We start from the raw sequence: 144179 nt of genomic DNA, 5'->3' as shown, positions 1-144179 counted from the left end.
GCCGCCGAAGCCCTGCCCGGCATCCTGGGTAGCATCGTCTCGTGGTTACTTAGCACGCTGTCGAAAACAGTCACGTGGCTTGGTCAAAACCTGTGGGCAGCCATCGTTGCCGTGGCCGGGCTGGTGTACGTAGCAGCTAAGGAATTTTTAACAAAATGAGACCCAATCCGACCGCGATCCCGCCAACAACCAGCGCTGTTTTACGGTCGATGTGCTGCTGATTGGACGCCTGCACGTGTGGAGGTTGGGGCTGTGGTGGTGAGGGTTGAACCCTGGGCTCCGGGGGTGGTATGACTATGTCCGTTTCACCGGTCGTGGGAGGTGGTACGTGGGTGTCGTTGACATCGGGGTTGATACCCGGCTTCTGGTCGACCGTGACTATGACTATTTCGTTGTTGTAGCCCACTGCTTTTTTGACTCTCAGTTGCATGTCGCTCGGGGCCATGTACAGTCCCACGTCGAACACGTAGTCGACTTTAGACCAGGCATATTCCAATACGTTTTGAAAGCGTTTGATGGCACTCGGCAGGTCGACCGGTCTAATGATAGCATCCTCGACGTTTGCAACGAACTGTTTCTGAGCGTCGTAAGCAGTCCCCTTACCGAGGATGTTGGAACGCGTTTGTGTCTGCGCACCCAACAGCGCCCACACGTATGTTCGATTCGAGTCGTTCAAGCGTTCGGTGCTGGCACGAGTGAACCCTCTCGACGTGTCCAGCATGAACTTTTTCCAGTCATCCGCGGGCCCCTGCTCGAACCTCCAGACTCGGTAATCCTTGCTGTTGTCGAAAGCCATGTAACGGTCATCCCACTCGTTTGTTGTGATGTGATGATACGACTTGTACCCCCATTCTTTCATCTTTTCGCTGGCTTCCACAGGGGGCATATTGTGAATGATGGGGATACCCAGCCCATGGTTCGGGCCCGGCAAACGCCAATCCGTCTTCAGGTCTAGTTCGAATTCATTGCAAATGCGTTCGTAGGCCCGTCTATCGTACGGGTTGTTTACTACGTCCCATGCTTTGTCCTGTGGGAGCGGAGCGCTGATCTCTTTGAGGATACGCCTGACCTGGTAGTACACGTGAAACGTGAACACAGACTGACTCAGCGGTCCCCGCCGAGTATCGTTCAACGTCAAGCCACACCCAGTCCTCACACACCACACGGCGAAGTTGAGTTGATTTTGCCAGAACTGCATAGGGTTGTTGAACCAGGCGTGAACTGCCTTGACGTTAGTCACCAAAAGCTTATACCCATCAAACACATCTATGAACTGGGCTCCGAAATACAACCCAGCCACGACCACGATCTTCATGTGTGGGAAATCTATGTCCAGTTTAGGGTAAATCACTCCCGGTTTGTACATTTTTAAAGTATTATATAATGGGTATATATACTCTAACATGTACGTAACACTTCCAGGAATAACGAGCGGTGAGTCCGTTCAGCTGATGCACGCGATCGATAACATGTCGGGCCAACTCGAAGACTCACTCTGCGATATCACCTACCTACCGCGATGGACCAACATCAACGCCAGCAACAATAAGCTGTTCGTCAGTGGCGCCCGCAACCAGATAATCGACGGCTACTACAGTGTGTGCTCGCTAAGCGATGAGGTCTTCGAGCCCCTGGAAGCCGAACTCAAGATGAACGACTCAAACGGCACACTGGTGTTAACCAACAACTGAATAAACCCCTTGAGGCTCGGTCGATCATTGGCGAGAACACTCGGGATGTCGCCGGACGAGATAAAACCCACAATGGCGGTCATGGGTACGAAGTTACCCGACCTAGTATCGTACCGAGAGCTGTGCATTCATCTCGGTCAGTTGAGCACAACGGACAACATTCAAGGTGGTCACCCTTCCACGATACTGAGAGCTGTACCGGTGAAAACGGAGAAGTACAACGACGGCAGAACCGAGTCGTTTTCACCGCGGCAGTACAAGAGGTTAACTCGGGGCACCATCCCTGAGTTGGTAATATCAGTGTTAGATACAAAGCATAATCCTGTTAATATAGGATACCTCAGCATAACGCTGCACATAAAATGACTGCTGCACAAGGTCCCGGAAGGGTGAAGAGATGCGTCAATGTAGGGATCTCAGACCTCGGGGACACACGCGGGTTTGACGCCCCAGGAATAGACGGTAAACTGTACGTCTTGCAACTTAAAATTAACATTTACAAACGCGTTGAAGTCCCTCCCGGGGATCCGACAGTAACTTAAGTGATATCATTGATACGAAGGAACGAACAGCAACACTCGGTACGCCCTGGTGGGGATAAATGGATGTTATACCCAGCGTTCGGTGGCAGCAAACTGTTCGACCTAGGCGATGTCAGAGGCCACGCCCGTTGCTCAAAACAAGCAGTATGCCCTCGTCTTCACCGACGACGACAAGTGGATGTTGTTACCCTCTCGTGTCGATTGGTTTCTCAACATTAGGCTCGGCTCCCCCTACGTGTTCACGGAGAACAAAGACAACTACCTAAACAAAGTCATGAACAACGGAACCCTGCTCGTGGCTTACGTCCCGACGCAGAGGCGTAGCGTAGTCATCAGCCCACTCTCCAGTATGACAGCCCACATGCTGTCGAGTAAACCGGGAGTGCAAGACGTGGCATTGCAGTTGGTGTCTGAATTCAAAGGCGTGGTCAACATCCTGGAGAGTCTACCGGCGAATTCCACGCTGGTGATCCAAGTCTACCTAGGTGAACCACAGCGCGAAGTCGAAGTCGTGAAGGGAATCAAACTCCGGTGGGTGAAACGGCACCAGTATCAGGTTTGCACTGTTTACGTGCGGGTGGGTGTCGACTCCCACACCAGTCTGCAGGGGGTCACCGTGACCGTGGAAGACACGATATCCCTCACCAAGATCTACCTACCCGACAACATGCACTTCATGGGGGTGAAATGCACCCCTGAGAAGTTATCAGAAAAACAATTGGAAACTATCTTGTAATAGTATTATAGCAATGTCTAATCATCATCGGCCCAACGCCACGCTTAACGATCTAGGGGGCACAGAGGGATTCGATCAGCCGGGCGAGGACGGCGGCTCGTATGTCCTGCTCTTAAGAGACGGCGTGTACATATGGCAGCCTCTGGCAGACGACTTTAGAGAGTCCAAATGGTTGATCAACATGACCCTCACCGCACCTAATATCTCGTTAAACAAAGATAGGTATGTCTCCGAAATTAGGAACAACGGTATCTTGCTCGGGGCTTTCATTCCAGGGCCTGATATAAGTGCTCAGCTAACACCGGATTACACGAGCAACATGTTAGTTTCAGATTGGAAGGACGAGTTAAGGTTTGACGTCCCCGATTCCCAATTGGGGTTTATGACTGTGAGACCAGGCTCCACACTCATCAAAAAAGTCTATCTCGGGATAAGCACTTATAATTCAGCACTAAAACTTTTACCCGGGGTGACAATACGCTGGAATCTCCTGGTCAGTAACCAACGTTACCGTATCGTCATACGACCGGACCCCTCAACGGGTTATATAGACCCCTTAGTAAGTCCCCGTGAGGTTCGTGTGGATGCAAAGTTACCTATTAACCTCTCACCTATTTTCCTGCACAGGGATCTAAACCTTATAAGTCTCAAGTACATTGAGTGACTATTAAATAGAACCCAATTAAAAAATATGTTGTAGTATATATTATACGCACAGGATGGGGCTGTACCCAGTCGTAGAGGAAGTAGCAAATACACTGGAAACCGTAGACGGGTTTAGGTTGAAACAGTTATGTGACGTAAAACGGCAACTAGAACAAGACCGCAACACATGGGCAGCATTGTACAAGAAGTACCATAGAGCTTCCAATGTCGTGGATGGGGTTGATACCTCCCTTATAACTACCAGTATGGGGTTAGGGGCAGTAGGTGTCGGGTTGTTGGCCACCATCGTAGCCGCACCCATAGTGCTAGGCATCGAAATAACAGCTGGGGTGTCAGGGTTGGCGGGGTAGGTGTTTAGGTTTGCATCCCACAGACTGCATCGTAAAGCGTTGAAGCACGACGAGATCAGGGTTCTGGCCGAAGCAAAGCTGAACACGGTAAGCGACCACATCTCCACCACACTCACTGACAGTAAAGTCTCCGAGGAGGAGTTTCGTTTGGTCCTCTCTGAACTCGACAAGTACCACGAAATGAAACGAGATATTCGAAACAAGTCTCGTAAAAGCACTGTCATCAGTGAAGATGAGAAAAAAAAGTACATAGAACAGGGGATACAACAAGCCCAGCAAGCCTTCATTACGAAAACCAAAGAAATCATAGGAGATTCACGTTAAACTGTTTTGCTGAGATCAACATCATGTAGGGCTGCCGTCAGAGAGGAATCACGGCACAATGTTACCCCCCAAACAAAATATTTAACACTTACTGTTGGGTAATCCCAATGACATGTCACGTGATCAGGAAAGTGTTGGTTCGCGGTCATAGTGACCAGGAAGTAAACTGGGGGTTCAAATCTGGTATATACAATAGCGGGGAGAGATAAGGGCCTGACAAAAGCTTTATTTCGTGAATGAAGCTTTACAGAGGCTTTTGTTGGAATTTATCTAGTACCCCCATTGTGTATACTACTCAGTGTGATATAGATGGAAGAGTCAAATGGAGGGGCATAATATAACATTCAATCACTTATATTCAGAAAACCATTGCCCCGTTTCACAAAGCTCTCGTAGCGCTAAGACTATCGTAAGTCAATGTTACAGAATAGGAAGTACGAATGCTACGAGAAAAGTTACGAGATCTTAGGCTTACGAGAGCTTTGTGAAACGGGGCCCTGGTTCTTAGGAATGTGCTTTGCAAATTGGTCAAATTTGACAAACACTAACAATATGATAAGGTCGACACTGCACATCTACACATCATTAATAATGGTGGGAACCAGTGTTTCAAATTCAGATAAATATTCAAGATTCAGGGCCAGTGAGAGAGATGACTAGTAAAACCATTTGGTCATACTGGAGGCATGGGTTCAGATTCTTACAAATTACAATGTGTGAAGGCATGGTATTGTGGGAATAGTTGTAAAATCATTGCAAGACAATACTCGTTATTGCAAAATATATCCAACTTAAAATTAGCAAGCAAAGAAAGTGAAACAATGCATCATCATTATTGGGTTTACCAGTGGTACCATCTTTGAACCCCATAAGAACCAAAATACACAAGTGAAATCCACCAACGGGGAACAGATCCTACACTTTGTACCAAGCACCATGATGTCCACCTACATCATCATCAGCTGATGCTGTGAAAACATGGCTGCAGTCACCCTATCTTGTGTGTCATGAAAATATCTTGTCATTAAAATAATTCCAGTTTAATTTTAGTGAAGCAAGGGCCATGAAAGCACATTTTGTGATATTGTTCTTCTCTGTTGTGAGTGATATGATGAGTGCATGGTTATTGTATTTAGCGGAGTTATGGATCAAGGCAGACTAATATGAAAATATATTGCATCAGCTGTGACTCATATGTAAATGTTTGGGGAGAATTGGACTTGTCACTACACAGAGCTATGAGCTGGTCCATTCCCTATGGATTCCCCCATCACAAAATCTGCATCACATGACTTGTCACTGCCAAATTTGATCAATTTATTGAGTAATTATGATCTGTGGATAATTAATGTATCATACACACACAAAAACCATATGAAAATAACTTTTGTGTTTCTTTGTTTTTTGCAGAGTATATTTCATGCAACAATACATTACTTATATAAATGACAACCAGACTGGACAAGAAGTTTAGTGTCCATGATGTATAGTGATGACCAAAAACTCACTACCCTCTCAAAGGATTCCAAACCGATAAGTACACAGAAAGGTGTATGATCAAAAATATAATTGTGAGGACTGTACAAATATTTTCAGAAGTGAATCGTGTTCCAGGTTCTTGGAATTACAGGTCACATCTAGGAATGAACATTATGGCTGGGAAGTTCTTTCATTATTTTCTCAAATCAAAATTCAATAAGGAAAACACTATGGAACAGCAACCCGTGAAGATTCAGGTTAGAATTGGTCTTCAGTAACCAATGCTTGTCTTAAGAATCGACGAACGGGATCGGCTGGTCAGGCTTGCTGACTTGGTCGACATATTATTGTATCCCAATCATGTAGATTGATGCTAATGATCACTGGATTGTCTGGTCAAGACTCGATTATTTACCTGCCCTTGGATGGCGTGAGCAGCGTTCGTTGAGAGGAGAGATATTTTTCTTCAAAATACTCTAATATCGATACGAAGTTGACCTGATTTGGTCATACTGTGGCTACAAGTGAACGAACGGACGTTCCTCCTGCAACAATGATATCGATCGATGTATACAGAGCCAGGATCGGACTGTTCAAGCACCCGAGGGGCACCCGGCAAGTGAATATACACACAGACAGTGAGTACTCGCCATTCACTACCGGATCTGATATACACCTCAGACTGCTCATTTGCTCCCTTATTTTGGGGATACACCTCTGTGCATCGTTTTACACAATCAAACTTTGCGAAAACTTTGATTTTGACGATTATTTGCCAAATGAAAGGACATTCTTTTGTGTGTTTTGTGACGTCACTCCTTTTGAACATGACCTTGTATGGTCAACCATGTCGATGCATGCTTCACATGCATGGGAGACATGTTTTTCCTGGGGTGACGCGCCACCCGCTGGCTTGATCACACAGGTACTCATGTGTTCCAATGATGTAGAAACCAACCCCCGACCGATCACTCTTGAAGAGGTAAGAGACACGATCATGAATGAACTACGTGACGTTAAATGTGGACTTAGTTCGCAAATATAGGACCTTAGAAGCGAAGTTAAAACAATCAGTTCAAAATGTAATGATTTGGACAGAAGGGTGACAGAAATGAGATCTGAGGTTACCGATGTGAAACATAACCATGACTTGATGCACAGTGATATTGATGCCCTTGCAGAGAAAGTTGACCATGTGTTTTCTCGTTTTTTACGTATTGATGATGAACTGGACAAGTAAGAGTCGTTCAGCAGACGTGATAATATTATCCTATACGGCGTGCCGGAATCCGATGATAAGAAATCCATGGCGTGCAAGGAGAAAGTGATTACGATATTTAATGACAATTTGAAATTTAAAACTTGGCAGCCAGGTGACATTCACCGTGCACATCGTCTTGGAATGAAACGTCAAAACGCCGACAATCCTCGCCCTGTCATAGTCAAACTGATGGTATCAGATGACAGAGTCAGAGCCCTTAAGGCTAGACCAGCACTTAAGGAAAGGGGTTTTGGAATATCCAGTGATTTAACGACACGTCAACGACAAAAACTTCAAACACTAAAGGGTACCAACCAGTTTGGCTTCTTTAAAAATGGCAAGCTGATAACGAAACCTCGTTTAGCTACAGAATCCACAATGTTGACATCACAGAAAACAAGTTAAAAGAGACGGCGCATTGTAACATCAAGTACAGATACCGAACCAACGTCTCCAATCGTGTCGAAATAGGAAGTCGGCCGAAGCCCGGATCATATTTCACACGGTCCCTGTGGCCGTGACACCGGTGTAGATAAACATTGTGAACCCTCTGACGATTCTGAATATCGGTGTTGTGATTGAACTATTAAGTTGCTTTTTTGAAATGTGAATGGTTTAAATTCCAAAATCAATGAAAATGACTTTTTGAATTATTTACGCCATTTCAAAATTGTATGTCTTGCAGAAACATTTGTTGACAATATTTCCGATGTTGATTGGTTGCATGACTATGATATCTTTTATAGCCCAGCAATCAAACTGTCCGAGTATGGTCGACTCTCTGGTGGTGTCTGCGTAGGTGTTCATCGATCTGTCAGCAAATCGTGTAAGTTGTTGAAATCTGATTTTGACAATTTTATATGTATAAAATTCAGTAAGTCTATATTTGCAACTGATAAAGATATTAACTTGATATGTACATATATCCCACCAGTGGGTTCATCCTACTATAAGACTCGCACTAAATGTAGTCTTGATAATGTTGATCAGTTTTTAACGACACGTCAACGACAAAAACTTCAAACGCTAAAGGGTACCAACCAGTTTGGCTTCTTTAAAAATGGCAAGCTGATAACGAAACCTCGTTTAGCTACAGAATCCACAACGTCGACATCACAGAAAACAAGTCAAAAGAGACGGCGCATTGTAACATCAAGTACAGATACCGAACCAACGTCTCCAATCGTGTCGAAATAGGAAGTCGGCCGAAGCCCGGATCATATTTCACACGGTCCCTGTGGCCGTGACACCGGTGTAGATAAACATTGTGAACCCTCTGACAATTCTGAATATCGGTGTTGTGATGGAACTATCAAGTTGCTTTTTTGGAATGTGAATGGTTTAAATTCCAAAATCAATAAAAATGACTTTTTGAATTATTTACGCCATTTCAAAATTGTATGTCTTGCAGAAACATTTGTTGACAATATTTCCGATGTTGATTGGTTGCATGACTATGATATCTTTTATAGCCCAGCAATCAAACTGTCCGAGTATGGTCGACTCTCTGGTGGTGTCTGCGTAGGTGTTCATCGATCTGTCAGCAAATCGTGTAAGTTGTTGAAATCTGATTTTGACAATTTTATATGTATAAAATTCAGTAAGTCTATATTTGCAACTGATAAAGATATTAACTTGATATGTACATATATCCCACCAGTGGGTTCATCCTACTATAAGACTCGCACTAAATGTAGTCTTGATAATGTTGATCAGTTTTTAACGACACGTCAACGACAAAAACTTCAAACGCTAAAGGGTACCAACCAGTTTGGCTTCTTTAAAAATGGCAAGCTGATAACGAAACCTCGTTTAGCAACAGAATCCACAACGTCGACATCACAGAAAACAAGTCAAAAGAGACGGCGCATTGTAACATCAAGTACAGATACCGAACCAACGTCTCCGATCGTGTCGAAATAGGAAGTCGGCCGAAGCCCGGATCATATTTCACACGGTCCCTGTGGCCGTGACACCGGTGTAGATAAACATTGTGAACCCTCTGACGATTCTGAATATCGGTGTTGTGATGGAACTATCAAGTTGCTTTTTTGGAATGTGAATGGTTTAAATTCCAAAATCAATAAAAATGACTTTTTGAATTATTTACGCCATTTCAAAATTGTATGTCTTGCAGAAACATTTGTTGACAATATTTCCGATGTTGATTGGTGGCATGACTATGATATCTTTTATAGCCCAGCAATCAAACTGTCCGGTATGGTCGACTCTCTGGTGGTGTCTCTGCGTAGGTGTTCATCGATCTGTCAGCAAATCGTGTAAGTTGTTGAAATCTGATTTTGACAATTTTATATGTATAAAATTCAGTAAGTCGATATTTGCAACTGATAAAGATATTAACTTGATATGTACATATATCCCACCAGTGGGTTCATCCTACTATAAGACTCGCACAAAATGTAGTCTTGATAATGTTGATCAGTTTTTACTTTCTAATGTGTCTGAGTTTAGAGATTCCCATATTGTACTTTGTGGCGACATGAACGCGCGAACAGGAGAGAATAACAACCCCCAAGTGACATGTGTCGATGATAGAAACGTCACCAACATATTTGATGACGAGGAGGATATCCCTGTTGGGGATCGTAAATCACATGATAAGGTCATAAATAGATTCGGACAAATTTTGATAGACATGTGTTATGCATTTCATTTATTTATTGTCAATGGTAGAGTGTTTGGAGATGAACAAGGTGAATATACTTTTGTCGGACAGCATGGCTGTAGTGTTAATGATTATTTCATCTGTTCTCCTGATCTCTTGAATATATAAGTACTAGTATGTTGAATATAGGTGATCGATTAGATTCTGATCATCTGCCTATAAAGCTCAAATGCCGATTTCCTAAAATGAACATGATTAAAGGTATATCTCCTCTAATGAAAAAATTGTGTGGAATGAGTCTTTATGTAAGACATTTTTAGGAAATCTTCAAGAGAGAAACGCAGCTGGTTTTCAGTCGGTGTTTAATAAACTTGATAGTAGTATAGAAGATGCTATTGATGATTTTGTAAGTATGATTTTAGATTCTGCAAGCTGTATGAAGAAACGTGTATCGATCGCACCGCCGCGGTACAATCCACCCTTAAATGGTGAGTGTAAGGCTGTACGACGGGTTGCAAGAAAATCTCTAAAGACATACTAACTGAAAACCGTTCCTAACCAGTTAGCAATTAATACATCCAATGTTGGTCTTGATCATACGGATTCAGTCTGAGCCATTTATAACCACTGTTATTGTCTGTTTGCAGTGAAAACGCACCGATGAATTTTCACTTTAAACAAAAAAGTAAATCGAATAAAGTGAGATTAAGATTGCGATTACTCATAATTTTACCTTGCCAATTGAACATTTAAATCTCAGAATTTTATTCAACTTAAGATAACAGTTGTTTAAGAAACGATCATAGTTTCAAATCGCTATTATTGGTTTGTATTACAGGGGGTATGCACATTAAATGAAACACTGAAAACAAGTAGGGTTGGTCTAAGTTCATTAGGTACCGCACATGCATTTGTTTCACTGTTCCAACTACTGCGCTTATCCCCTTGTAATACAACCCAAGAATAGCGATTCGAATCTATGATTGTTTGTTAAGCAACTTTCATCCTAAGTTGAATAAAATTCTGATTTAAATGTGTAACTGGCAAGGTAAAATTATGATGATTCGCAATCTTAATTTCACATTATTTGATTTTCTTTTTTGTTTAAATTGACATTCATCGGTACGTTTTCAGTGCAGACTATACATGGTGTTCACCAAACAACCTTGTGCTGTACAAGGCTCACCGACATGGTTGATAACTTATATCATGTCTATTTACTGTTTTGTTTGGTAATAAGTGCATTTATAATGCGTTCAACTCCATTCACTAAATGCTCATAGTGCTAACAATCAAAGCGCAGCAAATTATTACCCCGGATAACCCAAGCTGCCTGTGAGACACCAGAAGGTTAATAGTCAAATGATTTACCCCACCGGGTACCCATTTTCTGCTGGGTGAACAGGAAATTTTGAACTCGCTTGCCTTAGGTGAGACCACATGTATCACAATTGCTTTATTGTGGGACAGGACTGAAGTCCTAGAAACTCTCAGGAGTCAAGCTACCAAACACATCCAAGGATTCTCCGTGCCCAACATTGCTTAACTTGAACTGATCTGCGACCTGAGCTCTAAGCACAGGACCGCTCACCACCACAGACATGACTATTACACATTTACAGTCTGCCAGCATAAGCAACATTGAAAAGTGTTGAAACAAAAGAAATCTTGCAGTAATCCATATTGGGAACATAAGACGAAATACAAGTAAATATAAACATATTGGGAACATAAGACGAAATACAAGTAAATATAAACAAACTATGACAAACCAAAAAGAACAATTTCATGATGTTTATTTTTTCTCTTCAACAATATGCCAAGAGAAATCCAATTATGAACAATTTGTACACAAGCTAACATACCTGTACAGATATATGGTACATACTGCATACAATAAATGTACATGGATATTTACACTAAATTACAGGTTGATATGTTCAATGAACATGATGAAGTTTTTCCCAACCGTGGTAATAAATACAACAAAATACAGTAAAGTCACATACACATTATGCAGACTTCATATTATTTACAGGTTAACATGTTCAAGCACCTACAAAAATCTTCTGATAAACTCATGTAACCATAATAACAGTTAATGCATTGTTTGCAACACTCAGTGGACCCATATAAGGTTTACTAATTAAGGCCTAGAATAATCACAAAACTGTATTACTAAACTTGTATTACTGTGTGAAAACTATAGTCAAACAATTTTCTCTGACAATCTTATTTAACACTCAACATGATCGAGATATCAAAATCATCATTATTTATATGACCAAAGAATACTATGCTCCACGAAAGAGCAAATGTTAATCATGTTAATGCTGCCAATTTCCCTGTAAGCATGTTAAAACCGTGACATTTAAAACAGATAAACTGAAAGAATTCTTAGATTATCTAAAATAAAATAACTTTAACAGAAGAGATTTATAATGAAACAAAAACCATTTCCCACCTAACTTTCCTGCAACTTCTCATGCAAGTAACAAACACAATCGGTCAAGATTTTTCCACATCAACAAAATGTTACAGTGATTAACTCAGTCTCATTTGATGAGGAGATGAAGCACTGTTAGACCTGTTAGGCAGCAATTTCCTCCACTGAGGAGACCATGATGCTTATCTGGTGCAGATGAGTCACTTGTCAGACTTGTGAGATAAAAATAGCAGACTACATGATACAACCCACAAAAGCGCCAATGTACGCTCTTCTCTCAGTAAGAATGGGGGCATTCAGCAACAAACACCTGTCCACTCTCTGAATGCACTGACTCCACACTTAGGTACGTGGTAGCATCTGCTTCAAATTGTCCTTAACAGCTTGTGATAGTTTATCTGGGAAGGCCACAGAGAACTCTATAATGAGGTCTCCCCTTTTCCCTGCTTGTTTGGGGTAAGGTAGTCCTTCTCCCTGAATTCTTTTAATACTACCTGGTTTTATCACATCAGAAATGTTCAGAGGTATTTTCCTGCCATCAACAGTTGGCACGTGAATTGTAGTACCACAAAGTGCATCCCGCAGCAGAACTTTGGCTTTGTATCTAATGTCACTTCCTTCCCTAAGAAACTGAGGATGGTGTTTGTCTTTCAGCACAAATACAATGTCGGCAGGTATATTATGAGGTTTCTGATCCCCCTCTTTTGGGAAGGTAATTTTTGTTCCTGCTTTCCAACCAGGTTTAATATCCACAGTGAGAATTTTTTCCTCCATTCTTGTGGTCTGTCCGTCTGGGTTGAGAACTTTCCGTGTGATTTTCATACGCTTTGTTGCTCCCTTGTATATATCTTCAAGTGACACCTGTAGATCTTTGACAATGGCAGCGTCCTGTCGCCGTTGTTTTGGCATGCCCGTTGAACTGAACTGTTGAAAATGTCCACCGGGCCCCCCAAAAGATGAAAACTGGCGACCAAACGGGTCCTCGTCAACGTCCATGTCGTCTGGTCCCCCAGGACCGAAATGATGACCAAAGCCTGGCGGTCTCATACTGCTTCCTCCAAAACCCGAACTGAAGAAACTCCCAAATGGATTTTCATCTCCGAAAAACATCCGGAATGTTTCGTGTGGGTTGCCATGGAAGGAATAGTGGTAGGTGCCTCCCTGGCCTGCGCTTGTCCCACCGCTGTGCATACCACCCTTCAGCCCTTCTTCGCCATATTTGTCGTATATTTCTTTCTTCTTGGGGTCACTAAGCACTTCGTATGCCTCGGCGATCTCCTTGAACTTTTCTTCAGCTCCGGGCGACTTATTCTTGTCCGGGTGATATTTCAGGGCCATTTTACGATAACCCTTTTTGATGTCTTCATCGCTCGCTCCTTTAGCGACGTTAAGTATTTTGTAATAGTCTTTCCCCATCTTGAGAGTTCACACTGGTGTCCTATCAAACAGAAGTTACACAGAAATCTGTTGGTAACTGACACACCTCAGCCAACTAACTCGCTTCGATCCGAACTTGTGACGATGGCGGTTCGCTGGTATAAATACAAGCTGGAGGGTTTTCCCGTTGTTTCTGGAACGTTCTGGAAAAAACGCGTCATATCCGGGACGCTCTCAGCCAATCAGATTGCCGATAAGTTTTGGAATCCCCGAGAAAATTCGTGGCTGGCCTGACGAGTGTTCGAGATCGCGGGAGCAGCGGCTGAGAAAATGCACTATGTAACTGCTATGATTCAAACTGACCAGTGTATTTTTCAAAATTTGAATTCAAACGACATCTTTGATAATGAAATATGGCAAGGAGAATATATGCTCGAACAAATTACGGGCAAATTAGGGACCGTTCATAATTTATGGCTAGGGGGGTGATGATGATTTTTATGGAAAAAGCGTGTACAATGTGAATGCCCCCCTAAATTTTATGTACAAAGTAAGTGAACCCCCCTGCATGTCATGTACAAAATCACCCCCCCCCCTTCCCATAATTTCTAAGCATATGCTAAAAATATTTTTATGTATAAAATTGATGACCACCACCACCACCACCCCAGTACCTGTGTACAAAATTGATGAACCCCCCACCTCCCCAGAACAAAATGGGTTCCCCCACACACCCTCAAAATCATCATCACCCCCCCCTAGCCATAAATTATGAACAGGCTCATATGTATTATCATCACAATACTCAAATATCCCCAATTATGTACACTGTCCTCATTAATTTCACTTACTGAATTACTGTTTAACTTCTTATTTCGTTTGTGTGTCTTTTTAAAAGAAAGTATTTGGGGTCTTAACTAATAGATCTAGTTATTACCACGCAGAGCCTGCACTATAAATTAAGTCACTATAAATTGTAACAATTTATTTTCAATCTCCTTTCGCTTTTCGTTCCTTAATAGGAAATATACAGAACTGAAAGGTGTGTGTTTATTTATGGTGCAGGACGTAGGTGTTTACGTGTGACTATATTATAAGAAGGAGTGGGGCGAATATACACTGACACGCACAAGCACACACAGCTAAATGTATGTTCCATAGACCTGGGAATCCTCTAAAGGAGTTCGATTTTTATTCGGTAAACATACAATATGTTAGTGGAGTAAGTCAATGGAATGATGACAATGCTGCAGAATGTAAGATGTTCGTTGCTGTCGTTTAATGAAATACTCTGACGAAAGCAGTTTGGGCTTTCAACAGTTGTAGGCTATTTATGTAATGTCCTTTGAAGGTATGAATTGTACGCATCAGGTCGTTGGTTTGTTTGCTTCTTTCTTTGGTCGGTTGGTTGTTATATTGTTTAACGCCACACTCAGCAATGTCCCAGCCATATGACAGTGGTCGCCATACAATCGTGTCTGGACCAGACAACCCAGTGATCGTCATCATGGTTGGTCAGTTGGTTGTTATATTGTTTAACGCCACACTCAGCAATGTCCCAGCCATATGACAGTGGTCTCCATACAATCGTGTCTGGACCAGACAACCCAGTGATTGTCATCATGGTTGGTCAGTTGGTTGTTATATTGTTTAACGCCACACTCAGCAATGTTCCAGGCATATGACAGTGGTCTCCATACAATCGTGTCTGGACCAGACAACCCAGTGATTGTCATCATGGTTGGTCAGTTGGTTGTTATATTGTTTAACGCCACACTCAGCAATGTTCCAGCCATATGACAGTGGTCTCCATACAATCATGTCTGGACCAGACAACCCAGTGATTGTCATCATGGTTGGTCAGTTGGTTGTTATATTGTTTAACGCCACACTCAGCAATGTTCCAGCCATACGACAGTGGTCTCCATACAATCGTGTCTGGTCCAGACAACCCAGTGATTGTCATCATGGTTGGTCAGTTGGTTGTTATATTGTTTAACGCCACACTCAGCAATGTTCCAGCCATATGACAGTGGTCGCCATACAATCGTGTCTGGACCAGACAACCCAGTGATTGTCATCATGGTTGGTTGTTATATTGTTTAACGCCACACTCAGCAATGTCCCAGCCATATGACAGTGGTCTCCATACAATCGTGTCTGGACCAGACAACCCAGTGATTGTCATCATGGTTGGTCAGTTGGTTGTTATATTGTTTAACGCCACACTCAGCAATGTTCCAGGCATATGACAGTGGTCTCCATACAATCGTGTCTGGACCAGACAACCCAGTGATTGTCATCATGGTTGGTCAGTTGGTTGTTATATTGTTTAACGCCACACTCAGCAATGTTCCAGCCATATGACAGTGGTCTCCATACAATCATGTCTGGACCAGACAACCCAGTGATTGTCATCATGGTTGGTCAGTTGGTTGTTATATTGTTTAACGCCACACTCAGCAATGTTCCAGCCATATGACAGTTGTCTCCATACAATTGTGTCTGGACCAGACAACCCAGTGATTGTCATCATGGTTGGTCAGTTGGTTGTTATATTGTTTAACGCCACACTCAGCAATGTTCCAGCCATATGACAGTGGTCTCCATACAATCATGTCTGGACCAGACAACCCAGTGATTGTCATCATGGTTGGTCAGTTGGTTGTTATATTGTTTAACGCCACACTCAGCAATGTTCCAGCCATACGACAGTGGTCTCCATACAATCGTGTCTGGTCCAGACAACCCAGTGATTGTCATCATGGTTGGTCAGTTGGTTGTTATATTGTTTAACGCCACACTCAGCAATGTTCCAGCCATATGACAGTGGTCTCCATACAATCGTGTCTGGACCAGACAACCCAGTGATTGTCATCATGGTTGGTCAGTTGGTTGTTATATTGTTTAACGCCACACTCAGCAATGTTCCAGCCATATGACAGTGGTCGCCATACAATCGTGTCTGGACCAGACAACCCAGTGATTGTCATCATGGTTGGTCGGTTGGTTGTTATATTGTTTAACGCCACACTCAGCAATGTCCCAGCCATATGACAGTGGTCGCCATACAATCGTGTCTGGACCAGACAACCCAGTGATTGTCATCATGGTTGGTCAGTTGGTTGTTATATTGTTTAACGCCACACTCAGCAATGTTCCAGCCATACGACAGTGGTCTCCATACAATCGTGTCTGGACCAGACAACCCAGTGATTGTCATCATGGTTGGTCAGTTGGTTGTTATATTGTTTAACGCCACACTCAGCAATGTTCCAGCCATATGACAGTGGTCTCCATACAATTGTGTCTGGACCAGACAACCCAGTGATTGTCATCATGGTTGGTCAGTTGGTTGTTATATTGTTTAACGCCACACTCAGCAATGTCCCAGCCATAAGACAGTGGTCTCCATACAATCGTGTCTGGACCAGACAACCCAGTGATTGTCATCATGGTTGGTTGTTATATTGTTTAACGCCACACTCAGCAATGTTCCAGCCATACGACAGTGGTCTCCATACAATCGTGTCTGGACCAGACAACCCAGTGATTGTCATCATGGTTGGTCAGTTGGTTGTTATATTGTTTAACGCCACACTCAGCAATGTTCCAGCCATATGACAGTGGTCTCCATACAATTGTGTCTGGACCAGACAACCCAGTGATTGTCATCATGGTTGGTCAGTTGGTTGTTATATTGTTTAACGCCACACTCAGCAATGTTCCAGGCATATGACAGTGGTCTCCATACACTCGTGTTTGGACCAGACAACCCAGTGATTGTCATCATGGTTGGTCAGTTGGTTGTTATATTGTTTAACGCCACACTCAGCAATGTTCCAGCCATATGACAGTGGTCTCCATACAATCATGTCTGGATCAGACAACCCAGTGATTGTCATCATGGTTGGTCAGTTGGTTGTTATATTGTTTAACGCCACACTCAGCAATGTTCCAGCCATACGACAGTGGTCTCCATACAATCGTGTGTCTGGTCCAGACAACCCAGTGATTGTCATCATGGTTGGTCAGTTGGTTGTTATATTGTTTAACGCCACACTCAGCAATGTTCCAGCCATATGACAGTGGTCTCCATACAATCGTGTCTGGACCAGACAACCCAGTGATTGTCATCATGGTTGGTCAGTTGGTTGTTATATTGTTTAACGCCACACTCAGCAATGTTCCAGCCATATGACAGTGGTCGCCATACAATCGTGTCTGGACCAGACAACCCAGTGATTGTCATCATGGTTGGTCAGTTGGTTGTTATATTGTTTAACGCCACACTCAGCAATGTTCCAGCCATATGACAGTTGTCTCCATACAATTGTGTCTGGACCAGACAACCCAGTGATTGTCATCATGGTTGGTCAGTTGGTTGTTATATTGTTTAACGCCACACTCAGCAATGTTCCAGCCATATGACAGTTGTCTCCATACAATTGTGTCTGGACCAGACAACCCAGTGATTGTCATCATGGTTGGTCAGTTGGTTGTTATATTGTTTAACCCCACACTCGGCAATGTTCCAGCCATATGACAGTGGTGACCATACAATCGTGTTTGGACCAGACAACCCAGTGATTGTCATCATGGTTGGTCAGTTGGTTGTTATATTGTTTAACGCCACACTCAGCAATCTTCCAGACAGTGGTCACCATACACTCGTGTTTGGACCAGACAACCCAGTGATTGACACCTTGAGCGTCAATGTACCAGTTGGGATATGATGACTTACATCAACCAAGTCATTGAAAATCACCACTCGATCCCGTTTGTTACCTATTAGCTACTTAGCGAGGGAAAACGAGTGTTTTATCTGACTGCTTGCGAGTATGCGTGACATGGTATACGGACTTCATAAGCATCGATACATCTACATGTACAGCGAGACCGGATATATAGGTTGTATACACGTCACCATGAACGTGATGAGGCCTGAGTCACGAAAGAGAAAACGGGCTTAATTGAGTATGTGTGTTCAAGTTTAGATAAACTTGTAAGGACAAGGCGAGGAAAGCACAACATGCGCGCGCTATATATAAGTACACGCGTCTATATTTATATGCACGTGCACTGCTCAAAGTAGCTTTGCTCCAAGGCTGTGCTGAATGCTAAGCCCATCTATGTATTGGGAATTCCCATTTTTAAGCCCCTGGCTTAAATACGGAAAATCACTGTTCTAGTGATGAAATATTTTAACCATGTTTAAGCCTAGGGCCTAAATTCGAAAATGCACAATATTTTGATGAAAAAGGAAAAGAATCATGATGTTTTAGAACTCTTTATTCAGGAAACTGGTCTAGAAATTCAAAATTTAACCTTACGAAAATGTTTACTCGAGTGAGTATATGTGAACGTGAATGATAAAGTTGACAGTGTTTAATGCAAAACACGAACTTCAAACTATTATGAGAGGACTGACTGACATCTAAGACAATGACTAGTCTTTACAGTGAGTATTTAGAGCCACACGTACTGTTTTCAGAGTTCAAAGCTGTGAAAATGTTCACTCGAGTGAATATTTCAACTGTGAACGGAATTATGAAGTTATAACGGTCCATTCAATGCAAAACATGAACTTCAAACGAATAGTTTGAATTGAGTTAAGTTGGGCTTTACGTCACATTGGCATTATTCCAGCCATATGGTGACGAGAACAAGTCTGACAGGACTGATATCTATGGCAGTGACACTATTCAGAGTCATAGTCTCCGCGTTTGGAAAGGGACGTCACTCTAAACACCAAAGAATTAAATTCAAATTTAAGACCATGGGCTTAAATGCGGAAACAAATTTCCCGTATTTTAGCCCATTGGCTAAATTTCGCGTGGGCCTAAATATGGGAATTCCCAGTATAATAATTCTGTCCTTTAATGAGGCAGGTCTAGATAAGAGGACAATACAGGACGCCAGTCTCTTATATATTTATTTATTTATAAATTTTCATTAAAACTATTGATTATTACCTTATATAGAGAGCCTTGTGCAAGTGCAAATATAGTGAGCCGTGAAAACGATAGATAGATAGATAATAGATCGAAATTAGATAAATTGATGAATAGACACATTCGCGGTTAGACACGTTATTCTCTGCTGTCTGGGCAAATCTTAGCATAAGTGTGCCCATTAATTCAAATACTGTTTATATAAATCTGTTGGTGATGAAATACAGAGAAACCAATGACGATCGACGCACACGAAGACCTAATATTTTATTGTTGATGATGGTAAAGTTGACAAGATGTGAGAATCTACTATGCATACACAGGTCAAAACCGAATTAAAAGCTTTGTGGAAACACGTTAGGTTTAAAACTTTGAACATAACCAATCCCTTGGTTGGGCTTCACAGATACCACAGATACGAGTTGGCCGGCCTTTGACACTCCCGCGATGCTCGCTTCCTCATCTGTCATACAACGATGCAATACGGCTGGCAGTAGAGTAGTCGGTACAGACTCCTGATTCAAAGGAAACTACGCTGCCAAATTCAAATTTCAAATCAGTAGGACCATACTACAGAGGTCTGGGAAATTAGCTAGGGATATAAGCATTCCCAATAAGCTGGGTTAAGTAACAGAACACACACATGTCTGAGAATTGAGATATAATTATGTATTTTCCAAGGCAAAAGTAGCTGACAATATATTTCTTTTTTATATAGCTCAAAACTAAAGAAACCCATATCTTTAAAGATTAATGGGTGCAGCGATATCTAGATGAATCTATTAATATTGCGATATAAGTTCGTGTGTGTACATGTGCGCGTGTGTGCTAAGCCTTTTAGTCTACATCCTCGTCATTTTCCAATCGTCTATGGGGGTGGTGGGGTATCCTAGTGGTTACGGCGTTCGCTCGTCACGCCGAAGACTCGGGTTCGAGTCCCCACATGGGTACAATGTGTGAAGCCCATTTCTGGTGTCCCCCGCCGTGATATTGCTGGAATATTGCTAAAAGCGGCGTAAAACTAAACTCAGTCAGTCAGTCAGTATAGCGATTAACGTGAGCAAGAGTCACGTCGATTGTGGGCTTTTTGTTTTCGGCTTAGACTAACGCTTAGTCTCTGCATACATGATTTTGATTGTAGCAAACAAACCATTGAAATTGAAAAGGAGCCCAAGGGAGACCAGAATCTGAGGAAATCTAGACTTGCTTCATTTAGAGCTTTAGCATTGTAGAGAGGGCTAGGCAGTGGGGAAAATAATGTGGTTCAGGGACTGTGAGACAGACTATTTTCGGCTGTGCCTCAGCCTTCTACGCCTTGCAAATAACAGCAGAGCAAATACAGTCTACAACCACGTTACAGTCAATGTAAATAATTAGGGCTGTAACGATGCATCGAACTATCGATGGATTGTAATTGTTGAGTCTTCGATAGCAACTAATCGATAGTAAAAACGAAAAATTATCGATAGTATGTGTGACTATCGATAGTTAAGTAATTGACTTCCGTTGATAAATGCGCAGCGAAAATACAGGAAGTACCAGATTCGTTCACTTTGATTTAGAGGTACCTCTTAAAAAAACTTGATCTGGGTGTCAAGCATCATTAAAAGAGACTGAAACTACTTCAGCCTGTTCTTATTTCATATAGACTACATTCATTTGGGAAATGACTTCAAATGAAACAATTCAAGGAGAAGAAAACTATTGCAATAGTATTTCAATAGTTGGTCGCAATAGTATGTTGCAATAGACTATTGCTATCGCAATAGTTGTTTCCCCCTCAATAGTCACCCCTATAAATAATACATCAAATCTTCAACTTGTACTAGCTGCAGCTTTCGAAGTTTCACCGACGTAATATAGGACAACGTTTTCAAAACTAATTGGCTACATATATCGGGTAAAAGCTAAATTATTGTGTTTTAGGTCGAAATGCAAAGTGATACAGTCAACAAGTGATACAGCCAATGATTGGACCAGTTTTAGAGGGACCTCACACATCATGTTAACACAATCTGCTGTAATATTTGGGGCGCTGTAGAGAGTCAGTATCTTGTGCAACACCACACGGTCAGTTGTGATTACAACAGCCCATTATCGTCCGGAAATACTTGGGAATGACACTCAGTCCTCGTGAATAGTACTAGAATGCTATCATCTCAGCAACGTTATGCACATACATTCATCATACGACATGCAAAACTCTCCTTGCCGACATTACAATACCACTTAAGGCCATTACGTTATATACATATACATTTAGCATCCTGTAATCGTTCACAGCGTACACGAACCTACGACCATCATGGACGATCATTTTCTCTCGTGGAGCTGACGGGCACTGACGTTGACATCAGCACCATAAAAAACGATCTTGCACATGACGATGTCAGTAATGAAAAAAAGATTAGTGTTGGAAACCTTCTTGATCAGAACGCAATCTGCTTCTCACGGTAGCCGTGTTATTGAGAACGTTCCGGTATGAACGTGCTCACCCGACGTGACGTCAGAAACATGGAGGACTAAACAATAAGGTGCAGGGTCCCGATCCAAAAAGCGTACGCAGCGCTACGGCATTCGTTTGCCCATGATAAACTCTACAGTTACGACAGGTCGTAACGTTACGAACCCTTTGTGGATCGGAACCCAGGCTAGCTATTCTCGAAACGTTCGTAGCCCTACGAACTTCTTCAGCTCATTCTTAACACATTGGCTACGATCAAAGTTAAGAATTCTTAGGGCTACGAACGTTTCGAGAATAAGGGCCCAGGGCTGGTCTCAAGACACTGGTCTCGGTGTTGCGACACATGGGTGAACATTCCCAACGTTACGACCTGTCCTAATTCCATAGTTTATCACAGGCTTACGCAAGTCGTATGCTACGAACGCTTTGTGTCGGATGGGGACCATAAAGTTCTTGTGAACAAGTTTCAGACATTTGAAAAACCAAATACATTTACTGTGGCGGTCATAAAGTCTAATTTATACTGAGACGGACTGACCATATGATTTACGATCTGTTCGCCCCAGATAGGGTTGGATATGGATTAATAGATATGGTATTTCGCTCCTAGTATTTATACATGAAGGTGAGGAAAATGCATATGGCTTTTACGTTTTCAGGAAAGCTTTGGATTCATGCGCACAAGAGTGACGTAAACATACAATTATCAGTTATCAGTTTCGGCACAATATTCAAGAATCAATACGTGGTTGTGGTTGGAAACTTCCCGTGAACATGCCTTACTTCTGAGGCAATGCTGGTTGGTGTTTACCTGCTCTTGGGTCACTTGTCCACGTTTCCACTAAACAGTTGTAAAATGGGTACCAGGTAGTGAATGAGTGAGTGAGTATAGTTTTGCGCTACTTTTAGCAATATTCCATCAGTATCACCGATGGGGACTCCAGACATGGGCTTCTCACACGGTACCCCAATGTGAGGCATCGAACTATGTCTTTGGCATAACAAACGAATGCCTAACCACTAGGCTACCCCACCTCTCAGAGGAAGTTTTGCCAAGAGATAAGTGATCATGGCAAGTCTAGAATTTGCACTCATAACCCTATGGTCCATGGATACAACTATGTAATACAGAACTACTATGCTACCAACTGGCCATAAACATGACCAGTTAGAAAATGAGTGAGTGAGTTTAGTTTTACGCCGCACTGAACAATATTCCAGCTATATGGCGGCCTCCTGAGTCTGGACCAGACCATCCAGTGATCAATAGCATGAGCATCAATCTACGCAATTGGGTTACAATGACATGTGTCAACCAAGTCAGTGAGCCTGACCAGCCTAACCACCCCATCCCCTTAGTCACCTCTTACAAGCATGGGGTACTGAAGACCAATTCTAGCCCAGATCTTCATGGGTAAGTTAGAAAATGATCTGCACAAAAAGAAATACATATAAGCTGACATCTGTCACACAGCAATATGCACTCTATAACACATTCATGTATGAAAACTGAGAAAGAAACACATTATATTATTTCAACATTTTTAATCGTTAAAAATACTGAATTTTACAAGTAGAAAATATATAGTACATTATACATATTTACACATGACACAGATGAATGTACAGGATGAAATAGTGTATAATAACATGTAACCATGACAACACACATGCTTTATGAAAGGGACACATTATAAATAGACCCTAGATAATGTGTGAAACAGTGCAAGGCCAAAAATAATAACAGCTGGATTTTGGATACTGAACCCTGTCTAGTGCTTGATACTTTCTTACAAAATCTGGCTAACAAAAAAATAACAACCTGACTTTTCATCGCTGAACCAATGTAAATGGTCACATATTTCAATTTTGGCCTAAATAGAAAGCAATATTTTCATCATTGTAGAGGAACTAAAGTTTTTGGAAAATTTATCCTTAAACAGAAATAATTTTAAAAACTGAAATATTCAAAAATTATAATTTTTGTATGTTTTTTTTCTGACTGAATTGTCCCAAAATGCATTTTTAAAATTATTTTGGGTTACCTTATATCCCAATTTGATCTTAAATTCAATAGCACTTTCTCTGTACACAGAGAAGAACTAACAATGACTTAATATCTATTTCATACATATTTATTTCAGGTTGTTGAACTCCCACTTAATAAAGTCCCAAAAAGTGAGCTTGAATATAAATAATCACAACCACAGAATATGCTGTGAAAAGTCACACGCACCTGTACTTGCCAGATCAAAAGTCGTACAAACATATGTAGAGCATATTAACATATATAGCATAAAAATACACTTTGTTCACTTCAAGTAGCAGTAAAATCTTCTGGACATTTGCATAATTATTCCATTGCTCTGGCATCACAACATAGGAACTTACAACATCATGAATTATTCCTTCATATCTTCTGTAGGAACAAAAGACTTTCAGTTCTTCAAATATAGAAATCTCAACTTACAAAAGCATAAATAGAACCTTGACTTTATGCATGAAAAGCAAACGATGACCCAGATGGCCACCCTCTAGTTTTTTTATCACCTAGCTTTCTTGTAGTATTGCAACTGGATGTGAATTCTTATAAAAACATTTGATCACCAAACATTTGTCTTACATACTTCGCTATGTTGTAAGTAAATTTCCATCTATCCATTAGAAGACATCCTTAAAATTAGAGGTGTGCCACATCATAACACCCACACAGACTGAAATAAGATGTCGGAGTATCAGTAGTTTTTATACAGCCTCAGAAAAAATATAATAATGTATAAATATTTAAATTACACCTATCTTGAGGCGTTTAGACAATGGTTCTGATAATTGTGACTTATTGCTTCAAAATTTCCTTCAATATAGTGAAGTTTAATGGCAACATCTTTTTTATTCTATAAATGAAGGGTCTTGTCACCTGTTCATTCACCTGAATTTTCTAAAGGAAGATGCAGATTTTGACTTCTCAAAATACTCTAATAATCTTTAGCATTATAGAATAAAGATCTCTTTGCTTACATAGATTTTAGATAGGGGAGGTTAATGACAAGATTCTGATCGTCTGAAAATCCTGTATCTTGACGAAATGTGAGAAAGTGTCCGGCTGAGCAAGGTTCAACTGTATGGCAATACAGGTCTCCATCATACACCAACCCTACTTAACGTGACATCTAAAGGTTTATCCAGCATTGGAAATACAGTTGAAGCACATTGTGTCAAATTTGGGGGGGCCTGGAAGAAAGTTTGTAATTTGGGGTGAGACAACCAAAAGGGTACTTCTGACAACTAAGTGTCTTGTAATGACAGATTGTTGCCAGGTTAGCATGAAGCACAAGTTTCAAGGTGAAGGCAAATTTCAGCGCCCGTACAGCTGGTAGTGGGGAAAGTGTCAACTTAGTCTTAACGTCTCACTGTCAGGATTGGTGTCACATCTCGAATAAATGTTTCACTAACATAATCTGTATAACTCACTTCCCACTTGTCACATGTCAAAGGCAGTCAGGTTGGGAAACTGACGTAACTTGCTACCAGTGGGTACACAGTAATCAACTCACACCTTGGACATTGAGTGTGTTTGTTATTAGACTTTATTGGAAGTTGTTAGAAGGTAAACGGCTTCTAATGTAAGTAGATCTACAGCAGTGAGGTCAGTCAGCTGTGTGTGCAGCGAGTCAAAAGTTGAACCTTTCTCAAGTGTGTCATAGTTCTTAAATTTCAATTGTTGGAGTCATCAGGGGAATATTATGCTAAATTGGTATACTTGGGACTCCGAAATGAGTTCGAGATACAAGTATAAATTATTATAAATAGAGAAGGAATTTGCAGGGACCTGAAATTGAGTTCAAGACCTGTGAATCTGACACATCCAATTTTGACACCAGGAGGTTTGACTGTAATTTATGTAGGGACTCTATGTCAACATTGATCACCTGCCCATAAATACTATCTTCCTGCAGCCTTATCAAGAAAACTGAACACACTACTTGTTCCAACAAATATTGATCATTGACGGTCAAATTAACTTCTCACAACTAGACATGTGTTTCATGGTATCTGACAATTATGAAATGATGTCACAAATATCATAACCGTTGCACATTATTTCATATTATTGGGTTAAATCCTAGACGGTTTAGTAATGATACTTCTAAGCAAGAAAGTCACATTCACATTAATGCTCAAGCTGAAATTGAGTTGTTAGGATAATAGCACTATGAAAATATTAACACATAAATATGACGCAGTTAGAAACAAATAAAAGACAACCCAGATCAAACAAAATTGAGCACCATTACCAAATATTCTCTATTTCAGAATATTGTCTGTTGTACGGTTCAACACATTTGGTGGTCAACATCAATAAAAGTCACCAGTGCTGTTATATTCAAAATCTAAAAATAAAACTTTTCAAACAGTGAATTAACAGTCAAGTTATACTGAGCAGTATTAGGTCTGTACTCTAGGGGTGAAATGGCATACCACGCTATTAGCAGAACCGCGGTATTTTGCATTCGGTTCGGTATACCGTAATGCAATCCAAATATTTGTTATTTTCAGTTTTTTGTACTGTTCTTCTATCTGGTCATGAAATGGCAGTTTTGTTTTTTCAAAATAACAAAGGTTATGGTTAATTTCTTTCATGTTATTAAACAATGTAAGGTTTGGCTCTTATCAATTTTCTGCATTATGATCATATCTCATATGTACCAAACCGAAATGGACCAAACTAAAAGCCTTGTACCACAATATGGACCGTACTGTGGTAAGACTGTACCGTTTCACCCCTACTGTACCCAGGTAATCTAGTCAGGTAAGTCGAAAGCAGGACCTAGGTACCCACAGGTAAATCATGTGATATACTGTTTAATGACAATGACAGTGAAACTCCATAGTTTCACAACAAGCGATAATGTTTGAACCTCTTGACTATGCAATAATTTCTTCTTTCTCAAGATTGAGTAAACATAAAGCTTCAGTGAACTGAAATGTATGCATGATCTGATCATTTTAAACATGCATCTAAATATGTTTTGCCAAAGTTTTAATTACATAATTCCCAACATATCACATGATTTGTCTGTCTGTAACACAGAGTGTTTTATGACAAAATCAGGGATGCAAGCTCGGTCGATATTGTTTTACTCAGGTCAATAAAAACCGGTATCGACCTCTACAAGAGTCTATAATTGTATAATAGCGATTTCTAAGGTTCAGGCAGTATTACTGACTGACTGAGTTTAGTTTTACGCCGCTTTTAGCAATATTCCAGCAACATCACGGCGGGGGACACCAGAAATGGGCTTCACATAATGTACCCATGTGGGGATTCGAACTCGGGTCTTCGGCGTGACAAGCCAACGCTTTAACCACTAGGCTACCACACCGCCCCTCAGGCAGTATTACTCAGTGTTGAGAAGCAAATGAAACCTACACTTCCATCTACAAAATGGGATGATGTGTATAATTATAAATATATAGATGATGAAACTGACATTGAAACATGTCTTTGTTTCTGTAGTATTACAACCTGTTTATTTTGAAACAATATTATTCACAAAGATGACGGTACTTATGAAATATAACACATGTAATGACGAGAGGAAATGATCTTCATGATTCAGATGAAAATTGCTGCCATTTTCAAGTTTTGATAAGGTTTGATACATTCAGCCTTAGAACATTGCATGAGACTTCTTTGAATGAGCAGATGAATAAAAAAGGAATTAACAGCAGTTACATAAATATTAATACTGGAACATTGCTGAATTTAAGAAAACCTGACTTCAATATACTGTTAACTGGCAAATATTTAACGTCTACTATACACAGAATGTTTGGTGTGTAAGAACATAAACCTGGGATAGATTAACGTCTCTGGACAATCATTAACAAATAGAAATTGACTCACTTGGAATTAGTTTACACAATCCAAAAGTCTTAGTATTGTGGTGTCTTATTTTGGCAAATTAAATAGATTTCTTCTGTTAACACTATATGTTCCTATTTTGACTTCACTGGGTGGGAATAGATATCTATTGTGAACTATTCTGTGTTCATCCTTCACAATACCCTGTCAGTCAGTTAGTTCGGTTGTCACAGGTATGACTGTGACTGTAGCGTTCTTGTTTCAACCAATGAGATTAAATCAACAAGGTTTGTACAAAAATAAGATTAAAATCGCCAAACATTTTGACAAAACAATCAACAAATAAGAGAAGAGAAAATATGCACTATAACAACAAAGTATGCACTATTTATCATTTCCCCATGTAGAAAAGAAAATGTCACATGATTGTCCAATGATTTAGCAGGATTTCCTCAGTTCAAGGGAGGTAACTCACACAACCAATGTCCAAACCTATAAAATACATCACAATGGATAATGGAATGTATTGAAATTGTGTGAGCCATGCTTTTACTCAGCAGGAATTCAAATCCTTCACCACTAAATGTAACACATTCTTTGATCACTGAACTGAGCCAGGCACATTGCCAAAACACGGGCAAGTCGTATGGTTGTTTAATTGCTGTCCTTTGGGCGTATAACACATGGCTCCATGTTCCACATGACATATTCATCAGTTACTGTAAGCCATGGCACTAATTATTCATCCAATTTTATTTCATCACTATAAATAAAGACGTTGCCATTTTTAGGTCTGTATTTTATTCTCTCTCTTCAAAATGAACACCATCCACTATGAATTCTTGTGAAACATCCTTGTGAATTCTGTGTTGTTTGGTTTCTTTCAAATATAAGCCAAATCCACAAGCAATGAAAGGTCAATAATTCCAATGGTTACATCAAGGCTACAGATGTAGGCAGCCATGTTTCGGTGGACATATATCGTCATGGCAACATTAGGGCTATGTTTGTCCAGACAGCCATTTTTCGGTGGACACACATCGTCATGGCAACATCAAGGCTATGTTTGTTTAAAAAGCCACTAACAGCCATGTTCGGGTGACACATATTGTCATGGCAACATTAAGGCTATGCGTGTTCAGACAGCCATGTTCTGATGGACATACATCGTCATGGCTACATCCAGGCAAAGTCTATGCAGATAGCCATATACTCAGACAGTGTGGATGTGCAGTGAGTGTACCGAGAATGGGTTTGACCAGTATGATATGAGAGGTCACTGTTCCAGATGCTGTCATACCATGTTGACCTTCTGAAGTCTCTCCACCAAGAGGGCTACTGATGTATTGTTCTTCATTACCGACACAGCATCATTGTGATCAACATTGCGGAAATCCATGCCGTTCACCTGAAGAACATAAAACAAATCATTCATTTTATCTCAAGAGGATAGGGAACAACGCACTGCCTCACTGAACAGAATATTTATCACCTCCATGCCTCTTCCCCCTAAACATATAAATGGACTGTTCCTTAGTAACAAACAGACCTACAAAACAGATAAATACCTTCAAGGGGAAGAACTCTTTGATTCGACAAATGGTATTTTATTTCATATTTTTACTCAGAGGCTTAATTTTATTACATTATCTTTTTATCTTATCACTGAATACCCTCTTGAAATCACTGATAGAATCATATTTTCATTTTGACCATATGTGTGATGGTTTTGAAAAAGAGGCCATTGCATGAACTGCAATACAGTAAAATTTTAAAATGAACATGTTTATGATGAAAAGATGAACATAAACTGTTTCATTCATTCATTCATTTTGCTGTCCTTTTTGTTGAAACGCATATAAGAGGGTCAGTAGGGTAGCCTAATGGTTAAGACCCGGGTTCGATTCCCCCATGGGTACAATGTGCGAAGCCCATTTCTGGTGTCCACCACTGTGATATTGCTGGAATATTGCTAAAAGCGATGTAAAACCATACTCACTCACTCATATAACAAACTACAGTTATAACGAAGCAAAATAATTAGTTAAATCGAGGTAACTGAGTTTAGTGTATATGTCAGTCTCTTAGTCTAAACTTTCCATCAAATGTAATACCTCCATGATCTTGTCTCCTGGACGAAGTGTTTTGGCAGCAGGGCCATCAGGCTGAATCTTGGTGATGAAGATACCCTGGGTGGTGACAAATGGAATAATGGTCAGTTGAAAAAATATAACTCGGGACCAAACAGACTAGTGGTTGATATCATGAAGATTGATATATGTAATTGGGATACAATTGGCATCAACCAAGTCAGTGAGCCTGACCTCCCGATCCTGTTAGTTGCACCTTGTGGCAAGCATGGGTTTCTGGATCTTCATGGGTTAATTAAGTTAATTCAAATGTAGTAACACCAGTTCCTCACCTTATCATTGGGTCTGTATGGGTTTCCATGAGACCCGAGACCCCCTGCTACACTGAAGCCAAGACCTGGGTTTTTTGGTGATTTTAACTCGAAACTGGAAAAAGAAACAAACTCACATTCATCTCATAATACTTCTAAAAATCATAAGGTTTTCCTGGCAATACTGTGTGCCTCACATAGACATTTGTAGCTGACATTTACAAAAATCAAGGTTTGGAATGTTAAATTTCAACATACCGTTTCTCTGATTTCCTGGTATGAGTTATCGACAGAGTTGTCTGCCTTTGGATACCCTGAGTCATCTCTGACAGGAGTTCCCTCCCTTGACTGCCCTGACATGTATGCATCTCGTGATGCTGAGCTGCCTTGTCGGATCAGCGAGTGGTGAACCTGTGGAGATGGAGGGGGCTGGGAACCACTACGACCTGAAACAAATAAAAAATACCATATACTACAAAATATCTAAACAGGGTAGGAGTCTCTAGAAAATGTTAAGAAATGTTGGAGACCATGATTTCATGTAATTTATGACACAGTCTTCAGGAAATCATTCAAGACTGAAGGAATCATGTCTATTTTTCTGGAATCTCATTAAAAAAACTCATAAAGAAAGGTTGACATTTGAACACACAAAAAAAGAAGAAAACCCTCATAAAACCTTATGGACAAATAATATACCAATCACTACTGGAGACATCTGTGATATTCTGGATTTACAGCAACCAGACTCACATGAACAACCTCTGCAATATCCATAACTTGATGGACAAGTGAAATCACTATGTAAATTAGTGGTGGTCCGATTAATTGAAATAATCGAAGATTGGTCGTAGTGACTTAACGACCAAGCAATCGATCATAATTTCTCATAATCGAACACAACCAATTTTGGAACACTTGTTTTCATTAACAATATTTTTCACATGGTTGGTTTTGTCTGATTCATTTGGTAAGCACTACAAGCTCGTTTCAAGTCATGATTGAATTTATCTTAAAGGCTCCAAGAAATTTATGTTCCTAACATACTAGTCATCCTTTAAAGATGTGAAATTTTGCCCCAAAGCCCCAAAAGAACTACATGTTTTTTTTGCTTATTTTTATGTGCATTAACAAATTTGATACATGATGTTAACCAATTATTTTCGATGATTGATCGGTTGTAATGAACCAATCATCAATTATGAGATTTTAACCAATTCCCAACACTAATGTACATATGTATGTATGTAAAGTGATGCCAGAATCTGATAATAAAGGGTCTACATTATTTGATATCTCATAATAACATAAAACACTGCCTATTTCAAGTATGTTTTGCTTTACAACCCTGACATGTCCAGAGAAGACATGAAATGACATGACATAACAGACATGGATTTTGTCCCCAGAAAATGTCAATATAATTGTAACAGGATTTTCGGGTCAGCTGAGTGTTGTTAACGAGAGCTGGCAACGTGTCCTCAATTTAAACTACATGCACCAATGTTTGAAACTGAAAAAATATCATGGCCACGCTTGATGATGAAACTTTTCATGTTCTAATATAAGCAGGTTTTTCTTCAACAAAAAGCTACCAGGCCAGCTGATTGTTTCCTCACTTCAAACTGGCTGTCTGCCTTTTTGAAAACATATCAGAAAAATAAGTGAGTGATGCGTAAGAATTCTCTCGGTCAACAACCTCCAGCTGTATTACAGCTACCTGTAATTAGTGTAAAGTAGACAGGTTCAGTGAGTCCTGTGGTTAATAGCATGAGTGTACACACTGTCATGGTACGATTTGTTTGTTGTTTACAACCACTCAGCAATTATACAGCTATTTGGCGGCGGTCTCTAAATAATCGAGTCAATCCAGTGATCAACAGCATGAGCATCAATCTACGAAATTGCGATCCGATGACATTTTCAACCAAGTGAACAAGCTTGACCACCCGATCCCGGTCGGTTCTTAAGAGTGGAGTGAGTGGATATACGCTTTTAGCAATATTCCAGCAACATCACGGCGGGGGACACCAAAATGGGCTTCACACATTGTACCCATGTGGGGAATCGAAGTTCGAGAGCAAGCGCTTTTAACTACTAGGTTACCCCACCGCCCCTAGTCGGTTCTTAAGAAAAGCATGGGTTGAAGACCAATTCTAGCCTGGATCTTCAAGGGTTTGTATGATATGATATAACCTATCTGGCCACCTATCGACATCCACAGATCCTCTCATGTCCACCCCTATGACAAACATACTATTCAAAAGAATTTAGGGAGCAAACAACTGTTACATAATCTTGTGTAGTATACTAAATATTTCAAGCATACAGTCTCATGTCAATTTGACCAACCTGAATGCCGGGAGAAATCGCCTACTCTGTCGTAGATTGGATGGCTGTGACCGTATCCACTGTCTGTTGAACTTGACACCTGCGATGAAGGATCCGACGTCTTGAATTTCTCTACATCCTCATATTTTGTCATCATCGGCACTAACGATTCCTCCGGTTCAGAATCATGATATGTGTACGAATCATACATCCTTTGAGAATCAGAATTTTCAAACGTCCTTGACCTTGGCCGTTCCCTATATGGGTCGCTATGTCTCCTCACAGGATTTGAACGGTCACTTTGAAAAGACACATTGCCGACATCAATAGTCAATTGCTTATCTAGTTTGTCAGTTTTCTCTGCACGTGATCCTGGCCGATCTCGTAAGAAAATGTCCTCTTGTGAAGTCCCTTTCAGGTCATAACGATCACTAAGATAACTTGTTGTTTTTCTTTTATCCCCTCCAGACTGATTGTCATGGTACGTGTTCCGTACCATTTGGGGGGTTCTGTTTCCCTCACTGCTCTGTGTTCTGTCTAACGTCCATGTCTCGTAGTCTTTGTGTCGGCTGATGCTGTCGGGTGTCGGCCTTGTCGGGTCAGACAGACGTGACGGACAGTCTCTGGGAGAGTCTGACTTGGACCTGGGAGAATCCAGCCCTGGCCTAGGGGACTCTGTGTAGGACCGGTCCCCTGATGAGGTAGAGGATGTCCTCTCTGGAGTGCGTCGGTATGGTGGGGGAGGTTTGAAGGACGGGGGTTTCATCATATGGAGCTCGCTAGGAGGACGTTGTTGACCCTGGAAAGATGATATGATGAACAATGGAGCCATATGCCTTAAGATATTGAGCTGAACAGACATTGAAATTGCAAGTTAGGCATTAGCATAATTTAGCATTTTGCCCTGTCTCATGCAAGATATTGATAGTTGAAAATTTGAACATTATACTAAAATCATCACAACTTGAGCAATATGGGTAGGACTCATGAACTAAACAATGGTGACGGATCTTACTGCATCATCTCCATGTTATGTTGTATAGAGTCTTTGAATGGCATTTAGAAGTGATACACATTCACCTGATGAAGGAGTAAGAATATACTTCAAAACGTCGTGTCCATCACAATAAAGAAGTTGACTGAAGTTTTTGAAAGGTATTTAGAAGTTGGACGACCATTTTTTATTCTTTATACGACGTTTCAGAGCTAATTCTTGCTCCTTCCTGCTGATGAAGGAGCAAGAACAAGCTCTGTTGTTGTTATCCATAAAACATATCATGTATTTAAAGAAGTTGACATCCAGAAAAAAGTCTTGCCTTTAAATTTGATTAATAAATTTTACATTTTAAGTTTCAAACTCAATACTTCAGAATATAAATCTTTCAAACAGCTTGCACTTACCATTGACTTCCCGACATCTCCATTTTGTTTCTGGATTCGCTCTTCCAGCACTGTGTAGAGCTCTCGCTGGAAGTCCTTGCCCTGACTGGTGTCAGGAGCAGACGTCATCAAGCTACCATCTTGAACTGTTGGTGGGAAGCTCTCTGGCGGTTCAAGAGCGACCGGCGTGCTCTGATCCACAAACTTATTTCTCTGGAATAGACTTGGGGACGGTGTAGGGAGAGGTTTCAGGGGAGACAGAGTGGTGTTTTTCACACTTTCCTGACTTGATGTTTGGTTGAATAGTTCATCATTTTTCATCATGATCCTCCGAGAATGAGGCACAGTAGCACTATCTGAGTTCGTCTTGGTTACCTGATTATGCAAATCATACGGAAGACTGTGTGCTGGATGCTGATAAGACAGAGTTGCTGACCTCTGACTCCAATCCTTGCCTCTCCCTGAATACGCCTCGAGATCACTTGCATACCCTCCTTCCCTCCTCGGTCGAGGTCGTTGTTGATGATGATGGTGGTGATGATGTTGATGACGATGATTGTGAGATAGTGTGGATGAACTGACGGATGGTGGACCACTTCCCCTACCATCACTGAGAACCTGTTTACGAAACTTCAACAACTCGTGATCACTACGGTAACCAGTGTCCGAGTCATAGTCCCGCATACGATGGGAATGTTTCCCCCGAGACCCATGATGGCGGTGACCATGGCTACTGTGGTTCTGCATTACATAGGGAGAGTCACTTCCATAAATACCGAAATGGGATTTGGACTTGGGCATGTCAGGCTTGTGATGGCCGTCAGCAACATCAGCAGGAATATTGGGTGACGATCCGGAACCTCGTACAAGCTGTGTTCTGCCCTGTGAGAAGCCTCCATTGTCATCTGTCAGAACAGTGCAGAACATCAGTTAGCTCGAGATCTAATTGGACTAAGGTTTCAGCTGTATTGGAAACAATGTGCTCATCATTTTCTGTAACGGTAAATAAATCCATTACAGAAAATGGTTGAGGCAGATAGTAACAGTAAATAATTTCCCCCCTAACCCAGACCAAATATCTACATAACAGTCCATATTTTCTTGTGAATATTACAGATTTTTTCTATGGAAAACAGTGAAAAATGATTTGTGGTAATGATAAAAAATAATATTGTTTCATCAATGTTTGAATTAAAGTTGTTTATTGCTACTCTATCAATAAAAACAAATATAAAACTCATGTTGTTCTACACAGGTTTGCTAATTTTCTAAGCACCCCGGGTACTTATTATGTTGAATACAGTAACACTTTGACGAACATGTCTGCTAAACGCCACCTTGGACCACAGTATTTCAGTATATCAGACTGATTTGAAACGGGATACAGACACAGGAAGGATGCAACAAACACCAGCAAGGATACAATCTGACAGTCCAAAGATAACAAGAAGACAAAGTCATCAATATCCCCCTCAATGGCAAAATACTCTTCATGATTATGTCTACAAGTTATGATTATGTCAAATATTGAGGTGTGTATATAGAAAAGTGGAAGGAGAGTATTGAAAGGTTTTTAAAGTTCTGCTCCAGAAAGGAGCACTATCACCAATTTCAGTCTATGTCAAACTTGTTGCCATGAAAACACCAAAAATATTTTATTCAGAATTCAAAAACTACCAAAGGGCACCATTACACCACCAGATCTATCTATGTGCCAAGTTTGGTGAAGAAATATTGAACGGTTTTAGAGTTCTGCTCCGGAAAAGACAAATGTGCACGGACGGAGTCCATTTTAATACCCCCCGCAAAAATTATAATCATAAAATATAATAAAAAGGAGCCCAGACACTTTCTTCATTCAAGACTTGCCACATGTTCTAGCCTTACATGGGCTGTCTTGGATATATTTGTTTTAAGGGTCTGTATGACAGACTACTGGCCCTCTGAATTGACACGGGCAAGTCTGCATAGGACATGTTTCTGGTGACCTAAACTCCTACAGTGATTCAACAAAACAACAACACGGCACCTTGGACTACCTGCCTGGTTTACACAATGGTTACCTTTCTTGTCCTTCTTCTGGGGTTTTGGTGTGAGGAGCGACACGGTCTCATCTTCCACTTCCTGGGACTGTCGATGTTGCTGCATGCGAGCTTTGTCCTTCTGCTGCTTTTCCTGGGTGAAAGAAGGGAGTGTAATTCATGCAAATTTTCCACAGAGTGAGTGGCGTGAACTGCATATACTGCAAGGACATTACTGATAAACGACTCTGTGTTCCATGATTTCATTCAGCACTAGAGTGAGTGAATATAATTCTATGTCCCTTTCAGCACTATTACCACAGTACATCCAGCCAGTCTCAAAGTCCCTTAAACAAATTCCTTCCATCCAACACTAAGACCAGATTTTCCCCAGGTTCTGAATCACCTATAATTACTGGTGTGTCTTTTCAGTTCTACTGAAGCTGGTTTGTCTCCCCCAAATTTCTATATTTTCAGAGATATGTAAGTATCGATGACAGGATACAACAGATGCACTTCAGACACCATAATCATGTGGTGAATTGAATATGTTGTGATGAGGTAACACTTTAACATAAGCTTCCTCCCTGCCCCTTAAACAATGATAAAAAAGTCATCATGGGAAAAGGTTGATGCATTAACTAAAACAGATAAACTCTTACATCTGTCTGTCACATGAACTATTTCAAATTCTTACTCAAATTTAATTCAAGGGCATATATGAAAACTATAACCTACCTGAATCTGACAGAAATTAATTATACAAACATAATCTAATGCACATATGATTGTACACATAATTCTGCAAAATGAATCACAACATTATCAATACAGAAAGTTTTATCATCGTAAAATCTGATTGGTTGTTGCTTAGCCTCACAAGTTACTGTCTTGATAAAATCCCACTCTCATTAAAATGGGATCTTCATCCTTGCTACTGCTGTCTGAAGACATCCATTACAGGTCACCTCAGAATGATCTTTAATAAACTTTGAGTAAAGACCAACAGGAAGTCATTAGACATTTAGAAAACATTATTCTTCAGCTTTGTTGAAGTTCTCAAATCAGTATTTGAAAACTGAAGAACAGAATGACTGACTGACTGAGTTTAGTTTTACGCCGCTTTTAGCAATATTCCAGCAATATCACGGAAGGGGACACCAGAAATGGGCTTAACACATTGTGCCCATGTGGGGAATCGAACCCGGGTCTTCGGCGTGACGAGCCAACGCTTTAACCACTAGGCTACCCCACCGCCCCTGAAGAACAGAAACTTCTGGAGTGTCTTATAGATTTCCAACATGGTATGGCTGTATTTCCCACAGACAATGTGAAATTGCTTTCTTTTCAAATGTTTATCCCATTGAAAGCGAGAGATAGATGATATGGAACGTTCCATGTTGACCTTTTCAAGGTTGCATGATTATAATACACAGACTACACTTTAAACATTTCACAAGAAATGCCCTAATTATTTGAATGAAAGGTCATTCTGACTGAGCCTGTAATGGGATGTCCTCATATCTCTATGTAAAGGTAGCTAACACGAACATCAGACTTTATTGAGATTGGCAAAACCCATCCACCAAATGGAGATCACGATGTCACATTTGATCAGCACCACAAAGCAGCTGATCATGATACACTGATACACACAAAGTAGATCTAATCACATAATATTCTTTCACCCAAACTTACTAACACATGAACATGAAATCATGAACTTGATGCATGTGCCAAAGATGTGCACGTACTGGATATTACAAGCCTTATGTCTGCGTAAACTCAACATTCTGTCTATGAGTGCACAAGATCACTCAGTTTGAAAACCTTTCCATTGACACATGTTTCACGCAGACCCCAAAACATACATTTTACGATAGGCTGTTCATTATGTCCATGGTTACCTAATACTAATGGGGCATTTCCCTTTAAATATGAATGATTCAATGGAATCTTTTTGATGAAGAACTACCTTATCGTATCGATAGAGACGATGGGTTTCCTTAAGTACAGGAGAGGAGGGTTTGGTGATGCGAGCCTCTCTCATCCTCACCCCACTGTCCTCGGGGTGGTTCCCGGCCCCGCCCTGCACACACACAGAAGTTACGGGGGTTAGAGATACACAACACAACACACGTTACATCTACATCAGCTATGGCAAAAATTATTGAATTATTATAATTGTATTAGATATATAATAGAGAACCTTGAAAACATGTTTGCTCTGAATATATTATCAGCTCATTAATTTGCTACAAAGTCAAATGCATCTTGATGAAACAAGACATGAATATTTAAAGTAGAATATCAGGCAAGACCAATTTATTTTCTTACAAAATAGGTCAAACCAGCCCTGAATTTAAAATAAGGATAATATTAATCAAAATGTTCTGCTTTACTGAAAACAATCCATGCTTTTCAAACATTAAATATTTTTACAATTTTGCTTCCTTTTGGCATTTTGTAAAGAAACTCTATAAAACTAGAAAGAGAATTGGTCCAGCTTTACAGCTTGATGTAAAACCAAAAACTATATAGATAAATAAATAAAACAAAAGTATCTCAAAAATATTTAAATAGCTTGTTTGAATTAAACTGAACCAACTTTCTTCATTAAGATAGATTTTTTAAAAGCTGACATATTCCCAAAGATTTGAAAAAATTGTGTCCAATTATCAGAGGCTATATTTCAACATACAACAGATATTACATATTCACCACGCTCCGTAACCAAGATTATGATACAGTCACATTATATGGTGTTAGAGATTCAATAAGGCAATTACTTTTAAATACATATCATATATATCTGAAAATGAAATATGCAGGTTTGTGTACTAGTAGGAACCAGGGTGGGTGTGGCAACATAAAAACAAGCAAAATCCACAACCAAAACATAACAAATAACAAACAAAAAACAAAAGATCATGCATGAATCAAAACTACAAAACGCATGCTGCAAGCAACTACACAAAGAAAAGAACCTCAACAGATACTAACACTACTGTCTCAGTCAGGAGATGAACATGGTCAGTATACAACAAAAGTCTTACAACTAATGCTTAGTCTCTGAATATGGTGGTGGTGGTGGAATTGGGTTTAACGTCGTGCTTGAGAATATTTCGCTCATATGACGACATGCATGCGTGTGTATGTGTATGTGTGGCTGCTTGTACTAACCCAGACTGAAGCTGGTTTTTTTTATAGTGCTAGCCCACTGAGATACCATGCCGCAGTGAAGCATGAATACCCCACTCAGACACATTATACTGACTCTGAGCCGACCAGTCCTTGATGTACCCATTAATGCCGAGCGCCAGGCAGGGACCAACAAGTACCATATTTTAACGTCTTTTGGTATGACGCGGTCAGGGATCGAACCCGCGACCTTCCGCACTCCGGGCGGATGCTCTAACCACTACACCATGGAGGCGGTCGTCTCTGAATATATATGATGTTGATAGTTACAAATAAACTCATTTAAGTTGAAAAGGAGCCCAGTCAGTTGGGAGATTCTGAGGAAATCTAGACTTGCTTTTTTTAGGGCTTTAGCATTGCAGGAAGGGCTAGGCAGTAAGGAAAATAATGTGGTTCAGGGACCGTGACACAGACTAGTCTTGACACTGCCACAGCTGTTTTATGGAGGTATTCATCAGGAACTCTAGATAGATAGTTTGCCGTTTTTGTCATTTGCAGTTTTGGGTACAATAAACTATGTTTATAATGGACACATATGAATGGATAGTTATAATGCTTATAATGAACAACCTATTTTTTTCCCCAGCCACATGATGCATATTTTATTTGAAATCAGTTCACGAACTATGGTTACAACAAACTAAAATTACTGGTCCCTTTGAGATTGTTATAACAGTTTATTGTAATTAGCTACATAGGATGTAAGGGCACATAATTCCTCTAACAGACACTGGGTTACTGACAATTGTCATTTGCAGTTTAGACCAGTTAACCAGAAAGGTCCAATGGGCACATATAGGGTACAGTGTATTTCCTCAATAAAACCACTGCCTCAAAGTCACCAGATCATATGCTCTGTCCGAAAAATGAAAGCCAGGCCTCTATTAGTCACAAGTCACGTGATAACAGTTTTCTGTTTTATAATGTGTAAATTGGTCAATGATAATGGTCACTGCATATGTACACTTTGTATGACTGCAAGGTAGTGCGTTCAAATCCCATGTGCGGATATGTTCATAATATTTTTTGGCTTGCAGCAAGTTCAAGCCCGGAAAACAGTCCCTGACCATGTTCATCTGTAGTATATGATAGGTAGATCTAACGAAAATCTGGTTGACATGTTTCTGTCATGAAACTTGTAATGGCTTTTAAAAAAACAAAAACACTTCATCAAACATTATTATTATCCGTATTATGTCAGTTTTTACTTCCATTTTACATACATTTAATGCCGTCCAGGCCAGTCTTCATTGCCTATATGGGAGACATGCTTATAGATCCGAACTGGATGAAGCCAAGTTGAATATTGGCAGTTTACACCAAACAAAAACGTTTGAAAAATGGAACAAAGTCTGATGTTTATAGCTACAACCAGATTTTCATCGACAACAGCCAATATATAATGTACATCAAATAAACATGCTATATACAAGCTATCTACTGCTGAATACTAATATACATGAAGTGCCTATATCCCAGGTTTACCTCCGACTCGTAACCAAGGTTCTCCATGCCTTGGTCCCATTGGCTGCCTTCGTTGCCCACTGATTGTCGCATGGCCAAATTGCGAGCATGTCTGGCTTTCTCTCGCATTTCTTTGGGATAAGGGGTCGGGCATCGATACAAGTGGCCCTGTGTTTGGGAGAGGTATGTTTACCTAAGGCACTGTACAGTTGCTATGGTTACATAAGAGTGGACATATGCATTTTGAAAACAACATTGTCACTGCTTTGATGATGTGAATATAATGGCATAAATGATTTATGGAAAAGATTGTGTTAAATTTTAATTTCTTGTGTCGAACAAGATATTTTTGTGGAAATATCTTATTTTTATTAAACAATTGCACAGTGTAAAGTCATTGTGAGGCGTAACACTGCTCTGAACAAAATCTCATCTCTATTATCCCATTAAACTTCTCTAGATTAATTCCACGTCATTTAATCATTGTCAATGTCAAACATGTTTATTTTTAAACAGAGAAATAGCTAAATATAATGCTATAATACAGGAAGACAGATATATCCATCATCAAAACAAATAATCACAGTTGTTTTCAAAATACAAATAAATGCCCAGTGACTTTAACCCCTTGAAGATGTCTGTCATTTAACAGAATCACAAAAGCAACAATACTTCAAACATGCAATCAGATATCAATATGCATAAATGTGTACAGTACACAACAGATGAAAGGAAGTCCATGTTGGATACATCCTAATACACTCTGTATATATGACACAGCAGCATTCTCAACACAGTTAGTCCAGCATGCTGGGACGTCTTAGACAGGTGCTTGGGGAGTGTGTATATACATCAGGAGAACATGGTTACATCATGTGCATTTAGTCAACATGTTATCAACATTAATCACAATACATTTCATGCAGAATAACTATATTAGTGTTAGAATTCACTCAGCTGGGATAGACAACCAGTCAAGCGTAAATCAGGTCCACTGAATAATTTCAAATTAATTACTAATTATTTCAATAAAAGGAGTTATGAAAAATGAGAATCAAAAATAAATTTTTCAAAGACTAAACAAGTATTGGCAAAAATTTAGCTGTCTCAGTTTTCATCAAATATAAACAAGCTGTTCTATTCAAACCAACAAAAAGTTGTCTCCCTTTAGAACCAGGGAAGTTTCTTTTCTGAAATATCTGTTTAAAAATGCCTCAATACATCTAAAAACATATGATGGCTACAAATGTTCAAATATTTAAAAAATCAAAATCCTGATTGAAGCTGACATGGACTGAGAGAGATCTCTAGTGGCAGATGTTATCCCAGTTAGTTGTCAGTAAAACGTGTTCGTGTCCTACTTACGTCTTCATCCACCTCATCACCAAACTCGAAGTGTATTTGTTGTCGCCGTGCTCGCTCCTCGTCCCACATGGATGCGTGGAAGCTGTCGGTGTCACCCCCGCCACCGCCTTCATCTGCATGCCAACAACAGGTTATTTGGGGCTTATGTGATAAATACAATATTTCACATGTTGCGGAAAGGTCAGCTAAACTGTGAGTGAGTGAGTGAGTTTAGTTTTATGCCGCACTCTGCAATATTCCCGCTATATGGCAAATGACTGTAAATAATCGAGTCTGGACTAGACAATCCAGTGATCAATAGCATGAGCATCGATCTACGCAATTGGGAACTGATGGCACGTGCCAACCAAGTCAGTGAGCCTGACCACCCGATCCCATTAGTCTCCTTTTATGACAAGCATGGGTTACTGAAGATCAATTTTAACCCAGATCTTCACGATTCAGCTGAACTGTACTTTGATTGAAACTTAGAGGCACACCATTTTAATTACTAATAAATACACATCCTAATATGATGGAAAAATAACACTACATTTCATATTTTCAAGGGGCGGTAGGGTAGCCTAGTGGTTAAAGCCGTCACACCGGAAGACCCGGGTTCAATTCCTCACATGGGTACAATGTGTGAAGCCCATTTCTGCTGTCCCCTGCCGTGATATTGATGGAATATTGCTAAAGCAACGTAAAACCATCGAAGTTGGAAGGGCATACCACAATGGATAGCTATGACTTAGTGTTAAAAATTTTCACTTCATTCTGTATGTGTCTGTGGAAACCACAGAATAAGGCAACCATAATCCAGAGGGAATGTTTACGCCTTAATTACTAAATTCACTCACTCACTCATATCTTCAAAATTGTGCATATTTTCATTTTGTTGGAGAAAATTGTGCAAGTGTCAAATCAAATTGAAACATGAAATTTCAAAATTAGCATCTGATTCCTGTAACTGAAAAAGCGAAACAAATCATGAACAGCTATCTGTGTATAAAACAGGTTTATTACACAAGTTTTAACCATAGCAACATCGAACACAATGGCGCGCCGACTCCATCTAGACATTGACTCACCGTCATGCTGCTGTGTCTGGGGCAGGAGGTAGCACGTGAGGATCTTCCTGTTGCTGTTGGTTTCTGGGTCATAGTCAGACTGCAGCGGGATCAGCGGGCGTGTCTGAAACAAATTCAAACAATTTTCAGCACATTTCAATAAGTCTTATATTTCAATCACTCATAGTTAATGTCTTTGCTCATAAGGCCTAACATCTACCCCAAGATTTCCGAATCTGGAATCCCCCTGATCCATAAATCTTCCTTGAGAACTATACACCTGGACCTCAACATGATGTTCATCAAAATACTAACCACAAATGAGGCTCAGGACCTAGATTTTCGAAGCTCTCCTACTAGTCCTAGTGTTAAGATGATCGTAAGTGCCATACATTAACATTAACTTACGAGTATCTTAGCTCTAAGAGAGCTTTGAATATCTAGGCCCTGGATTAGTAAGGATTGACTTCACTTAACACAGAAGGCTGTATTAGAGCACTCTTAAATTTGTTGTACTGCTTGTTGACTAAACCAGACCATTCGGCACACTTGATTGTGTGTTATCATATTCAGACGGAAGACCACCATTGTTTTTTCAGACACTGTCTTCAGACCCTCTTGTCATAGCTCGAAATATTGGGAAGTGCAGCTTGAAGCAACAAACACAAGGGATTGTGGGAAGCCACGACATGGTGTCTAGTACTGTCTACCTGGTTCTCTGTCAGCCACAACGCCTGCAGTTCCTTCAGCTTGATGACGGAGAACGGCAGATGCTGGAGACGGTTGTCACTCAGGTTGAGGACCCGTAACCTTGGGATACGCCCGATCTCGTCTGGGATGTACGTCAGCTTGTTACTTCGTAGAGACAGGACTGTGATTCCATTGCAACTGCCGATCTGCAGCACAGACGTGTTCATTGTTACACATAATATACAGCCAGTATGTATTACAAAGCACTGTCTGTACCCTGTGTGTCCAACACAGAACATTAATCTCTGACTACCATCAGTTAAGTAATAACACTCACATCAGCAGGTAGAAACTCCAGGAAGTTTTCATCAGCATAGAACGTTCGCAGATTGCGGAGAAGACCGATGCTGGCGGGTAGCGCCTCGATGTCATTAGCACTGACATTCAATTCAGATAAGGCCGACAACCTAAACAAGCAAATAACACAAACATATTACCTTTAAAAGTGGATAAAAAAACCTGTAAGACAATCTTCATGTCTGCAACCATTTTGTCACATCCCAGGTGAATGCTTGAGATCATTACAACCTGTGTCAGTCACTCTCATTTGCTTTCTTCCACCAAACCACCCTTGTTCAGAATCTTAAAGACTTATCTAACAGTCATGTAAGTGTCACTATGTATACTGAATTTCAAATTAAATTCTTGTTAAAAAAATTCAATTCTTAATTCTAACAATGAATACAGATTATGACAATGACATGCATATTTTTACAATGAATATAAGAGCTTTTCAAAACTGAAATAATCCAAGGGAGACAACTGAAAACACAAACGCAGTTAACCTGGCTTACCCTCCAATTGTCTTGGGTAATGCAATCAGCTGGTTGTCATCAACCTTCAGTGTGGTCAGGTTGTTCAAATTCCCTGGGAAAACAATAATCCAGTTATTATCCATACTTGCAGATATAATTCATAAAATTCTCAATTAAAACTCTTTGCAAGAGTAAGGGGATATTTTTATAGTGTTTTAAGTTTAAAAATATATTTCTATTTTGGGTAAAAAAACGTAAAAGTAACCTTGATTTGATTGTTGATGTCATAACTTGTGAAAAATTCAACATGAAGGGCCTTACTTTACCTGTAAACCATTTATATAACCGTATACAGTGTAAGCCATAGTGGACGAGTGGGTTAGGCAGCTGACTTTGTGTGCTGGCGATTAGGTGCCTGTCTCTGAGGGTGTGAGTTCTAATCCCAAATGGGACTCAACCCAACAAAAGTTCTAGAATCAGTACTATACTGAGAAAGTGTAATCCCATATATAACAAGAGTCATCAGAAGATGACATATCCCCCTGGCCCCCACATCTTTGAAAGAACAAATCATCTGACAGTTACTTAAAGTCCAGCTTGATTTTAGACTAAGTGCAAATCGTTTCCATGGAAATCATGAAAAAAATAAATGACAAAAATCTGCAAATAGCAAAAGGCACCACTTTGGGATCTGCCTCACATATCTGCCAAGTTTTGCTGAAAGATATTAAGAAGTTTTCGCGTTGTGCTCCGGAAACAAAACCCATCCCTTCCTTTTTGAGACTAAGTTCGAATCATTTCCATGGAAACCGAGAAAATAATAAATCACAAATATCTGCAAATAGCAAAAGGCATCACTTCAATATCTGCCTCACATATCTGCCAAGTTTTGCTGAAAGATATAGAGAGGTTTTTGAGTTGTGCTCCGGAAACGAAGCCCACCCCTCACTTTTGGGATTAAGTCCGAATCGTTTCCATGGAAACCGGGAAAAATAAAAATGCCAAAAATCTGCAAATAGCAAAAGGCACAACTTTAGGATCTGTTTGATATATCTATCAAGTTTTGTTGAAAAATATTATATGGTTTTTGAGTTGTGCTCCGGAAACGAAAGCAATCCTTACTTTTTGAGACTAAGTCCAAAATGTTTCCATGGAAACTCAGAAAAATAAAAATGCCAAAAATCGGCAAATAGCAAAAGGCACCACTTAAGGTTCTGTTTCATACATCTACCAAGTTTTGTTGAAAAATATTGAACGGTTCTTGAGTTATGCTCCGGAAACGAAGCCCACCCCTCACTTTTGGGACTAAGTCCGAATCGTTTCCATGGAAACCGGGAAAAATAAAAATGCCAAAAATCTGCAAATAGCAAAAGGCACCACTTTAGGATCTGTTTGATATATCTACCAAGTTTTGTTGAAAAATATTGAATGGTTCTTGAGTTATGCTCCGGAAACGAAAGCAATCCTTACTTTTGAGACTAAGTTCAAAATGTTTCCATGGAAACCGGAAAATAAAAATGCCAAAATCGGCAAATAGCAAAAGGCACAACTTTAGGATCTGTTTCATACATCTACCAAGTTTTGTTGAAAAATATTGAACGGTTCTTGAGTTATGCTCCGGAAACGAAGCCCACCCCTCACTTTTGGGACTAAGTCCAAATCGTTTCCATGGAAACCGGGAAAAATAAAAATGCCAAAAATCTCCGAAATGCAAAAGGCACCACTTTAGGATCTGTTTGATATATCTACCAAGTTTTGTTGAAAAATATTGAACGGTTCTTGAGTTATGCTCCGGAAACGAAGCCCACCCTTCTTTAAGACTAAGTCCAAAAAGTTTCCATGGAAACCGAGAAAAATAAAAATGACAATTATCTGTAAATAGCAAAAGGCACTACCTTAGGTTATTTTTGACATATCTACCAATTTTGGTTAAAAAATATCTAACGGTCTTTGAGTTATGGTCCGGAAACAAAATGATTACGGACGGACGGACGGACAGACGGACGAGGCGACGACTATATCCCACCGCATTATATGCCGGTATTGTAGTATGTAGTAATGTTACATTTGAATACTTTCTAGATGGCATTGTGTATTCATATATAGATTTCAATGTCGAAGAATACCCACCCAATGAGTCTGGGAGTTCTGACAGGTTGTTGGTTGTCAGGTGGAGATCAGCCAATGAGGAACAGCCTTCTATTTCCCTTGGCAAGTGCTCGATGACATTCTTCGATGCATCAAAGAATATGAGCTGGTTTAACCTGCCGATAGTCTGGAAAACAAAATGGAGACTTAGTACACTAACGTGGTACACGGGAAGCACAAGAACGCTGTAGACAGAGAGTATTCATATCAAGCAGCTGGTACACGGGAAGCACAAGAACGCTGTAGACAGAGAGTATTCATGTCAAGCAGCTGGTACACGGGAAGCACAAGAACGCTGTAGACAGAGAGTATTCATGTCAAGCAGCTGGTACACGGGAAGCACAAGAACGCTGTAGACAGAGAGTATTCATGTCAAGCAGTTGGTACACGGGAAGCACAAGAACGCTGTAGACAGACAGTATTCATGTCAAGCAGCTGGTACACGGGAAGCACAAGAACGCTGTAGACAGAGAGTATTCATGTCAAGCAGCTGGTACACGGGAAGCACAAGAACGCTGTAGACAGAGAGTATTCATGTCAAGCAGCTGGTACACGGGAAGCACAAGAACGCTGTAGACAGAGAGTATTCATGTCAAGCAGCTGGTACACGGGAAGCACAAGAACGCTGTAGACAGAGAGTATTCATGTCAAGCAGCTGGTACACGGGAAGCACAAGAACGCTGTAGACAGAGAGTATTCATGTCAAGCAGCTGGTACACGGGAAGCACAAGAACGCTGTAAACAGAGAGTATTCATATCAAGCAGCTGACTTTGTTGACAGAGAGTATTCATATCAAGCAGCTGACTTTGTTGACACGTGTCATCGTATCCCAATTGTGTAGATTGATGCTCATGCAGTTTATCACTGGATTGTATGGTCCAGACTCAATTTTGACATACCGCCACCATATAGCTGGAATATTGCTGAGTGCGGCATAAAACTAAACTCACTCACTCACTCATATCAAGCAGCCATTCTTGGTGTAAGTCTTCAGTGGCTTGTCTATGTTTACAACAGATGATCCATCTTAATATTTCACAAGGTTAAAGAGCAAAAGCTGGTTCTGATTTTAGGGCTTCAAACTTTTTGTACAGGCACTATGGCCAAACAAGGCACATGTTAGTCTACAACTAGAGATTACTTGGTCAAAGTTTTACAGCCCCAAGGACAACAAAGCTAACTCGTCGTGGTCTTACTTACATTTGTCACTCTCTTGATCTGGTTGTTGTCACACCACAGTTCCAGTAGAGTGGTCAGGTTGTCCACAACATCAGGCTGAAGGAAACGAAATTCAGATAACACACAATCCGACAAAAAACTTTCAGTATTGTAAAACAAATGCATGAATATACTTAATTCCAGAATATACTTAATTCCAGAATATACTTAATTCCAGAATATACTTAATTCCAGAAATGTTTTTTCAGCTAAGAGATGAGTGAAAAATCTTGGCCTTGACAACAATAATAAAACCATGTGTGCACATTTTAATGTACCAAATTCCACACAGTAAAGCATGCTCGAAGTTATACATTATCTCAATGGAGTGAGTGAATGAGTATGGTTTTACGTCGCTTTTAGCAATATTCCAGCAATATCACGGAAGGGGACACCAGAAATGGGCCTCACACATTGTGCCCATGTGGAGAATCGAACCCGAGTCTTCGGCGTGACGAGCAGACGCTTTAACCACCAGGCTACCCCACTGCCCCCTCTCTGTCAATGGATCAGAACTCAGTTTTCATTCTCAACTCCCTTGGTATCACACAGATGCCTGAGGCACAAAAAGGTTAACAGCGACATGTCGTATCTCATCCTAGTCACTGCTTGGCGAACAGAGGCAGTTGTTTACTGCATAATACCCATCACTGAGCAGGACCCACACTTTAACAAGCAAGGGGTCCGAGGACCTTTATCTCATTAAAATGTTATCTTCAGGGGTGGTGGGTTACCCTTGTGGTTGAAGCATTCCCCACATGGGTACCGGTATATTGTGTGAAGCCAATTTCTGGTGTCCCCCCACCATGATATTGCTGGAATATTGCTGAAAGTGGTGTACAACTAAACTCACTCACTCATCATCCAGAGGCCCAGATAAGCTGCGTATCTGGGTAAAATACGCATAGAAACTTCCAATTACGAATTGAAAAATAATTGTTGCGTACCAATTACGCATTTAAACTGTTAGATACGCAAAGAGTTTAAAACAAATTATATTTTGGCCAATTTTCTCTATTTTTTCCCCATATAATATACAACTGCCAAGCTGGCAGGGAACAATATTTAAATCTTGCATAATACAAGGACAAACGAGCATAATCTCCCTCAACATATGAAAGAGGAAAACATATCTTACCAGCTCTGTAAATTCATTATTGCCAATGTCAAGTCTTTCCAAATCAGCAAGCCGACTGAATGAGTTTGGCAAGGTTTTCAAGTGATTTTCCCGAATCTCTAAGATCTTGAGATGGACTAACCTGCAGATTCAAATAAAACAGGTAACACTTTTAATAGAATAGACAGGGAGTTCATGAGTTTAAGTCCTGATTCATACATTAACTCTCAGCTTGAGAACACTTCAAATGTGGATTAACAATCAAGGGGAGATAACTGTGATCATCCTATCTAATGACTCCCTCACAAAAGCTTTTATTTACATTTCTGATTTATCCGAGTTATTTTGAATGCTTTTCCTTTCAGTCCAAGGACTCTCAAGGTGAAGGTTACATAACAACATCACTCCTGCTTCCATTTGTTTTGCGCGCCAGACTGGAAAATAATCTGAGAAAACATGCCAAGAAAATCTATCTGGTTAAGCATACATACAAAATCCTGAGCATACAATGCTCCTGTCATGAGGTCTGAGAGACAGGCACTTACAAATCCATTGAGATAAATTCAAAAAAGGCCTACCAACCAACAGACTCAAGTGATATGATTACAAATTGAGCGTCAATTCATATCTAATCCAGCTTTGTACATCTCTTAATTCATGGGCACATGCTTATCAGTGCATAACTGGCGTAGGTTAATTCCTTCACAAGAATGAAATGAGGAGACATAGTTACCTGCCAAAACTACCAGGTAGGAAGTCGAGGAATGTGTCATTTAGGAACAGGGACGTCAGATTCTGAAGCTGCGTGAAACCTTCTGGTAACCTGGAAATAAATCAATTTCAGTAAAGCAAATGGAAAAAATTGGCATCTTTATCTATATGCAACACAAGGTGTTGATGTCAGATAAAATATCCTGAAGATTGAGTGAATGAGTGAGTACGGTTTAACGCCTCTTTTAGCAAGATTCCAGCAATATCATGGCGGGGGACACCAGAAATGGGCTTCACACATTTACCATTGTGGGGAATGAGTCTTCAGTGTGACGAACGGATGTTTTAACCATTAGCTACCCCACCACCTCATAACCAGTAGAAACCTGACTTGTATGACAAGTCTGTTGAGCTATCATGAAATCAATTAAAAACCAAACTGCTTTCTTTGGTGTCCACTGTAATGTGATTTCTGTTTCACCCCCAAAAATTCTTCAGACTATTACTGCCTTTTTCATAATGATTTAAACACATCTGAGATGACAGAATTTGGGATTCAAATCAGTCAGAAACTTAAATGAGCAAAGGCTTTAACCACTAGGCTACCTCACCACCCCGTGTGAGAGAGAGAGAGTAATTAACAGATCAGTTAGCCTGATGTGAATCAGGTCCAGTAGGGACGAATTTGGGATTCAAACCCATAACAAATTCAAATAACTGAACACTTTAACCATTAGGCTACCTCACTACCCCCTGTGTGAGAGAGAGAGAGTAATTAACAGATCAGTTAGCCTAATGTGAATCAGGTCCAGTAGGGACGAATTTGGGATTCAAACCCATAACAAATTCAAATAACTGAACACTTTAACCATTAGGCTACCTCACTGCCCCCTATGTGAGAGAGAGGGTGTTGAGTGAAGATCAGTTAGCCCAATGTAAGGCAGGTCCAAAGATATTTACCCTTTTTCATCTCATCTTTTTCTTTTTCATACAATGAGAATGAACCCTTTCCTTGGAACCAGCAAGTCTAGCTTAGAGGATGAAACATAGCAGACAAAGCCAGATAACAAATGCATGCGATCAAGATATAAATATTTGTTCAAACAGTCTTGTCAAACAGCCATTCAGATGTCTGAAGCGCATTTACAGTGCATGACATTTCGTTGGGAGATTTTCAAATAGAAAAACAGATAATCTTGCTAAAAGAATGAAAAGAAAGCATTCAAATACTCCTTGGAAAACGATCCAAATTATTGCCATCTATAATCACACAGACCAGCTTCCGCAAAGTGGAAGCTAATTCCTTCTTGCTGGACTATTATCAGCGGACCATAAAGCAACAGTAAGAAATGGAAGCCAAATAAAACATTTCATTATCTCAACTCAATATTTGTTTGGTTGCAACCAGTCAGGGAAGAAGGTATATTGGTTCTTCTGTAAACAGCTCGAACAAAAACTGGAGACAAACACGAATAGAAAACACACAAGTTAACCTGTGACATTTTCATAATAAAGATGGAATTTAGGTCAGTGTCAAAGTCCTATTTGTGATCTTACATTTGAGTATGTAAATATGACTCATTGGAGAATATAGGGTAGCTTAGGAAATAACGTAGTGTTAGAGCTAAAGTTGGTGATTTGATGTGCAGGTGCACCGTGTGTTTGTATGGGATGAGTTTAGGATCAGTTTCAGAATGACCATGCTGAGCGAAAATTACAGGTTGTCATAAACACTATGAATTATTATTTATCATCTTAAGCCAGGTTGTTAGGAAGTGTATGCATGTAACATGTCATTACTGGTGTCATTGTTTACTGTTAATGGTTAGCAGAGGTAAGGATTTTTAGCATCATCATTCATCTTGTTGCTAATGTAGTCGCTTGCTTATATGATGACAACTAATTTTGATTGTGTGAATACGTGATGTGGGGTTGCATAGAGCAGAGTAGAATGGGGGAGCGAGAGATTTAGTGTTGGGTAAGGTGGTGCAGCATACAGGGCAGACGTAATTGACAGAACCACAGTGAAATTTCGGTTAAGAGTAGCATAGCTCAGGTTGAGTGAGTGAGTGAGTGAAAGTGAGTGAGTGAATGAGAGTGAATGTCAGTGAGTGAGTGAGTGAGTGAGCGAGCGAGTGAGTTGGGTTTTATGCCGTTTTTAGCAATATTCCAGCAATATCACGGAGGGGGACACCTGTAATGGGCTTCACACATTGTACCCATGTGGGGAATTGAACCTGGGTGTTCGGCACGACGAGCGAACACTTTAACTACTAGGCTACCCTACTGCCTCTAGCTCAGGTTGAAGAGAGATCAGGAGCAGGGTTGGACGGGGTAGACTTTGGGCAGAACGGAGTGGAATGGTGTCAGAGGAGTTCTGGTTTAGAGTGATGAGCTTTGAGTACATTATGGGGAGGGGATACAAAGCTTGAGATGTGTTTGGTTTGAGTAGAAAAAAGAACATGCTGCATGCTCAACAACTGCACCGACTACTGCCTGACTGACTGAGTTTAGTTTTACGCCGCTTTTAGCAATATTCCAGCAATATCACGGCGGGGGACACCAGAAATGGGCTTAACACATTGTGCCCATGTGGGGAATCGAACCCGGGCCTTTGGCGTGACGAGCCAACGCTTTAACCACTAGGCTACCCCACCGCCCCGCACCGACTACTGGCCCAATCTAGCATGATGTCCGAAGAAACCCTTCCAAGAAGTTATGCTCCACAGATTATGCTACTTTCAAAGATGGCAAAAAACCTGATAACATTTCTCACCTTCATACAGACAGTAAAAATGAGATACAGTGAATGACAACAGCCACCTCTTCACCTCCTCCGTTCAACATAAAACACTTTGTTTCCTTTATCACATGAAAATTGTTATATTATTCACAAACGTTCACATAAAATATATATCAAAGAAATCAAATGGTGCCTTTTGGACACTAAACACATAAAATATTATCAGTAAAATCACCACCTCAAGATATTAAACCATGGAATGCAGCCCCATCCAATAGTTTCTGTTGAGAAAGAGCGTAATGATCTGAGCGTGATGGACTCAGGCGACATATCTACTGTGGTGTCTTTGTCGCCCAATTATCAAGGTCTGCCTCACGCCTCGTGTCTCCGTAGCTACGCAATGTTAGGCTGCGTTCATGCACATCCTGCACCCGCTTTTATCACTCACACAACAACAGGTGCACTGTCTCTCACCTGTAGTCAACAGCTGCGGCTGCTGTAACCCTACGCCACTCCACACTCCATGGTTGACACAAGGTGCCAACAGGAGTGTCAAGTATTTGTCAAAAGTTTCTAGAGGTTCATATTCCCTCTTCTATTCACATTTTTTCTTCTCTCTCGAGATCCTATTATCAACATACAGACTGATGCTTCTTAAAGGGACTCTTCAATTTATAAGAAAAACACTTGCTGCAACACAAAGCTCTCTTTGAACTTTACCTAAAGAAATCTATGTGACATTCCAAGTATTTGTATTAACATCTGAACACACAGATATAAAGTTCTTTTTTTTTGGTACTGGTTCTTATTTCTATGATTTTTTCACTTTAAACAAGGCAGAAGGTTTTACAACATTTTTAATATAAACTTTCATTTTTCAGTTAAGGGTTGATAGGCTACCTGGGCCCCATTTCATAACGCTACGACTGTCGTAAGTCTATGATACAGTTTTGGAGGTACGACAGTCATAGCGCGACAATAGCTTTGTGAAACAGGGCCAAAGCTTTCAGTATTTTAGGGATAGAACAAGGACTGTTAGCTCAGAGTCGATGTTGCTGAACTGAGGCATGGCATCTCATTTGCCTGGCACGATAAAAGTGGCATTACTCTGCACACATGCACGCACAAGTTCATGCATGTCGCAATATAAGTGCACCGATCCTGGCTGCCATGTATAACCCATTTCACTTCATTCAGAGCACTGTATGATGCTTTAACACTAACTTTAAGTGCAAGTAAAGATAATGCAGATGAAAACCCCAAACTTAAATACTACTTGGACGAACTCCAATGCTAATGAGTAATTAATGGCTGGTGTTTTTATGGGGTGTTCTCATGCAACTTGCAGCAACACTCCTTCACCTCATGTCACAGACACAGGTCATCATGGAGATGTTGCATGTTCAAGGTCAATTGGGGCGGTGGGGTAGCCTAATGGTTAAAGCGTTTGCTCATCACTCCGAAGAGCTGGGTTCGAGTCCCCACATGGGTACAATGTGTGAAGCACATTTCTGGTTTCCCCTGCTGTGATATTGCTGGAATACTGCCTAAATATTGGAACTTTGTGCCGCAAAAACATATTCACTCACTCAAGGTCAATTATCACAACTATATAGAGACCTAAATAAAACCAGCATTAGCCTGGACATGTACAAGCATATGCACACACCAAAAAATAATAATTCTCAATGCTTAAATTTGGAATATTTTGTTTCATATTACTAGAAAGAGATTTACAACATTTGAGGTGAGGTGAGGTGAAATTGGGTTTAGCGTCATGCTTGAGAATATTTTGCTCACATGACGACGTGCATGCGTGTGTATGTGTATGTGTGGCTGCTTGTACTAACCCAGACTTAAGCGGGTTTTATAGTGTTAGCCCACTGAGATACCATGCCGCAGTAAAGCATGAATACCTCACTCAGACACATTATACTGACTCCAAGCCGACCAGTCCTTGTTGTACCCATTAATGCCGAGCGCCAGGCACAGACCAACAAGTACCATATTTTAACGTCTTTTGGTATGACGCGGTTGGGGATCGAACCCGCGACCTTCCACTCTCTGGGCAGATGCTCTTACCACTACACCACGGAGGCGGACTGTACTACATTTGAACTATATGACTATCATGGAGTCATTATGTAGTTGGACTACGCATCAGTGGAACATCAAGAATTTGGTGCCATACGTGTCGGCAAATGTCAAAATGTGTCTTCGCCTCCCATACAAAGGGTGAATGTAAGAATGTTTTCAGGATGGCTGATAAATAATTTTAACTTATCATGGCGAGGAACGACACATTATCTGTCCCATGTGAATTAGACATAAATAAACAAAACACACAATAACTCACGTGCATTCACACAAATGTATAAGCCGGAAAATCTTGAATGCAATGCTTAACCCTATTTAACTTCCTCTCTCTTGTGTGAGTGTTAAGGACGATCCTACCCATAGCAATATTACTACAAAATCATGGTGGAGGACACCGAATATGAGCTTTAAACATTGTACCAATATGGAGAACTCGGCTGCCCTAATGCCTGGGGTGAGGAAAGACATGGCTAAAATAACAAATTATGGTATGATCCTTTAAGCACATCCTGGCAGCTAAGGGAAGCAACCTGTATCCTTTGCCGACTGGATCCCTCAACCACTACCTCTGGAATGTCCTACTCAATAATTCTGGGACACTGAATTTCTTAAAAAATCTGGTACATAATGAAAACAACTGTCCTATCACTGCAGGCTGAAGAACTTCTTGACAGATAACACTTCCCACTAGAGCATATTTAAAAGGACTCTATGTCATGAAAACTGTCTTTGTCCTCCTCATTCAACAACAATTGTTATGGAAATTTTTTCAAACGTTATCCTGTCTGAACACACACTGTGGGGTGACATTAACTATACAAGCAGTTTATAGGCAAGTATCATCTTACATGTCATGGAAGGTGGGCAGACGTGCCTTGTGTCTGAATCATGATTCAGGGAAAAATTGTGAAAACTTTTAATCAAATAAAACATATCTGTTATCTTTCAGGATGGTTTCGTGACCATATTGTTGAAGATTCTGGCTCCTATTAACTAAATAATGAAATCTGCGCAATAGAAATTGGATCAAGAGAGATGCTTGAATTTTCAAAATTCTTTCAGCTCACATCTGTAGGATAATGTATACAATGGACAACAATTGTAATGAATGACTAATCAAGTTTGAAAAGAATCCTGTCTCCCAGGGTGAGCATATTGTATGATGCTTGACCTGAATAGACAGACTATGTGTACAGCCTGATACAATAAACCTCAAACTCAACACATTGTTCAAGAAAACATTTCTCGGGGGTCTGACAGAATCCAGTTGACTCTGTTGGATATACTGGCAATTTGTCTCCAAAATCAGACGCTTCTAATTGAAAAACATGTGATGGTCTTCTTGACTTCCAGTTACTGTTTTTTCATTATAAAAGGTGTCCATAAGTAACAGACATGAAATCCTCTTCTTTCTACCTTGAAGTTGTAACAGCTCAAAGTTTTGAAATAAAAGACCATATTGACCCTTTTGACTATCAAGGGTCAATGGATTTCTCCTGACTATCAAGGATCAATGGATTTCTCCCGACTATCAAGGGTCAATGGATTTCTCCTGACTACCAAGGGTCAATGGATTTCTCCTGACTACCAAGGGTCAATGGATTTCTCCTGACTATCAAGGGTCAATGGATTTCTCCTGACTATCAAGGGTCAATGGATTTCTCCTGACTATCAAGGGTCAATGGATTTCTCCTGACTATCAAGGGTCAATGGATTTCTCCCGATTTCAAGGGTCAATGGATTTCTCCCGACTATCAAGGATCAATGGATTTCTCCTGACTATCAAGGGTCAATGGATTTCTCCTGACTATCAAGGATCAATGGATTTCTCCCGACTATCAAGGATCAATGGGTTTCTCCTGACTATCAAGGGTCAATGGATTTTTCCTGACTATCAAGGATCAATGGATTTTTCCTGACTATCAAGGATCAATGGATTTCTCCTGACTATCAAGGGTCAATGGATTTCTCCTGACTGTTGAGGGTCAATGGATTTCTCCTGACTGTTGAGGTTCAATGGGTTTCTCCTGACTATCAAGGATCAATGGATTTCTCCTGACTATCAAGGGTCAATGGATTTCTCCTGCCCATTAAGGATCAATGGATTTCTCCTGACTATCAAGGGTCAATGGATTTCTCCTGACTGTTGAGGGTCAATGGATTTCTCCTGACTGTTGAGGTTCAATGGGTTTCTCCTGACTATCAAGGGTCAATGGATTTCTCCTGCCCATTAAGGATCAATGGATTTCTCCTGACTACCAAGGGTCAATGGATTTCTCCTGACTGTTGAGGATCAATGGATTTCTCCTGACTGTTGAGGGTCAATGGATTTCTCCTGACTATCGAGGATCAATGGATTTTCAGTAAACAAGGTTCCAATGTTTTTGGTGTCTATCATAAACTGACATCATCTGATGAAGGTTTATAACCTAGGAGATCAAATAGTTTACAGCTACCCAGCCCTTACTGTACCACATGCTTCAACAGCCTGTTCCTGCTGACCATTGAGAAGTCAAACACAAAGGACTTATTGTCATCCATTTGTAAACAGAGGCACACCTCTCTGCATGATCTGACAGCAGCGTCAACACCAGATATGCCGAGTCACTGGAGACAACATATGCTGCTGTTATATTCACTGTAAACAACAACGTGGAACCCCGCAAACCTGCCATCTCGCAAACTTAGGACTTAGTTAGAAACTCCAGGAATACATCTTGGCTTGTCTTTTGTTTCTAAAGCTAAATCGCCCTTCAAATATTGGTAATCCTTTTCTTTGAGAGTGGATACTGTCAGAAAATACAAATGGCTGCCGCACAGTCGTGTGTTTCAAGGGTTGAATGTTTACAAAGGTTGCAATGTCAAGTCTTAAAAAGTTCTGCCATGAAATGAGTCTGTAGGTTTGTCAACAGCAGTGATTTCATTGAAACTAAACCCTGGGGGACTGGTGCTACACAATAGATGCATGTGGGCAAGTGCACCTATGGTCCCTTGAAACTATTTCTTTGTGAGGTGACAGGTATCAAAAGTTGTTTACAAATGTTCTGTTGGCATAGGTGTGTTGGATCACTGACTCCACGGAATTCCAATGAGACCCACATAAACCTACATAATAGGATCCACTTCAGAGCTTTGCATGTTTTGCATCTCCGGTAGAACCACATCTACTCCAACTTTTAACCTGATTTATCATTTGATGCTCACTGAGGCACAACTCAATCCGCTCATGTAACTATAAGCGACCTGATCTGCAGAGTTCATCGATCAACAACTCCATCTGCAGAGCTTAACTATAAACTACAATTTGCTTTGGTCTCCTACAACCAACTCAATTTACTCAGCTCACCTATGAACAACAAGATTTGCTTAGCTCAACTATGACTCAATCTGTTCATGTAACTATGAACAACTGCATAGCTCACAGATGCACAACTCGACCTGCACAGCTCAACTTAGTCTCTCGTACAGACCCTGAAGCAAATATATCCAAGAAAGCCCACGCAAGTCTAGAAAATGTGGCAAGTCTAGATTTCCACAGCTTTCTGAAAATGAAAAAAGTCTCAGGGCTCCTTTGCATTATATTTTTTTTTTTTACTATGAACTTTTTTCAGTAAAATATGTTCATTTCAGAGACTAGTTGTTAGTCTAAGCTCAACTATGAACAACTCGATTTGCTTAGGTCCCTGACTAACAACTTGATCTGGTTAGTTCACCTATGAACAACAAGATTTGCTTAGCTCATGTATGAACAACTCCGTCTGCTTAGCTAAAGTGTGAACAAATACAATCTTAACTTAACAACAAACACCGATTTGCTGAGATCTGTAACAGTCCAATATATTATTTATTTATCTTAATTCTACTGTAACATAAAGTTTCAGGTAGCTTCAATAGTTCCACAGTGATCACCTACATCCAGAAAATAACTGGTGTCACAATTATTATGAATGCTAGTAACCTTTTAAACAATACTAAAAAGCAATGTTATTTCAAGAAATCAATATTAAAAAATGCTCCATGTTGACCTCAAAAGAAAAAAGAAAAACCAATAAAAAATAAACATTTATTTGCTCCTAGACTGGTCTGAACATGAAAGTAATAACTTTACAATCTTCCACCTGAAGACGGGGCAAGAACTAGCCCAGATATGTAGTCACAAACTAAGTTGTTATTCATAACATTTGTCTTGTATTTTACAATCTTATTCCAAGTATAACTATTCTGTTCAAGAAAGTCTCCATGACAACAAGGACTCTGAGTCAGGGTGATGAAACTGTCATATTCACTATAAACACCAGTCACCTTCATCATGAAGGTCAACCAACACCAGGAGAGATGAATTCCAAACATCAAAGGACATCCAACCAAAGTTATATTGCATCTACTATCAAGACATGAGGTGGAAGGAAATGAGACCCCGTCACACTTCATCAAATCACATCAATAGCAACATATGCTTAAAAATATTCTTCCAAACTTGCTGCTCGCTTAGTGACTCAAACAGTGCGATTAATTCCATAAACTGAACACATTTGGAACAAATCCCAGACCAGCATTAAACTGAAATAATTTCACCATTACACCAACTGAACCCATTTCTGTTAATAATCAGATCAGGAGCGCTCCAGGAAAATATTTATGATCAAGATTTCAAATAATGTCCTCCTGTGTTGGGACTGTCGTAGGACCATGATCAGCTCGGAGCATTATTTCTCATTTCATGATTCACTTGAGTTCTAATAGGTCCATAAACCACAACATGGACCTCTAACAAGAAGTAATGTATGGTAACAGTAACGAACTTGCACGTCCCCCCAAACCCAATTTTCTACAATCTTTTTCCCTTAGCAAATGTCAAGGTTTATAGGATTTCGTCAAAAGCCTAGAGGAAAAGCATATTTACAAAAAGCTTCAGTTCTATTTACACAAATTTCCTTGACTTTGGAAGATGAATGTCAAAGTTAATGAACCTATTTTTCTTATGGTGATTGACACAATTCAAATGATGCCAATTATTTCATTTTTTCAATTTATTTGATAAGTAAATTTACAATAAGTATGAAATAGACAAACTGCGTATTCAGTTTCACCACAAAATACATTTACTTCACACAAGCTGACATGATTGTTCTCACCATCAAATGCATTTTTAGTCTTAACATAAATCTACATTACAACATTGACACTATCACCATAAGTAACATCCTTGACCTGAAACGAATTTACTTAAAAAACCCAGCAGCAAATCTTCATCTTAAAGCGCTTTACTTTGCCGTTCCTTCAGTAAAGGACGACCACAAAAGATGGCAACTGCTGCACATAAACGTTGCAACTGACGTATCCGTGAGAAACCAACATCTGTGAGATGGCAGGGAGGTAGGAAATCAGATCCATTTACCCAGTTTAAAGTTCACTTGACATTAAGGGCAGGTTGATCTGCAAATGTTTACTTCCTTGTTACCAAGGTTACGCAGTCCAAACAACTTGCTACTCTGAAACTATTTCAGTCATACTTTTGTTTTGCTTTAAAATATTCAATTCACTTTTCTATTTTGCAGAAAGTTGAAGTAATATGACTTCACCATGAGTAGCTGACAATCAACAAGAAAGTGTATTGATGTATTTAATGGTATATTTAATTTGCAGTGAACATTTATTTTCCATCTAAACTCTCAGACTTTGGAGAATGGAAATTATCCAGTGAGCAATTAAACCAGGTTGAAAGCAAACCTGAACATTATGGCACTTAAGATTAATGTTTGAAGAGGCCACAAAATGACGCAGGTATGAGATGTTTACAACTATTGAGAAACTACTAACAAAACTATGGTGCTGAGAAACCAGGAATCTGGGATTCGAACACATAAGCATCAGATTCTGGTGCAAAGGGAGACAACTACACTTACTTTCCCAGGGGGTTGACACTGGCTTCTATAGACCTCAGGTACTTGCATGACTTGATGTTGTCGGGAACGTCAATGATGCCTGCAAAAACAAAGGGATAACGTCAACTCCACCCAACACATCAGCCATGTTCTGTTTTCCCCTCAGACACAACCACACAACATTCTTATCAAAGTGTACTTTAGTCATGTTATATCCTTGACCAGTCTTACTCCAGGATTTCAACTTATCCATATTCAATTTAATATTTCTAATTTGAGCCAGACAAATATTATTACCTTATTTCCCACAATCTTTTTATTCAATAAGAGCAGACGGCAAAATCACATTGTCAGGTTGAAACAAGGAATACCATAAAGACACAGAAGCAGAAACACATGACAGATTATTTTGGGTCTTTCAACTGATGTATTTGTACATTTGCATTACACAGAGTAAGCTGTTTAGTAAAATAAAGAACTAATTGGTTTGACCTCTGAGGTTTTGTTTAGAAAAGTAAGCCCGCGGCTGAGGGAAATTGAGGTTTTGATCTAACTTATGAACTGACCGATGATATACTTGAGATATAATTATTATATTTGGTATTTACTGTTGAAATCAACTGGGATGCGACTGGCAGCCGATACCTTGCCTTGCACGTGTGCTGCCCGCACTACCTGTCTTGTAAGGAACACATAGTTCTTATTGACAAACAAATTCATTCTTCACAGCGATCATTCGTAGCCTAATGGAAAAAACCCGACAAGCTGGGAAGTGAAGGGTTGCAGGTTCGAAACCAGGCATCAGCACTACATATTGGATGTTTTCAATAATGTGATATTTTATGATCGTATTCAGTTAAAGCAAGACAAAGTTATATCGATCTTCAAAACATGTAAAATAATTCAAAGTGGAAAAAACCTGACAAGCTGGGAAGTGAAGGGTTGCAGGTTCGAAACCAGGCATCAGCACTACATATTGGATGTTTTCAATAATGTGATATTTTATGATCGTATTCAGTTAAAGCAAGACAAAGTTATATCGATCTTCAAAACATGTAAAATAATTCAAAGTCAAGGGCTATTCCTCAGAAAAATCCCGGGCTGCAGGCAATTCTGTAGAAAATCCCTGGGATTTCTTGGGGAATGGCCGCAAAACTGCCTGTTTTACTTGGTAAAAGGAGAACCTGGCGAGACAATAGAGTGACGTCACTAGAGGTTTATGATATATGATCTTAATGTAAATATACACTTTCTTTCAACTTCCTTGTCAATAATATAAGTGAGTGAGTTTGGTTTAACACTGCTCTAAAAGTTTTTCAAACATATCAAGGCATTTCAGCTTGGTGTAGGAAAAACCCCTCAGGAACCACGTCCCAGGTGAAACACACAAGCATAGGAACGGCACTGACAAAGCAAGAAATGGGATTTGAACCAAAGATCACTGCTTTCTGGCATGCCCAGGGGAGGCAACTCTAAACAGCAAAGTTCAGCATCTTGGACAACTGGTCCACCTGTGCCCCAGTTCACTTATGAGGTTACTTTATCAGTAAGAAATCTGAAGTTCCTTTGCTGTCCTCACACTCTCCATTCCATTGCTTACAGATCTATCAAACAAATATGGCTTCTTAATTCCGCATGTGAATAAAACTCATTTAGATTTACGACCATAAAATGGTAATTTATTAACCAACCCTAACTCCAACGATCCCTAACAACACTTTCCAATCAAAACCCAATAAAGATATCACCATCTAATCTGCACTTATATCCACCACCTTATGATTGAAAAGAATGCTGAGTCGTGGAAACATGTATCTTATCTCTGACATCCTAAGCTCGAGACTGCGAAGAACATTATTGATTGGAATTAAGATTTCACAATCCAAGGGTTTAAATACACATCAGTGGCGCTGTGCCAACATGGCCAGGTTACAAATAAACTGATACCGAGGATTAAGCAACACATATTTAGTTCTGGAAATGGTTCTTGTCTATTTATATACCTTAATAAGAATATTAGTATACTTGGACAAATATCAGAGGATAGCTTTGAACTATTTGAAATCTTTTCAAATCATACCTCTCTATCTGTATTAGTGCAGGTTTCTTCATGTACTGCTTATCTTGTATTTGTTGAAAAATTGCCAAGGAAGATTTTTTAAAGGAGTTTCCCCTTTGATAAGATGAGAACATTCAGATAGATATATAAAGAATGTGCTGAAGCATCAAACACACAATTTGTTATCTAAATTTGAAATTATTTTTAAAAGGAAGCCAGAAAAGAAGAACATATTGATTACGAAACGCCATTCGTGACATGTGAAAAGAAAAGGGAAAACCATTTTCACACTGTTTAAACCCGTTGTGAACAGAAAAGAAATAGGCTAAATCTATCTCTTAAGAGAGTTAGTGTTTTTAAAAGACATATCTCAACATCATTTCAGCCAAAACATGCTGAGAAAATCAACAATACACCAAAATTATGTTCATAAGCAATATTTTTGCATGCTAATAATTCCTTATTTGAAGGAGAACCATCTTTAGGGAATAGTGCACTATTCCAAAAAGCAGAGATCAACTCCTAGAACAATCTGTGATCTATTTAAACACAGTACAAAGACCAAAATATTACATAAGAGTCTTTAAATGTGTATATTATAGACATCTCCGCAGAAAGTGTGCATGTTTTCCTGGTCACAAATATCAAAGTTAAGTTTCAAAGACAACTGCACCAAGTTAGTTCTCTCTCTCTACATATCCGTGATATTGCTGGAATATTGACAAAAGCGGCGTAAAGCTAAACTCACTCACTCATTCTCTCTACATATAGTATCCCCTATATCTCTGACAACAAAGTGGACTTGTAGTCAGTGTCCCTCTTGTCCACTTTTTAACCTGGGAGGTGGGGTAGCCTAGTGGTTAAAGCGTTGGCTTGTCATGCCGAAGACCTGGGTTCGATTCCCCTCATGGGTACAATGTGTGAAGCCCAATGTCTCCAGCCGTGATAATGCTGGAATATTGCTAAAAGTGGTTTAAAACTATATTCACTCACTCCACTTTTGAACCACAATTTTTACTTAGCAGTTTTACAGCCCTTCAAACGTCATAAACCTCTTCTTACATCTTGAATTTCTGGTGAAATTGAAAAATCATTAAATCCTTTCAATGTTTCATGTGTTAAAGCATTCTAGTGTTCATCAGAAACTTGTAATGCTAGCAGCAGTACCCTTACATTAACTCGTCAATAACTGAACTCCGATTGATACTAAGTGATTAGGGCTTAGAAAACCACTTGACCTTCAGTAGTATCTGAAAATGTCAACCCATGAAAGCAATCAGACAAAAAGTCTGGCTCATTACAAAACGTCAGCCAAAGGTTGAGACGTCTCACCAGCATCTACACCGTTCCACAGCGCCATCTACTGTCAATAACTGCTGTGCACAATGTCAATACAACAGCACCTCACTCGGCAAAGATCAAAGTGAGGTCCGAGTCATCGTGGACGGATGTAAATGTCACCACATCCCCAACACCCTGTCAGTGGAGCCATTTTCAAATGATGTACACGCCCTTGTCTCAGACACACTTTTAGGATTTCGCCAAGTAAGACTGGTACTTAACACAATTCTAAGCACAGCAAAAGTTGAATGATGGCGACAAGATGTGTTTGAAATTATAATATACACCTGATTGAGAAAGATGTATATTAAGAAATTGGAACTATTAAGTTGAATATCACATGAAATGACCTTAAACAATTGTAAGAGCAAAAGGGGACATTCTATCAAAATATATTATTTCAGAATACACAAAAAATGTCCCGAACAAGAAAATCATATTTTCCTTCACAAGGGAATAATGAATCCTATACAATATCTGTTAAAAATCTCGTTTAATCTACGCTAGATCTAGTTTCTCTAACAAATCAAGTGAACAAATAAAAAAACACTATGCAGTTCGGAGAATTACACTTGTATTGTACCAGAACTATTCAAAGTATCCAAGAAATCTGTCATGGAAAACATCACATCCTCACATCATCACTGCTTCAGCAAACTCGACCGACAGAGTCATCCCTGACAACACTACCTGGGTACTCATGCCATGTCAGGCCCAGTTCTACATTCAGCATGACAAACATTAAGAGTACATCTAAGGTTACCACGTTGCTGCTGATTAAAGACTTAATTTAATTTCTTTTAAAAAACTTCAAGCTTCTAATATTTAACGCCAACATGAAAATAATTTAAACTTAAAATTCAACTCCTATGTTTGTTGGTTGTTAAAATAAAGGTCACTTAAAAATTAATCTTAAAACATGTGATGTGTGGTACGTGGAACATGTGGATGTACTGATTGTTCTCATGAGCAAGTTTAGTTTTACGCCGCTTTTAGCAATATTCCAGCAATATCACGCAGGGGACACCAGAAATGGTCTTCATATATTGCACCCATGTGGGGAATCAAACCCTTGTCTTTGGTGTTACGAGCAAACACTTTAACCACTATGCTACACCACAGCCCTCTCATGAGATGAGGGGCATTAGAGGGTACTAGTGGTTAAAGCATTCACTGAAGACCCCAGTTCGATTCCCCACTTGATACAAATTAACAATGTGTGATGCCTATTTCTGATGTCCCTTGCCATGATATTGCTGGAATAGTGCTAAAAGCAGAGTAAACCACACTCCCTCACTCACTCTGAGATTCTCCAGGGCATAATCCATCAACCTTGGTCTACCTTCTGATTGTTATCAACAGGTAACCGACAGGTGCACTAATTACGTCAAGGTGAAGGTACTAGTGTACTGAACTTACTACGTGAATATTTCATTGATATTAACTGATTAAGATGGTCAACACACAGGATAATAATGACAATAAATGTCAATCAATTTGCAAAGTAGTCATGGTTCTTGAGATCAATCTTAATTACAATGGGGAGCTCCGTTTTTTCTGTGGTAATCAATAGCGAACCTCTCATTAATCATTAATGATTTATTTGTAATGAAATTACCGTATTTAAGCCAGGGATTTATGAGAATATCTCTTCCCTGGCATCCTTCACGGTCTGATGGGTGTTTTGTCAGGATTTATAGTGTTTGTTTTTTTGTAACAAATAATGTTGATGGTAATTGCTAATATTGTTCCATGGTAAGGCTACACTACCCACTGGAATAAAGAGCATGATCAGCCAATTGATAATGTACTGACTGCAAGACTGACTGACTGACTGAGTTAAGTTTTAGCCGATTTTAGCAATATTCCAGCAATATCACGGCGGGGGACACCAGAAATGGGCCTTAACACATTGTGCCCATGTGGGGAATCGAACCCGGGTCTTCGGCTTGACGAGCCAACGCTTTAACCACTAGGCTACCCCACCGCCACCACTGACTGCAAGAAGAAAAAGGGCAAATGTGTTTGGCTTATTATTTCTCATACCTCAAAGATGACTGGAACTTGTTTGATAAAATGCATCTCTGTACTATTTATTTTTAAAAGGGCAAATATTTTTTTCTTATTTTGGTGATTAGTTGTAGTATATGAATGATCTGTCTGACAGGTGGAAATCAGTGACTCAAGACTATTTCTTGAAAAGATTTTGTGAAAATATTGTAGCAGTGGCTATGTTGTTTAACCAATGTGTAATCTTTTTGTGGTGAACACACAATTTTATGATTAGATAAATAAAAAAAATTAATTAATTTTTTCCACTTTATATGGTTTGTAACATCAGTGTTTCATGGAAACTAAAAGAAACAAAATATTTTGCCTCAGAATCACTAGAATACAAAACATAACTGGCCTTCAGTGTTTCGTACAATACAAGATGAGGTGAGGTGAAATTGGGTTTCACGTCGTGCTTGAGAATATTTCGCTCATATGACGACGTACAATACAAACCCATCAAACCTGGAATCCATTCTAATGCTAGTTTAAGGTCGAGAGAGTGAAAACATAGGACATTTTCCAATAGTAAGTGGTTAGGAGAATATCTTAAAAGGTTATCCCAAAATTACTATGCTTACATAGCAGCATGCTTTATTATTATATTATTATTTATCATTATAGGATATTTATATAACACACATATCCACACCACTAGTACATGTTCAATGTGCTGTTCTTCTCTCTCGATCATTGGATGTGAATCTCAGTGATACATCGTATTATCAATCTCAACTCCCTGGGGATCATACAACTCTTGCAGCCACTAGGCACACCAAGTTATTGCAGCGTTGCCATCCTTACGAGGTATACTTTGCATATATTTGTGTGTGTGTGAGTATGACTTGTATTTTATAACATTACTACAAAAGTACATGATATCACAAACAACACTAAGCATACAATATACATGAATATAAACATCCATACAGCAACAATACTTTTAGCAAATTTATCATTAGTGAAACTTTATAAAGTACAGAATTTATTTGTACAGTCCAATTTGCGTATTTTGGAAACCAGAGGCCTAAATGTTTGTCCTAGGAATAATAATTATTTTTGCATAAATAATCTTGGACTAGTTAAAATCATTTCACTAATATCACTAATTAAGAATTTCCTGAAATCCTCCAAAAGAATTCAAATTATACCATATCAATGTACCTCACATAAATACAAATGTGACTGATGTCACTAACTGAGCATTTCCTCAAATCCTCCAAAATAGTTCAAATAATACCATATCAATGTACAAGTATCTCACTTTAATACAAATTTCACTAATCTCACTAAATGGGCATTTTGTTGAAACAAACTATGGCTCATCTCGACCAGGTGTTATCAAAACACTAACCCCAGTCAGCCAAATCCCACACTGGCTATGTGAGAGACTTGTTTTGACAGGATCTGGCAAAGTGAGAGGACACCATGCCTGCTTGCATCTGCTATCCAAGAGATAGCATATTGCAGTTTATCATGGATATCCCTCTCAGTAATTGTTTCATGAATGCCAAGCATCAGGCAGGGTAACAAAAAAAGTACCATCTTTTGGTGTGACACTGTGACCTGGGCAACGAACCACTAACCTTATGCTTTCTGGGCACTCTATCCACCAGACCATTGAGAATTCTATCAAAGGTAGAACCAGTGAAGCAGTCCTGAAGCTTGACACTTGTCCCACTTAATACCCATAAAAAGAAGGCAGGGTATAAGCTTTGACTTACCATTTTTGCTGAAGTCCAGTTCCTCCAGGCTGGCAAGGCTGGAGATGGCAGGAGGAATACTCTTGATCTCATTGTCACTGATACTCAGCTTCCGCAGACCATGGCAGTAAAACAGTTCCTGGAATTCACAACAGATCCGTTATAAATAATGTCAACCCACACTGATCTGAGTAGGCAGAGATCAAAACAATAGTTATGAAGATTATCAACATATATTGATGAGAGCTCATGGAAATCACAGGAGAAGCATTCTAAACATTATCCATCCACATTAATAGAGTTCCTGGAAGTCACAGCAGAAAAGATGTTCGGTCCTTCAGTGTTCAACTTAGGAGATCTGTATACTGACTGACTGAGTTTGGTTTTACGCCGCTTTTAGCAATATTCCAGCAACATCACGGCGGGGGACACCAGAAATGGGCTTCACACATTGTGCCCATGTGGGGATTCGAACACGGGTTTTCGGCGTGACGAGCCAACGCTTTAACCATTAGGCTACCCCACCGCCCCAGGAGATCTGTATAAAACCACTTGCAGAACACACATTGTGATTTAACATGCTATTGCTTTTGTCTGCATAGCAAAAGTTCAGAAGTATTATTCAGGTTAAATAAGAAAATATTTAGAATTCTATAACCCAAACATGAAACAGCAACAGTATTACTGGCCTTGGTTCATACTGTTGTGGTCAACAAACTGAATTTTGAACCACAGTTTACCTGCCTGATCATTTTCTTAAAAAACATGTAAAGGCTTGTAAAAACCAACTGACAAGTAGGGCTGGATATTGCTCTCATTTTCATATTGCTTGTAAAACAAACTCACAATGCGAAATATTGCAATAACTTCAGAGATATTGCAATATATATTGTGATATATTGACTGGAAGGCTTCTGCCCAAGTGCGTTCATCATAAATTCATAATAGCTCTCTGTGTGAGACGTCATCTTCTTAGTTGCTGTTACAACATACTTTCAGCTCCCCGTCCCCATTGTGTATGGCTGTATGCCAATGGTTTACAGATAAATAAAATGATATAGAGCTTTTACGTGGAATATTTAATTGAAGTATTGCAACAGAGTTTTGCGAACATAATGATAAAGGTAATAGTATAACTTGATTTTCATGGTCAGTGTTGTTTGCTTCAACAGAATGGACCTAAATGCAGGATGTACTTATTGTTACGGTATGAGGGTCGATCAAAAAGTATGTAGCCAACTATATTCTCGATGTCCAATGTTTGAAAAGCTTCCATTTTATTTTGAAGAAATCGGTAGCAAACCCACATTCAAAATTTCCCATGTGTGGGTAATGTGGTTAACCAGATATTTGTCATCACAACACATTGGGGTATAATATTTCTAACAAAATTGCAGAAAATGAAAAACGATTTGCCTTTTGGTACCTCTTGGATAATGGTATACCCTCATTATTATTATGCCTTATTATTTTGAATTGTGAAATGGTCCCTCAGAGCCAGAGAATTTACTAATGAGCCCAAATAAAACATTGGCCCATTTGAGGCCACTTAATTCCTCCAAACTGTCACATATTAAACCATTCAAACCCACAAAACTTGGTAGAATATTTGGTTCTTCAGAGCCACTTATAAAGATACTTCCACTTGTAAAATGTTACATGAAACCAACTGAAATAAAAGTATATTTGACACTTTTAGAGCACATATTGTTGCCATGGAAGTCAAGGGCATATAATTCAAAGGGGGGCTAACTCTGGATGACCCAATATATTGCAGAATCTGAACCATATCGGATAATCGTATCGCGAGATACTGTACCGGTAATATTGCACAGCCCTACTTACAAGTGCTAAACCATGTGTCACCTCCATTTATGCACACAGAGAAATCACAGTACAGTCAACTACCTTAACAAACTTAAAGGGGCCACTTCTAGTTCATTTGAATCCTCATCCACATTTCAAGTGAAAAATACAGCTTGTGTCCTGAACAAAAAACAAACGGTTTGTTTTATCGTTCAGGTCATAACAAGCATGTTTGTCATAAACATACTTTACTGTTGTTACATTGAGTGTGTTCAAACTCAACCATATTTGAAAAATTCCCCAACATACTGAGAAATTCAGGCCTCTGTGCCTCTATCTGATTATGGTCAAAACGACAAAAGTAATAAGTTCACCCAAAGCCAATTTCTAAGAGTTCACACTCAAACACCTCAACCAACAGCTTTGATGAGCATGTGCGTTTACGTAATTAACATGCTCAGACAAGTTCTAAATTCCTTCGCACATTTTACAGTTCAATAACAATCGTCAGTCCACCCTTCCACTTGTGTCTCTTTAATCATCTCATCAGGAAGCCGTGTTGATCGTTACCATCTTGTAACGCAGTGTGATCCTGACGCTGTTATCATCGACCATCTCAACATGAACGGATATATACACTCTCAATGGTAACCAAATGACAAAGTTGCTATGTACAAATCTAATTGGATAAGTGCTGTCATCATATTGCTGCAGTATTGCTGGCTCTGCTTGAACAAACATCCCTCATACACACTAGTAAGTGGGCTGGGTTTTACGCCACTTTCAGGAATATTCCAGCAATATCATGGTATTGGGGCACAAGGCTTTGGCTTTTCACCATGTGGGGAATCGAACCTGGGACTTTGGTTTGATGAGTGAACGCTTTAACCACTGGGCTACCCCACCCCTCACACCATGTCATTCCATGTGAAACATTGTACACATGTTGATTGTTTCCACTTGTATATTACACACCCAATAAAAATGGGCTTGTATGATGTTTTTTGGTTTATACCACGGTTATGAAGAAATGAGACTTATCACACACATATGAATTAAATATACAAACATATCATGAACATGTACTATATATTAGTTAATATAAAGAATACATGTGTGTGACTATTTCCATGCAGATATTCACTGTGACTTATATTCATCAAAAACAAAACATTCTCAAGAAGTTGGTCGAGGTTGGTCACTGATGAGTAGCTCCATTATTACCTTACACCATGAGTTCACCCTGAATTCTTACGAAATGATATAGTTACATTATAATACAGTCAAACAACAAGCTTTGATTAAAGGTAAACTGTTAAAAACAAGCACGCTTATAACAAACATAATGAATGGTCTTTTTTGGTACCAGCCACTTGCAGTATAGTTTAGTCAAATTGAGCATGATCCCCAGGGAGTTGAGATTGATAACACGATGTGCCGTTGAGACTGACATTATGATCGAGGGAAAAAACACCAGCGCCTTGAGCAAGCACTAGTTGCCTGGATATGTGTACTATATAAATATCCTATAATAATAAGTAACAACAAACTATCGTTATAACAAAGTAGAAGAAGTGGTCCCTTTAAATTAGTAATAACTGTGGTTTACTGTATATGGCCAGGATTTATAATGGCCAAAGGATATTCTGCATGAAATATATACTGACTGACTGAGTTTGGTTTATGCCGCTTTTAGCAATATTCAAGCAATATCACGGCGGGGGACACCAGAAATGGGCTTCACACATTGTACCCATGTGGGGAATCGAACCCGGGTCTTCGGCGTGATGAGCCAACGCTTTAACCACTAGGCTACCCCACCGCCCCACATGAAATATATAAGCAAATATACATTATAAGACAAAATATTACGGATGTCAACTTCTTCCTTATTGTATACACAACGTTTCTGGGCTTTTCCTTACTCCTTCTTCAGGTGAATAAAGAAGAAGTTGACATCCATAATATTTTGTCTTATACTTGAATACCAACTTCTATATGCCTCTCAGGAACCTCAACTATAGATGAGCCAAGGACACCATCACTCCCTGTTGATTTACCAGGGGGTATACTGTTGTTGGGAGTCGCTGATGATGAAGAAACATAACAAGTTACCATCACAGTGAACTTTAAGAAAATTCTTTCATAAGTTGTGCATGACTTGGGAACTTCTTGAAACAAACCTGCAGATATTTTGAAAAGATCTGTACTTGAAGCGTAGACACCGTATCCAATCTAAATTCTTCACTGACGGCAGATGCTGATACCCTTAAGCATTTATCAAGGAATAATCAGCGGCGCGATGTTTTGTGTCAAAAGCTATCTCCAAATGTTTGCGTGTGTTTTCCCCTTTTAAAATTCAAAGCCATGCATCTCCAATTTAGAATACCTTCTAGCAGTTAGGAAGAGATTTGAATTTCAAAAACTTGGCATCAGTCCAGGGAAACAGTCCAAGATGGCTTTTAAAAACATGTTCTGCAGCTAAATATTGGAATAACATCAAACAATAGTCAAACATTTATCTTAATTATGGCCAAACATTTATGTGGCCATTTAAATATTAAAATAAGAATTCAGTGGTTTAAATTCAAATAGGGCTAACTCTCATCAAAGAGGGATGTGGTACATGTCACTTTCAACAATAGTGCAGACAAATACCCCTTAAGTTTAGGAAAGCCCAAAGTGATGGAGTAATTCATTGTTTACAACTTTGGTGAAACTTACAAAATACTTGTATTGTGCTGACAAAAATAAGGATCATACACAGGGAAATCTGGGATTCCACTCCATGATCATAGCATACTGACACATCTAAGGGATGCAACTCTGCAGCAGCATAAATGACTGGTCCCCTCCAGACTGATGTGAAAACTTAAAGATGGACTCTGCTGTATGATCACTGTCAAACTGAGGTGGTTGAGTTTAATCATATGAACCCAACTTCCTTGCAAGGTCAACTTGTCCAATGCTAGTCTCCCTTTAAGATATAAAAGACTGATTACATGTGAAAATGACTGAGTGAAGGTATCAGAAATATCTGACTCCTGGAAACGGTTTTGTTTCAAGTCAATGGCCCAGCCCTCTGGCAATCTGAGGGAGACATTCTGTAAACACATCAGTTTTCTGAAGTTATACAAAGTTACTCTGAATAAGGAAACAAGATGGCTGTCTCTGTTGCCTCTGGGCCTTTCTCTCTGAACTTTCAAAATCATCAAATTTTCAATATTATCTACTGAACCAGGTACCTCAAATAGTTTTCTGATACCATCAACAAACAATAACATCCTACCCCTATCATCAAACATGACAGCATTACAGAAACAATGAACGAAACTGAAACTCAATATGGCCGCCAGCAGTGACCATTTGAGTTTACAAGAAGCCTCATTTCCAGCATCAGCTTGAGGACATCATCATCATAAGATTATTTTGACAAGCGTCATCACAGATTCCTGGCTATCTGCGGTGATCAGGGCATTGTTGGGGGCACTTCCTAAAGATCATTATCACCTGCGGTCACTTTCATCTCAAGCCAGATTGGGATCTCCCTAGGGGGCTATGGACAATTACTGTGATGTGGTATAAACATTTCTATTAACATAAAGAGCAATTGAAAAATATTGGCAGTAAATGCAGGATATAAATGATATCCTCAGAGAAAGTAAATACATGTATTTCTATTTAAGTGTCCCTGTTGTGCGTGAAATGTATTTAATGACAAACCATGCAAACGGTACAGAACAGCTGATGTATGAGACTGCAAGGATGAGTAGTTATTAGTTTCCCGGGGGTGAATTTTATTCAACATATGATATTCTGAAACTCAAACTTTTATTGGTATTTTATCAGTCTTGTCAAGCATTGGTATATGAGGTTCACAGTACTTCCAATCTGATAACTTAAATTTCTCACATGCATAACACTTACGTTATTTTGACACATAAATCATTTAAGAATATTTCAGCTTGAGAAGTCATGTTTGACAATAGCTCTGGCACCCAGCCAGCTAATGTTCAAAGTATATAAGAGATAAAATACTCAGTAGTAACTGGTGTGCAGGACTATAGGAATGAAAGGTACATTTACACATAGGCCGTAATATGACTCCTAGTAGGTCACATAAGTTCAAAAACATCACACAATCCAATTGTATAGACAATTTACTAACATGTTCATTAACAGAGGAATAAAGTGACCAGATAACACTCAACCTCATCAGAGCTCCATACCTCACACCCATACCCAAGGGATCATGCATATCAAGCTTACATATCAAACCTAGTATTCACAAGTCTTCACTGACATCTGTCCCTATTCTGCTCCTACACCTAACCCTCACCCCAAGACACTACACCTTAAACAACAAAGGACTTTTCATAAAGTATGCATATCTTAAGTATTCACAAGTCTATAATGACCTCTACCCCATTTCATATCCCCCTACACCAGGCCCACCCCTCACTTACAAATCACCTCCCACAACAGGGGGCAATGTACACACCCTGTGTATATCAAACAGAATCATAACGACCCCTACAGGACCTCCAGGATAGTGCAGCATATGATCAAATGACCTCAACAGCACGGGGTTGGCGTCCTCCTGAGAACCAAGTAACTATCCTATGTCACAGACTTATGCCCTCCTTTACTCTCCACTCACACAGGACTATCTACAATTTGTTTGTATGCATTTTTGTCAAGTACATGCTGGGCCAGAGAACAATGGCTGCTTGTAGTCCTATACCTATGTGTTCTGTGAGAGAGCAAAGAAACCAGTCCCAGCTGGGTAAGGCGAAACATGGAACCGTGTTGACTGGAGTTAATCATGCACAAAACCTACCTGTACTGACACAATATACTATCAGGTCTTGTTATGTGATACCAGCTCAGACAGAGCTACCCGATGGGATTGTGGACAGTTGTAGCCAATTCAGCCATAGAAAACACACACACGCATAATATCATTACCTTGTGTACATAACTGCTGAATTTTCTTCATTGTTGGTAATTATCAAACCTTGAATCCTGTAGGCTTTCAACCAGAAAACTAGGAACAACCTGTAGACTTCCAGCCAGAAGACTGGGACCGACAGCTGAAGATGTCCCGCTAAAAAACTGGGACCAACCCTGTAGGCATCCAACTAGAAAACTGGGACCAACCCAGTAGGCTTCCAACCAGAAAACTGGGACCAACCCTGTAGGCTTCCAACCACAAAACTGGAACCAACCCTGTAGGCTTATAACCAGAAAACTGGGACCAACCCTGTAGGCTTCCAACCAGAAAACTGGGACCAACCCTGTAGGCTTCCAACCACAAAACTTAAAGACCAACCCTGAAGGCTTCCAACCACAAAACTGGGACCAACCCTGTAGGCTTCAAACCACAAAACTGGGACCAACCCTGAAGGCTTCAAACCAGAAAACTGGGACCAAACCTGAAACCCTGAAGGCTTCCAACCAGAAAACTGGGACCAAACCTGAACATGTGGCACTAAAGTACTGGGACCAATTCTGAAGTCTTCCTACTATAAAGTTGGGACTAACTCTGACTAGAAAATTGGGACCAACCCTGAAGGCTTCCAACTACAAACTGGTACTATCCTTGTAGGCTGCAAACAAAACAAACTGGTACCAATATTTTTGCTTCCAGACAGAAAATTGGTATTTCATGCAAAAAAGTACTTATTTTTGTCAAGAATGAACTGTACCTGTTGAAGGGGGGTGCTTGTAATAAAATGGATCTGGGTTATAGAATATTCACACCATAAAAATATCATTAGCTTCAGTAACTACAGACAAATCTATTGAATTCTTTTTGCTTTGTGTAGTTTTTTTTCAGAAAACAAAATTCCAATCTGTCCAAAACATTACATAACTCAAGTCTGAATCTAATATATCGCTTGTGGTAATAATTAATAATGAATTTTCGTATAAACCATTATATACATGTGGTTCACATAAAAACATTGTTTTTCTGATTTCACAGGAAAAAATCCCAGCTTCAGGACGCCAAAAGTACATTTTCCAGACCTACTGTTCAGTGTTATTTGCCTGTCAACACAAAATGAGAGGGGAAGCAATGTAATGCCACAACCGACTTCAGACAAGGTTGTAACACCTGCTGCACACAGATCAATAGTGTACCACAGACTGTCTGACTGATACAGGACATTTGGCTGCATGGCTTCCACCTCAGAAATGTCTGCTGATGTCATCTACAGTTACTTAACTTCTCATAATCCTAATGGCCAGATAAAAATACATCATACCCTAAAAAGGTAAGGACGATCCTATTTTTGATATCACTTTAGTCTGCCATGCCATGTTTAAACTCAGGTACATCGCTAGGTCTTTAAAGATGTTACCTTAAATTTGGCCATGTCCATCTGCAGTTTAACAAATTGTGCACACTATTTTTGTGAATAGAATATGTACACAAACCTACAATAGGTAGAACACTGATATTCATTTCTACATAATTTTGGTGTCAGAAGGACAGAAGGACATTATTATACAAAGTGTTGTCACATCAGCTAAATAAAGACAAGCACCTGCTGATGACCTCCCAGGAGGTGATCCAGCTGTGTACACTGGGAGCAATCAAACCACCCACGCTCACCACAGGCCACAGACCTACAGGAGAACACACTAACATTTTTTATGTCAGCAATATTTATTCAAACAATGTTAAACTAATTTTCTTACTACATACATATTGCCAAAGAGTTATAACAACTATCTGCATTACGGTACTTTACTGATGGATGATGTATGAACATGATAATGACATGTACCACAGCAATAAGACACAGGCTCTATCAGGTATCCAGGTATAAATCATATAAAACATCAAGTGTTCCATAACTTCGTTTGAATAGTAAATTATTATCAAATTGAAGCTAAAACACACAGAACCCCATGACAAAATCTGAGTAAATTGTAAACATCCTCAATGTCGGTTTCACAACAGTCTAGTCGCAGCTGGTCCATCCTCTGTTATCTGGGCATTACATCTGTATTATATTATCATAAACACCCTGGGCTCATACACCAAGACTAGTTCATGAAATACCATCTCCATTCTCTTGCCAGTAGCTATGCAAGGTTTTCAGTTGCTCAGGACTGTAATTTGTTTGGACTGTTATTTACAGCATCACACATTTTAAATCAGACACAAAATATAAAATGTGTTGGTAGGTATAGATTGTAATAAAATCATTAAAAAGGCATTTGGTCTGTAACCCAGCTAAGTGAATGAATGACACATTTCATATCTTATTCTGGACAAACTGCCACAGCCTTTCCAGGGTATTATGTCAAACATCACAAGAACATAAACATTAGTTCACTTTAGTCAAAGCATTATAAAGCAACACTCAAAATAACGAGGAATACATTTGATATCAAAAACGGTTTATTTTCCCGTCACCACCAGATCACCAGTCATATCATACTTCTGACATAAAAACATTATAATTCCTTAGCTTTATCCCAGTTTTCTATTTTCAAACTATGAATAAGAGTGAGTGCTTGAGTTTAGTTTTACGCCCACTTTTCAGCAATATTCCAGCAATATCACAGCAGAGGACACCAGAAATGGGCTTCACACACTGTGCCCATGTGGGGAATTGACCCCGGGTCTTCGGCTTGACAAGCGACCGCTTTAACCACTAGGCTACCCCACCACACCCTATGCATAAAAAACTGAGTGGATTCTACGATCTAGTTGAAACCGTGAATGAGTTGAAGTATTATGCCCCGTCAATGCTGTTCCAGCCGTACAGTTGATAAATAAGTACATGTACTAATACGTGGATTTATTGTGGTACCCAGCTCCACTGTCATCTCAAGTTATGTTCTTAAATTATAGACTGTTTGTCAATATTACATTCCCTGCAACAATGCCTAATCCACTTCATTGTTCCAGTTTAGATGACAAACCTTTATGGATGATCAACTTCTCACAATGGCGACGTTTCGGTATAGATTCTTATACCGTTTTCAAGCAAATGAAATATTGTGAAAATAAAGAAGCTGATCATCCATACAGTTTTGTCATCTCTATACCACCAACTTCTAAAATGCCACTCAAACAAATTGTTCCAGTTATGAGTGAAACATGAGCCAACATCACAGAGCCATATAGCTGTATAACTACAATAACATAAACTGAAAAAAATAGAGTTATTCCAGGTCAGTAATTTTTTATTGCATTTGCATCAGATTTGGGGCCAATAAATCCTCAGAGCAAGTCTAGGTAAGTCCATGAATACTAAAAAGCTCACAGACCATGGAAACCTGGGCTTGCAGAAGTCTCTAAGGTAATAATTAATAGTTTAAATGACAATTTCTACAAAAATATAAATATCCCTCTAACAGACTGGCGTCCTTATCTAGACTTGCCTCTTTAAAGGATAGAATTATCCCGGTATCAGGGTTTTGTGACGATGTAAGACAAAAACGTAATTTTTGTCTGTAATATCGTTTGAAGTTTTAATTTCACTAACCTTGGGTTATAAAGGATATATTCAACTATTTCACACAAGTGTTTCCTACAAAAAAAAGGTTGATGACATCGTATCGGCGAAACTGTTGCCGTTCGCCACATCCGTGGATTTTGTATGGGTTTTCGACGATGAGCCATACTTTTCGCTCCGCACTGCGAGGGAGTGTTGTGATAATGTGGCTTTCTATTTAAATATTGCCTGTCACCAGCAGACGAATGATCTTACTGAATTTTCGCTTGCTATTTTTTGTTATAAAGGCAACTGATTTTGCATCTGAAGTGGTATTAACGATCTCGGGTAAATAATATTTATGTTTGTTTGCTTTTTAAACAACTTAACTTCCGGTTTTCAATTGTCAATAAAACTTCTCACGACAGTGACTGGGCATCCGCCCTGCCGATGAAATTGCTTGTGCTCACTGATCGCGCACATACTCCCCCGATATAGCGCCAGCAATGCAATCGTCGAAAACACCAGAACGTCGAATTCAGCTCGCTTTGGGATACTATATGTCCATGGGCTAAGCCTTCAGTACTGCCTTGGAGCAAGGCTAATGGAAACTCTATATCAGGCAATATTACAAGACTAGGGTTAAAGGGCCTTGATAAATAATTAGATGTCATGTAAATATTCAATCATTATTTGTGCCCAGCCCAGTAACAGGCCCAGTGAGTCCCATGTAATACACCTGTGGCAGGGTATAGACATACTGTTTACAGCCATTGAAACACTCCAGCCTGAATGACATTTGAATCTGTCACTGGTTGTGTGAACTGTATGAGATCAGTTGCCCAAGTATATTGATACAGATTGGATACACTATAAATACTTCACATGAACACCTCGGCTATACTATAAATCAAGGCATCAAAGCAGATCATAAATGTTTTGTAACTAGTTCTGCTTCAGTTTAAGATTTTGCATGACATATTATCTGTGACATAATATCACATAAGATGCCAACCATTTGATATTGGGGGTTGGGGGGATCCTTTTCAAATAGTCGTTCCAAAAAACTAAAATGATTTATATTTGTCTTCAGTATTTAGCTGCATTCCAGAACTGATCTCTAGGCTTACAAGATGTCCTGTGTACAAACATTATAATTGTCTAAAAAAAAAAACAACAAATAATAAAACACCCAAAACCATTGTGTGTTTTTTATACAGAACTGTCAGAGACTATATGTTTGTCTACTGAAGGTCATTCTTTCTCCCTGGAATCCCTCGCAGGTCTCACTCAAAACTGGGGCGGTGGGGTAGCCTAGTGATTAAAGCGTTGCCTCGTCATGCCAAGATCTGGGTTCAGTTCCCTACATGGGTACAATGTGTGAAGCCCATTTCAGGTGTACCCTGCTGTGATATTGCTGGAATATTGCTAAAAGCGGCGTAAAGCAATACTCACTCACTCACTCACAGACTCAAAAATGTTATTGTGAGAATATTCTCAAAACCATTCCAATATTAAAAAAAACACAAAAGGACACAAACTAATCTCTGTGACTTACCCGTGGTAAATCTCTAATTTGGTTGGAATCAGCGTACAATTCCTCTAAGGTCCTCTCAAAGTTGAAGACTTCTCCCGGGACATCTGTGAGACTGCAGTGTCGGTAATCCAAGACACGGACATCATCATCTATTGCTGGACGCAGGCACGGACACTTCCGCACAAATAAACCTGCCATTGTCTGCCCTGCAACACAAATCAGTGGTTTAAAGCAACACATTGGTGGAATTCCTGGAGTTGAATATTTCGCTTGTGAGAAATCATTTTGATATTCATGTACTGAATACCTGTTGTGGCATCTCATTAGCTAGTGACAAGTGGGTCCAAACATGGAGCGCAGGACTTGATCTGCAGCAGTACATGTGACGTTACCCATACTGCCTCGCCTCACATCAGTAAAACTGACTAATCGACTGACTAACTGACTGACTGTCTAAAGGATCAAGGTAAATATTTTCTTATTCGTGTTTCAACACAACTGCAAAATGATGACTAAAGAAGTAATATGCAGGGATTAAGCTTGTTTTTTTGTGATAACCGTAAATGCAACATATGTATTATTTAAATAACAGTCAGTTTCCAAAGTGGGAAGAAACCACACATTTACAATTTCTCAGAAACTATACTAATACAATACTAATGTATGTTTGTTTGTCCTTTCAAGATGAATAGTGTTGGCAGCCTGTAAATAATAAAAGTCTGGACCAGACAATCCAGTGATTGATATTTTGAAAGTGTCATGCTGTCACTATGTCACCAATGGCCATCCAATCGATTTGGTTGCCTTGTAAGACCAGCATCGGTAGCGGGGAACAACTAATTCACTAAACAAAGACAAAAAATAACCAAAAGAAAATTATCAAGAAATAATTGTCATTTTCTTGGGGACACAACTGCATGAGATCTTAACAAATCATCATTCAACTATTGGTAAAAGAATCTTTTCAATCTAAAGAACTTTTCAACGAAGTTCAATAAATCCGCAAAAAGATCTGAAAGAAAAAGAAAACTTCTCTGTCTCTCACACCAAATATGTTTAAAAACAAACTTCCCCACTTTTCATTGATCAACTTTGAGCAAACTTTGACAGGCATGTTTTGTGGCCAAAGCTAACACTTAAGAAGCACTGTCACTTACAGAGCCAAAAAATACTCATGTCAGATTTAGCCGCCCAACCATTTATAAATGGTGTTAGAAATTTATTGACAATCTTATCAATAAATGGAAATTTATCAACAAATAAAATCTAAACTAATTTAATAGAATAACAAATCTGACAATCCTGCAAACTCATTTTGCATGCATTGAACATTTTTTAAGTGATATCAGATAAAACATCAGGAAACATTTTTTTCTTCAAAAACTGTCAAAAAGGAGACATAAAATCATCGACCCTCATATCAGAGCAGCAAGAAGGTCATGTCAAACACACTAATATACTCACATTTCGAACATGAGGCGCTCAATATGAATCATATTTGAAAACAACATGACGGCATAAAGATTTATGAATATCTCCCCTCCAAGTGCAGCAATTTGTCAAACATGTCATTTTTTCATCATGCAGAAATCAATAGCAGCTATAGGAACCTCCGAAGCTGGGAGGGAAACAACATTAGCAGGTGCTTGTTGTCATTGACAGTACATCTGTCTTGAAGGCAATAAGCATGTCGTGCTGAGAGCATTGTCGGTATTGTCATCATCACTTATATGCATAAACCTGCGTCAACTGTAGGACTGAAAAGGTGGTAACAATAAACCTGTAAGGAGATTTGTAGAAATGGAATATTTCAAAAATATACTTAGCTGTCAGACAGAGGTGATTTCCAGAAAGGAGATTCATAGACATATAAAATTTCAAATATATACCACCTATTGTCTGGGACAGAAAGGATTTGTGAAAACCATGGATAGGATCTGTAAACATGAAATATTGCTCACACCCAACATCTAAAACAGCAATATGAACTTGCACAACTTGTTATGCATGGCTGACAGTACAGTAGACTTCAGTCGAACATTTGAATATTTTGTAGTGTGATGAAGTTAAAAATACAGGACTAATGTTTTTGTAAGATTGAATAAAATCACATAGCATTTACAACACACAACAGTTTAAACAGCATTAAAAATCATTTAAAATGAAAAATGTAAACTGAAAAAGTTTAAAGCAAATGAACATCATACCTAAAGCTTACTCCACAAAATCTGTCTCCATGCCAACTTTCTCCTCATCCCTTATCCATGTAATACTTTCCCCACCATCATGACCCTTTAAGTATCTTAAACTACCCTTTCTGAACTGAACGTGACAGCAAGTAATGGTTACAAATCTTACCATTCAATAACATTCTTACCCATGACAATAACATGAAGCCCTTACGAACCCTAACAGGCCACTTGCAGCAGGTGAAAAGGTGAAGTAAAGATTTGATAGTGTTCAGTAGCTTTCTGTTTTGTTTATCCTCTATGGAGACCACTGTCTGTGACTCTAATCCCTCAATAGAGGCTGAATAATGTTGATACCAGAGCCGTGTCACCACGATACTATGTCAAACAGGGATTTGGATGTGTTAGAAGGGCAATTAGCCACATACCAGTAGAAGAAATTATGTTTTTCTGGTTAATATTGATCATGTTTTTTCAGTTTGTTATTGGTACGGAGACTTAATTAGTTTTATTACAAGGTTGATTTATTGTACGACAGGGTCATAAATTATCAAGGTTCTAATTAAAAGAGGAGCTTCAAGATAGAAATATAAAAACATCCATCTTTCACATAAAATGGCATGTAAAAATTCTGTGACAGTCTGGGTTTTTTAAAGCATATGCATCAGTGTTAGAATTGAACATGGCGGCCTACACTGCCTCACAACTAAACACTCTACACAAGTCGTGTCTCAGTACAATGTTAGGGTGAAGAAAATCACCTTAGTGAATTGTAGTGTTTGTTTAGTTAAACCAACAATGTTTAATCCTATTTTGTACCAGTTATCCCCTTGCTCTAGAGGGCGCTTTACTGTACTTTTGTCTACCTTCCAGCAGGCGTGTTTCACCATGCAAGTCTTCGGCTTTGGTTTGTACCTGTACATGATAAGCAATATATTTTGTTGTTGTGATACATCATATTTTTGAATAATGAGTAGACTAACAGCAAGTCTCTGAAAAGTGCATATTTTACAGAAAAACAGCTCCTAAATGAACTTAATAAAATTGATAAAAAGGACCCAACTGCAGTATTCAAGACTTGCCACATATCACAGACTTGCATGGGCTTTCTTGGATATATTTGTTTCAGGGTCTGAAGAGCAGACTAGATAATGGCATCCAGCAAGAACTGCAATGGCGAGAAGCCATATTTTCTTACGATGCCACATATATTTTGACAAGATTTCACTATGATACATGCAGACAACATGTAATGAGTCATATTCACGTATACATTCAAAGCGGGAAATTACGAGGAAGCAAACAGACCCAGTAAACCAACAAAGATCCTTGCACTTACTATGAGAACTGGACCAGCATTTGAGGAGGTTCTGTCGCTATAGGAGCTGGTGCGTGATTGTGGCACAGACAACAAATTTTTCAGATATCTCAATGAAATACGTTACAATGACTTCAAAGCAAAGCACAAAGCAAACTGAATTCTCATGACTAATGCACGACAATAATAAAAAAGCAGACAGTTTTGTTTCCACAAACGAACTTCCTCTCAGACGCACAAATTCAATTTTAACCTACTTCAGCTTCAGTGGTCCTGACAGTAAAATCAAATTTATTCCCAATCTTTCTATACACACAAACAGACTGAGAACACATTGTCCTTATTCAAATAAATGTTCACAGAGTGCAAAATCAAATTAGTAAATAATATTTATCTAACTTCAATAACCTGATCATTTTCCCATCATGAGCACTCTTTATGTCACTTACGACAAAGCTCCTTTCATAAATACCTAACACTCCTGATAACTGGTATGTAAAGGCCTCTGAGAGGCTAATGTTTCCTACGTACCAACACATAAAGAACAAACTGGTTCATTAATGGATCTCTCTATGGAAACTCTGCAAGATTACAAACCAAATTCCTCTCGTCCCATGGAGGAAAATGTAAGTTTTACTAACAAGAAGTGGAACAGAAATCCCTTGGATTACACAGCCAGACACTACCATGGGCTAACAATGTTAAACTGCAGTAAAATCTCCTCACCAGCTAAGGAGATGACCCCCCAAAGAGTTAAGTGACTAATAAGGGTTAATTTATCACCCACATGGCAGGTGCCTCCAGGTAATGGTGGAGAGTCAGGTTGATATCTACATCAACAAGAAGCAGGGTAATGGTGAACACTGGAAAATAAAGATGCAATCTGTTTCATGGGAGAAGAAGGTGATACACAACCAAACCTTGACTTAATGAGTGAGTGAGTATGGTTTTACGCCGCTTTTAGCAATATTCCAGCAATATCACGGCGGGGGACACCAGAAATGGGTTTCACATATTGTACCCATGTGGGGAATTGAACTCAGGTCTTCGGCGTGACGAGCCAACGCTTTAACCACTAGGCTACCCCACCAATTGTTGAGCCCAAAATCAACAAAGGTCTACTAGTCCCTGACAAACAAAATTCAGGCCTTGAGACAATTCCTTAAAAACTGTCAATTTTAATACATCTTATTTGTGGACAAGCAAACATAAGAAATATAATTTTGAAATCAGAATGCAATTTATCATATATTTCTTTCAAAATATCATGTCTGAGAAGTCATCATTTATTTGAATCAGAACTTTGTAATCTGCCTTTACAACAAACAGCAAAACCAAACAATATCAAAAGTGCAAGAAAAACCCCAGTGTGTATATCTGACACTGTGTCTACATCTAACACATGTGTTAAGAACCAAGTGACACACACCAGAGACAAACTTCTTTGTTCAACAACAGCTAACAATAGGACTATGGGGAAAACTATCCCGGAATTAGAATGGAATATCTAAAAGCAATCCCTTCTAAAACTTATAGGCTTAGATCAAAGTTTGTTCCACAAGACCTTGTATGTCCAACAACACATTTTGTTATCCTCCAACACAAACATCAGAGAAGGTTAATCCCGTCAAAACCCTATCTGTATAACATTACCCAAACCCTCGATATATTCCGACCCAACCACCCAGTAACGAAGATTACATTATCACTGGAATATCCACCTGATATCTCATCACCATCGCCATTATAAGACTACTCAGCCCAAAGCTTAAGCTCCGAACACCTTCTAACACTGAGGAGGAGCTGATGTGTAAGTTAAGTATATTGATAATGTTCTTTCAGTGACAACAAACATCGGCGAATCGATATCCGGTATCAAAATTGCGGCAATGGGAGACCTGGTGGACAATAGTCGGCTTTAAAATGACAAGTTAAATGTAGGTAGGTGGATGAAAGTGGCATTTTATAGATAAAACAGGCGGGACGCTCGGCGGCAAACCTATGGCAGCTGTGAAAGTTCTGAAGCTGGACACAACATGATATCTCAAATCTGAACTCCTGATGTAGGGAGTACGGCTGGTTTGGGTAATTCAGGTACCCAGGTCGTGAAGCACTGGATATGATCTGGATTCCCACAGGACTCCCTGGAATCCCCGTTAGTCACGTGATATAATGTTAATATGAAATAATCACTAAATCTCCATGGATACATGAGATGTCTTTCAGACCATGCAAACATTCTTTTTGACTGTTATATTTGAACAAAGACAAAGCTTCCGTCAGCTTCAGTGTATGCATGACTGCATCATTTTATACATGTATCTAAATACATTTTGCCAGGTCTTCTGAAATATATTTCTAATTTCCAGACATTGGGAACCCAACTCTTGAGACCTAGATCCTGTACCAGGTCAGGTCTGGTAATAGGGGTTTGGGTGAAGTAGTAAATGTAACCCTAAGACCTTAATATAATTTATCTGTACAGTATGTAAAATTAGTTTCTGGTTGCCTGATGTGTGTCATAATACTGGAACTATTTCTTGTGTCATGGAGTCTTTTCACAAAATATTTGTGGCAGCCAAACAATGTGGTCACAAGCAGACCAGAGAAAACATGAAGTCAAGAAATGCGTTATGAGGGAAACGAACTGCAACAACTTCTCATGTTTTACCAGTGTAGGCAATCGAAAACATAAACTCCCATTTTACAAGTGTGGTTACCAGGTAACCAAATTGGTTCTTTGTCATGACAAGCAAAACCTTGGACCACTAAGTTAACCCACATCAATAACTCCTGTGAAGAGGGCAGGTTTTAAGGACAGAGTTCTTGTTCAACTTATAATCCAAAAATTGATTTACTGAACATAGATTTTGATGTAATTTTGACAACTATTCAAAGGAAACTCAGAAAAAGGATTTCCGGATAACCACATCCAAAGCCAGGATTTTAACAGAAATCTCTCAAATATATTCCAATGGTTAACCCCAAGCTTTTTCCTTTCATGAAAAGTCACACACTTGCCAACAATAACCCCATCATTATAGATTGAATGCCACATTTTCCTCTCATATGCCCCCTTTCATGAGCCCAGCCTACCCTCTTAACATCATTATACAGCAAGACCTTGCAGCCCTGTATAACAACTGGCTGTTTGTACTATCAGCCCATGTTTTGTCAGAGTCATATCACAGGGCAAGTCAAGCAAGAGTCTCTTGAGAACAGGTCAACCAACGCCTCTCAAATTATACCCTGCAACTACTGGCCAGACTGTGTGTTCGTGAACCATCACATGTTGTATAATAGTCATTGGAGATGAGAATGTGATGAGAATTTGACTTTGTGCTGATATTGTTGCATCGTTATTTCACTGGAAATAGATATATACACAACTATGGTAAGCAAGGCACCACCTGGAGAGTTGACTCAGGGTGAGGGCATAGATTCATGATGTACACCCAACACCAGCAAAATCATGCTTCAGCAAATCTGTGGATGAAAGTAAGTGTTGATGGCGTCTTCTGAAGCTTTTAGTAGGTTCATGACGTTTCAATACAGGAGATACTGCACTCAAATTTTTCTGAACGTTATTTCGTCGTACTTCTAATTCTTCAGTAGTTTCATAGTGTTTTGATGATGGCGACACTTCATTCTCATTCTGTAGTGTGATCTTAGCACTGTTTTGTCATAATACTATTTCATTACAAACATTTAGGATCCACATAGCAATAAAACTGATATGAGGCACAGGGCCTCTGCTTCAAAATCAGTATTTAACCTAAGGAATCACACCTATGTAGCATAAGCTAATCCTCTATTCACTGCCAGAGTTGGAAAAACAATTACATCCGTTTTGTATGGCCACCACCATAACATAGTGGCCAGAAAGAGATTTGAACCTAAGACTTCAGTAGCCATCCCTTAGTCCGCTCAGCTAAGCTAGGTACAGCTCAACACTAGAATATGTCTCAACAAACATCATCCAAACCAAAACAACCGACTCCCAGCATCAACGATTTCCCTTCAACCACAACCCCTTCCCTTGACCTTCTTGCCCCACTACCAAGCACAGGACAACAAACATTCCTGACCATCAGGTACCCTAATAGACAAAGGTGTGGTGGAGTGTACATAGACCCAGTCATACTCTGCCTGTGCTAATGTCAGCATGGGTGTTACAGGGTGTTCGCAGCGTATACGACCCGAGCTACGCCATAGCAGTCGGATGGCACATGGTTGATAATTGGGAAGTCATCCTTGGCTCCTGAATTGAGCCTTCTTAGATAGAAGCTGCTTATAGCCTGCATTAACGCATGATACAGAAGAGCACAGCGGGACATTCTTACTGATGCTGCATATGGGTGTAATACTCTCTAACATGCGATATGGAAAAACGGCTTGATGTATTCCTGCTTTCCTTTGTTTCAAAAAATGGATAATGCTGGTTGAGGTGTAAAAAATGGAAGGTCTGCATGAATTATAAATGCATCAGCATCTGAAAACACAATCTCAACTGAAATAAGAATGTTTTGTTCCAAGATTGTCATGAGTTGGTTTCTTTCTGTGAAAGACTAAGTACAATAAAATACGCACCATATTATTAAGCTAACTAATGTAGAACTGCAATTCAGCCGTTATATTCCTACAACAGTCAACAGTTACTGACTGGGTATCTTAGAAACTTGAACCACATTAAATATACAAAACTCTGCTGACGAAAGTATACTTAAGCAATCAACCTCACCCACTCACTCACTCACTCAACCACTCAACCAAATCCACTTATTCCACTCCCCATGGCCCAACTAAAATGTTCTGGTATAAAAAATCAGTGCAGTCCTTCACAGAAGACACAAGAACAATAACCATACAAGACTTAATCAATCACTGATAACTCAATCCTTTGTTATGAATTTCAGTCAAAGTCCTCCATAGCAGTGTCTCCGCGACAGTTATCTTTATTACCCCAACTAGGCCGTCCCAACCCGAAGCCAGGACACCCTATCAGCTGCCACATAATCAATACAAACAATGCTACTCACCAATAATCAGGGATTACTTCCTCAGATCGTCTTTATTGGTGATAAGGTAATGAGGGGTCATATCGCTGTTATCACGCAGGTCAAGTATTTAATAACGTTGTATTGGTAAGTGAAGAAGTCAATGAGCTACGCAAATGGCCTTTGAATCGACAATTTGGTCAATATAAGTTTTGAATGTTTCCATCTGGCAACATGAGCTACTTTATGTTTGGGTTCAGTTGATAAAACAGTAACAGTCAGAACTTATGATGGGATATAAAAAAACCTTATTGCTACTCAAAATAATTTTACAATCCTCATAAAAAAGTAGCATCTTGGTCATAGTAACTACACATAAATATAAAACATTCAGCATTAAATATCATGATCATCAATTTCCAGAAAACCCCTGATTCACTACTATTGTTACTTAGGGAGTCAAAAGCAATTTCATCCTTATCCTGTTTCAGTATCTGTAACAACAAAACCAAAAGCACAACTCAAAAGAAAAAAGAAAATAACAGTTGATCTTTTCATAGTTAGTGAAGTTAATTTGTCCTGACAAGACAATAAAGTCGAGTCATAAAAATACATAGGGTGTTCCTTCACTTCGTTTGAGTATTATGTAAAAAATATATGAAATAGCATGTAACTAATGAATTGAACTTCAAGAAATCCCTCCATCACATACACCTTTGTTACAACTGCAAACAGTCCGCGATCTCATTAATGAGCAAACACAGAACGAAAATACCTGACATAATCTTCCCAACGCATAACCCCAATCCTGCACAGCTGACACGGGGAAATACGATTCTATATACACAGACACCAAAATAATGGGGCGGGGACTGATGTAACATCACATAACTCTGTCATATTATTCACAAGCATTCAGGATAAAGACGTGTCATAAAAATGACTGGCCAATTAGCATTGAGCAGATAAACACACAGAGCAGCTAATGGGATAAATACATAGAATGTGTTGGGTAATGAGATTATTCCCCGGTATATGTGCTCCTGATAAACATGTGTTATATACAACATGTATACTCTACTCACATAATGGTACATGCCAGACGATCAACTGGATTTCATGCATGACATAGGAACTAATATTGGTTCGGTGTCAAATACATCCGGTTAACTGGGGTATATTTTGAAAGAGATTATACATGCCTGATACTCGTTTTCCATACAACTTTGGTTTCTTCCAGAAGTCAAACATGGTAAGTTTGAGTTCATATACATCTACAGATTTAGATTTTGTGGAATAAAAATTCAAAGATTTGGTTTCAGATTAAGGTGGACATTTTGATCATTTGTGGTGAACCAACTGTAACCAGCAAAGGAAGCACCAACAGTTACAATCTTCTTTGCTTGATCTTCCAATGAAAGGAATCAATCACCTCAATAAATAAAACCTTGTTTTCTGAGATCCACGTTTATGCATATTTCAACTAATGCATCTACATTTCAGTCCCTCATCAGCCATGGATTATATCATCTCTGTTATTCTCTTATCACACTGTCGGCTGCTTTTCAATCCCAGTGACATAATCCATCAGCTATGGTCTTCACAAGACTGTGTGTCGGTTCTAATCCACTGGTCCTATCACTTGTCAGTTCTTATCCACAAATCTTTACATCTTTGACAAGTAATATGTCTTTCCATTTTATCCACAACAAGTAATTTAAACTTCATCCATGTCCACACTTGACCGTCTGCTGCAAGAGGACAAGTTAAATCCTACTGTCCACAACTCCAGATAAAGTGAAATCCCAAAGATCCTTTGCTTACAGTTTGCCCAGACCAGACCCAATCTTCCAACATGGCGAACCGGATCATGTTGTCAAAACATGATACCCTCAACAAGTGTCCTGATCACTGAGAACAAGACTGTCTTTTGTCATCCATTAATTCAAGAACATTGAAGTGATCAGTGCCACAAGCTCTTATGAAGATGTCAGTTTTGTACATAAACACAGAAGCTCCCTTGCTCAAAGATCCTGTTCTGGTAAAACATATTACTGAACTCACAGCTCCTTCAGTTTCAAAATTGCATATTCAAAGACAATATTCAAAAACATTGAAATCACACATCGAGGTTCTGAAAATGAGTCAACACAAATTCATATTTCAAGGCTATGGACCAGCATGTTCTTTTCAGCATTTCTCACTGAGAGTCAGCAATCGTGTTTCATCCTTTCATCAACTCATCCATGAATAATGGCCTCCTTCAACACTTTGCATCATCAGTGATGACCACAGCATCAATCACACAACTCAGGTGATCCGGGATGGTCACAAACATCACATGGTGACATTGTCACGCATCCACTTTCTTGAAAATCTTACTGATTAGCATTTACCATCAAATCCTCTCTATCTTCACTGCAGTCGTCTCACAGTTAGCCACAATTAATTCGTCTAACCTAGGACAGGTAAAATTCCAACTGACCAGTGCTAATGATTGTCCACAAAACAAGAGGGGTCTGCTACCATCAGTCAGCATGTTCTGTCAAGAGAAGCTATTTGACCAACTGATAATCCCAGCAGAATCAACATGGCCAGCCACTTGAAGGTAACTAGGATCTTCTTAACACGTTCAGGATTGTACTTGCACACCCATTCCTCCTAGATCTGCTACTATCATGTCTCCAGAGTCATATTGTTGGCGCAGTTCATCGTTGTTCAGGATTGTATCTACCTGTACATATTTGCCCAGAATTGTCTGGTTTGCAAGAACAGACTGTCCATGTTCATATCAGACCAACAATCCAGTCAAGAGTCAGCCACTTGTGACATGAATAGGTGTCTACTTCTGGAATAAGGTCACTCTTGTTTTCCAAATTGTTAGAGGTTAAAATTCCACTTTGACCAACCTTTACCAACCTTTGAAAAAAAAGTCAAAAACTCCAAGCCATCCAAAGATGTAAATATTCTGAAGGTCTCAGCACCATACAATCAAGTGATCTCACATATATACCTGTGTTATGCTACGTGTCAGTACCAAAGGTCTTCAGGTGATGGTGTTTGCTTGTTGTAAGAGGAGAGAGTCCTCAATCAACTAGGGCTTAGACAATCACAAATACATGTATGTGGAAATTCCTAGCCAAGGCCACCCTGAGAACTGAGCACTGCCCCTAGCAAAATGACAAAGTCATATCTGTGTATACACACTTATATATTACCTGATAATGGATGTGGTCTGTCCAGCGGACGTGAAGGTCAAACAGACAGAATAATAAGCCTGTATACCATGTTATCCCATAACTTCAAGATATGGGGGTTCTTGTCAATATCGCCTGTATTATACACAGATAATGGAAAAGGAATACCAAGTCCTACAGATGAAACAGAGTTAAGAAGTTGGGAACATAGTGTTTACCTTTACTGTTTGTGGGAACAAGAAATATGAGTATATAATTAGGTTAGGGAGTGACCATTTCCTGAGATCAATGAGGATGGCAGCCTGTGAACAATGGCTGGGAAATGACAATAAGGCAGGACTGACACAAGAGTGAGTGAGTGAGTGAGTGAGTGAGTGAGTGAGTGAGTGAGTGAGTGAGTGAGTGAGTGAGTGAGTGAGTGAGTGAGTGAGTGAGTGAGTGAGTGAGTGAGTGAGTGAGTGAGTGAGTGAGTGAGTGAGTGAGTGAGTGAGTGAGTGAGTGAGTGAGTGAGTGAGTGAGTGAGTGAGTGAGTCTACTCAACCAACATAAAGCCAGGCACATCAGAAAGTTGAATAACCCATGAGAGCAATCAAACCAGGTGCAATGAGCAAATTGTTTAACCACTCGGCTAGCCACCTACTGTCCACGTGACCCAAGGGCTTGTACAGAGATACCTCTGTTCGACAGGTGATGTATCTTGTTACTCAATCATGATGGAAGTTCCTTGAGGAGACAAACAGGCTATATACACTCTGACTGCATTACATGCTATTGTCCTATATACACTGACGAAGCTTATCACTGCTTCAGAAACATTATTACATGATCAGCTGAGGCAGATACGAGTTATATCCAACACCTTGTTTCAGACAAGTGATTTATATATAACATAACTGATTTCTGATTCCTGTTACCCTCATAATAAACATTCCATTTAATACCAAGTCCTGACTGTAGCCTCTCAATATTCTGCTATGCCCTTGACCTCTGAGGGTAACAACACACTACATTCACCAGCAGTGATCAGAACACTTTCATGAATAAATTGATTGGTCTAACTCGTTTTAATGAATGTTCTTATGTAGCCTGAGCTGGTTATTCATCAAGGCAGCTTAAGGTATGCAGACACTTGAAATTTCATGTGACTGCAAGCTTAGAATATCATTAACACAGCTGTATACTGAGTTGGAAAAAAGTGCTGGCCCATCCAGGGTACAAAAACTGATGTATCATCCAAAAGTCTACTTCACACTAGTTCCTAGGGGCATGGTGTTGTAGCCTGGAGACCAAAACTACTAAAAGCTTATTAAAGAACATCTACTAAAAGGCAAGGAGTATAATACTTAAAATATGTTAAAGAACAGCTAATTAGTTCATACTAATTTAGATAATTTGGGTTGATCTGACAGATGAACCATAGTAAGAAGAAAGAATCATTGTTCTTAACATATTTTGGGTAACATGTATCGTTAAGATCTTAAAAGACCTCCATCTGTGAACATTAGATACTCAAACATATATGAGTTGATTGCGTATGGTTATATGTTAACGACCATTTTGCAACGAGTTGAAGAAGCAAGTTGCCAAAATAAAAACCCAACAGCACTTATGACAAAATTAGTTCTAAGAATAAAATCATGGCTTTTTTTCATGAGGACCTGGACGCTATCTTGAATTACTTCAATTTCCTGCCTTACAACACGGGCACTTGACAATCTCTTCAGGCCGTTTGAGAGCCCTTATAATCATGGGTAGCTCGATAATGTTGTGAATATTACATAAGATATTTCGACAACACATAGGCTACTCAATGGTTATCAGTGCTTGACATTCATCTGAAATACAGTTCAAACAGCGGAAGGTTGCCCCCAATAACATTTTAATTTATTTTGTAAAACATATGTTTTTTAAAAACTCATTTAAACTTTGCACCTAACATGGGTATGAATACCTACTTGGTCTCGTTCCTACATAGCTGAAATAATGCCGATGCGACGTAAAACCCAACTCAACTGTAAAACCAAATTTCATTTGCATTACACAGACACTATAATAATGAGATGTCACTAGATGCCCTACCTTAAACACATTAAACCGCATGTATCTGGAAATAAAGACTGCCCGGGAATGGATACCCATCATTTCATGCTGAATGCTGTATTGCCTGATGTCCTTTCACCAGATAGTGAAAGCTCCTGTATGGAAGTCTAAGCTCCTGACAGAGCTGGTGACATGTCAGGAGTTGACAGCTCTCCATGTGGTCCTGTGCACTGTTTTCAAATCATGCCTCATACACTGAATGTGTTTGTATGACTTTCAAGAATATTGCAACTCACATTGACCGTACTGACGGACATACTGACATGCATACAGATGATGAGGGATGGAATGCAAGGCACATTGACTGCACTTTCACAAAAACAATTCCTTGTACAATTTCGCCTTTGTAATTTTAACTGATTTTAACACTACACATGGTGTTGCAAGTTTTTTGGGGGGTATTAAGTAACGATAAGTTATATGGATGAATGCTTAGTTTATTATAGACTAAGGCTTTGTCTATGAAAATACATAATTTTGATTGTAACAATTAATCCCAATTAAATTGAGCCCCTGTGAGATGGGAGGTCCTGAACCTGAGGAAATCTAGACTTGCTTCATTTAGGGCTTTAGCAATGCAGAGAGGGCAAGGCTGTAGGGAAAATAATGCAGTTCAGGGACTGTGAGACAGCAACATTTTGGTGTAGGTTCTAAAACTGTCACCAAGCCAGAGCCTGCCACACTGCAACCTCAACAAACCATCATCAAACAATACATACCTGTGTTTACATGGAGATGATTCTGTTAATAATACAATGATAGGGCATCCTGTAAGACCAATCTCACCCTGACAGTGATGTTCCTGCTACTGCTGCTGCTGCTGATGTTGAGGGGAGTGACAGCGGCAGCACAGATGAGCTCTGTTTGAGGTAGGTTAACAATGTGGATGCTGCCATCATGTCATCCCTCTCAATGATACATGACAGAACACAATGGCCTGTCTTGTCCTACACAGACCATGTTATCTGACTTTCCTCTTATCGACACAGACAGTCTTACCTACAACAGTACCATCCTCCAAGTGATGAGCTAGAAAGGACATGACATTGTGGTATTGTGTTAACTCATTCAACAGGGTGTTTACAATGTATGATGACAACAATGACCGTGGACAGGTCTGACATCATCTACATCAGCCATGATGTCCTGCTTGGCTCTGACGGGAACTCACAGTGGCCTCAAGTCCACAGTAATTTGCTGTGCATAGTTTGGCACTCCAGAATCCTGTGATTATAGGCTCGAATCCTGGTTCATCCAGGTCAGGTATCTGGGTTTGTTTGCAACACAACCGTGCTTGAGGGTTTCACCAAAATGTCTGAGACTTGCATTACTTCTAGCTCTGTTCCCACATCAAGCTGACATACCATGATATAACTGAATTACTGTTCACAGCAGCATAAAACTCAACTCACTCACTAACTCACTGCACACTCAGGCGTCTTCTTGACATGTCACTGGACCATAACACTGAATAATGTCCAACATGGCCCTCCACCACGCCTTGCATCATGTACATGGGCCATCTTGTTTCAACTGATGCTTACTTAAGTCCTAGAGGCACTGAAAGTCACATCTTAATCTCCACCACGCCTTGCATCATGTACATGGGCCATCTTGTTTCAACTGATGCTTACTTAAGTCCTAGAGGCACTGAAAGTCATATCTTAATCTCCACCAGGCTGACATTGCCCCTGTGTTGCACATGCCGCTGTAAATTGAAGCATCTTGTTGACATGATCTCAGTCCTGACAGGCAATGTATACTGAACTTCAGAGAACATGAACCTAGTTGTACAAGGGAAAGGTTCTAGTTGTTCCTCCTAGAAGACCCAGACAAGACACTCTCATTACACATTAGTCTGTTTCACAGTCCCTGACCCACATCATTTCCCTTACTGCTCCGCCCTCCTGCAATGCTAAAGCCCTAAATGAAGCAAGTCCAGATTTCCCCAGGTTCTGAATCTCCCAACTCACTGGGGCTCCTTTTCAATTCAAAAGTAATTGTTTGTTTCTGTAAAAATTATATATATTCAGAGACTGAGCATTAGGCTAATTACACAGCTGTGGTGGACAGACCAGTGTACAGATCGACTTCCTGCTGCCCATCTCTGGGTCCCCTTGTCTATAGGAGAGTGAGTGAGTTTAGTTTTACGCTGCACTCAGCAACATTCAAGCTATATGGCGGTGGTCTGTTAATAATCAAGTCTGGACCAGATAATCCAGTGATCAACAGAATGAGCATCGATCTACGCAATTGGGATACAATGACATGTGTCAATCAAGTCAGCGAGTCTGACCACCCAATCCCATTAATCGCCTCTTACAATAAGCATGGGTTACTGAAGAAACAATTCTTCATGGGTTGTTTAAGGGAGTTCTTCATGGGTTGTTTAAGGGAGTTCTTCATGGGTTGTTTAAGGGAGTATATTCTTTCTATTCCATGGGGAGGGGTGGGACACATACCACTGAGCCACAGTTGGACAAAGGAATCAGAATGATAGTTCAAAACAAAAATGACATAATCTGTTTATTTCCCCATATGGTATCAAAGCTGAATATAACCAATGAAATAGCCATTTTTCAATGAATCATACTAACCCTTAACAAGCCCGCTCTTAATAAACCATTCATTTGTAAGGAAAGAGTTTTTCTTCAGCTAATGAAGTTAGGATATCAGCTCCAGCCACAGGGAAATTAGTTTTAATGTCACATTATCCTAGTAATGAGCTTCAGTCAAACAAATGGCATGGATTCAATATTAATGCATACGTTAGAACCTTAACCCATCTCAATAAAATATTCAAACACTTTCATAAAAAGCGTGCCAGTCTCCTTGGTGAAAGAAAGTTTGTCACTTTCGATGCCTCACATTACACAGTTATTTTTTCAAGTTTCTCCCAACAGCTTTTGGCAAATGGAATATAAAAGCCCATTTGTGAAAATTCTTCACATATCCCAGTTTAATGAGATTTCAATGAATCTCGAAGGATTAGTAGCCACACTCTTTATCTTGTTAATGACATTGTACAGAATATAACAAGACATTTTGAACAAAGAAAGATCCCTATTCTGAAAGGAAAAACTAATTTAACAGGCTAAATGCCAAACAAGTTTACGAAATTTACATCATTATTCAGTTTCAATAATGTCCATTTTCCATGTAAAACCTATTGTGAACCAAAAGGAACAGAAATCCTTTTCTCTTAGGCAAAGTCTAATTGTCTCTAAAGACGAATTGATTCTCATACAAATAAAAAAAGCAATCAGATTCTGTTGTATGATTGAATGGCAAAATTTTAAAAATTTCACTGCAAAATGACAAAAAGCGAGAATAACCTCATGTTTTACAAAAGGATTTGTTGTACCACATTTGTGCACAAATTTCGTGGAGTAACTCAAAAATCACCAACAGATTTCTTCATGAAAGCTCTAAAAAGCCTTTAATGCATTTCTAAACATAACATAAAAATTTAATCACACAAATGTGTGAAAGGAAAGATGAAGCCTGAGAACATCCAATGAGTCAGTCCAATGAGGTGAACACCAGAACCTCTCTATCTCTCCTGAATGGAGAGTTGTTGGTTGAGAAATAATTACACACCTTCCTCTCCAGGCAAAGAACCTCGGCAAGGAACGAGCATGACATCACACAAACCTTAAACTCCTTCAGGGAGTCTGAAGCAATCAATCAACAACTGGTTCATTCAATGACTGACTTTTTCTGTATTTTCTAAACTGCATTCGTCATTTTAAAAATACTGAATTGATAGATAACATGAGTGTCTTGATAGGCAACATTTGCATATTATCCATTCTGGTGTGATTAAGAGTTATTTAGGACAGATCAACAGTTCAAGGTTAATTACTGCTTAGAGGAAGCAGAGATTTCATAGAAACGAATTTTATCCGATGAACAGATGCCCACAAATCTGCCTTGTGGGGATCATGCCTGAAGTAGTCCTGATTACTCTATGCTTGTTGAAATAACTGACTAGTAGAGATCAGTATGTTACAATGAGGACCACTCATATTGAGAGTCATTGTACCCAGATTGTCAAGGAAATTGTTCATGATGTTATCTACCTGTCTACCTGTCTGTCTGTCTGTCTGTCTGTCTGGCATTAATGGTTCCAACATGTGGCAAGGCAGTGTTGGTGTCCCTGCACCAGAACTCTGTGGTACATCTCATGCTATCAACTGCTTTGTCGGGCAAAGATTTGAACTGAGGATCCAATTTCTCCAACATTTGATAAAGTTGTGTTGGTGTCCTTGCACCAATACTGTGTGGTTCATTTATAGCTATCAACTGCTTTGTCAGATATACATTTGAACTGAGGATCTGATGGCTCCAATGTGAGACAAGAGTCCTATTACCCTAACTGCATGCTTCATTTCTCGTCCCATTAACAGGTTTGTCAGATGGAAATATTCTTTACAAATCATAACAACATGGTTGGAATATCATATTGAGGCATACACCATCTACTCACTCAATAACTCACAATGCTTGCAAAATGCCTAATCAATATCACTAAAATCATTACACTCTACAAAATACATTTTTTGCAAGTAGACAATATGTCTGGAAGAGTGAGTGAGTGAGTGAGTTTAGTTTAACGCCACACTCAGCAATATCCCAGCTATATGGCGGCGGTCTGTAAATAATCGAGTCTGGACCAGACAATCCAGTGATCAACAGTATGAGCATCGATCTGCAGAACTCTGAACCGATGACATGTGTCTGCCAAGCCAGCGAGCCTGACCACCCAATCCCGTTAGTCGCCTCTTACAACAAGCAGGGGTTACCGAAGGTTCATTTTAACCCGGACCTTCACGGGTATGTCTGGAAGAGGCATGAGTAGGCAAATTATACAAAGCAGCTTCTAGATTAGTATTAAACCAATATAAACAATATAAAATATACCTTGCAATAGAGCAATGTATATTTTGATGTATGCCTGGAATGTCTTGCATTGGTACTGAAATTCTATCATTTCAAAGGAAAAAATACATTCATCAGCAAACATAAACCAAACAACTCTAAAAATGGAATATGATAAATAATATTAATCTAAACCTCTTCAAAACACAGGGAAAAGCTACCCTGTCTTGAAAACGAAAGACAGATCTAACAGAAACTCTCATCCAGAACCAAACGAGGGTAAAAGTCTGACAGAAAAAAGTAACAAAGACATTGAAAGCTCTTACTTGCAGCATCATGCTCCCTTACATCTCACCAATCAGACCTTAAAGAGCATCCTGACATGCAAATTCCATCTAACATTTTTCATAAGCTTCCTTGTTGGATGAAAAAACGCAAGGAAATTGTTCAGTGCTGGCATCTAAGTCATTCTGTACTGGCACAAGGAAGTGCTCGCTGTCTGGCAGACTCAACATCTGGTGTGTCAGGGGTTGGTGCCGTCTTAAAGAAGGCCTATTTAACGAGGGACGTGGTGTGACCTGAAAGGCTATACCGTTTATCCTTAGCATCTGTGATGGGATGGAATACTTGTAATTACCTATGTGATTCTGTAGATGGAAGCGGGGTTTAATGTAATTCGTTTCTATCAACATATGGTGACATTTTTTAAATGTATTGAGGCATATCAAAGCAGTTAAGTACAGAATTTGGTTGGATTAACATTCGAAAGAATGATTTTTTAGATTTGAACAACTTACGTTTTCTTGATAAGAGCAGAAACAATACTTCTTGTGAGTGAGTGAGTGAGTGTGTGAAAACAAACTTAAGAGGTCATGACTTAACAACTTGGGATGTAAACGCATATGCAACTCATAGCATATGTTGTGGTGCGAACTATCTTCATGCAAATAATTTGGTGACTTATTACACATGCACACACACGAGACAGACACACAGACAGACAGACAGACAGACACACACGAGACAGACAGACACACAGACACACAGACAGACACACACGAGACAGACAGACAGACAGACAGACACACACGAGACAGACAGACAGACAGACAGACAGACACACAGACAGACACACACGAGACAGACAGACAGACAGACAGACACACAGACAGACACACACGAGACAGACAGACAGACAGACACACAGACAGACAGACACGAGACGAGACAGACAGACAGACAGACAGACACACACACACAGACAGACACACACATAGAATGGTAGAAGCAGATGGCGAAGACTCTTTAGATAAGTTCAGAACTTACCATGAGAACATTCGGTATTACGAGTTTGAAACTATTCTTTAGTTAAAGTGCCCAGGCAGGGATTGTGTTGCATCATCACCCTTTTATCACATATTTCATATTGTTGTATATTGTGTTAAAGATCAAAAAGAAGCCTGTGAAGTTGTTATGGTTGACATAATAAAATTATTCATTTATAAAATCTGACTTCACTATTGTTTGCTTTTTAATGGAGGTCTGAACATATAGCCCAACGTGAATGCCTTACATAAATGTGCACGCTCATTTTCACATTTATATCGCAAAAAAATGAACATATTCATTTCAATTCTGCACAGTAATCCCATAAACCTGAGCATGGCAAATTTGTTGACTTGGGATTTACCTGTAAATTTCGTCAAATTCTTATCATACATCTTACCTTTCATTGCCACCAACACTTCTAAACCCAACAGGTGAAGGGGTGAATGCAATTAACACTGTCTAACATGCCTTTACAACAAGGAAGCCAGTCTTCACAAACAGTTTCAAGGTGGATCAGAGAACATCAACAGTTGGAATTGTTTTGCCCAATGGTTTGACAATCAGTTCAGTTTCTGTACAAATACCAACATCTGGCATTACATTCAGGGAATATCAGAATAAAAACATATTCCCTGAGTCAAGTGTTTTTGTAGCAAAGGAGTCTTAACATCCCCAGTATAATACACACACGCCACAGGTCGAGAAGTCAGCACTGGAATAGTTGTTCTTTAATGTATGAAAGTACAGCCTAATGATTGATAAATTATGCCTGAAAACAGCAAAAACTAAAAGAATGAAAACTTGAGATCAAAATATGCTCTTCATTTTGGAGCATATTTACTCTGAAATTAACTATTTTTTTACACAGAAATAAAATTCACTTAGGTATGTAAAGTTGGTATTTAACATTAGATGACTTTTAACAAAAGATTTTTAGTGTATGAGCAAGAAAAGGGCTTTAATCATGTATGTGAATGGGGCCAGTGAGTTCAAATTTCACATCACATTGGCAATATTTCAGCCATATGGTGATGATGTAAGTGAATGGTCATTTACGCGATTCTCACCAGTCACCAGTATTAAAAGTATGTGAGTGAAGTTATCAATTCTGAAATAGAAACACTAATGGTTGACTGCATGAGCGTGTCAACCAGGCTTCAAAGACACACAATCAGCAGGTTGTCACCCATTAACCATCCCCTTCTCAGCTCTTATGGCAACATTAATAAGGTTCGGGGTACCTATTCTAGACAAGGGATTCCCTGGGTTCTCTCTTCCAGTAACTGAAAGTATTAGGTCCAGAAATCTCACTGTATCCGAAATCTCCCAGGGAGAATCAGTCACAGTTTTGGGTAACATGATCCAACAACTGACGCTCCTACCTACATGACACAAACCAATGAGGGACTCAGGTCACTGTTACGACTCTCTTGGGGGGCACAAACAGCCAATAACAGTTAACCTTTGACACTGAAGTCATTTACATTCAAAGATCAATTGTTAACCTACTTGACACATCTATGTCACCATACGACACTATCCTAACAGTATTCTTATAGATTGGTGTTACTGGGGGTGGTGTATCCTCTTTGTACTGTCCTCACATAGAGGTGTGTAATATGGGTAATATATCCTCACAGTCTTCTTCAAGAGCAGAGTATACCGGTACTCTTTATATTACCCTCACATAGGTGTGTAATATGGGTAATATATCCCCCCAGTTTACCTGGAAGAGGGGTTATATTATAGGTATTAGGCCAAGAGACTGAGAAAGAAAGACAGAGAGGCAGACAGACAAGAGACAGAGAGACAGACAATAGACAGAGAGACAGACAAGAGACAGTTAGACAGACAAGACAGACAGTGAGACAGCTAATAGACAGTGAGACAGACAATAGACAGAGACAGACAAGAGAGACAAGAGATAGAGAGACAGGCAATAGACAGAGAGACAGACAAGAGACAGAGACAGAGAGACAGACAAGAGACAGAGAACAGACAGAGAGACAGACAAGAGACAGACAGACAGAGAGACAGACAAGAGACAGACAATAGACAGAGACAGACAAGAGACAGTGAGACAGACAATAGACAGAGAGACAGACAATAGACAGAGAGACAGACAAGAGACAGAGAGACAGAGAGACAGACAGGAGACAGTGAGACAGACAATAGACAGAGAGACAGACAATAGACAGAGAGACAGACAAGAGACAGAGAGACAGAGAAGAAACAGAGAGACAGACAAGAGACAGAGAGACAGACAAGAGACAGAGAGACAGAGAAGAAACAGAGAGACAGACAAGAGACAGAGAGACAGACAGGAGACAGTGAGACAGACAATAGACAGAGAGACAGACAAGAGACAGAGAGACAGACAAGAGACAGAGAGACAGACAAGAGACAGAGAGACAGAGAAGAAACAGAGAGACAGACAAGAGACAGAGAACCACACAGTCCCCGAACCACATTATTTTCTCTGATACCTAGCCCTCCCTACAATACTAAAGCCATAAACGAAGCAAGTCTAGATTTCCCCAGGTCCTGAATCTCCCAACTCACTGGGGCTCCTTTTCAATTTAGATGGGTTTATTTGTTACTGTCAAAATTATATATATTCAGGGACTAAGCGTTAGTCTAACAGATACTGAGAGAGACTCGGTTTCAGATATGGGTCTATTACATCTAGAACTGTAGCATGCCATTCCTGCTGTCAGGTGAACATAAGTATAGAGTAGATGAATGGGATAATTACAAAAATGCTAGTTACATCTCCAGAGAACAACACTACGCTTTCCTTTAAGGTTTTTGCTATTTCAGTAACTTCAGAGCTGTTCTGTGTCATGGATTTTTCCATGAACTTCAGCTATGTTTAACACTTAATAACAAAATCAATGCTACAGAAATGTTTTTCAATCCACTTTCTATCAATCATGCTTAACGAGCAGCCTGGTGATAAAATGAAGAATGTTGTCTAGTTCTGCTGACATAAGGTTCATGACAGTCACTGTAATCACAAAGGATTAGATTCAAAATTATCAGTTTAAGATTTATAACAAAAGTGTGTCTGTTAATTCATGTCAAAATTGTTACATAAAATAGTCATCATTTTTACCTTCTCTTCAGAAGCATGATCAAATTGCATTGTCTAGCTGAAAACAGGAACGGAATCTCATTTTTAGGTAAAATGTCAAAATTAAAACATCTCATTCGCTCAATAATGTCTATCGAATGTTTAAATGAATTAAGAGGCAGTCAGGTAGCTTGTGGTTAAAGCAATCAAACATCGTTCACAAGGTCCATGTTTTAATCCCTGCAAGGGTACAATGTGTGAAGCCAATTTCATGTGTCCCCAACCATGATATTGCTGGAATATTCCAAACAGACACATAACCAAACTGACTCACTTAGAACTAAAGACATAGCATAAAACAAAATGCACCTGAATTCTTTCATTTATTTGCAATTATATCTTTTAAATCAAAATATTGCATGTCCCTCTGCCATGTCTAATGCACAAGTGAAACTTTTACATGAAAAGCAATACTGCAGAGTAGAAACTTTATCTAACTGTACATCTATGCTGTATTTTCCCATATACCCTTGCAACAATAGCACCCGGTTGGTGTATATAGCTTACACCCTGATTACAATGGTGTTGAATAAAAGCCCGTTAATAATAGCATGTTCCAGTTACCTGGGCTGTATTTCAAAGTGAGGTCACTTTTCTCAAAGCCCAACTAATAAGCACAAATGTCAAGATAGACATTGTACACGCTGTTTAAAATTCCAACAAGTATGCCGACTATTTTGTTCTATTCAGCTTGTTGACACAGCCTGGGCGTAATAATGGTGGAAATCGAGATAGCGTCTTCCGCAGTGTTAACAAGATGGTGTGTAGTAGACTGTGATCCCTTCACCAGACATGTAGTTCAACTGACTTGAGACTCTTGGCGAGTATATAAGAGGTGTAAACATTTGACAGAACTTTGTTAAGCATTTACATAGTGGGATGTTGTTGGGACTAAACATCTTGATGTGCACACTACTAGACCGATGCTATATAGAGTTTAGAGAGCACATGTTATAGTGAGTTAACTATGGAATCTTTTCAGTTTAATTTAATGCTGGGGAAATCAATTATGTTAAAAAAATAAATGGAAATATGCTAAAAATATACACAACTTTCTTTTCTAAATCTGTATCATTAAAATCTGTATCATAAAAATACATTTTTTAATTAATGATTCATTTTATCCTGGACAGGGTATCATTGAGACAGGGATGTTTCTGGAATAATGAACTGAAATAATTTTTGAACAAAATTTTCATATAAGGTGTTAACTTAATCGACCATTATAACATTTATCATATCCTCCAGAATGATGAACACAAAATCATGCAAATCCCTAAAATAAATTTGGTCTTGCATAAACACAAGTTAAACATGGCCTTTTACATAATACTCCAAACTGGTTAGGGACAACCTGAAATACTATAGCCATTCTGCCAAGGCATGTCATGCCCCAAATGTAAAATACTCCAGAAGTACAAAAGCATTCATATCTCTGTGATACGTAAAAAATCAATTTTCTTTTCCACACTATTGTTCTTTAACTATCTGGGGGGTAGCCTAGTGGTTAAAGCGTTCACTCGTCACGCCGAAAACCCGGGTTCGATCCCCACATGGTTACAATGTGTGCAGCCCATTTCTGGTGTCCCTCGCTGTGATATTGCTGGAATATTGCTAAAAGCGGCATAAAACCAAACTTACTCACTCACTTTAAGGATCTCAAATATGAGTTAGTGAGATTAGTTTGACATCGCTTTTAGCAATACTCCAGCAACATCATGGCGGGGGACAACAGAAATGGGCTCCACAGCTTGTGCCCATGTGGGAAATCAAACCCGTGTTTTCAGTGTGACGAGCGAAAGCCTTAACCACTAGGCTACCCCACCGCCCTACATTTGTTTATGAGTGAGTGAGTTTGGTTTATGCCGCTCTTTGTAATATTCCAGCACCATCACGACAAGGGACACTAGAAATGAGTTTGACACATTGTAGCCATGTGGGAAATCGAACCCGGGTCTTCAGCGTGATGAGTGAATGCTTTAACCACTGGGCTACTGTCCCTTGATCCAATATTGCAATAAATATCATTATTAGCTTCTGTGGGGAAGTGTAGTGTTTTATTTGATAAACATGACATGAAACATGACTTGCGACATTGCCGTCCACAGGTACATCATAGCTATCTTCACCTCTGCGCCAACACAGACCTGTACGCCTGGTCAAGCTATGCCAGCAAAGACAGAACACTCATCAACTTAATTAAGTCCTGGTTTCATGTCTATGGACCAACACGGGAGGGCTCTTTGATCTTAAAGATCAGAGATGACACTGTCAGATTAAACAGACGATGTGTACAGGATATTCAGCAGACTTGACATCTGGTAATAAATTTGTCAATATCAGTGTGTATACTGCCCTGTTCCTATGAAACATGTCAGATATGTCATCCCAACCTGGTATATTTCAGTGTCACCAATAATCATTTCAGCAGCATGTTTTCATTGAACAAATGTAGCTGTCAGTGACATAGACTGATGTATACAAAAGGCCTATAACATAAGTGTGAGTGAGTTTAGTTTTACGCCACACTCAGCAATATTCCAGCTATATGGCGAGTCTCTAAATAATTGGGATCTGGACCAGATAATCCAGTGATCAACAGCATGAACATCAATCTACACACTTGGGATATGATGACATATGTCAACCCAGTCAGCGAGCCTGACCACCCGATCCTGTTAGTCGCCTCTTACAACAAGCATGGGTTACTGAAGATCAGTTCTAACCCGAATGTTTACAGGTCCTATAACACAAGAACAAAGTCTGGCGGATGATGGAAGCCACAAAACTGTGTAAACTGAAATCTATGTCATCCTTTCATTAAATATCTCAACATGACCAATAATTCATTTGACATTTGGTTACCATTAAACAATATATGAGTGATTGAGTGGATATAGTTTATCGCCTCACACAGCAATATTCTAGTTATATGGCAGTGGTGTGTAAACAATCGAATCTGGACCAGACAATCCAGTGAATAATGAATGAAAGATATACACAATAAAGGCCTACTAATCTGGCTGGTGTGGATTACCAAATTTCCAGATTAACGTGTGAGTGTGTTTGTTGCTTAATGCTTAATTCAGCTATGTTCTGGCTATATCATGACGACGTGTAAACAGATGAAGCACAACAATGATTCATGCCGTTGGGGTACAAAGGCAACAAGTCTCTGAGTCTGATCATCTGATCCATTTTGTCACAGCTTAGAGGTCAACTTCTTTGAATAGCATATAGAAGTTTGGAAGTGCAATACTGACAAATTTATGGATAGCAAAACTTTTTCTTATTTTGTGAGTGCGAAGTTTCGGTATAGATTGGCAAAACACACACACACTCACACACACACAAAAAGTTGTTATCCATAAATTTGTCAGTACTGTACCAGTACAGATTGCTCTGGCCGTATTCGAGCATTGAACCCTGGGAGTCTTATACTGGATGACCTAGTCTGTCTCACAGTCCCTGAACCACATTATTTTCCCTACAGCCTAGCCTTCCCTGTAGTGCTAAAGCCGTAAACGAAGCAAGTCTAGATTTCCCCAGGCTCAGTCTGAATCTCTGGTCTCCCTAGGGCTCCTTTTCAATTTAAATGGGCTTGTTTGTTACTATCAAAATTATATATATTCAGAGACTAAGCCTTAGTCTATGGATGACCCTACAGCAATGTAAGCCGCAATCTTCCAGTAAGGGAGGTTTCCATATTAACAGGTTCTGGGATGACCTTATCACTGTACTTTGACAGCAAAGATGGCTTTAACATCCCTTGAACACTAATAAAGATTGCAATTTTATGGTAACAACTTCATGAATATGAACAAAAAGCTGTTACCCATAAAGTTGTAATCTTCTTTATAGACTCACCAATTTCTACACTGCCGATCAAACAATCCCTTCAACAACTTCAAGAGCATCTAGAGCGCTGATGTTGTCACGCCTCCCGCTGATATGTTTCCTGTAACGAGGCTGCAGGTTAGATACGATAACCTGTAAGTACGAGGCCCCTCCAGCATTCAGTAGATGTTATCTCCACACAGGAGAGTCCCCTCCACCAAGCTGGTGAGACACACAGCTGTACAAGTCTCTGATCACAGACACAGCAGAGTGAAACTCATTATACATATGCCTTCTTCAAAAGCTATCACCAGGAAACCGTTCAGAAGAATATTTGAAAATTGAACTTGAAACACACTAAAACACACTTTTCCTACTCAACTGCAGTGCACATTTCAAGTACTTCTAACAACACCTTACTCTAAACAAGATTAGCAAATTTTTTTTTTTGGGGGGGGGGGTTCATGAAAATGTAATCTCTTGTATATATTATCAAGATATATCAGTTTAATGAAATAACCTTGCAAGCTGATTCAACTGTCCCATTGTTCAACACTAAATGTTGAATTTATACCAATTGCATAACAAAACATGAAGGTAGTCCAGTATTAAGTTTGTTTTCTCATAACTTGATAAGTATGTCCAATTTCCAAGTGTTGAACTACTAATTCAAAATATTTTCTTAACCAAAATATACTACTGAAACACAGGTTAAGAACAGCCACAATCAGAGTCTGTGCATTGCCATACCCACCAGCCATGACAGATTAACTAAACAATTTAAAAAACTGTGTTCTTAACCATTTTTGCGAAGCATATGACATATTTTGACCGTCCTCAAGCACATGTATCACCAAATCTACAAGGTAAGGACAGGTGATTAACACAGTTATACCCTTATCAACTTACCCATTGTCCTACTGAACAGGGAATTATACCATTTATATCACACTGAATGTATCCAATGTTATAGAGTCTTCCTCCAAACAAAGTGCTGTGAATGTCCAAATGTTTAAACACAACAACATTCGGAATATTTTCAAAATTGAAATATGAATAACATTATTTTCACAATGTAATCAAGCGTGAGGACAACTGAATCGACAAGGTAACACATCTAAAGGATTAAGATAATACGACTGTCTTTGTATCTAAGAGCTCTTTGGTGATTATCAGTTCAATCTGACCTGAGTTTTAGCAGGTCGGAAACCTTAGGCCAGACATAGCACTTTGCTTACACCATGTTTCATGCTCACAGATAGATCCTGACATGTCACTGAAATGAATATATGGCTAGTGTCTGTGTCCATTCAGGCAGGCCGTACACAGGTACTCAAGAGAATGATGGAGCACTTGACACAAGGGGCATGGAACAAGAAGTGGATACCTTCTACAATGGACTACACCTAACCCTGAAGAAATATAATTTTGATCGAAACAAATAACCATTCAATTCAAAAGTGAAATGGGAGATACAGAGCTTGAGGAAAAGCTGCTTCAATTACCATGAATACCTTACGGAAAGGGAAAAAAGAAAATAATATGGTTCAGGGATGGTGACACAAGGAAAAAGAAACTTTGACATCATCCAACTAATGTTCAATCTGATGATTCTGTATCAAGGTGGCCAAAGACCTATAGTACATGATACTTAGAGAATTTCACCATCACATTTTTGATATCAAACAACACATGTCAATAAAAGTTTAAAATTCTGAGTCAAAACAAGGACTAATCTAAAGTGTTGATATATGTGCTGTCAAAAGACAACGAGGGTTAGGTTCGGTTTATCATCCAAAGTCATCCTTCCATTTTTTTTAACAATAGTACATGCATTTATAACATGATAAACCAGTTACTTGAATGGTGAAGGTATAACTAACCAGTGAGATAAGTGATGTTATTTCATTGTGATGTCATAGTAGACTATGATGTCAGAGTGGTCTGAAAAGTATTGTGTAGCAGTTTCATTTAAGTAATACATACTCAGACACCAAAGGATATAGCTTATGTGAAAGCAATCTTTTTTATGATAAATACATTTGTAAAGAGCAGTTAAGTAGTTATATTATGAAATGAGAGTTTTCTGAACATTGCATAACAAAGTGACACTTTATGCCACAGTAACATTATCTACATTGATTCTGAGGCCCTCAATATTTGTTGCTAAATTATTTGAGTCTTCCATTAAAATGCTTTTAACATTTAAGGGTTATAGCAAGGCCCTCTAGACTTTAATGTTCAATTCATACATTGTGAATGCATTAGTACGAGAACATGAACACTTTTTCTGGTAACCACAAGGGTTTGCATTTCACTGCAGCCTAGAAAATAATTGTTAATACCAAAACTAAATATTTTTCTAAACCTACCATATCATTCAGAAGAATGGCGTTTGTTAGGACATGAGTTGGATGATCACATATCCGATAAACCCTACGGTTTGATAACGACTGCAGCCCGACAGCACAATAAGTGTGGCGACCTGGCAAACCCCCACCTTCCATGCTCAATTGCCCCTTGAAGTCAAACTAAAGAAATGAGCCATAAAGCTAGTGATATCATATCCCGCATTGTACATCAAATGTAATAAAACTGTTTCACAATAAAAAGGAAATACGACCATTCTTCGGCATGCATTCATCCTTGAATGCAAACACTGCCTCGACAATTCACAGAAAGTTTTACGTTGAACATAATCTGGTTTTAAGTATATGTTACAGTATGGGTTGTATTTACTGATGATGGTGCACAGAAGCATGCCAGTCCTGCAGCCTGAGACACAGAATAGACACATTCATGTTTAATGAGAGAGTCGGATATAGAATTAACAGCCCAACATGCAAGGAACAGATGAAATCAATGAAAAACAAGACATTGTATTTCTGTTGCTTGCCTAGTAATTATAGGATTTTCAATTTGCAGTTTCATATTATCTTGAATTCCTAAAATCAAATCAACGATATATGATATAAAAGCTGTAATATGTACCTTCAACAAATAATGCGGGTTTCATGTTCAGATTACACTTGAAAGGAATTATACCTGCGTAAAAAGAAAAACTGTATCCAACCAAGCAGAATGTGCATCCTATATACGTATTTTGGTATAGTGTTCAGTGTCTACGTTCACAAAGCAATCTTTGTGCTGTGATTCGAGCTCCTAAACTTTAACATAGATGTTCACCACTCTTTGCACTGAGACCATTTTGTGAAACTGGGCATGATAATCAAAATATCCAACACAAAGGCAACATACCCATGTTTTAATTTGATTTTAGAGCATGTGCCTGCAGAGAAATGTTTTTTGTATGTCCACATTGCCTAGACCCCATTTCCATGGTAAATATTGTTCTGAAGCCATAATCTGCCGAGCACACCATTCACTGGACCTCCAGACAGCATCAGTGTTTCAGCTGATTGAAAACAATCAATTGATTTAATATCAAAATCAATCATTGATTCTCAATAATGTCTAATCAGTTATTCTAAAAGATTTTTCAGTTGCGTAAACCAACGATACTGAAACCGAATTGCAAATGGCTGCCAGAGTTAGTACTCTTACAGAGACCTGTCAACAAAATTTGATATACAGCACATATGTTACCATCCTTTTCAAGGCAATATTTAATGTCCAGGGCTTCATGCAATTGGAGTAGTTTGATATGGTATGCTTTGTTTGTTACATAATAAGTCAACAACCTCACAGGATCATTGTAGCTACAATCATAAACTTACTGCAAGGAAGTTCATAAATATTCCAAAATTATATATAACAATATGAAAACAATTTTTATGTCAAATTTTGACTTTTAATCCTTCTTTAGACATGTATCGACAAATATTTCCTTTAACCAGAACATGATTTGACATTTCTCCAGCAAACAATGCAAACCTAATTTGATCCAAATTTAATAAATATTTATCTGAACAATGAATCAGAAATGTTTGAGTTGACCTCCATTTTAAACAGAATAGTGTGTCATTACCTGTCCTCCACGACCAGGTGTATGAGCATTGTTATACAGGTATTATGCAACCAGCTGCTGTCCTATACCTTGAATGTCAGTTCTACATATACTCAGCCATCAGTTGTTGAAGGGATGAATTGTTCAGCCATATTGCACGTAGCATCTCTGCTCTGAGGCTGGATTGAATGATTTGTTCATGGATGTGTGTAATCTTTAAAATAGGCCAGTATAACAAACGCCTGTCCTTTTCTGGGCTAACTTGTTCTTATTATTCATATAATCTTGGGTCTTCATTTAAACTAGTAACCATTTCATTTCATTTCTTTTTCAAGTCTACATCACGAGGACATACATTGTCACAACACTGAAGCATCATGCTGTGGTGAGATAACTCTCCTGCAGCTGTGACAACAGTGAGTTTGGGCAATATGTGAGAGAGTACTGTGTTCTACATCATAGCCAGCATTTTGCAAATAGAAGGTAAAAAAATTCAATAATCATAAAAAATCTCTGCTGAATGCAGATTTAATTGTACAATTCTGACTATTATATATCATGAGCATGTTTATGAATCACTATGAAATAGTGAGTGAGTGACTTTGGTGACTTTGGTGAAGAAATGGGCTTCACACATTGAACCCATCTGGGAAATCGAACCCAGGTCTTCGCAAACGCTTTAACCAGTAGGCTACCCCACCACCCCACCGCCCCACTATGAAATAGTGATGATACCGGATGTTTGTGAAAAGTTGAGTGCATACTTCCCCATAGACTAACGCTTAGTTTCTGATTTTGATAATAACAAACAAACCCATTTAAATTGAAAAGGAGCCCCAGGGGAGACCAGTGATCCTGATCCTGAAGAAATCTAGACTTGCTTTATTTAGGGCTTTAGCACTGCAGAGAGGGCTTGGCAGTAGGGAAAATAATGTGGTTCAGGGACTGTGAGACAGACTAGCTTCCCCATCACTGGCATCTGTCACAAAGACAGGCAAAGGCAAATCAATTATTCACCTGTTACACATGGGAACATATTCGTCAAGGCAAAAGGTAAAAAACTAAATCGAGGCCAAGCAACCTTGTGGCCGACAGTATGAGCACTGATTCAAAGTTGTAAATAATCCTAAAACGATTGATGACTCAGTGAGATTATAACCATTTAATCCTTAGTCAGTTTATCCAACAATCAACCTGGAACGTGCCTGCCTCGAGTGCACGCAGGTAGGGGTATACCTGTCGAAGAACGCCGGTGGTGGGATAGTCTAGTAATTAAAGTATTCATTCATCCAACTGCAGGACCAGGTTCGATTCCCTATGGTACAATATGCACAGCTTGTTTCAGGTGTTTTTACTGGAATATTGTCAAAAGCAGACTAAAACCAAACACACTCACTCACCTTCAGAACAAGTTTAGTTTTATGCTTCTTTTAGCAATATTCCAGCAATATCATGGCAGGGGACACCAGAAATTGGCTGCACCATTTGCACCCATGTGGGGATCGAACCCAGGTTTTCGGCGTGACGAGTGAACGCTTTAACCACTAGGCTACCCCCCAGATAGTTAAAGAACAATAGTGTGGGCTTCACACATTGTACCCATGTGGGGAGTCGAACCTGGTTCTTTGGCGTGATGAGTGAACACTTTAACCACTAACCTACCCCACCACCCCTCTCAGAACAAGACTAGTATTCTATTCTAGTCACATTTAGAAGCCTTTCCAATAGTTCCCTGGTTTAAACCTTCATATCATCAACACAGCTTTTTCATCACCCTTTAATCAAATCCAAAGAATGGGTCCTATTTCAACAGTGAAGATCCATTGCCTTTAAACTAGCACAGTGGTTCTGTGTCATAAAAGACTCATCACTCTTGGGCATGTTGAGCGGTAGTCTCCACATAAAACGTTCACCAGAGGAAGCTGAAAAAACTTCCAATTCATTCATTCCATTGTATTCCTCAGGGTCTGAAGGTCTGCTTCAGGATAGTGTTCAGTTATTGGGCAAGACGCTCCTTAAACGCTTCAGTGGGTGAACCTGCAGATCTTACATTGCAGTCTGCAGTCATGCAGGGTATTTTACATATTTCAAGGGGCGGTGGGGTAGTCTAGTGGTTAAAGCATTGGCTCGTCATGCCAAAGACCCGCGTTCGAATCCCCACATGGGTACAATGAGTGAAGCCCAAGTCTGGTGTCCCCCGCCGTGATATTGCTGGAATATTGCTAAAAGCGGCGTAAAACCAAACTCAGTCAGTCAGTCAGTACATATTTCAAATTTACAATTGAGTGGTTGATTTACTGAGAAAATTCTCATTCATACAGTAAAATGACCACATGTACCATGGCAAGGATCATCAATCACTGATTTCATAGATTAAATAATGACAAGAGAGCCCTAAATGGTCTGGATTGCTGTTGGCTGTGTGGTAAAACAACATTCATTCACTTGCATATTCTTTCAGTTAATTACATCCTACACAATATGAATTAGGTTAATTCTAGTCATTAATCTGAAAGAGAGAGAGAGAGAAAGAGAGAGTGAGTGAGTGAGTAAGTGAGTTGTTGGTTTTACTGCACTTTCAGCAATATCACAGCATGGGACATGACAAATATCCTTCACATATTGAACCCATGTGGCAAATCAACATTTCAGCATGACCAAAAGGCTTCTCCAATACCAAATGTCTTCCTAAACTAACGGTAGAAAGTAATAATTTTCCAGACACATCAGCCCTCGTCCTGTTGTCAGCCTAAGATAGAAACTTAAAACCGTTTCGTTTCTTCACAAAGCACTATACCATGATATGTAGGACACAGTGAAAGAGGGCTATGAAGCATATCATATCATGACTTAGGTATAACACATCAGTACTACGTAGAAAAGAAGATTCCTAACAATCATTCTAGGAGAATAAATCTGTGTGGATGAAGAATCACGCCATTCTAACCTTGACCAGAAGCGTTGCCTAAGAGGACCAGCAAACAGACAATTCCCACTCTTAATATCCTTGCCTCAAAGGAAATGAGCAAGGACTTAAAATTCAATTTGCATAAAATCTCAGCCAGCTTTGTACTTGAAGTTAAAGAAGCATAAAATGGGACACATCAAGCTCTGACAGAACAGATCCTATCTGGAATCTTGAAACATGAGTCAGTGACTTGTGAAGACAAGTCACCTGGAATGATCTCCAGTTGTAAGAACGGGTAAAACAATAGCAACGCAGAGATTGAGGGGGTGGGTCAGGGAAACACTATATCAGTAATTAGTGGAAGATGCAGGGAGTTTTTAGGGTGGGTCACAGGGAGGAAAAGGGGTGAGTGGGTGTAGGCTGAAGGGGTAGTGAGTCTACGACACTGAATATTTAGTGAGAGCACTGGTGAGGTATGCAAGTTTGTATATCTCCTCATAGAAGTCTTGAGCAGATCATTAGGTGACGGATTTAGTTACATGGGGGATAAGAATTTCACTCTGTGACCTTTCCACAGTTACACCTGTGAACACGGAGTGGCACTTGAAGCTTTGTTTGTAATAGGAAACTGCGATTTTGAGTTTGCAATTTATCTAACACCATTGTTGGAATGTTCAATGATAAAATTACAAAGCCTCAGATTGTGTACAGTTTTCTTAGAAAAACAAAATAAGGTTATAAGAGACAGCACATCATAAACACATGAAATCAAAAGCAATGCACTGGGGATTTGAAGTTATTACTAGCAGACCATGACACAGCAAAGGGAGGCAATTGTGCGCAATGAGTTGTACAAGGTTACATACTCGAACAAGGTGATCCCTTTTTATGTAAAAAACTTAGTTTTATGCTACTTTCAGATATTTATAAGCCAACAACAGCAATACTTTAAAAGGAGTGACTATATGGGATTTAACCCTGCTGATCCCAAGCAGGCAACACCTTTCAAACAGGGGCATCCAGCTCTTCTACACAAAGATGTGGCTGGGACACAACCTTTATTGTGTACTGCATCCAGTCAAACAAATAAATAAATCACCTACATCTATCATTGTGGTAGGGTTCCTTTGATCTTTTACCGGGGAGCCAGGTGTTGATGTTCATAAACACGGATACTGATCGGTGATGAGCACATTCTGAATAGGTGCACGCTTGTACACAAGCCTCCCTACCTGCATTGATGGGCTGCATTGAGCTTCCTAAACATGCTGAATAAATTGTCGGGCATGTATGGGAACAGTTTCTAAAAGTTTGTGTGATCTATCATTGATAAGGTGAATAGGTTCGTACAACTGCATGAGCCTGAGGGAACTAATTCGAGCGTGTCATTGATAGTCATGGTGTTCTGGGTTCACGTTTATCAATGAGGCTGTGTTGAAATATTCTGTTACATACACTTCTGAAACACGGGCAAATATTTATCCCTTCTTAGATGACACGTGGCATTAGTAAATGTTTCGATTAGCGTCAAAGCTGATATTTACAGGCATCTTTAAAGAAATAACTTTGTATTCATGAGCATATCTTGTTTTAAAAACTTGGCAGTTTTGAGGCCACCCTGCAGCCATTTTGAATATTTTACCCAAACTCATATAGTTCGACAAGAATGGCCTATTACTAACAGATATTGATTAGCAATGATTTTCATACAACAAACACCTTTCATTGCTAACCTTTGCCACAATAACCATATTTGTATGAATATTTAACAGTCAATAGCATCCATCACCTCACTGACCAGACACGTATTGATTACCATAAAGAAAATCATATGAATGATGCATGGTTATAAAAGTACTGATAACAATGATTCTGTGATGAAAACAATGGGTTTCTGGAGTGAGATAGAATAATCCTTTATTAATATGCAGTAAAGACTCGTATTCTCACCAGGGATTACAATCATCCACTATTATCAGACAATTCAAGCACTGTGATAACTACTGGATTACTATTTAATATTTGACCCAAACTGAATAGTTTGGAAAACTGCTGTTGTCTGCTGATGATGGAGATATTGGACACTCTGACTCCACAGCTGATTGCAAATGTGATTGGTATGTGCATGTCTGTCCCTCATAATCTGACCTTGGATGAAATTTTCTCACATTTTACATTTTCTCACTCACTCACTCACTCACACATTTACCACTTTGGCGTAACCCACAGCTCTGATAAAACTTGAAACATAACAAATCAAACAGGAACTTGAATCCATGATAATTGGATTCTGGTACACCTAAGGTACACAACTCTGCATAGCAAACTGAAGAGCCTCAGGTAACACTATTACCAGGGCCTCCAGTGCACCCAGTACACAAACAAGAGTAAGTAAATAACAATCTACCAGTATATAGTGACAGTATTCCATAGTGATGTCTCTATCAATACAATACAACAGTGGTATTGAATATAGCCTTGTATCACACAGGTAAGAGAGATCATATGATAATATACTAGCATATCAACAGGTTCCCATGTCGCCATAGTTTGTACAACACAAATGGAGGTAACCTTATTGATTATTGCCCAATATGACAGAGAAAAGCGAGTCCAGGACAACACATATCAACAGGTGCCCAGTCATGTCATGGAGATGTCCTACGCTAGTCAATACAACACAAACACTGGTATTGACTATTGCCCTATATCACACAGACACATATGTCCCAACAAGCCTAAGTGAGATATGTGAATGTAAATCTATACACCACGGACTGACTGATTCACTGCATGGACAACAGCTTCGTCTCATCTCAACCTCCCACATGTTTTTTGAGGGAGTGGTCCTGATCAGTGTATCAATGTAAATTCCTATGCTGTCATTTCTTACATGCATCAATGGGTGAATCAGATCATGCACAAGAGGGGGTTGACAAGTTTCATTGAATTACAGTGTGTGCATTTATACTCCCAAGAGTGGTTCATTGCTCAATGCATTGCTATATTATAAGGTTCAATATACAACATTAAGGTGGGTTGAACAGATTCAATCTGGATTTGATAAACATGAAATTCGGTCACAATGGAAGACTCACACAAACTTACCTCCATGAATAGACTACTCCAGATCACATATAGAGACCTTAGCACAGATTTAAAATAGCACTAAGATACACTGGAAGGTGTGGTTTTATGCAGTACCTTTTGATATTCTGGTACCACTCTGGGCTTTTTAAAAAAATATAAATATTTTTTTTTACAAAATAATAATATATATATGTGTTCCTGAAAATACTGAGAAATATTTGTCTGTCAAATCATTCACTGGACATGCTTGTTTTGTCCTCCAAAAAAATCTGTCTTTTCAGATATTATTTTTATGTTAAAAAACTCCTGACCATTGTTCAAAACTTCTTGACAAGTGAAAGACCATTTCAAACTGATATACGGGGCGGTGGAATAACCTAGTGGTTAAGGCGTTCGCTCGTCACGCCAAAGACCCGGGTTCGATTCCCCACATGGGCACAAGGGAACACCAGAAATGGACTTCACACATTGAACCCATATGGGGAATTGAACCTGTGTTTTCGCCGAATGAGCGGACGCTTTGACCACTAGGCTACCCCACCGTCCATATCAGAAAAGATCTGATATGGTATGATGTTGAATAACCAAGAAACACTGATCACATTTGAGACAGATGACAGTTTACAGAACCAAACAGAATTACTCCGGAACATCTGAGGACAGAGTCAACACATGCTCTCTTGTATCGTGCCCTCACCTACTGTGAAATAACTTGTCCATGACCCGCAGAGAGATACCAGAAAAGAGCTGTATTTGTACACATGTTAAAAAAAACATCATGGCAACAATGTAAACTTTCAATATGTCTCTTTACAAACCCCCAATATGTATTCACATGACATGAGAATGGGATCTACACAAATAACAATATGGGCTGTATGACTCAATGTACCATGTCTCGTGTATGTTCACAAAGAGCACATATTTGCAACATGACGTATGGCATATGTCCTCACCTTCTGGCTTCAAAGTGGCTGCATGTATTAGTACAAAGTTTAGTCCACTGACATACGAAGCTGCAATTTAACTTGGATACCCAGCTTGAGATGTTGTACTCACTCCAAAGTGGCCAGTCATTGTTTCAGCCCCTTCATCCTGAACACCAGGCAGGTCAACAACAAGTAACACCCTATAACGTCTATTGCTATGAGTGAGTGAGTTTAGTTTTACGTCGCACTCAGCAATATTCCAGCTATATGGCGGCGGTCTCTAAATAATCGAGTCTGGACCAGACAATCCAGGGATCAACAGCATGAACATCAATCTACACAATTGGGATACGATGACATGTGTCAACCAAGTCAGCGAGCCTGTCCACCCATTCCTGTTAATCGCCTCTTACGACAAGCATGGGTTACTGAAGATCACATCTAACCCGGATCTTCACCGGTATTGCCATGAAGCAGTCACCTAATCGTACCACCAAACTTCCTCTTTCCCGGACTCTCTATAATTTGTGTAAAGCATAAAGCCTCTTTTACTGCTTGACGATGCAGTTCTAAAGATTATAACTGCGTTGTGATGAAAATACATCCTCTTAAAAAACTCTTTTGTGGGATTGCCTCCCTATAACTTTTTCCTATATTTCTTTCATGCCGCTGTCTGTGGGCTTTAAAACTCTCGCATATTTTAGTAGACGTGAAATTGACAAGCGCCACTTTCAATTTCACCATTCATAGCCACTCAACAAAAATGAAGCTCTGAAAAAGAGTTATGAATATTATTTACATGTGAGCCAAAAGGCATTGAATAACCAAACAAGGATGGTCAGATTCTCATATTTCAATCAGTTGTTAAACAACCCCAATTGTTGAAAACTAGGAAGGAACAAACGTGGTCTTTTTCAATACATGACAAGCGATTCCTGTTGACAGTGACAATGAAGACATCAGAAATCTGTCGCATCAAGTCTGTTTAATGACCCAGTAATAATTGATAGTAAGCAAGGTACACCACGTTATCGACACACATGCTGGCAACGCCATATTCCACATTGTAGTGACAGCAACAATAAGTCAGTATAGACAATAAAACAGTAGGACTTGTGACAAATATGTCGGGAGTTGCTTTCACAATGAAAACGCCCCAGGCACTGTTTGGATATTCTGACTATCCTAGCACCTCTTGTATAAATGGCTATATAAGATGTATAAATTGTTATAAATGAGCTTCAGACTTGTACGAACGTGTACTGAGTAAGCCTAAAGGTATTGATTAATCTGTTTATTCACTGAGCTATCACTAAAACCTGTGACCAATATACGATGCAGGGCATTGCAATGTCATACAGATTGTGAAGAGAAATATTGGATCCTATAGCTAGAGTATTGTTGGCAGCAGCGCTAAACAAACAAAAGACATATTTGGAACTCGAACAGTATTTTTAGAATAATCAATACAGCTAAGAAAAACTGATGTTAATGATCTGTTAATATTAACTGAGTTCTCATCTGAATTTACTAAACTTAATTACTGGAAACATAAAATGAAACTAGAACATACACAGTGTAATACGGTCAGTGAGTTTAGTGTTATACCACTCAGCAATATTCTAGCTATATGATGGCGGTGTGTAAATATTCGAGTATTGACCAGACAATCCAGTGATCAACAGCATGAGCAATTCGGATACGATGACATGTGTCAAACCAAGTTAGCGAGCCTGACCACCCGATCCCGTTAGTCGCCTCTTACGTCAAGCATGGGTTACTGAAGATCAATTCTAACCCAGGTCTTTGTGGGTGTATAATACTGAAGTGGATGATCAATTCTAAAGAAATAGTAGGGAGCAACATGCTTTGTTAGGAGTGTTCATAACAACCCATTATGATTAGGTAAAAAGTGAGTAACCACAGCTTTACACTTTAGTTATTAAACGCCATATCAAAGCAGGTGCCAGCAGAAATGAGCTTCACACAGTGTAACCATATGGAGAATTCAACCTGACAATCCTGTGATTAATATCCTGAGCATCATTCTATACAACTGGGGTACGATCACATGCATTCACCAAGTCAGTGAGTGAGACAGTCTAATTCAGTTAGTCACTTATTTGACAAGCATATTGCTCAGAAATTGAGGATCACATGTTCCAATGACCAGTCTCCGTCATGCTGAAGGACGATAAATCACAAACATTTCCAAATACTGCTTTTAATATGATGTCAGCCAATGTTCAGTCTCTCCTACAGACCTGTTCAAGCTCTCCTAAAGACCCATTCAGTCTCTCCTACGGACCCATTCAGTCTCTCCTACAGACCTGTTCAGTCTCTCCTACAGACCTGTTCAGTCTCTCCTACAGACCCACTCAGTCTCTCCTACGGACCCATTCAGTCTCTCCTACAGACCAGCTCTCCTACAGACCTGTTCAGTCTCTCCTACGGACCCGTTCAGTCTCTCCTACGGACCCGTTCAGTCTGTCCTACGGACCCGTTCAGTCTTTCCTACAGACCCGTTCAGTCTCTCCTACAGACCTGTTCAGTCTCTCCTACAGATCCGTTCAGTCTTTCCTACAGATCTGTTCAGTCTCTCCTACAGACCCGTTCAGTCTTTCCTACAGACCCGTTCAGTCTTTCCTACAGATCTGTTCAGTCTGTCCTACAGACCTGTCCAGTCTCTCCTACAGACCCGTTCAGTCTCTCCTACAGATCCGTTCAGTCTTTCCTACAGATCTGTTCAGTCTCTCCTACAGACCCGTTCAGTCTTTCCTACAGACCCATTCAGTCTTTCCTACAGATCTGTTCAGTCTCTCCTACAGACCCGTTCAGTCTCTCCTACAGACCCATTCAGTATCTCCTACAGACCTGTTCAGTCTCTCCTACAGACCCAAGAGAATAATCTTAAAAAGGAAACTATCACCATTCTCAACTTCCATCCAGCCTACATTCATCTTCTTTTCATCTGTGAAATTTAGTGCTACAAGAGATCCTTAATACTAAAGGGTTCCTCATAGATTTCTTTTCATTAAACCTTACATATAACCATATTTTGAGAAACATAGTCGTGCTAGCTGAGGTTTGCTTGAACAGTTGAAGTTTAACTGAATTAACCTTAAGTGGACAAGATCAGTCAATGGTCACCTTGTTGATAATTAATTCAATAAAGAATCTGCGTACATTATAAAAAGGAAACGAGGACATTATGTTTACACCTCCAACCCACCCTGAGATATGTACAGAGAGGATTATTTGTACTAAAGAGGCTATGCTCAGATCTCAGTCCTAAACAAACACCAGCCAAAAGAGGGGCGTTCTTGTGTAAAGTGTGTTAAACATGTACACATTCGCCCGGAACTTGGCAGTCGTTCAATGTACAGACAGACATCAAGGAATAATTATCAAGGTAATACAAGTTTGATTGTAAATGTACTCATGTGAGTGAATGAGATTTTAGTATTTTATGCCTCTTAAACATTCACAATGAGTGACTACCAACAAAAGCAATGGCATATAATCAATGTATAAAACTGATTTGAAAAAATCACATTGATAGCGAGCCCGCATGATATTCTGTCAATGACAGCATTCCACCAGTAATATACGATAACTTCTTTGTAGAGTTGTTCCGATGATAAAAAAAAATCGAAAATCAATTGAAAGAAGGATAAAAAAATGATTATCGATTGTAAAAAATATATTTTTGATTAATAGGAATTTTGTTGTTTTTGTATAACACCCTTGAATTAAGTATACTAAGCATTTAATTTGATGAATATTCACGAATATTGTAAAATTTTAACCACTTTTATTGTTTAATTACAATTCCAGTGTCTGTGCATTTCATTGCATGACAGTATTAGTTATAAAAAAAACATTAATTAGAAAAAAACTGGGGAAAACCTCTTAAAATTGGTGATTACATTAAAAATGTATATATTTCGATTATAATCGATAATGGTTCACCACAAGTCCTCCGCAATCGATAGTGGATTTGGTTTCCGATTCCCAACACTGCTTCTTTGATAGGCATTTAGAGGATGGAGCAGTAAGGATAGATAACAATATATGGATGAACAACTTGTTTATTACAGTAAGTGAAACTTTAATAAAGAAGTTGCTCATTAATATATTGTCATCCATCCTCAGTAATATCTGTATGTACAAACTGAACCAAATCATTTCAGTAAGAGAATCAAAATCTGGTCAAAATCACAATCGCACTTTAAATTGAAAATTACGAAATGTACATTTTTATTTAGCAGTGGTAGGTACTGACTATTGTAAGGGATATTAATTCACGTAAATACTACAATAAATTATCAACACAATTACAAAACACATGTGAATCAATTAACCTATTTCTCAGAAAACAAGTTTCCTTAAAGGTGAGGTGTCATAAAAAGGACTAAATTTGTGCTACTTTTGTAAAATTAATCACCATAAGCTAATATGCACAAAACTTCAGTGTTTGCAGTCTCCCAAAAAACAAACCACATCCACCAAAGAACTGCATGTTCGCTGTCATTAACAAAGCCAGTCCCGGGGTCAAGTTTCAGGTCGCGGGTAACGAGTCAAAATCACACAGTAAAAACATACACGTGGCGTGTTTGTTAGCATTTGCCACTTGGCGTATTTGACAAGCATGTATGAGCCTCAAAATCCCCTAAAATTCTTCCATTGGTTGCTTCCCAAACAGTACATGCCACAGCGATGTTGACATGTCCTGACGAGACATCTTTTGAATCAGAAAATAAATACAGATACGCGTGAAGATATCATACTTGCAGTTGCCGGCACATAGATACGAAGTTCGGTCCTATCTTCGGGCTCACACACCTATTCAGGTATTTTGTCCTGCTTCTGTATGCTTACCTAGAAAAACGGCAGTACCGTACATGTGTTTGGAAACCATGTTTGTTTTCACAGGTCATTGTACGACCTTAAACAGTGTGCCTGAATCCGAAAAGGGAATGGGAATTTTGTTTGGCTCGTTGCCTCACCTTTCACCATGGTGTAAAACAAAGGAAATGAACACACAGACATAAGTTCTTGTAGCTCTTGAGATAAAAATCATATACACATATACATATACACTGTATGTGTGTATATTACATGAATATTAAAGGTGCAATTTGATGAGAAACATGGGCCTCAACATTTACATTTTCTTACATTTATTGCCGGTAAAATTGAATTTTGAATATTTCTGAGCTTAATGGTTTTTGGTGCCCTGCAAATAGTGAAATTTCTTCATGTACATTGTAGTTAATTTGCTGTCCTGTTCTTCAAACAGAATAGCTGATGAATATACAACTGAACACATTTCTAAACATTGTCTGTTAAGTTTGGTTTTTAGGTTTTAATTCACACAGTTGCAGACCAAGGACTGAAGTCGGACCATGTTTCAGATTGGAACACATGACCACCAAATCTTAGACCACTGCTTTGACCACTGTGCCACTATGGCCCAAGGGCTGCCCTTACTACACTGTAGAATGATCTCAGTAACTTGTAACTGCCTGAATGCCCACCTTTCTCATGTCATCTATGTAGCAACAATGAAACCATGACATAATCAAATATGACATCTATTCACAGCAGAATAAACATGGTAAAGAGCCATTAAGTATACAAAATGATTCACATGCAACCAGTAGTCAGAGATTTATGAAAATTCCCACACAAGAATAACAAAGGGCTGCTCTACAACTGAGTTTGTATAAATTTAGTGAGCACTGGCATAATATGTTTGCTCCGCAATCTCTAAAGCTAAAAGCAGAGGTCATCACACCTAAATGATTCTGAATTGTCCTGAATGGTTGAATGAATCAAATTTGAAATTAACCATGAATAAATGCAGACCTTGAACAACTATATCCATTGATTCTGGGCTGCAAGCCCCACAGGATACTGAGCTTAAATGTAATTAAGTTGCATAAATGATTTTACGATTACAAAGTCAATATTCTAGTGGGGCGCACAATGGCTTTTACTTTCCATCTGCTTCAAGTCTAAAGTTGAAAACACTTTAGGTGAGGAATTCAAAGCTTTCAGAACCATATATAATCTGGCTTCATTGAAACCTACAAAATCCTTTTCATAATTGCCATAAGAAACTCTGCTAACAAGAGAATGCACTGTTTTAACTAAATCACTAACATTGTGTCTGTCCTTCATCTAGTTGTTTTACATTAACCACTACTCCATATTGGACTATGCTCAGTAGCATTGAACGGTTTGTTGTGGCCAGACTCCATGAGTTACACGGAGCTGTCATTCAGATGAACCATTGCTTAGTGTGGCATTGAAATTAGTGTTGGGAATTGGTTAAAATCTCATAATTGATGATTGGTTCATTACAACCGATCAATCATCCAAAAAAATTGGTTAGCGTCATTAATGAAATTTGTTAATGTACATAAAAATAAGGAAAAACGTAGTTCTTTGGGGTTTTTTGGGCAAAATTTCACATCTTTAAAGGATGACTAGTATGTTAGGAACATAAATTTCTTGGAGTCTTTAAGATAAATTCAATCATGACTTGAAACGAGCTTGTAGTGCTTATGAAATGTAACAGACAAAACCAACCTTGTGAAAAATATTGTTAATGAAAACAAGTGTTCCAGAATTGTTTGTGTTCGATTATGAGAAAACATGATCGATTGCTTGGTCGTTTAGTCACTGCGACCAATCTTCGATTATTTCAATTAATCGGACCACCACTAATTGAAATACAAACAAATCCATTCATTGTTCCTCTTTTCTCTCCACTATATGTTTTTTCATGGGTCTATTTCTTTTCTTTGTACAAACTAATCCATTCCAATGACACTAATCCACTTTTGGTTCTTTACATCTGTCCTGGATGTCGTGAACAGCCCTTACTAAACTCTATCAACAGCCACTGAACTGACCAAGCCAAGCATGTAAGTCAAGGGCCATGTGATTTTCAAGACTCTGGACAGTGCAATTTGTTATCATGAATTCTGTTCATACAAGAACTGAAACAGTGTCTAGCTATGGGCTCTTTCCCCATCAGCACAACTGGACCTTGTGCTAGACAAGGAGTGAGTGAGTGAGTGAGTGAGTGAGTGATTGGTGAGTGAGTGAGTGAGTGAATGAGTGAGTGAGTGAGTGTGAGTGAGTGAGTCTCAGTGAGTGAGTGAGTGAGTTTCATAGAAAGCCCAATGTGATGCAGGTCTCAGGTATCTCCTACTTTGGTGGAACCCAAAAGTCTAGGTATATTGCTGACAACCCTAGAATCACAATAGGGATGGTCAGGGTTTCCGCCCATGGTTGTAGGTTGCTTTCGTGTGCAGGATATGCAATGCCGCACCTCAAACTGCAGTGCCGCAGACAACTGTAACCCCTCGTTGAAGAGTAAGTTTGGATTTACGCCGCTTTTAGCAATATTCAGCAATATCACATGGAGGACACCAGAAATAGACTTCACACATTGTACCAATGTGGGGAATCGAACCCGGGTCTTCGATGTGACAAACCAACACTATAACCACTAGGCCTAGGCTACCTCCTCTCTCCCCCCCCCCCCTCCCCTAGAAGAAATGAAACAGTTTCAGCTGTCAAAACTTTCACTGTAAGAATCTTTGTACCCCACCAACCTTGTAACCGCTGAACAAAAGAATCCTATGTACATCAATTTCAGTACCTTTAAACCCTTTGGTATCCCTTCATAAAGCTGGCTTCAACAAATGTGTAACGCTAGTCTAATAAATGTCTTCAAAACTGCTAACATAACTTTCACTTTCATCTTTATAAAACTGACAGCACCCGTTGGACACAAATCATCTTTTACATTTCGTACTTATTGTATGACAACATCTAGTTCACGTTCCTCGTGTGCAGAGGAGAAAGGTTCCGTTGCAAAACAAGCACTGGGCTATTTTACTTTCAACAACTGAAGGGTGCAATTACAGTTAAATGAAAAAGATTTAAACCAACAAAATGCACTCAATCACTTCAACGATCCGAAACGAGTTTAGATGTGTCATTATGTTCCTCGCAGTTAATGTCATATCAAAAAGTATTTCACATCTGTTATTTCATGTATTTCTTTCTCAGACAATGGAAATAATTCTCTCTGTAACTAAAAGGAATTTGCTTTGCAAATGTGAGAACATTATTAAACACAGTGACAAATGGTACAGTGGGTGTGATGAATGAGATCTTTCGACCTGAACACTATTGAAAATATTTATATGCACCCAACTGCACACCAGCTTTACAAGTGAGTTGTTTCAGAAAAATATCCAACTTGAGCACAATAATTCAGAGTCCATGTTTCTCTTTTGGATTACTTCTTTAAAGAACACTGATTATGTGTCCATATTGCATAAATATCAAGGATGATTTCATAAAAGAACAAAGAGAAAATAACAAAGAAAAAGTTCCAAAGGATGACATATATGAGATGGTTTTACAGAAAGCATTTCACAATAAAAATGCATAATGTGGATAGGACCACTGGTAATTTCCACAATATTTTTAAACATCAGACGACGTTAAACTCAGGACCATCGTTTTGATGTCATCATTATGATTCTCTTCCATGCCATGGCACCCTTAACACACAAAATAACGCTTCGCACAACTTTAAGGACATGAAGCAGTGAAGCTCTGCTCCATACTTAAGAGAGCACTTTCTTCACATGAGATGTTTCTTGGAAGGACAAGCTTTCTTTGTCAGTGACGGAGAGAATGAAAGTTCCAAGTGCATCGGTGCAATCAGCAATGTGTTGAGTGTCACACCCCACTACCTTGCTATAGGATGTCCCGTAATGACAGCCACTGACAGCGTGTGACAACAGAGGCAATTGTAGTTGACTAATTGACAGCGACAGACAACTCAACCGTTTCACATGCTGATAACATTCCAAACAGTTCTGCTCCATTAATTTGTTCATTTAACTGAAAATTAATTCCATTAATCTTAGGTTTTAGTTTTGTGTTAAAATCTGTTAAACGGTTGATAAATATTGGTTTGGCACTTAAAGGATTAACCCGACACATTTATCTAATTAACAAACACGTGGAATGTATAAAACATGAACAGAAACAACACATGCCATCATATGACTCAACTGTTGAGCTAATGTCAATAGGTAATTTAAAAATGGTATAAAATACTTAATTCCCTAATAGCTTAGAGGTCATCTTTGTGACCTGGTATCGTTCCACAAAGTTATCTCAGTGCTAAGGTGATTGTAATTCCCATACTTCCCATCAAATTAGTTGGTGAAAGTTTCAGCTCTTGGACAGCATGGTTGGTCAGGGCCCCGTGCTAAACAGTGTTTGTAACGAAAATGTTTTAATGTATTTTATATTATTTGTAATTAAATATATATTGCACTTGAGATAATTGAACCTGCTTCATAGCATCAAAGTGGTTTTAGTGTTTCTTGTTGGTTTGATTGGCTGCCTTGAAACCCCAGAGTCAAAGATTACACATAGTAATATTAGGGTAATTGTTTGAGCGGCATGCTAGAAGTTGGTGAGTCAAAAATGAAACATACAATTTATGGATGACAACATCTTGTTTATTGCACAAAGCGACGTTTTGATGTAGATTCTTACAGCGTTATCAAGCTAAAAGCGATAAAAGGGTAAGAATGTACATCAAAACGTCGCTCTATGCAATAAACAAGCAGTTGTCATCCATAAAGTTGTATGTTTCAATTTTAGGGTAGGTGAGTGAGTAAACTTTTATGCTGCTTTTAGAAAATTTCAAATATCCTTGTGTTATTCAAATACCCTTGTGTTATGTGTTTTCGGTGCTCAAAAGCATCCCATTTTCTCAATTATTGCATGAACAATTGCAAAACATGGCACTAACTTACTAAAGACAACCTGATCATAAACACAAGACACCACCCGTGTATTTACAACGTTTGAGTGATACAACCGGCCTCAACATAGTGAGAGTAAACAATGCCGTCCCAAAACGCATGATGTCCAAACCCATATAATCCAATGGTACACCAGCAATATCACAGCAGAGGACACCAGAAATGTGCTACAGAGGAGAGATAAATTTTCAAAGACTGTCCTTGATTGGAAGCCCAGTGTGGCAGGTTAATATTGATACAGTTTGACTCAGGTGATATGTGTGTGAACAAGGTTGGTGAACACATACACATAACAGATCAGGAGGATTTGACATTCAAATGTTCCTATATGTTTTGACACAGCATTCTCTCTTGACACATGCTTAGTGTGCGACAAGACAGGACATTGACATTACAATTACATTGAACTTACCCCTTTACATACAACAGGGTGAGGTGAGGGGAAATTGGGTTTAACGTCGTGCTTGAGAATATTTCGCTCATATGACGACGTGCATGTGTGTGTATGGGTATGTGCAGCTGCTTGTACTAGCCCAGACTTAAGCTGGTTTTATAGTGCTAGCCCACTGAGATACCATGCCACAGTGAAGCATGAATACCCCACTCAGACACATTATACTCACTCCGAGCTGACCAGTCCTTGTACCCATTAATGCCGGGGTCCAGGCAGGGACCAACAAGTACCATATTTTAACGTCTTTTGGTATGACGCGGTCGGGGATCGAACCACATACAACTGTCAAATATATAAATTGTGTTCATTATCAAACCAGCACCTTATCATGTGTGTTTTGTCAATGTATTACATTTATATGCTTTTGTGTGTTCATACTATCATTCGTCTTATGATTATGCTGTTAAAGGACTCCCAATCGTTCTTATATGAGAAACAATATATGTCCCATGTTAGTTTCAGTGGATGAGTCGAGTACACCAATTTGTTCACAGCAAGGGTACTCAATAAACAAACTTCACACAATAAACACAAGTAAGGTATAGAACATAGTATCCAAATTGTGTATATCAATGTTCATGCTTTTGATCACTGGATTGTCTGGTCCAGACTCGATTATTTACAGACAGCAGCATAAAACCAAATTCACTCACTCACTCACTCTAGAAATCAATGTCCTCTATAGTTACAGAATCCAGCAGCTGGACCAGTGTCATCTGACACAAAGAGATCTTAGTGCTAGGAGGGTGGTGGGGTAGCCTTGTGGTTAAAGCGTTGACTCGTCATGCCGAAGACCCGGGTTCAATTCCCCACATGGGTACCATGTGTGAAGCCCATTTCTGGTGTCCCCCGCCGTGATGTTGCTGGAATATTGCCAACAGCGCCGTAAAACTCGCTCACTCACTTAGTCTTAAATCCCATACTCAAAAATACAAATACAATAATCATGATAATCGTAGCATTAACATTGTTTCATTAAAATGGACCTCGATGGACATTCATGCTTAACTTGCTGCTTGACTTTAGTCATAATTCGTAATTCACAGCATGACTCCCTGTTAAGATTTTTACCATCACAGAAGACTGGTCTGTCACCCTCTACTGTTGAAGTGAACATTTGCTGGTATTTTCTCACATAGCAGCTCCATGGCTTGTAGCAATGTATGAATGGGCCCTGATTCACCTGGATCAGGTGTAAATCAAAGTCAGGTGTGTTTCTCAACTGAGCAAGGTGTGATAGATGTAAAAAAATTCCATTACTTATATGTTTCCTCTGATCACATGCCCTGCCTAGTGAAGTATGTCAATGTACATATGCATACAATGTAACACTGAATATATTGAATATATTGTTGTGTAAATACATGTGAGCAGTGAGGTGAGGTGAAATTTGGTTTTACGTCGTGCTTGAGAATATTTCACTCATATGACGACGTGCATGCATGTGTATGTATATGTGCGGCTGCTTGTACTAGCCCAGACTTAAGCTGGTTTTATAGTGCTAGCTCACTGAGATACCATGCCGCAGTGAAGCAGGAATACCCCACTCAGACACATTATACTAGCTCCGAGCCGACCAGTCCTTGTTGTACCCATTATTGCCGAGCGCCAGGCAGGGACCAACAAGTACCATGTTTTAACGTCTTTTTGGTATGACGCGGTCGGGGATCGAACCCGTGACCTTCCGCTCTCTGGGCAGACGCTCTAACCACTATACCAGGGAGGCGGTCATGTGAGCAGTGAAGAAACTACATAATGTATTGAGCCTATGCTAATGGTTTTCAACAACTGGATAATATATTACACTGCAAGTATGAGTGAATGAGTGAAATAATATGGTGGAAACACCAGAAATGGACATCACTGATGTACCCATTTGGGGAATCAAACCAGAATCTTAGGCATGACGTGGGAGAGCTTGAACCATTCACCCCCCTGTGTCTTTGACATTAAAGAGAAAGAGCGAGATTCCGACAAACTTTGGTTGTCAGTGTCAGAAATACATCAGTTCAAACCATTGTAATTTCACATATGCATGCATAAGTTAAACGAAACTGAATAAGAAATGTTATATATTATAGCAGATATTTATTTGGCTTTAGTAAACATGCGTTAAATACCATACAGCTTCATCCCTGCCCCGCCACAGCAGAGAAGCCAATCATCCTAAAGATGTACAAATAGACATTGTGGAATGTCGCTCTTCAGTCAGCACAGACCATGCTCATGCTTACAGGTGGAGATGTCATAACTCAGATACACAGACATGCTCAATCACTAACTGCAAATACATATATACATATATACTTTAGGGTCTTCAAATCTCTTCAACGAAAAAAATATGTAAACTCTTCAGAATATTCAATGTTCACTTCCCATTAACTCTCTTCAGCTCGAAACTGTGTTCTATTAATGCAAAACTGATATAATATGGACATTAGTCTTGTTACACACATATAATTTTAGTTTCTGCAAACATCACCATTTATTGAAGCACAATTACTGAATTATATATGAACGGACACAATGAACAATCCCAATCCTCGTGGACAAGCACCCTCTATTTCCCAATGTAACCATTCAATGGCAGTCCAAGTCAACATCGTCATTTGAAATAACACAATTACCCCTTGACACAAAAAGTATTCTGAAGACTTCATCAACAATGAGACGGTATACATGGGAGGATTTCGTTTCGGGGACCCAAAATGAACCAAAAAAGCCCACTGTTTGAAAAACAGAACACTGCACAGAGATATGATTTTATAGCATTGAATGGCTGACCCACATTGAGGCGTCTATTATAAAGGCCTTACAATTCTTTTCCGAAAAATAGACCAATGACAATTTGACTTAGATGGTGGTTCATTGTTCCTTTGAAACAGACCAATCAGAGAGATATTTGCCCTCCAATAAGCCCACCGGTCTAATATGCGTGGACTCAATGATATAAATGAAATTAGGCAGGCACATGTCACTTTAACTTCCAATAATGTACTCCAGATTATCACAACCCCACACAACGATTTCACTGCCGATAATATTTGTTATTGAACACACTTTGCCCTGACTGTAAAGGCTGACAGCTGAGGACATTGTGCGTTTACTACGTTTGAACTATCTTGAGACATTCCATGTTACATTCTGACTGTTTCCATTCATTTCGAGTGCAGCAGAGTACATATCGACCTCTGCTGGCATTTCCAGAACTCCCCTTGGGATATGAAGTCTTACCTCATCTTATCTTCAAGCAAGATTACAGGTAGCGCTTGTGATATAAATCTTATACATAGTCACAGCACTGATTGAACCAGTCAATAATCTATTTGTGTTCATGACAGATTCCTTGTCAAGCTATTTTATGATATACTGTGTGAAGACGACTTGTAATAAACTGGCCTTGATGTTTAAAGCTGCACTCAGCAAATTTTCCAGACGTATGGACGCGACCTGTAAAAACGTTGAGTCTGGACCAGACACTCCGGTGATTGACAAGATGAGCATTGATATACACACTTGGAATACATTGATAAACATCAATAAAGTCAACGCCTGATCATACCATCCCACTTGTCGCCTTTCATGCTTAGCGTGGGTTAATGAAAACCAATTCTTCTAACCCAGATATTCATGGAAAGGTAGTACACTAACAACTAGTCTCTAAAATAAAACACATTTTACTGACAAAAAAAACCCTCTTAATAATAACAAAAAAACAAAAGAAAATGAAAATGAGCCCTGAGAGTTTCATAATTTCAGAAACCTGAGACTGTGGAAATCTAGACTTGCATGGGCTTTCTTGGATGTATTTATGACAGACTAGAAAGGTAGGGTAGTTGAGTGGTTCAAGTGTTTCATCATTTCTCTGTATACTACGAGAGCTCAGTTGACAGTTTATGGTAATAACTACAGAAAGGTAATTTTGATGAGAAATTACCAAGATATACTGCATACAGCCGTGACATTGACATAAGTATTACACAGAACGTGTTCAGTGTTCAGTTTTCAGTGATCAGCTGGCTGTATGTGACTTTAGTCATGTGATACATATTTCCATTACATTTCTGTAATATTAACAAAAAAACTAAGCACCTAATATTTTGGTCATAATATTCTGTTGATAATTTCAGAACTTGTGGGAACAAATGTTGACACCTGAGGTTGTGCTAGCCATGAGTCAGCTGTAGTCAGATCACCTGGCATCACAATGGCCTCCAGTCCATCACTCTCCATCAACATCTACTAGTAATATCTATATCACATCACAACTTCTGCCCTCAATACTTTCGGCAATGAAGTGTTCATGTGTGAAGCAATTCAATTTGATGTCTGACACCAATGCCCCCCTTTGATATTAGACCACACCACTTCAGAATCATAAAGAAACTGGAGGTTGAAGCCCTGCTCATTTTACTCCCCAAACCACCCTGACTTAACATAAAGATGTCTGTGTCTTTGATCAAAACAAAATTGTCAAACTGTCATAAAATGACCCATGACATGTAACTTCAAAAACATTCAAATTGCAGAGCTGTTATTTCAAGAGGTCTGCTTTTGAATGAAAAGTTGTTCGTTTCTTTACACTAAAATGACCTTATTACTTCTGCTTCATGGACCACAGAGCTATAAATGCTTCAGTTGGACATAACTCTGTCATGATGGAAAGAGCTAAACAGATTACAAGAAATGCACTCTAACTACAGTAATGAACCTTTTCTCGAATACCAGGAACCCACTGAAGAAGAAAGACACTTTAATGTAATGGAAATTGGGGTTATTATGTTGAATATCAACAGTTTCTAAACATTTTTACCATGAATAAGCCAAAGAGTGTGACATTGTTGAACAGAATGACTGTTACAAACACAATGCATTTAACAACATATTGTATTGAACAAACAGATAATGTTCAACATTTTATCTCTTCTCCCAACAAGGTACAACTTCTGCCTATACTATACAAGTCATAACATATAGTTATGAAAAGAGTGAAGACAGTTAAACTAATAGTAAATCACAGGCAACCGGCTGTATACTCCCCACAGAGCTCAGATTGAAAATCAAGAGCACATCGACCCATTGACTGGAGTAATAACAAGGTTGCACTTCAGTTTCTTATCTAGAGATCCCCCAGGTTTTTTCACATTTAACATTAATGACCTCTGGACTTTCCTACCAGATGTCAACACTAAGGTGCCCATGAAGATGTGGGTCAAGTCTGGTCTTCAGCAACTCATATACTTGTCGTAAGAGGTGACTAACCAGATCTGATGGTCAGCCTCGCTGACTTGTTTGACACATGTCATGGTATAACAATTGCGCAGATCGATGCTCGTGCTGTTGATCACTGGATTGTCTGGTCCACACTCGATTATTAAGAGACCACCACCATATGGTTGGAATATTGCTGAGTGTGGCGTTAAACAACAACCAAACAACAACACTAACCTGCATAAAACTGTGCCCAATGCCCCCTTTGATATTAGACCACACCACTTCAGAATCATAAAGAAACTGGAGGTTGAAGCTCTGCTCTTTTTTACTCCCCAAACCACCCTGACTTAACATAAAGATGTCTGTGTCTTTGATCAAAACAAAATTGTCAAACTGTCATAAATGACCCATGACATGTAACAACACTAACCTGCATAAAACTGTGCAGAGTGCTCCGGCGTCATGAATCAAATGCCAAAAGAAAAAAGAAAATTTGCAAATGCATAGTGATATTTTCTAGCTGAAACAGTGAATGTATTTTGACTACTTTAATGAAGGGAAGAGAACAGAGTGAAACTTCATCAACTAACAAAATAGCTTACCTACACAACATCCAGCCAAAAACAGACACCTGCAGCTTGCAATCTGCCATCCTATCACAGCAGCCCACCATTAACCAGTGAACCATGGTCCCCTGTTAATTAACAATTCACAGACAAATTTGCACCCAATTATCTAAAAGTCACACTGCATAATAGATGAAACCTGATACAAAGATATTTTAATAATGTACAGTTCATGAACTGCTCACACCTGTAAACTTGGTTCCCTATTGATTTATTTTACCTGATACTGGGGAATGAAATATGCATGTCTCAACACACACGTAATCAGCAGAAGATCGGACAGGTCATAAATAAACTATGACGCTGCTACATAAACAAAGCGTATACCCTCTTAATTAAACCGAGAATTTCTAACACTTACTTGGATCAGATTCATTTTTCTGATTTTTTCCTTATCAGAACTTCATCAATGACATGTCTTTCATCACATTTTTTACTCTCCACTACACCTTATATCCCACCCCAACACACAAATTGGAATGAAAACATACACAAGAATGAATAAAACATGAATAATAAATATAAGGAGTAAATATATTATTTAGAGTTATAAAAACTCAAAAAAATAATGCAATGATATTTAATTTAATAACTTCTCATTTTGCTGGTCGCAGTATTATCACAACATATTACATAATGACAGTGACAACATAACAAAAAAGTAAATCACAGCTTAACAATACTGTTTAAAGTATCCAAATTATACCAGCCGAAACAAGATAAAGAATACCTATTTTTTCAAATGACAATAACAGACTTTCAGTTATAAAAAAATCTATTATCTCCTTAACTAATATTGAGTAGTATAAAATTCACAAAGAGTACTGAGTAAACTCCAATGGGATATGTTAGTTTGTGCAGATGATTTCCTTATTCAAATATCTCAACCTGACAAACCCTAATTATGTATGATTATATATAAGCTGCATGTTTTCAGTTAACTTCAAACAAATTAGTAAAATTTTCTGCTGTCATATCTCACAAAATCCGTATCTTTGACAATCTAAAACATTTTCAAAACAGGACAAAACTGTTCCCTGATCATGATAAACAGAGAACACCATACATACAAAAAATATTTGTTCAAAGCTCATCACGTCAACAAACAAATATAATATTTTTTACATTAAAATACACCTTTCTGAAACCTATCGGAGACAATCTTGAAAATGGACTTATTGACTCAAGCGGACAAAGAACAAACTAATCCAAATAAGGCTGTGAGTTTTGTTCGTCAGTGTTAACCAAGTCAATACCAGCCAATTATGATGAAATGTCACACCAAAATTGATTCTGCCCAGTGTGAATGACGAAAACAAGCTCCATATTGATGGAAATTGAGAAGCCTTTGTGCGGCAAAGTGGGCTATCAGTCACACGAAATGTGCAAGCATTTCTCCAAAGAGACGACTACAGTTACTTGGGAAAAGGTGTAGTGTCTCACGGTGATGAGCGAACCCTTGTCTAATCGATGTTAGTTTTGTGTGTGCTTTAAGATGATGTCAGTCTTTCACACAAAGTCATGATACTGCAATTAAACATGACTGAAATTGTTGCAAGAATATCAATATTTCTTTTCAAATTCCTCCTGTGACATCTGTTTAATTTAGCAAACAAAATTGGTGACAAAAGAAAATGGAAAGGTTCATTTACCATTCATAGACTATTGAACTTGTAAATAGTGTGTACTTTACATTTGACTTGGAGACCTGAATAATAAAATTATCGAAATTAAACAGAAAAAATGACAGTCCTCTGTAGTAATAATAGGGTATAGTGTACTTGATTTTAGGATGTCTTGTCAAGATTTTGGTAGAATGAATAATATTTTGCAATATATATATATATATTTCCTGAATTCATTCTATCATGTTCTATATATTCATTGATTGAATGCATATTTCTGCAACACATAAATCCCAGAATAAACCAGGGATTTGAATAAAGACTGTTACAAGACTCCTCTCATTTTGTATGTCAGGTAGATTGGTGTAATATCCATAATTGGTATGTTTGCTTGATGAAGGTACAAGCACCTGCACTGAAATAAAAACGAACCTGAAGTCTGCAAGTGAACTCTGTCTTCAAAGATACATATAAATACAAGGTTTTCTACAAACATATCCATGGACATTAGAAATGTTGAGTAAACATACACCCCAGTTTTTTATCAACATTTTCTTTCAACCTGAAAACCGTGGTGTTTCAACTTATCTGTGAGTGTTTCAATTGCAGATAATGGGCAATGTGAACAAACAAAACCATTCTTAAAAGTTTTGGTCGGTAAGCATGAAACGAATATAATATATAGTAAAAATATGAAGGGTCAGACATTATTGCCTTAGAAGTCACTTTAACGCTTTAAATATATTCTACTCAAAGACGTTCAAAAACATCGTTTTTCTTCATATAACTTATAAACAGATTAACATCAGCCATGTGAACAAACTGTGTGCTCCTCACACCTGTTTTTTTTACAATGATTATAGTTCATCTGTCAAAATTACACATCAAATATAGTCAAATATTATCATAGGTGTTCTTTATTCTTTTGAGTAGTATCTATGTCATTAAAAGCAAAAAATACCAATATATATATATATATGATAGCTTCTGATACTGGCCTATTTAATTCAAAGTGAAATTTATGGGTCACTAACCACTCTCCGTGACAGTAATAACCACACATTCAATACCTTGTCCTGCCCATCCTACAAAGATAATCAGTTTGGAGGCAAATTGACCATCCCAAAACATCCAGAATGAAAACCTCTATATTCAAGCTGACAGAATAATTCCACTATCATATCATATTCATATATTCATGCATTGTTTTAACTTTTGAAATAAGAGAAATAATTCAGTTTGGAAAGACCTTTTCCACAAAAATAATTAACTCAAGACTCAACAAATCACGTAAAATATCCTGATCCAACACAGCCTCAAGCCCCAAATTCTCTTCACATTTAACCAAAATTAACACATCTATTTCAGTTCAACACTCCACAGGAAATGTTTGGGTAAAATTTAGATACAGCAAAGAATGTTTTGGCCACATCTCAACACTACAACACCTTGCTATCCTGACTGGATACAGACATGAAAGACAATGGCTTTTGCATGGGAATTTAACACCCTTGAGGCAGGCTTTCATCTTCAGAGGTATTGTGAAGGGGGGTTAAATAAACTCGTGATCACACTTTGACACAGTAATCTCCTTGCAGCCTCTATGCCAGAGCCTGAGGATGTTTGTACCTTCACATGACTATCTGGTATTACTTTGGAGGATCTAAACCTGACAGGGCGTATGTGGTGAGACAAATCGTGGAGGGATATTCCATCATAGTTAATACCTTTTAGTGATTTGACTGTAGTGAGAATGCAGCTTTCCTACGTCCCCAAGCAATCAAATGTCAGTCTTTAGTTATAGGGCTCTTATTCCCAGGCTATAAATCCATTGATATTGTTACTGTGAGTAGTTAAACAGGGCCTTGATCATGTTTATTTGCCCACCTAGCTAATGTAACACTGGACTAATGGGACAAGACGAAACATGAAGAAACAGGTCCTTATCATGATCGTAAATATAACACTTCTTCAGGATCTCATCAAAACTCACACATATACTACCCATAAGAGGTTAAAGCGCACCTGATCACTGATTCTGCCAACTATAGTAATATGAAAGTATCCTTAACTTCTTTTGAGCAATATATGCGACAATTATGAAAAATGTTTTCAATCACAAAACATGATTATTCTATTCCAAAGAATATTTTGCTTTTAACATAATGCTTTAAAACAAAATAGCATTTAAATAGTTCATTAAAAATGTTGGATTTAATTGAATGTAATGATGAAACAAAAAGTAATATGTAGAGTGATGGCAAAAGTAATCGAAAAAGCAAAATGTTTAGACAGTTATACTACGTACGTCATATAAAGGCACCACGCAGCAAACACGATTAACGTATCAAACCAGAGACCATATATAACAAGATTATGGTCGCTGGTCAAACATACCCACTATCACAATACATGTCTATTCTAAAGAAATGATTTATCAATCTGAGCAAAAAACCATCAAAGCAGTTTCCAAACTAAGAGACAAAAACATCTCCAGGTGTTTCTGATACACAATACCCGAACCAACAAATCACTGGCGGGGCGAGCGTAAAGATTCTACCTATAAAGTGTACTGGACATATCATATAAACAACATCAAACTTCATTACGGATTTATCAAACGGGTAAACTGAAACATTAAGTGACATTTAACAAGAATTTCTAATAGAATGTGTTATTTTGACACAGAGAAGAAATTCTGTAAGTAGCGTTGTTGTCAGTCCGCATATAGCCGTTCCCATTGAGAGCTCGTTCACCTGAGTTATAGAGCCTTACAACTCGTGTGTGGAGTGGCTCGCTTTGGAATTGCAGCGTCCTGTCGCGAGTAGCAGACAGGACGCGTTTGTAAAATCCACAAATCGTCCTGGCATGAAATAAATACGAACTTATCAAATTAGAAAATCCATCACTCACCTCGCTATCATTTCGTTGTAAAGTAAATCCAATTAATAAATTCACAACATCACGTACTCCAAGCGATCATTCAAACATGCATATTCTCACCGCCATTGCGCCGTGAAGTCACGTGACTATGCCAAAATGACGTCACGGAAAGCGTTCCCAAGCCCCCCACAACTTGGGACAATATTTCTCATGTGTGATTTAGACTTTTTTTCCAAGGGAAATGGTTTCAATCGATTCACATGAAATCAAAACAACCCTTGAATATGAATATTACAACCAGCTCGATGTTAGTGGGAAAGACTGACATCCCTTTCGCCACCCGTCTATGTGTGTTTATTGAATATCGCACGCAAAGCCAAACAAGGTCTTACATTGTTTGACTTATGCTTGGACCTATTCATTTCAACATATGCCATGACGCAGGTACTTAATTTACTAGGGTTGACTTTAACATGCTGATTTTGTCCCGTCAATATAATCAATGTAGGTTATTGCGGCCGGCGCACATAAGAAACACGAGCAGCCTGACCTTATCAGCTGTGCGTTTCGAATGTGTTATGAAGCACATTATGAAATCATTGCAATCGACAAATAAGGGCAGGGTTATTCAAGTTTCGACGTTATTCAATCACTATTTATAATAATAACGATCAATTTATATTGTATGCATATACTGAATTTTGTTTTTAAACTATATGAGTGGTGTAAACACCATGACGTTTTACTCTATAGATGTTTAACTGTTTGATCGACATTCTAGAAGTCGGGGAGTCAGTAATGATGCACACATCTTTATGGATAACAACTTTTCCGTTTATTGCACAGAGCGACGTTTCGGTATACATTGAATTCTAACATCGTTTCCTCTGGACTTTTTCTTGTTTTCTGACAACATTTGTATCTGTAGAATAAATACAATAATTACATTAACATGATATTATTTTGTTTGTGTTTATTTATTTTTTTAAATTATCGATTAGAAATTGTTTAGAAACGAGTGAGGAAAAATACCCACAATTAATCATCACATCAATCTTACATTACTAATCACCAAATTCATGATAACAATATATCATTAGAAGTTGTCTTGAAACGATCGAGGGGAAAATAAGTCAATTAATCAAGATCATATCAATTTCACGTTACTAATCACTAAATTCAATATAACAATATAGCAGATTGTACGATTGATATGTTATTATTGGAAGCGCTCATAAAAGATTAACCACCTTCATCAACCATAATGGCAATATCACGCGGTACAACAACAAGAGCCTATTCATGTCAGATTTGTCTTTTGACCTGCGATTGGTGCCGATATGAAACCATATAATCAATATGTAGAATGGATCATTCTAGCCATTGTTGTCCCGTGGGCCCGGGCGCCGTACCTTGCACGGCCAGGGTGGGGGGCTTTGGTCTATTCAGGTGAAAATCAATTTATTTCCGGCTTATATGCCCCTGCATTTGTTGTGTTGTGGTATTTGCGGGATCTCAGGTTCACGGCACTGGTGCTTTCACAGTTGGAATGATTGAATTTTAGGCACACTGGAAAAGAAAGATATTTCTTATTGTGTATATGCATTTATGCCTTGTTATTATTATTACGGATAAAGTGGTCAGTATGGGTTGCACTTAAAGGTTTATAATGTAAGGCTCTTACAGGTGCTGTATGAAACAGTCATGTATAAATTACGCTCAGTTGTGTATTGTGGTATGTGTGACCTGACTTATGGTTGGATGTTATTATAACCAGATTGTGGAAAATGTCACGTGTTTTTTTTTTAAATTTTCATTTCAGACCCTCGGTGTTGTTTGACATTATCTGAATAATTAATTCAAGGTTATGTTCCAAATATGTAAGTTCGGTATCATCAAACTAGAAGCAGCCTAACTGCTGACCAACACAATTGCGTTTGTGAGTGTGTGCTTGTGTGTGATATGTTTCTGGGAAAACAGTTTCTGGTTTGTCAAGTGCAGATATTTGTCATATTGCTGCCGGTTTTCAACATTAACATTAAACAAATTAAAAAATCAAACCACATGACTTTTCCAAATCATATATACAATCCTCATGACATTATAATGATACAGTTGAATCAAGGTCGACAGCGATATCCGTCGGTTCTGGTGCAAAGAAACAACAGGTTTGTGAGAACATCGATCATATATTCAGTTACGGCGACACCGGCAGCCATGTTACTCGAATGGTCACAAACATCTCTGTTCAGACATTGTATCCACTCGATACACTCAGCTCCTCCTACGGTGATTGGGTGCTGGGGCTGCACTGTCGCGGAACCAGGACGTCGTAGATGATGGCGGGACAGCGCCTGGTGGTGGGTGTTGCAGACACAGATGGAGTAGGATTGTGTTTGATGCGGACATGTGTTGATACCGATATTGAAGTTACCTGTGTTTGACTCCAGGGTGCATGTGCCACATGCACACTAGTGCTGGGAATTGGTTAAAATCTCATAATTGATGATTGGTTCATTACAACCGATCAATCATCGAAAATAATTGGTTAGCGCCATTTGTGAAATTTTCCTGATTAGTTTTGTTAATGGACAAAAAAAATAAAGAAAAAAACATGTAGTTCTTTGGTGTTTTTGCAAATTGCACAAAACCCATTTGCAAAATTCACATCTTTAAAGCATGACTAGTATGTTAGGAACATAAATTTCTTGGAGTCTTGAAGATAAATTCAATCATGACTTGGAACGAGCTTGTAGTGGTCATGAAATGTAACAGACAAAACCAACCTTGTGAAAAATATTGTTAATGCAAACAAGTGTTCCAAAATTGTTTGTGATCGATTATGAGAAAACACGATCGATTGTTTGGGATCGATTATGAGAAAACACGATCGATTGCGTGTGACCAATCTTCGATTATTTCAATTAATAAGAGCACCACTAATGCACACCTAGGTTAGAAGTGGGTAATATCAATCAATATTTTAATACTTATGACTGACGTCCATGTCTGCAGAAAAAGGACAATGTCAACATGTCTCCTGTATTACTCGCCCGGGGAGGTGGGGTAGCCTAGTGGTTATAACGTTCGCCCGTCGCGTCGAAGGTCTTGGTTCGATCCCCACATAGGTACAATGTGTGAAGCCCGTTTCCGGTGTCCCCCGCCGTGATATTGCTGTAATATTACCAAAAGCGGCGTAAAACCCAACTCACTCACTCATTATTCGCCCCAACGACAAGAGATTAGGGATCTATTGTACTTATGTGGTTAAGTACAGTCTGCTTGCAGCTGAAGTGTATCTCTAATCTACAACAATATAGGTTTGTCATACAGGATCACCGGTACGTTTTCAACTAACACCCACGTATTACATTGTCTATGTAATTTAATATTGGTCTGTTCTAAACATACGAGCTAAAACAGAAACATAATTAATCACAACACGTATGGATCAACGTCTTTGTTTCAGCTGGCAGTAGATTCCAATATCGTGATCAAAGTGAAATCGTAAGCAGTAGGATTGCTTCAAGCACCATGGATTCCGTCCATAAACTGCCATGACTCTATACCTGAGATCCGAGAATATCAAATATCGATAGCTGGGTTATGTAGTACAACATGTAACACATTGACATCTAAAAACATATTTTTAAGATTGTATATGAATAGTATGTACGTATAGCTGTCAAGAATACGTCGATATTTAAGACAAGACGAGTGGGGGCTAAGTGATGTGTAAATATATCCATCGCTGTATCTCGTGAGGACGCTCAATAAAATCCCTTTATACAAAGCTTCTAAAGCTAACCCTCATATCTCCGCCGTTTCGAACTGTCCCGTTTTTATGCGCGGTACAGTCCTCTCTTTTCTCACAATGTGTATGAAATTACCACTTGTTGTAATACCACGTTGCATGTGACGACTTTAGGATCATATTTCGGGTATTATCAATAAACACCCTGATTACGTTATCCTGATACACTTGAACGTCCCTGAATATAAATAGGTTTAAGTGTGGTGCAGCTGGTTCTTGGTGTACTCAATAAGATAAACATAAAGGTAGTCATCGACCATTCATTCAAAACGCTGCTTATCCTTCAACGATGCTTATCGTGACATTTCGTGCTATTTTCACAGCCCCGCTTGTATGCCTTACTTGCATATAAATGTGTGAGTGAGTAATTTGGGTTTTACGCCGCTTTTAGAAATATTCCGGCGGGGGACACCAGAAATTGGTTTCACACATTGTGCCCTTGTGAGGATTCGAACCCGGGTCTTCAGCGTGACGAGCAAACGCCTTAACCACTAGGCTACCCCACCGCCCCTACATGTACTTACATATTAGTTCCACTGGTGGTCATGCACAGGCATGATTTAATTTTGACGTTTTGGGTTTAGGTCATATGTTTGTTTATTTGATTATATCAGCTGATAACAGCGTGACATTCATTTGCATTTTTAGTTGGATTTTTTTCGTGTTCCACATATAAATACATGATCGATGGACGCGTTCAGTTCCAAGACGGGTAAATTCCAAGGTCACTGGTAAATCATTCCAGACTGTATTCTTCCGCAGCTTATGAGTGAGTGAGTGAGTTTAGTTTTACGCAGCACTCAGCAATATTCCAGCTATATGGCGGCGGTCTGTAAATAATCGAGTCTGGACCAGACAATCCAATGATCAACGGCACGAGCATCGATCTGCGGAATCGGGAACGATGACAAGTGTCAACCAAGTCAGCGAGCCTGACCACCCGATCCCGTTAGTCGCCATTTACGACAAGCATAGTCGCCTTTTTGTGGCAAGCATGGGTTGCTGAAGACCTATTCTACCCCGGATCTTCACGGGTCCCGCAGCTTATGAGGCGGAAGAGTAGCCTAGTAGTTAAAACGTTCGCTCATCGCGCCGAATACCTGGGTTCGATTCTCCGCATGGGTACCATGTTTGAAGACCATTTCTGGTGTTCCCTGCTGTGATATTGCTGGAATATTGCTGAAAACGGCATAAAACTAAACTTTCTCACTCTTCTGCCGCTTACGGGACGGGGCAATTGGTGACGAAGAAGTACGACTGGTGACGAAAATGTACCATTTTATAGTGGTACACGAAATCCATTAAAACACGCGGACCCCACACTTTCTGGGCATGAGTGACCGGCAGAACATTTCTTTGCAGTCCTGACATTAAGGGGATGGAAGCGTCCTCAAGAGAGGTCACCCTCAGGACGTTTCATTTCAACGACCAAAACTTTACAGTGCACCTTTCACCAGAGATTAAGACAGGGATTACTAAATCATTGTCACTGTCAAGTCGACCTCTGATGTTTAAGATGGAGATTTCTGCGTTTACACTGTTTATACATCCCGTGGTTATAATTGCGTTAGATCACGTTACGTAGAATCGCAACATCGTAAAAATGTGGCGTATTTACACGAATAACGCACAAGTAGAATGCAGTAATCCCCCTTTTATCAGTAACAGAAGGAGATTGTGGTGGGACGGAACGGAATTTTGATAGCAGCATTTCAAGCTGAAGGAACGGAGGAAGTAAATGACAATGTAGCCAACATTATGTCCTAAGATGGCTGTTAGTTGAACTTTAATAGGGCGGCATACTTGGATATTACGGGGACGGTATTCATGTACATTGTATCCATTTAATGCTTGTCAGGAAAATGATGTGGAAAGATTGACACGACCTTGCTCTGCTTGTGCAGGGTAACACTCTTTTTGCTGTCCTGTAATGAGTATGGTGCCCGTCCACGAAATTGGATCATCCACCGTCCACGAAATTGTTGGATTATCCACAAACTGACTAAACTGAACTAAGAATGAGAGAGAGCGAGAGAGAGAGACACAGAGAGAGAATGAGAGAGAGCGAGAGAGACAGAGAGAAAGGCATAGCCTTAAATCAATGTAAACTGCATATATAATCCATGTCGCTAATATATGTTAAAAGTTTACAACCGTGAATAAGAAACTATACGCTTGAGTGAAAGAAAGAGAGAGAGAGAGATTGCCTTAAGTCAATGTTAACTGCATATATACATATAATCTTTGTCAGTAGTCTATGTTGACACCGTGAATAAGAAACTATACGCTTGAGTGAAAGAAAGAGGGAGAGAGAGAGAGAGATTGCCTTAAGTCAATGTAAACTGCATATATATACATATAATCTTTGTCAGTATAGTCTATATTTTACACCGTGAATATACGCTTGAGAGAGAGAGAGAGAGAGAGAGAGAGAGAGCGT

General features: G+C 39.2%; 2 protein-coding genes across 4 annotated transcripts; both read right to left on the bottom strand.

Annotated features, from left to right (window-relative positions):
* Positions 1 to 11454: 11454 nt before the first annotated feature.
* Positions 11455 to 13670, bottom strand: LOC124284036 (dnaJ homolog subfamily B member 4-like). The gene has a single exon (XM_046720077.1). The coding sequence runs from the start codon at positions 13535 to 13537 to the stop codon at positions 12464 to 12466; it is 1074 nt and encodes a 357-aa protein (XP_046576033.1). The 5' UTR covers positions 13538 to 13670; the 3' UTR covers positions 11455 to 12463.
* Positions 13671 to 29126: 15456 nt separating this feature from the next.
* LOC124284035 lies at positions 29127 to 138071 on the bottom strand. Of its 3 annotated transcripts, none has more exons than XM_046720075.1 (22): positions 137956 to 138071; positions 79395 to 79579; positions 67596 to 67713; positions 60441 to 60519; positions 49717 to 49806; positions 49005 to 49125; positions 47849 to 47923; positions 46630 to 46774; positions 44539 to 44611; positions 44022 to 44151; positions 43705 to 43890; positions 43016 to 43118; positions 41946 to 42058; positions 40602 to 40748; positions 37891 to 38004; positions 35958 to 36069; positions 33916 to 34799; positions 32536 to 33313; positions 30442 to 30629; positions 30205 to 30298; positions 29897 to 29971; positions 29127 to 29190 (listed from the first exon to the last, which is right to left on the bottom strand). In XM_046720075.1, exons 2-20 carry the CDS (start codon positions 79569 to 79571, stop codon positions 30209 to 30211), a joined length of 3723 nt encoding a protein of 1240 aa, XP_046576031.1. In that variant the 5' UTR covers positions 79572 to 79579; positions 137956 to 138071; the 3' UTR covers positions 29127 to 29190; positions 29897 to 29971; positions 30205 to 30208. The 3 variants fall into 3 exon arrangements, with proteins under 3 accessions (XP_046576031.1, XP_046576030.1, XP_046576032.1); XM_046720074.1 differs by lacking the exon at positions 137956 to 138071 and adding an exon at positions 122130 to 122201; XM_046720076.1 differs by lacking the exons at positions 40602 to 40748; positions 137956 to 138071 and adding an exon at positions 122130 to 122201.
* Positions 138072 to 144179: the final 6108 nt, after the last annotated feature.

The sequence above is a fragment of the Haliotis rubra genome, unplaced genomic scaffold (genome assembly GCF_003918875.1).
Source record: "Haliotis rubra isolate DU_JTF1 unplaced genomic scaffold, ASM391887v1 Scf328, whole genome shotgun sequence".
NCBI classification, from domain to species: Eukaryota; Metazoa; Mollusca; class Gastropoda; order Lepetellida; family Haliotidae; genus Haliotis; species Haliotis rubra.
This window is presented reverse-complemented; position numbering and strand designations above follow the sequence as displayed.

What these genes read in the sequence shown, in the direction of transcription:
- LOC124284035 (XM_046720074.1), bottom strand. Translation starts at nt 122,169, where the DNA reads ATGGTTTCCAAACACATGTACGGTACTGCCGTTTTTCTAG. An exon ending in CGGTACTGCCGTTTTTCTAG is followed by an intron (nt 79,580 to 122,129) that starts GTAAGCATACAG and finishes TTTGTGTTGCAG; the next exon opens with GGCAGACAATGGCAGGTTTA. An exon ending in AGATCAAGAGAGTGACAAAT is followed by an intron (nt 46,775 to 47,848) that starts GTAAGTAAGACC and finishes TTTGTTTTCCAG; the next exon opens with ACTATCGGCAGGTTAAACCA.
- LOC124284036 (XM_046720077.1), bottom strand. Translation starts at nt 13,537, where the DNA reads ATGGGGAAAGACTATTACAAAATACTTAACGTCGCTAAAGGAGCGAGC.